Here is a 144,179-nt window from a genome sequence, read left to right as displayed (position 1 = left end):
CAAAAAAATTGTTCAAACTTCTAAAATCTCTCATAATTGTTCATAAACAAAGTTTATGAGATTTTAAAATATTTTTTCTTTTAAAATTTAAAAAACATAAAAAAAAACAATTTTTTAAGAAAAAAAAATAACAAATATTCAGAAAAAAGAAAAAAAAATATATCAAAAAAATATTGAAAATAATAAAATTATATTCTGAAAAAAAAAATTAAAAATCTATTTTTTTCAAAAAAACATTTTTTTATTGAAAAAAATACAAAATATTTTTGATAAAAAATATCTTTTTTATTTAGAAAAAAATAATATTTTTATTTGAAAAAAAATATTAAATATAATTTTTTCGAAAAAATAATCCAAATATAATATTTTTTGTGAAAAAAAAAACTGATTTTTATTTTTAAAATATTTTTTTTATAAAATTTTAAAAATTTTAAAATATAAAATAGATTTATAATGTGATAAAACATGAAAACATACAAATATAAATATTTAACGCATAATAAAATTTGGATACCCAATAACAAAAACAAATTTTTATAATGGGTAACGGTTTATATTTGGATAATAAAATGGATACCCAAATTTTTATTTTAGCATTTGGTTTGATTTTTTTAAAGTGGAACAATTTGGATATCAATTTAGTTATGGATAACCGATTTTTTTGCACGCCCCTATTTTTAACCCAGCGTAAGAAATTATTCCACGCTATCCCTCTACCCTCTCAGAAGTACCAAACCATAATTCCACACTATCCCTTTACCCTCTCAGAAGTACCAAACCATAATTCCACCTTCAGCCAAACAACTTTTGCTACTTTATTTAAAACAAAAATGTTCCAAACTTTCCTCTAACTGAAAGCAAAAGACACAAGCTAAGTCGTGAGGAGAAGAAATTACTCATCTCTTTCGCAATCGATCCTTACTTGGAAACCTATTGAGGAAATTTCTCCATCCAAAAACTTTGACACTTAACGAAATTTATTGGGTCAAATATTCACTTAAAGGTCAAAGACTCGCCCAAACAAGTGAGAGAGACACCATTTATTCACCAAAGACCTTAAGGTGATATGTGTATGGGTTCTCTCACTTATAAAGTGTTTAACCTTCATCTTTCTAACCAACGTGGGACTTAGAACTCACACTTGTTTCTCCATACAACTCAAACTTGTTTCTCAACAATCTCCCCCTTAAGTGTGAATTCATCCACTATACTCTCCCTCAAGCAGAAGCTCTTCCATCCACATGCTTGTACCGCCGTTGAGAGACACCCTTATCTTTTTATAGTCAGTTCAACGGAACACGACGTCTGACCACCATGGCAAGAAAACGTTCGACACAAGAGTCGGTCCCTTACTCGAACAATCGACTTTGATACCACTGTTGGATCATCATGACGGGTAAGCATATAAATTGGATCAAACACTCACCTAAAGGTCAAAGACTCATCCAAATAAGTGAGAGACACCGCATATTCACCCAAAATCTTAAGGTGATAGGTGTATGGGTTCTCTCACTTATAAAGTGCTCAACCTTCACTTTTCTAAGCAATGAGGGACTTAGAACTCACAATTGTTTCTCCATAAAATTCACACTTGTTTCTCAACATGTTTTCCTCTTTAGAAACTGACTCCATTGTGAGTATCTCATAACCAGATTTAACTGAGTAGCCGTCGACCGGGGTCGGGATTCCCACTATGTTGTCCGCCACACCATAGTTTGGAAGTTTGTTCGCCAAGAAAGCCAGTAGGTTCTGCAACATGATTTGAATGATGTTATCCAAATCACCTTCTATCCCAGCATCTCCCTAATGTCATTCATATTTAAGTCATCTTCTCATACAAGCCACCATTTCATTCTTCTTGATGTTCCTTTGATACATATCCAGGAATATGTGGCACACCCTAGAAGAACAACTCCAAGCCATAGTCCAAAAAATATTTGCATTTCTGTCTTGGATGTTGATTCTATAAGCCGCCTGTGATAAGGGTCCCCATCCCAGGGGAACGTCTCCCCTGATCATATAGATCGGGAGGAAGTTCCTACTGCTACACATGACGATGTTCCGCCACTTGCAGACCCTTTTCCAAGAGGGTCCTCTGACATCTCCTTACTGATATACTATAAAGATCATGTTGTTGGGCAGGGCTGGGCCAGAAAGGTGTTTTTGTTAACAATTGTTATTTATATGTTTTAAACACTTCTTCTGTGACTGATATTTTTTATTTTTTATTTATATTTTAATAAGAGAACGATAATTTGAAGTCTGTTAACCACAACAAAAAGATTCTGAAGCTTTATCAGCCTAAGGATTATTGGTTCCAGAGTGTCCTCTAATAATCTGGTCATGCAGGCCTGTGTTGCTCTGGGTATAAGACCATGCTCCAAATACAAGACCGTTAGCCATGACATATAAGGTTTTTGCTGAGAGATGACATAAGGAAATGTCATCTTTCCACTTCCCCATTGGCGAGATAAAGATCAACCTGAATGATGTTGCTTTCCTTCTACACCTTCATATCAAGGAGAGGTTACTTGATCATTCCAGGATCAAACGTGATGAAGCCTACGAGATGATGGTCATTTACTTGAGAGCTGGCCCAATGGATGCCATGATGCAGTGTGAGAGAACCAGAGGTGCACATGCACAATTTTCTTACTTGGAGAAGCTTTATGGAGAAAACTTGGAGCTTCCTGATAATGTCGACGGCGGAGAGCTCCAAGTTACCTGTAACGCCCTGAATTCAATTAATTGATTTAATTGAATTTTCATTTCTTTTTTTTAATTAATTGGGTGATTTAATATGCTTTTATTTATTTGGTGATAGCATGTGTTATGTGATTACCTGGCATTTGTTGGGGTTTATTGGAATTTAGTAAAGTTTTATTTCATTAAAATAACAGAATAATAATAAAATAAGAGAAACACTGAGACGAGGGTTAGAAATTTGAACTTTGGGAAAGTTTGAGTAATAAGGAGTTAGTGCACAAGAGTTGAGGGGTGAAAGTGAAATAATTAACTTAAATATAATTTTAGGTTAAAATAAATAGAATATGTGATGGGAGACAAACTTGCCAGGACGTAGAATTGGGAAAAATAGGAAAGTGTAAGAGAAGTAGAACTAAGGCTTAAGGGAGAACAAGAACACCATAACTAAACTTGTTTTGTTGCTTGAAATTCTGGTAAGGGACTAAGGGGGAAAACTACTTGAATATAGGTGTTATTTCATGAAGGATAGAGATGGATCATCACCCTCCTCTATGGATTTCTCCATTGTTGTTCTTTATGAGTTTTGATGATGATTATGTGGAATTCATGCTAATTGTCATGTTTAATGTGTAATTTCGTATTTTATATATTGCTGGAATTTGTAATGGATATGAACCTGAATATTATGAATGTCATTTTTTATATTTGAAGTTATGAATATAACATTGAATTTGTGATTAATTGATGAAATTGGATGATAATTGATGCATATGTGATTGTTTGATTGTTGTATAATATGTATTTATTGTTTTCTGTGTGAATTGGGGTATTAGGGGTCGCAATCGAAGATTTGAATGAGCTCCTATAGTAAAAACGTGGATGCTACCTTTTACAACAGCGTGATAGGCTACTTGTCATGTGTCTGAGACAGCTGACGGTCGTCAGTAAGGTGACAGGGAGACTATCATTGTCTGCAGGCAGGATTTTCCATGTTGGTCGTCACATATGTGACGGGTTTGTGTGGAAGAGGATGACGGGATATGGGACGATCGTCACCCAGGTGATGACCTGGTCGTCATGATCGTCAGCGGCCGCTTTTGACTGATCGATTTAGTTTTTGATGTTATTTTCATGTGCTGTAGATTTTTTGCTACTGTTTGAGGTGTTTTGTAAAGATTAAATTATTGTGATGGAATATTATGATGAGTTAAATAATATTCGAGTTATTTGTACAATTATGAGTAGCGAGTTATAATTATATGTATGAAATGTGATGTGTTGTATCAATATGATTATACATGTGAGTTGTGAATTTATGATTATAATTTTGTACTCTGAAGGTAATTATAATAGTTTGTGTTGAAGTTGGTAGTTCAAAAGTGGGGACTAATGTGAAATGATATATTGCATGTTGATTATGGTAGAAGTGGAGCCATAAGTGTTGTTGTTGTTGTTGCTGTTGTTGTTGCATTACTTTGTATGTCATGCATCATTTTGTTTCAGTGTATTGAAAGTGGTGAGTCACGGGTTCAGAAGTGGGTACCAGTGATCGTCCGGGGTTGATAAGTGGGGACCCGAGGTTCAAAAGTGGGAACCTGGTTCAAAGGACCAACCTCTGATGTAAAAATTGGTACCACATGCATAAAGTCAATTCATGAGTCACATTGCATACATAAAGCCTATGTGAATTAAATTGTTGTTTTGTTGTGTAAGTTGAATGTGTGTTTGTTGAACGTGTAATTTAAGCTACCCTTGCATTCTTTTACACCGTTAATATATTTGAGCGTATTCTCACCCCTTTGTTGTTTGTTTTTTGTTGTTTTGTACATTTGGTATAAATATCCATTAGGAGTAAGTGCTAGTATGAGTTGGAAGAGGACTATGATTCTCTCTTTGTTTTCTTTACTGCTTTATCTTCAATTAGTTAGAACTATTTCTCTAATATGTAACCTCGGGGTATAAGGCGTTTAATTTCCTTGAGTTAATATTTGAATTTGTCAATTTTGTTGAGTAGTTCTTTGGAAGAGATAATTGAAGTTTATGTTAATTATTTTAAATTCTGTTGCGAGTTTTAAAATTAATTGAAAAGTATGCATGTTATGTTTGAGTAGCATCTTAAAATGTTGATTTTATTATTTAATTATGAGTCAGTGTGTTTAGGGTGTTGCTTTACCTACCATATGGAGTTTGCTTTGAGGTGTTTCCTACTATTCTTGGTTGGCACGTCCATTTTTATGGACAAAAGTGCAACCAAGTCAATGTGGCATACCTTAAGTATTTTATGGACTTGTCATCCATTCACGAGTGGAACTCGGGGGGCTCCTATTTGGTATAGTTGTACTCCAAGCTAAACAAAGGTTCTCTTTGGACGACAAAGCAAATGACAGGTTCCTGCAATCTGCTGACAGTAATTTCTATAGCCATTAATAATATTAAAACCACATTTTTTACTCTTGTTACTAATATTTTTTTTCTAATTCATTTTTAGGGATGAATCTTATACCACTTTCACCGCATCCACGAGTTTGATCATATGCTAGAGTATACTGCGGATTGGCCACGTGCTTGCCTATATTGTCCGCACAAAGTGAATTATGTTACAATTGTTCTATGTGTATATTGATAGGACTCAACATGCTGACATCGACTGAACAACATACAACACTCACCAGGACACTGTTCCCTTCGATCCCATTTCATTTTACTCTAGATGGTTGGCACTTGGGAGAATTTGATGTGCAAGTAATTGCTGGAGCGAAGCATATGTGCAGATCACCCGAGACCCCCCATTTGTATCTGTTCCTAACAACATAGTCCACAAACATCTTGATGACATACTAGTGGACTACGAGAGTCATATGGTACCAGAAAACTATCGGAGTATGTCAGTCACAAGTTAGTGGTCTTATGTGGAAGGTTACATGATTTGGTTCTATAGTATCTCACACCTAGTCATGACACTGAACGCTCTTGGACGTCCACCTAGGTATGCTCATGAGAAGATCTTGGAGAATGAGCAAGCTAGGGATGACCGTGTCATTGACCTGTTGACGATCCGTCAGAATACTATGTGGATTACGTATGAGAGCACAATGGGCTATTTAAGAGAGGTGACGATGATGTTGCTTCTCTAGCACGTTCCATTCTTACCAGAGGTACAAAATGCCTTAGATTACCGGCGACAGAGAAGGAGCCAAGAGTTAGGATTATGCATACGCAATAGATTATGCTTTTATTTGTATTTTTGGATGTTTTTGTATTTTTTTACGATACTTTGAGAACAATGTTCCTAATATGAATGAATGTTTTTTAATTAACGCATTATTTTGTTCGACAATATTCGTGTTTATTAATATTTGAATCAAATAATGTCAATGTTAGTCTAATTAAAATGACTTTGGATTCATAAAAAATACAAACTTAGGACAATGTTTCTGCCAAAGAACATGCAGAGAAGATTTCGAAGATGCATCTGCGAATTCACCTCAAAAATCTTCACAGATGCATCTTCAGACAAAATTTTAGCAAAAATAAATTTTTCATGTGTTCGAAGATAAATCTCAGAAAAAACCTGAAGATTTTTTTTAGTTTTCGGAATTACGACCCACACCAACACCATTAAAATAAGAAAAGAAATTGCCTAATATTATCTATCTTATACGGGTATTGGCCTAGTTCTGAATTATAGTGGTTAGTAAACGTAGAAGAAATTAATCAATGTTGGAAAAGCAAACCTAGAAAACAAGGCAATAAACTATATAGATGGAAAAAATACAATGTAAATCTAAAAGCGTCATAGCAAAACCACAGCAGTCGACTAGTTAAAATTGTGTAACGACCATGGCATACGTTTGTAATGACGTATTCCTACCGCTAGCAATTCATGTGGAAGATCAAATATCACTACAACAATAACCACAAGAGGAAAAGCACATGTGCTACGTACTTAGATAATTTTAGATAAAACATTACTCATAAAGATATATATTTGTTTCCATAATAAGTGCGTGAGTTGTATTATGAGGACTTGTTAAACCCATACATAACGAGGAAGCACCCAAACTTTTGGAAACAATAGAAAAACAATAAAAGAGTCAAAGTCAAACTAGACGGCATGAGGCGAGTTTCTTTCCTTGTTCCCCAAGCCTATTCCTAGTCTATATATATATTCAAATTCTCCCTAACTTTCTTCTCACTTTCAAGACACTTTTCATCATCATTCATACTATTTTCTAACAAAGCATGGCATCAGTAGGATTTGGACTAGCGGAAACATATGTGATGAAGAAGATATACAAGGAAAAATTGATGAAAATAGCACAAGAAGAGAAAATACAAGAGGACAAGAAGATCGATACAATCAAAATAGGTTCTATGGATAAAACATCAACGGGTTGTTTCTCGTTGTTTCCCAAGAACCAGCAAAGGAAAATTACCCGCATATCAGATTCCAACTACTCATAATTTGAAACTGCCAATTTCTTATGGTGTTACCATGATTACTTCATTCTTTTAATCTTTCTTCTCCAATATATCAAACAAATATTACTTGCTACAACAAAAATAATATTTCCATTGTTCAAAAAGATGTTGACAGAGAATTTGAACATCAATATAATATAGTTATGAGAATATCATGTGTCTGATTGTATTATTTAAATTTGTTTATAATAATGTTTTGTACTGTTTATATTGATTAACAAAAAGTAATTAGAAAATTCTTAGATTCACACTGCATCATTGCATCCATCAACGAATATGAATGTGGGCACGGTCACTTTGCATTATTATTGATGATATTCTAGAGGCGGTAGGGACGGAGCTATTTAGAATAAAGTGTAGGCTTATGCCCCTACTAAGTTATAAATTATCATGTTCTCTCTCCTATAATGTTGTATTAAATTTAACCATTAAATTTATATTTTGTTTATCTCTCCTCTAATTAATTGTATTAATCAGCTTTTTTTTTCGAGCCATTTGATTTGAGGCAAATCTTTTATGTGACTTGGTTTGCTGCATTAAATATACAATTTTTTTAATTAATTATGATTTTTTAAATTAATTACTACACAATTATCTAATATTTTAAGATCGTACTCCATAACATATATAATCATTTATACCAAATTATCTAACACAATGTCATACTATACTATTACTATACTATTATAAAGTACCATATATTATATATTATCGGATACTATTATATAAATATTTAGTTTAAAAATTGTTTCATATATCTAATACTATTATATCTATTTTTAGTTTCTAAAATATTTTATAGTAGTTCTTTCAAACTAAGGCCGACTCTCTACAAGAGCACTACGGCCTAGATTTCAAATTTTAGGATTTAATTTTTTTTTATTAATATTAATTAACATTAGAAATGCTATAATAAAAACTTAATAAATAAATAAAAATACTATAATAAAAACTCAATAAATAATAAATATGAATTTGATCAAATATCAAAGTAATTATAATTAATATTTAATTATATGTTTGATGTGTCATTTTAAATTATTATAGTTATAATTAGTTTTTTTTTTAATTTAGGCCTGACTTTTAAATTAAAACAAGACCTCCAAATTAATTTATATATATATATATATATATATATATATATATATATATATATATATATATATATATATATATATATATATATATATATATATATATATATATATATATATATATATATATATATATATATATATATATATATATATATATATATATATATGGGTATATTTGGGTATATTTGCCCCCATTAATTAATAATTATGGCTCCGTCTCTGAGAGACGGTATATGATAAATTATCTTGTTGCTGAATTTAGAATAATTTTTTTTTGAATACTCTTATACTATTATTGAATCCACCACACATTCACTTTTATATAGGATTAAAGGAAATTGACATAGGAGACAATAAGTTGGTAATCAAGATGAGGACTCTTTGGTTCTCTCAACCTTAATGATACAACTCTACCATAAATCTAAATAAAGACAATTATTATAATGTGATGGTTACAATTCTCTCATAATACATACTAAACATAGGGATGGTTACAACACATTAATTTTAACACTCCACCTTAATGTGTTGCTCTTTAACTCGTATTGCTTCTCTAAGTTGCTGAAATTTTCCTCTAGGTAGTGCTTTAGTAAAAATGTCTGCAAGCTGCTCTTGTGAACTGCAGAAAGCTAATTGCACATCTCCTTCTTCAATCACACTTCGAATGAAGTGATGCTTTATGTTAATGTGTCTGGTCCGGCTATGAAAAACAGGATTCTTTGCCATGGCAATAGCTGATTTGTTGTCACAATGAAGTTGTAGACTTCCCTCTTGTTTCTCTCCAATATCTTCTAATATTCTTCTCAACCAAAGTGATTGTTGTGTAGCCAAACCAGCTGCTAAATACTCAACTTCAGTTGAAGATTGTGCCACAATATCTTGCTTCTTTGAGCACCAAGAGATCACACCTGAACCAAGGTTGAATACATAACCTGAAGTGCTCTTCATATCATCAACACTTTCGGCCCAATCACTATCACAATAGCCTTTAGCTTCAAGTTTAGAATTCTTCTCAAATTTGATTCCATGCTCCATGGTTCCCATGACATACCTTAGAACTTTTTTTGCTGCCCCGAGATGTAAATGACTTGGTTTACTCATGAATCTTGAGAGTAAACTAGCATCAAACATTAAATCGGGTCTTGAAGTTGTAAAATAAAACAAACTTCTAACCAAACTTCTATACATGCTTGCATCTACTAATCTTCCACCATCTTATGACATTTTGCATAACATTCTATATGGTATTCTCATAGCGGGTCAATCCAGTATAAATATTACTCCTAATATTCATACATATGTTGAAGACTTGATAACTCCTTATCCATGATCCATGAGATGTGATCATCAGTCTATATACATAATAGTCTTAATGCTTTAATGTTATCCCACTTCACAACAAAGCTCGACTACAGATACTTTAAGAATAGTGTCTTTATGTTTAATGGGATCTCATGATTAAGTCATACTTGATACATTAAACGGACTATCTATTCTAGGGACTTTATTAAACAAACATAATAAAGAAAAAGTCTTTTATTATTAATAAATAATTCGATACAAGTACCAAAAGTATTGTCCTCTAGGGCAAACAAAAATCATATAAAACATGCAATCAAACACTAATTACAACAGGTTACAATAAATCGATATCAAACAAAAGAGAGTTATGAAAAGCTTCTTTCATGTCCCCGTTTGAGAAATCTTGCAGCTAGTTGCCAAAATTGTCTCGCTCTTCTTGGAGAGCCCTCATCTCTTTGGATTGGCCCGTCTTCTTTTCCTCAAGCTCTGACCTGACGCCCTGAGCTAGAAAATATGAAGTCTCCAACTCAAGTTCCATTTGGGAAGCACCCTACTTCTTTCCTTCGAGCAATTTTTCAAGCTCAATTATGCGGCCGACAAAGGTTGCGGGATGTCCGTACTGTTTCACTTCCTCTAAAAGAGAAGAATCTTCATCCATATGATCACGCATCCTAGAGTAGTCCCTTTCAAAGTTAGCCATTTTTTCCTCAACCAATAGGTATCAAGCCTTTGAATCCTCAACCTATTAAGAAGAATCGTCGAAGACCAAAGTTACTCGCGGTCAGCAGCAAGCTAGTTCAGGAGTGAAGCCGCTTGGAACACCTGGTAAGCTGATTCTCCCAATAGGTTGGATTTGGTGACTGCCCAGAGTTAATGAACCTAGGTGTAGTCTTCGATAGACATGCATTCCTCTCTCTCTCTCTCTCTCTCTCTCTCTCTCTCTCTTTCTCCCTCTCTCTCTCACACACACATACACACGCCTAAAATATTTTGATGTACTAAAGCAACACACACACACTTTCTTTCTCTCTCTCTCTCTCTCTCTCTCTCTCTCTCTCTCACACACACACACACACACACACACACACACACACAACCTATCTCTCTCTCTCACACACACACCTAAAATATTTTATGTTGAAAATTATTTTCTAAGTCAACTCACACACACACACACATAGACACACACACACACACGCATAGACGCGCATGCGCTCACACTCACACGCACACGCACAAACGCCCACACATGCATACACACACACACACACGCGCACACACACACACACACACAAATGCACGCACATGCATACACACACACACACATACAACTTAAGATATATTTTAAAATATTATATCTTGAAAACTATTTTCTAAGTCATGCCAAGTGATTAAGAAGTTGTCTAATCTCCTTCCAAATAATTTTTGAACTGACTAATGGATTGGTAACTTGTGTCAATCGATTTGCAAAACTTTTTTGAGTCATCCAATTGATTGGAGTATTAAGTTAGTTGATTGGAGATTGGATAAAGGATTAACCAAATGAATAGGACAATACCTTAATGACTTGTAATGACCATATATCCAATATTTCCTTTTTGGACATAGTAATTGATTAAAAATGGCTTAGCTAATCGATTGGAGTATTATGTGAATCAATTGACTCTTCAATTATACCCATGTATTATTTCCTTTTATGATTTTTACAACATCCATATAAGTGAAGCTTACATCCTCTTCATTTCGTGCAACTTTCCAACAATTTTATATTTTTTTTTGGAATTTATCTCTCTTATTTCTCTCTCCCTCTCTATATATAAAATAATTATCTTACTTAAATCGCCTTAGTGCTTGTAAGTGAAACTTTACTTGTGATAAAAAGTTTTGTAAGTGGTCGTGATGTTTGTTTAATTATTAGGAGTGTGATACTCTTAAGAATATTGAGTTTGATTTGTGAGATAAACTAGTCACAAAATCTATGTCTTGATTAATTGAGCTTTTTCGGAAAAGTATTTTTTTTTTGTTATTGAGATCAACCTGAAGGTTCGTTAGCTTAGCCTGTGGTAAAAGCTATCTTTGGTTGGGGATAAACTTATAAAAATATCAAGATCAGTTTGTATAAAGGTTTTTGGGCATAACCTTCAAAAGTTCAAAGTTTATAGTCAAACTCTCAAGAAGACCTATTGGGGACAAGACCAGGATGACTTTCAGCGAAACCTATATAAACCTCTGGTGCAATTTCTCTATCCATATCCTTTTAATTTCTGCTATTTATCATTGTTAATATTTATATATATATAATTTTCATAGAATAAACCTTGTCATGTTTATAATAAAATAGAATATACAATAGCATATTCCTTATGTAGTTGTATCTTTCCCATACTTCAGAAACAATTTTGGTCGCGCCTTGGGAAAACACCGCGATTGTTGTCTTCACTTCCATGAATTTGTTGCAAGGAAATAATTTGTTCAATAAATTTTCCTCCAACAAGTTCCAATTTGTCATAGGCTATGTGGGTTAGTCCAAATACCACTCATTTACCTTGCCAATTAGAGAGCCTGGAAACAGTAATACAAATACCGCTTTCTCCTCATTTTCTAGAGCCCATGGTGTACGAGTCTTCATGATCTAAATATGCAAAAGGGTTAGCATACAAAATTGAAATAATTCCATCTTCATTTCATTTTGTTGGACATTCCTTTGCATTATATCTAGGTGAGATGGACATCTAAGAATATTGTGGCATGATGTGTCACAGTTGTTGTTTCCATTATTGTTGTTGTTATTATCGAATTCAACCATGGTCTTTGTTTTGAGACATGAGACTCTTCTATATCTATCCTCTTGGCTATATGTTTCTTTTTTATATTCTTACTAAGGTTGATATGCATGGTTCTTTTGATTTCGAGATCGAATATCATTTGTTATGCCGGAACCTTACGTCGCATAAACTAGTAACAATACAACTAATTCTATATGTTATAAGGTTAGTGACTATACACTAAATATACATATATTATCATATATACACATATATAAACAATAATTAAAATAATAAAAACCATCTGAAGTTTTTAAAAACAATCATCATTCTCTAACAACAACGCCATTTTGTTGTTGAGCACAAAAATAAATTTTATAATTATCATATCCGTAAAGACTAATAATTTCAAAGACAATTCAACAATTTTTAAGATTCTAAGTAGATAAGAATTTATGTTTGTTTTGATGCGTGAAAGTAAATGACGTAAAATAAATGACAGAAAGTAAAATGAAGATTTTAGTGTAAATAATAAGAAAGCTTGCTAGGGGTAGATTTTGTCATTACGTATTTATCATGCATAATCATAGGTCAGTAATATGTTAATCTACTCAGCTATTAATATTACTAACTGTTGTTCTCATTTTTATCTCTTTTTGGTCTCAACGCCGAGAGATCAGTGCATTACCTAATAATCAATATCTCAGTCTATTAACCAACATAAAGCATTACATTGCAATAATTCTAAATCACTAAGACTTCACACCGATCCCATGATAGTACGTACAAATATCAAACCTAACCTTATGTCTAGGCATTTGCATCCAATAAATGATTATCTTGGATTAGTAATGACAATTACTTTTCAAATTTCAAGTCATACCATGAAAACAAGTTTTAGGTAGAAAATATAAAATAAGCATTAAGATTAAAGAGTCATCAATATTATAGCTTGAGTAGAATTATATAAAACTCTGTGACATATTTTATACATTAATATAATGACTATATCTAACTCTCAACAAAGAGATTTTTAACCACACTTACTGATTATAATTGTATCAGTAATCTCGTGAAACTGATCTTTGAAGTTTCTCTTCCTTGTAAATTGAGCAACGCTTCCTCCTTCAACCTCTTTCTCTCTCTTACTCTCTTGTTGTACACCAAGGTGAACTTACTCTAATTTTGTACTACCTTACTCCACAAAAACTCGCTTTGAGCTGAACTGGAAGTCTCTATTTATAGTCTAGGATTTAGGGCCCTTGCTAGGCACACCTCCCCTACACCTAGTGAGCATGCTTTCTTCTTGATTAAGTAATGCTAGTTGTCTGACAGGTGGCCCTAGCCGCTTTTCCTCACTAAGCACACTGTCTTTGCGTTTAACGCACAAACCTTCTTTCACCATGAAGTACTTGAACCTAGAAGTTCCATTTGGCCTCTTGAGCTCGTCTAATGCACCTATCGTCTGGCCTCACGAGTCTTGATTTTTAGGTTTTTTCTTAGACTTGGTCTTTGCATGTTGAATTGTGGTTTTATAGTCCTTTTTACTTATTTTTAGTTAATACATACTAGGAAAGTCCAAACAAGTGTTCTTATCACTTAGCATAGATAATTTTGAGAGTTTTATATTGATTGCTTGTAAAATAAGTTAATAAACACCGAAATGTTTTACTTAAATTTGGAACTTATCATGGTGGTGTTAGGTTTCTGACATTTGCAAGCTTAAGAAGTTTGGGGGACTAGTTATTTGCAATATTTGATTGGTTACCCTATCCCTGCTGGAGACGTGAGGGTGGAGGCTAGTTTCGAAGGATTCGAGTATCGGATGGGATATTCTATTTGCTAGATACGAAGTTATTCTTACCTCTTATGTCTTCACTCTATGTCTCCTTAGTGGAGAGAGGTGTCTCTTCTAAGTGTTAAAGGGGAGGACCCCTTAAGAGCTATGTTCCCTCGAATTTTTTCTATAATTTTTTTTATGTGTGTATGAGGTGGGGGTGGGGGTGGGGGTTGGTTGGTAGATAAAAGGGTCAAGCTTGGGTTTGTTATTTTAAGTGGAAATAACTCATCTTTTTTACCATGAGCATGTGAGTCTCTGACTTGTCACCGCCTAATAATTGGTGGTGGCGTCACTCTAAACATGACTCTTACTGGGGAAGTCTTATGATTTGTCATGTTGTGTCTAATTGATCTGGAGTATTAAAATGATATAGTTTTTTCTCAGGTAAATTGGTGACATCCAACAACGTGGAAGATATGAATATCTTTTTGACTTAAAATGGGTATCTTTGAAGGATCGTGAGGAACCCCATGCTTTCTCAGTTTGGATTGAGAGTCCTATTATTTATCTAAGCCAATAACAACATGAGTATCTTCGGCCTCCTTTTTGAGTGTTCTTGTATCTTTGATGGAGACTGATGACGTTCTTTCTCTCGTCATTGAATGGGGAGCTCTAGCTTGTTTCCTTTTTCTGATGCCCTTGTTTTTTTTTTGCATACTAGGTTTTTTCCTCTTTATGTATCGGTGATTTCAGTTTTGTTTGTGTTATATTGGTGATTTCATTTATGTTTCTATTTTGCTGATTATTTGTTACATCTTGTGCTTTCTACTTGCCTCTTCTATTGTACTTTTGGTCTTCAATGCCTCTTTATATCTATATTCTATTTACTTTTAAAGAAAGTAAGTGTTCTAATAACACGTGTCGACAGACTATTCGGTGATGATGGTGCTTGATCAGGCTTCTCGTCATCGGTCCCAGTTGAAGAGACCCACAAAGTACATGTAAAAACTCTAGTTCTCAAACTAATGCTGGTTGTGAGATTTTTTAGAGTTAGAATAACACGTGTCTTAAGAGATGATGATATTAGGCTTATATGGCCTTGAAATGTGGTCTTGGGCTTGAATCAGTCAAAAGTCTAATCCAAAATACTAATTAGTATTATAACCGAACTTCATAATTATTCAAAACGGTATGTGTTATAAGGTCATAGTAAAGAAATATTTTTACGCAAAATATAGTATATATTATTCCAAAAACTTATATTGCATATAACAAAGATAAAAGTATACCAATAATTACCTTTTAAAGCCAACAAATAATATATTAATAGAATGTATATGATTTTATTCAGTTTGATTTAGTTTTGAAAATACAAGTAAAATCTAATTTGATCCAAATGATTTCACAAAAGGATATATTTAAACACATTAATTTTGTGCGACTAATAATTTTATATAACAATTTAAATTTATATGTGATGAGTCATGATGACACATGAAAGTGCAATTAATCGATTTATTGTTGTTAAATGTAATTAAGGTGTAATTTATATCTCATGAGTCATGACATATCCTCTCCTTAAAAATGGGCACTTTTTACGAGTAAGTTACATAATCTACGTGTACCGCTGTCTAACCCTAGAGATTGACTCAAATTGTGCCATTTTTAATGTTTGTATCTGTCATCTTAACCCTCAATATAAATCTCTCTCTCTAGAGTTGTCGTCTTCTAGATCGTCTTCTCTCCATGCTTATCATCTCAATTCAGTTCTTCATTCCAACCTAGGCACATGGTTCCGACCATTCAAACCATCCTTTTCTTCTTAGAGGTACACTTACTTAATTACCCTTTTATTTTTATTTCTAACCCTAGTTTCATTGTTCATCTTTTGTTCTTTTCTGTTCTGAATTGTTATAGTTTCAATGTCATGGAATAATAATTTCTCAGATCATATTGAGTTTCGGCTCTATCCTTTTCCTTTTGAACACTGTATTAGTAATTAATTATTGATCATGTTTCTCTCAATTATATTATGCCGATTATTATTATTGTTATTGTTATTAAAAATGCTTAGTTACAAAGAGATTGCATCGATTTGTGAATTCCAGTTCTATTTTCTTCGTTGGGAAGTGACTTATTAATTTTCCCTTTTTTAAGAAAATACAAAAGAAGAAGGAAGAATTAAAATGATTTTATTATTTTCCTTTTTTATTATAAGTTACCATTCAAATTAAATTTATTCTGATTCATTCATGTTTACATAAATTATGATTTGTATTAAAGTATTACTTCATGTAGCTAGAAATTACAAGAGTTAAATGTGCACATTGAAGTACATTTTAGGATGAAATCATTGCATGGAAACCAACTGGTATTAACCAATGCATGAAATAAGAATGAACACTTGGTTTAATCCCCCTGCCAACATGTGTGGTCAAACTGTTTATCATGATAACTCTAAAGTCTCCTGTTCATCTTAAATGATTTGATATATATATATATATATATATATATATATATATATATATATATATATATATATATATATATATATATATAAAAGTTCATTATGTTTTGTAGTTTAGATAGTTAAATAGTATTATTTTATGAATAAGTAATAGTAGCATGAATAGTATAATTTATTTTTTCAAACCTATAATTTGTGTATGCACTAGAATATATTTTCATGGTTAAAATGTTTAAGTTTTTAAAATCATAATGTGTCTTGAATTCTAAGGAGTACTGTTACCTATTTTATTCCCATCTTTTAAAATTTGAAAAATAGGGTTTGTTGTTATGTTTAATTAAGATTATAAGTTTTTTTTTTATTTGGTGATATAAATATATATTTGTGAAAAATGTAATGAATGTAGTTATTAAAATATATTGTCCGATATGAATTTTAGATGAATTTTTATGATTTTTTTTAAGGTTTTATTTTTCATATTATTTTTGCCCTTTTAAAAAAATTTCGTTTAAGTTGTCACTATTTTATAATCTTTTATTTCTAAAATCAGTTTTTGTTATTTCAATGTATATAATTATTTTAATTATTTTTTAACTTAATTAAAAAGAATGTTTAGAGAGTGCGGATTTAATTAGTATATACTATAGGATATTTTACTATATTTTATTTATGAATAATTTATATTTAACAAAGTAATAAAAATTGAAATAAGTTTTATGTCAATTCATAGGATTAGTAGAAAGAGAATCCATTGGAATTTTTAAGAATATCTATTTTTTTATACTAATTTTAGAAATGTGTATATTTGAAAAATGATTTAACACTCTAATTTCTTTTATTTTTCAGTGTTATAAAAGGTGTCATACTTAAATTAGACATTGTTTTACAAAAATTAATTTAATTAATTTTAAAATAAAATATGTTATGGATTCTTAAAAATGTACTTTATTAATTATGTAATTTATTTTTATTCTTGCCAATCTTTTTTATCTTCTTTTTGTTTTAATCTTTGCAAAAGTAATTTATAATTGAATTTTCCTTTTGATATGTGGATATTTGATTACTCTCACCTATATTTCTGTTATAAAAATCAAAATTGAATATTCTACCCTTTACATACATCAATTTCAATAAAAAATAATTTTGCGTTACTAAAATTAAATATTCTATATTTTAAATAGAAAACAAAATAAATTTAAAAAACTAAAACTAAAATAAATGTATATTTTCATGAATTAGTTATATATTTGAACTTTAATTTTAATTATTTTCATAAAATTAAGTTAATTATAGTTAACACCGGAAATGAGATTCATTTATTAAAAATTAATTAATAGTCTATTGATATTTTAAATGAAAAATAAAATACTCCTTCTGTCCTTAAATATTAGCCTCGTTGTAATGTACTATCTTTTAATAATAAATTATTAATTATTAGTATTATTTTTGTCCTTTAGGGGGAATCAAATTTATGATCTCTAACTCCTTTAATATTTTGCTCAACTAATTTAATTCAGCTATTCCTCCTGTCCAACTGCTAGTATGATTAAAATGTTTAATATAGTTAATCTTAACTTTTCTTATTTCAATATATATTTTAATATCAATTAAGAATTTATTTTAAATAATCATAATAAATATATTTTGTAATTTAAAAATGAGGGTAGAGAGATGGATTATTTTCCAATAGATAGATATTACTAATATATTATTTTTCAAAAACAATAATACATATACATTTGCTTACCCATTTATGTGTACAGTTAATTAGTCTAAAAAATATGGTTAAATTTAGTGTTAATTTAGTTCATAGATAAAGTTATTATTAATTAAATTACATAAAATTTACCACACCTTTATACACATAATTAACTATAGTATAATTATTCTTTGAATTATATCTTTAAATAAATATTTATTAAATTGATTCATTCTACCTCGTATATATGTCTATCATTTTTGTGATTTTGAAATATGATTTTTCTGATGTTGGAATTTGTAATGTGCACAGGAGCCTGAAGAAGCCTGAAGAAATGAATGAGATTCATATACACTCATAACTCATCTTAGCTGTCTCTGTATCATCTTTTCGATTCTCTCTTCATTGCCACACCTTCACGAAAACCTAGCCACTACTTCACTCTCTTTCTCTGCTATATCTTTAACCAAAACACAACTCTTTATTATTGCTTCATCTTCTCTCTTTATATATCATCCATTGATTACTTTTCATTACACTAACCAACCCATTTTTCATTCATTGATATTAACAATGACTTTTAGATCTTTCAGCTCTATATTATACCCTTACCCTTCTGATGACTATGACTACATTGGTAATGAAAGTTGCATTGACTTTCAAACTGATAACAATAAGTCTCTACCTTCTTCCAGTGAACAGAAAATGAAAAGCTGCATTAGAAATAGGGAAAAGAAAAGAGAGTTCCCTCCTCCTATACCTTGCCTTGCTCAAACTCAAAACCTGGCTTCTCACATGCCGTATGTGTTGAAAAGATACTACACTGATGAAGGAAGGTTGATTATCAAGGAAGAGAAAGTGAAACATCATGAGTATTTTCATGCACACAGAGAGAATGGTAGACTTACTTTGCAGCTTGTTCCACTTGGTTATGACGACGATGATGACGATTTCATGGAGGAAGAAGAGGAAGTAGAAGAAGTAAAAGAAGTTGAAGAAGAAGAGGAGGAGATTAACAACGCTATCATGGATCAAAGTGTTATTATAAATGATGATTTTGAAGCAGAAAATATGGATAACACTCAAAAGAATGTTGAAAATGAGAATGAGGTTGCTGTTGAAAATGAGAATGAGATAATAGGGGGTGCAAATACTAAACCAAATTATTTAAACTGTAACAACAGTGTCATATCATCTTCTTCTGGTATATTTGGGGTACTTCCTCTGCAACCTATAAGAACAGTACGTGGTTGATTAGTGAATTAAGTTCAGTTTGTTTTACTTGTTAGTTGCATGCAATTTGTTAAGCTTTGTAGACTCTTTAATGGCTAGGGATTGTAGTTGTTCTTGTTCTTTGCAATATTGTCGGTGTTTCTCTTTTGCAGTTTTGTTGTTATCTTCGTAACAGTGAGTTTGAATGTTTTGAATATTAATATATCATCATCTTATTTTAAGCTAGCAACAAGGGTTCATATTTTTACGGTAGATCTTATATCCAATTTTTAAAGTCCAAATTTATGTTTTTATTAAGCTGGAACTTTTACTTTGTGGCAAAATACAAGAGAATAATGTTGAACTTTGCAAACATCTTAGTTTTGTAAGTGTAGTGTGGAAGGTCTTGTCGTGATTGCCGTCATTATTATTATTGTGTTGCTACAAGATTTACACTCTCGGCATAATCTTCATTTTTTTAATGTATAAATGACTATTTTCTCACATTTAAATTTGAGATTTTTCATTAAATTTATACTAATATATAAAATTTTAGTTTCTCTATATATATTAGATTCACGCCCGATTACCTCCGATTACCTTTAAGCCAAAATCCTGCATTATAAATTTTAGAGTTCGGAACAGATACGTACCCAAAAAGAGTAGGAAATCGAATGCACAAAGGGGTAGGAATTCCAAAAATTAATAATTTTTTCATTGTCAAGCTTACGAAAAATTGAATTCGAAAATCAATGGTCTTATTAGCTTTCAAGGGATCTCCCATCGAATAGATATTCTTCCACCAAAGGGAAGTTTTGGATATGATTGAAGCTAATGAGGAATCGAGCTTAAAATTTTTTGGATCATTTTACCTATAATAGAGTAAATAATACCACACAACATTACTATCATTCAAAATTCTCCATTTCCATTTGCTTTAAGAGAGCTAAGTTTAATTTTCCGCAATGCTTGACTCTGAGACCGCCTTCTCCTATCTTCTTCTTATCTTCACTGTCACCCCAAAGAAATAAATGGTGAAGCTTCAAAGTCTTCTTGATAATGGTCTTGGGAGCCTTGTAGAAAGAGAAAAAACAAATTGGAAGGTTAGACAAAACATCATTAAGCAAAACAGCCATTCCTCCAATAGACAAGAATCTATTCTGCCAAGCTACAAGCCTTCACATCCTAAAAGACTTCCAACAACAAAGCTAAGTTAGACTCATCATCTTCCGAAGTGATAAAATACTCCATTCCAAAGTTACACGCCCAATTACCTTGAAGTCAAAATCTTGCATTATAAACTTTAAAGTTCGGAACAGATACTCACACAAAGAGGATAGGAAATCGTATGCATAAAGGGATAGTAATCCCAAAAATTAATACTTTTTTCCATTGTCAAGCTTACAAGAAATTGTATTTGAAAACCAATGGTCTTATGATCTTCCAAGGGATCTCCCACCGAATAGACGTCCTTCCAACAAAGACAAGCTTTGGATATGATTGAAGCTAATGAGGAATCGAGCTTTAAAATTTTTGGATCATTATACCTGCAATAGAGTAAATAATACCACACAACATTACTATCATTCAAAATTCTCCATTTCCATTTGCTTTAAGAGAGCTAAGTTTAATTTTTCGCAATGCTTGACTCTAAGGCCGCCCTCTCCCTTAGGCAAATAGATCTTGAACCAACTTATCCAATTTGTCTTATTCTTACCTTTATTGACACCCCTAAAGAAATACATGTTGAAGTTTCAAAGTCTTCTTGATAATTTCCTTGGGAGCTTTGTAGAAAGAGAAAAAATAAATGGGAAGGTTAGACAAAACACCATTAAGCAAAACAACCCTTCCTCCAATAGACAAGAATTTATTCTGTCAAGCTGCAAGCCTTCACATCCTAAAAGACTTCCAAAAAAAAAGCTAAGTTAGACTCATCATCTTCCGAAGTGAGGAAATACTCCATTCCAAAGTTCCATGCCCAATTACCTTCAAGCCAAAATCCCTCCCTATAAACTTTAGAGTTCGGAACAGATACACACCCAAAGAGAGTAGGAAACCGAATTTGCAAAGGGCTAGTAATCCCAAAAATTAATACTTTTTTCCATTTCCAAGCTTACAAGAAATTGAATTCGAAAACCAATGGTCTTATCAGCTTCCAAGGGGTCTCCCACCGAATAGATGTCCTTCCCCCAAAGAGAAGCTTTGGAAATGATTGAAGCTAATGAGGAATCGAGCTTTAAAATTTTTGAATCATTATACCTGCAATAGAGTAAATAATACCACACAACATTATTATCATTCAAAATTCTCCATTTCCATTTTCTTTAAGAGATCTAAGTTTAATTTTCCGCAATGCTTGACTTTGAGGCTGCCTTTTCCCTTAGGAAAATAGATCTTGGACCAACTTATCAAATTTATCTTCTTATTATCTTCATTGCCACCCCAAAGGAATATATATTGAAGCTTCAAAATCTTCTTGATAATGGCCTTGGAAGCCTTGTAAAAAGAGAAAAAATAAATGGGAAGGTTAGACAAGACATCATTAAGTAAAACAACCCCTCCTCAAATAGACAAGAATCTATTCTGCCAAGTTGCAAGCCTTCTTCCAATTTTGGAAATAATAGGATTCCAACCTCCCTTCTTCTAGAATTAATCCCAACCAGAATACCAAGGAACACAAAAGACGAGGATCCCACACCACAAGCTAAAAAAGAGGAGGTCGCTTGTAAGAATTCATTCTTTAAGTTGTAACCATAAAATTTGATTTTAGACAAGTTCACCTGTAACCCTGACACCAACTCAAAAATTTTAAGAAAAGCTTTTATACTCCACAAGAATCTATTCTGCCAAGTTGCAAGCCTTCTTCCAATTTTGGAAATAATAGGATTCCAACCTCCCTTCTTCTAGAATTAATCCCAACCAGAATACCAGGGAACACAAAAGACGAGGATCCCACACCACAAGCTAAAAAAGAGGAGGTCGCTTGTAAGAAGCTCAAAATGGATTTCCTCATTGAGATGGAAACCTTGAAATTCACCTAAAGCCACGACGTTGTGCATCAAGCAAGCTAGCCCTTCTGCCACCATTAAAAATAGAAAAAGAGATAATTGACCACCTTTCCCTAAACCTCTAGAAATTGTAAAATCCTTAGTTAGGCTACCATTCACAAGAATAGACATCGAACTGTTAAAAATTAGAGCTTTCATCCAGGCTAACCACTTTGAACCAAACCTCATTCTCCTCATCAAATACGTGAGATGCTCCCAAGAGACACAGTGATATGCCTTCTCAAAGTAGACATTCACTATCAATAATGAATTGTTGAATCTCTTGGCTAAATCCACTAACACATTAATGACCAAAACGCCATCAATCATTTATCTTTTTGAGAGAAAAGATAATTGGAGATTTGAAATCAAATTCTCCATCACCGTCTTCAATCTAGAAGATAAAAGCTTAGCTAGAATTTTATAGAGACTCCCAACCAAACAAATAGGCCTATACTCCTCCAGAAATTAAGGGTTATCGATCTTGAGAATTAGAGCAAGAAAAGAGGTTATCATGACTTTGGGTAAATAAGGCCTTGCGATAAACTCATTAACAAATCTAAGCATATCTCCCTTCATAATATCTCAACACGCTTTGAAGAAGGCAATGTTGAAACCATCAAGATCAGGACTTTTCTCACCATCGCTCGACCACACCACCTCCTTAACCTCCTCAAATGAAAAGGAAACTTATAAAACCTTAATCTCCTTAGTGGATAATTGATTAAATCTCACTCCATCCAAGATAAGTCTACTAAAATTAGATTCTTGAAATCTCTTCTCAAAATAATTCTTAACCTCAGTCGTGACCTCGTCCACCTAATCAACCCAACCAATAACATAATTAAACCCCGACAAACTATTCCTTATGAACTTTTGTTTCATAGCTTTATGAAAGAATACGAAATTGAGATCCTCTTCATTATCCATGTGTGTTTGGCCTTTTGACTTAGGATGCTCTCTTTAACCTGTAAATATTTCTACACTCTATTAGAAGCTAATCACCCTCTTATAACCATCATATCTAAGACCTACACCCATCACCATCACTCGATCACACTACCTCCTTAATTTCCTCAAATGAAAGGGAACTTATAAAACCTTAATCTCTTCACTAGATAACTGATTAAATCTCACTCCATCCAAGATAAGTCTACTAAATTTAGATTCTTTAAATCTCTTCTCAAAATAACTCTTAACCTCAGTCGTGACCTCGTCCACCTAATCAACCCAACCAGTAACAAAATTAAACCCCAGAAAATTATTCCTTATGAACTTTTGATTCATAACTTTGTGAAAGAATACAAAATTGAAATCCTCTTCAACTACCTATGCGTGTTTGACCTTTTGACTCTGGATAATCTTTCTTAACATGTAAATATTTCTACACTCTATTAGAATCTAATGACCCTCTTATAACCATCACGTCTAAGAAATACACCCATCAACCACAGCCAAAACATCCAACTCATTTAGCTCTTTGACCGCATAATCAACCTCCAAATCAAGGATACCTAACACAACTTTATTCTAACTCCTAATATTACCCTTGAGAATCTTAGGATTTTCTTTGATGACAAAAGCATCTGAACCTGATAAAGAAATAGAGTTCCAAGTTTTCTCCATAAAAGGCAAGAAATCCTTGTGATGCAACAAATAATTAATTTTTTTAAAGGTTTTGGCCTCCAATTCTCCTCCCTCCCTCTAATCCAAATAGATTAGTGATCATATATATCCCGAGATCCAACCCCTATTCAACAATAGGAATGTCAACCTAACTCATAACCTTCCATCCAATCTAAACCAAGTAAGCTTACTTCCCATGGTAGGGACATCTACAACCTCGAAGGTTTCAATGAACTCATTAAACTAAAAAATCTCTCATAAATTTCAATTTCTACAAAAAACCTTTCCTCTCCCCTCCTTCTTAATTGCGTTAAAATCTTCGACTATACCCCACTGTCCAAGAGGAAATCTACTTTTGAAATGACACAGATCCTTCCAAAACTTCCTCTTGTTTTGAATAAGACAAGAATAATACACATTTACTAAGAAAATATTTAGCCCCTTCCACCTAACATTAACACCAACTAAGGTAAAATTTAAACCCAAGAAACCTTTTCTCCACTTGATAAAAAAACCACATAATCTTCCTTAAGCTCCTTTGAAAGACCATTCCATAACTTTGTATTGTCACAGAGAAGCCATAAATATTACATCCAAATCCCGAACCTTTGTCTCTTGAAAGAAACAAACATCAAAAGCATATTTCCTAATAATCTGACATTGTTAGTTCCTTCTAGCATCACTGGCACACCCACAAATATATCGGAGGAAAGGATATTAATAATAAAATTAATATACCAACTTCCTTCAATCTTCTTATCCCACAAACACTTGATAGCGTCCACATGCAAGCCTACATCATCCCCTCCCTCAAATCCAAACGCAGTATCCTTATCCTAAATCTTAGAAGCAACTTCCTCATTCTCCTTTTATATAAAACTCTTGTTGCCCTAATAACATCCTTATCAGATGTGGATTCACAAAAGAGAGCAAAACCTAGAGAGAGAAAATCTCCAGAGGAAGTAGATTGATATTAAGACAGGATTTTTGGTGGTCTTAGCACTGAGAAAAAAGATGGAACAAAAAAGGCATAAATGGGGCCTTTGGTTGGGAAACTTTATTAGGATAGATACTAGTATGAACCTCCAAATTGGAATTTAAGTGGCTTCTGGAAGGCCCATATGGATAAAGTCTCGGGTTAACAATTTGGACTTTAGCAAGATTTGGCCCACCTTGGAAGCCAGGAAATAGTCTAGAATTTTCCACACTAGCATTAACCTTTGACACATGCTTAGGAGTGATAATGTTATAAGTCCCAAATGTTGGGAATTCCGCACATGTATCAAGATTACAAGTTCCCTCCTCTAACAAGAAAATAGGCGCTAACTCTAATTCTGAAGCCTTTTTTTACCCTAACCTTAGCCTTTTTCAGAATAACATCTAAATCCCCATTCTTTGACTTTGGTGAAAAGACAACATATGTTCCTTTTTTACTTTTCAATGAAATCCATCACAGTTTTTTCCTTTTCCACTTTCTCTTTGTCTGAACAAGCTTTCTTGCATTGCAGTACATCAATATCTTGAACCTCGAGATCTCAACCTTGACCACCACCACCTGGCCATCCCTCCAACTCTGAATCTGATTATGATGAATCATCGTCAAATTCATACCTTGTCGAAATATTGATTCTCAGCGGGCCATGCGCGTCTTCTACGACCTTAAGTCTAAATAAAACACCATTGATTTTAACATTTAGATTCTCATTAAAAACCATGGAACACTTGGTTCTAACAAGAACCCAAGCCACATCCATATTAATCTACTTTCTAGTTATATCATCTGGGAACTTAGACGTACCCACCAGTTTGGGAATACTTATGATCCGAGCTCGAATATGACTTGAAAATACTAGCCTTATGAGGCCCAAAGTGATTTCTCATAACATAAGCATACAATATGACATCTCTAAAACCTCTAGTTGTCAAAAACTCAAAGAAGAGGGAAGAGTTCCCCTTATGTCTGGAAGAACCCATCCGAGATGAATGCATAATATTCTCATTCCCTTGAATGTCGAATCCATGGTTGGCTCCAAACTGACCTCTCTGGAAACTAGGAATATTGACAAAGATCTTCTGATCACCCAAGCACTTGTACGTTCCTTCTAAATGTTGATCAATTTGAATCCCCGGAAAGAACCTAAGTTCTCCCATCAGACTCATTTCAAATTCAGCCTGCATTAACTCAGCAAAATCCTTGCACAATGAAGCATTCGCAGAACCAAATATAATATCATCAACATAAATTTGCACAACCAGAATATCATTCTTAAAGGTTTGGCAAAAGAGCGTTGTGTCCACTTTCCCTTTGGTAAAATCATTTTCCAAAAGGAAGTTACTTAGTCTTTCATACCAAGCTCTGGGAGCTTGTCTCGGACCATATAATGATTTTTTAAGTTTAAAAACAAAAATTGGGTTTTGAGAACTTTCAAAACCAGGGGGTTGGTGCACATACACATCTTCAGAAATGTATCCATTTAAGAATGCACTTTTAACATCCATATGATACAGAATGATGTTACGGTTTACTGCAAACGAAAATAAAAGATGAATAAACTCTAACTTGTCAAATGGCGCAAAGGTTTCTGTATAGTTTATACCTTCTTGATAACTATAACCTTGTGCTACCAATCAAGTCTTGTTTCTGACGACTTCACCTTTCTCATTGAACTTGTTTCTGAACACCCATCTGGTTTCAATGACATGGACACCCTTTGGTTTCTGAACAAGATCCTAAAAGTCATTTTTGGTGAATTGATTCAGTTCCTCTTGCATAGCCATAATCCATTCGTTATTTAGAAGAGCTTCATCAATAAATGTAGGTTATATCAAAGATATCAAACCCATAAAAGTTTCTTCAGAAGGTTTGAATGAAGATCGAGTTTTGACTGGTGCATCTTTATCTCCCAGAATCTATTCTTCAGAATGAGAAGTTCTTGGTCTACTCTTCTTCTGATGAGTTGGACCAACGACAACTTCTGGTTGAGTCGCTTCTGAGTCTTTTACTTCAACTGTAGGAGAATTGTCATCCAAGGCGCAGCGGAATTTAAAAATTTCTCCATTTAGTGATCCTTACGAATGGGCATGATCAGTGATAGAATCGTTACCTCTTGTGGCGATTCAAACCTTTGGTGCAGATCTCTGATAATGATCAAAACCTTTGATACAGATCCACGGGGCGATCACGAACGTTGAACGATGACAACGTCTCTACTCAGTCCACACGAACGGATTCCTTCAATCGCAGTGCTAGCTGTTATGAATGAAGGCTTTGAGTGAGAGAGAGATACGAAATTCCAACTCTTCAGTTGTGTTTTCTGTCTCAGTGAGAGTTATAATGCTTCTACCCAAGGGGTTCTATTTATAGAACCACTTGTGTGGGCTTCAAGCCAAAAAGCCCACTTAAGTGCATTTTGGCTCATATCTCATAATATGCCAAAATCACTTAAGTATTTGGTACCTTACCATATTTCGTATTCTGCTTAAGTACATCGTACCTTATGATGTTCCTTAATTATTCTATCTCTCATCAATCCGTCCTTTGTGTGTGACCCTATAGGTTTTCGCGACGTTGGCAATTATATTAAATCACGCATTTAACATAATAAACAGTGAGCGGTATCTAGCAACACATCACTGCTACCCAAGTCACGAAAATGTCATGTGATCTGATAAAACCTCCTATGATAATAATTATGTGTATAATTACCCCTTTGCCCATATGTCTATATTGAACACAAGGTATAGACCGTGTCACCCTTGTCCAGTTCAATATTGGGCCCATAGACATTTATCCTGTTACGCAGGATTGGCAAATTCCATCTAGGACACTCATGTCCCTCAACATGCTTTGTGGAGTACCCATCAACTGTCTTTATGGTTATCCAGTTACGGATAATGTTGGATCAGCAATAAAGCACTCGACTCTATATCTAGGATCCATAGTGGTTTCAGGTCGTAGAGTGGTATACACTATTATCACCATGAGAATAACTTATGACACTTTGCATAACTTTCTATATAGTATTCTCATAGCGGGTCAATCCGGTATAAATATTACTCCTAATATTCATACCTATGTTTAAGACTTGATAACTCTTTATCCATGATCCATGAGATGTGATCATCAGTCTACAAACATAATAGTCTTAATGCTTTAATGTTATCCCACTTCACACTAAAGCTCGACTACGGATACTTTAAGAATAGTGTCCTTATGTTCAATGTGTTCTCATGATTAAGTCACACTTAATACATTAAACGGACTATCTATTCCAGGGACTTTATTAATCAACCATAATAAAGAAAATGCCTTTTTATTATTAATAAATAATTCGATACAAGTACCAAAAGTATTGGCCTCTAGGGCTTACACCAACATCAACATCCTTAGCTTTTCCTTCTGAGTATTTATCTTTAGAATCTTTATCCTTGGATTCTAAAAAAATGATCTTCATATCTGCAAATTTCTCAACTACTCTGACATTCCAGGGTCAAGCTTATCATTGAATCTAACATGAGTTGATTCCACGAAAATGTGTGTCTCGGTGTTAAAGACTCTATGGCCTTTTGAGCATTTAGAATATCTTAACAATAAGCACTTTTGTGCCTTAGGATCAAACTTGCCAAGATTCTCTTTAGTGTTCAACATAAAGAAGTCACAACCAAAAGGATGGAAATAAGAAATGTTGGGCTTTCTGTTCTTCCATAATTCATAAGGAGTCTTACCCAAAGTAGGTCTAATAGAAATCATGTTCTGAATATAACCTGTTGTGTTAACTGCCTCTGCCCATAAATGTTTAGCCATATCAGTTTCTTGGATCATGGTGCAAACCATTTCTTGCAAAGTCTTTCTACAACCCCGTTTTGATATGGAGTTCTAGGATAGGAGAAATCATGGGAAATTCCATTTGTATCAAAAATATATTCAAATTTATTATTTTCAAATTCGACACCCTGATCACTTCTGACTATTTTGCAATCCATCTCTGTTTGCACTTGCGAGCAGAAGGTAGATAATACAGAATGTGACTCATCCTTGTGTTTCAAGAACTTTACCCATGTTCAATGATTATAGTCATCCATGATGACCAATCCATATTACTTACCACTGATAGAGGCAGTTTTCATTGACCCAGACAAATCATTGTGCATAAGCTCTAACGATCTAGAGGTAGAAATAATAGTTTTTGCTTTGAAAGAAGTTTTAGAAAACTTTCCTTTTTGACATGCTTCACAAAGAGCATCTGAAGAAAACTTTAAGTTGGGTAAGCCTGTGACAAATCCAAGCGTACTTAGATGAGAAATCATTCACATGTATACATGGCCCAAACTTCTATGACATACCCATTGCTTCTCATTAACAGACATTAAGTATTTTAATTTTTGATCCTTAAGATCATAACGTATGATTTTACAAATATTGTTCTTCCTCTTTCTATTAAAAAGAACTATGCCATCTTTCTGATTGACAACCTTACAAGATTTTTTATTAAAAGTGATATCATAACAATTGTTGCTAAGCTGACTAATAAACAATAAGTTATGCATCAAACCATCAACCAAAAGAACGTTAGTAATATAAGAGAGATTACCATTACCAATAGTTCCAGATCCAATGATCTTCCCTTTTTGATTTTCTCCAAAACCAACGAAAACCCCAGGCTTAAGTTCCAAATCTTGGAACATATGCCTTTTGCCCGTCATGTGTCGTGAGCATCCATTGTCCAGATACCATGATTGGTGTCTCTACTGAGTTGCTAAGGATGTCTACAACATAAATGATCTTATCCTTAGCTACCCACTTTTTGGATCTTCTTTTGTTAGTTCTCCTAGAGTTTTTTACAATCTTGGATTTTTATGCAATAGGATAATCAAGGGGAATTTGTGCATGATACTTGGGTTTTAGAATTGAGTTCTTCTTCTGTGTATGTGCAGGTTTTTGTGTATGTGCAGAACAGTTAAGCTCAGTGCCAGAAGGCACGAAATGCTCATAAAGAGGTTTCGGTTTTACCTTCTGACTTTCATCAGACTTTCCAAATTCTATACAACCTAGACCTTTCTTACCACTTATGCTAACTCCATCGATCATGGAAGTCATTTTGCTTCTATCTATGCTTTTAGTCATAAAGTACTCGAATGATCTGTCATATATGATGACACAATTAGTACCAGAAGCTTCTGAGATTGTATCTTCCTCTAGTTTTGAAATTTTTCTTTTCAAAGTAGAGTTGCTACTTTCTAAAGAAAATATTTTTTCATTTAGGGAAGAAATATCATTCTCAAGCTCACCATAAGTTTCAGAAGCAACTACTTGGACTTGTTTATGGTCCTTATACCCACTCTAAAGACTTTGGTATTTTTCCAGCATTTCAGAAAGACATGACTTTAAATCAGAACGAGATAGTTTAGAAAACACCTCTTCAGAGTCAGATCTGATTCTGACTCTAACAACACTTTGTCTTTTGGTTCTTCAGAACCTTCAGGATCAGTTGTAGTTGACATTAATGCAACATTGGCATGTTCCTCATCAGAATCTTCTTCTTCTGATTCTAAGTCGTCCCACATAGTCATAAGCCCTTTCTTTCCTTTAGAAAAAAAATTCTTTGGTCTTTTGTCCTTCTTTAGCTTAGGACACTCATTCTTGTAGTGGTATGGCTCCTTACACTCATAGCAGACAACTTCTTTACCAGAACTTTGCTTCTTTGGTCCAGAAGAAGAATCAAAATGAACAACAGTCCTTCTAGCTCCTTTAAACTTTCCTTGTCCATTCTGCATGTTCCTCCAGAGTTTGTTGACCCTTTTGGAAATCAAAGACAACTCATCATCAAATTTTGAGTCTTAATCAGTATCTTCTATTCTTCCTCAACTTGATAAGACCTTGTCTTCTCAAGCTTGGACTTCAAGGAAACAGATTTACCTTGCTTCTGAGGTTCATCTTCCTCGAATTCTATCTCATGGCTTCTCAAAGAACTAACAAGTTCTTCAAGACTAATAATGTTCAAGTCCTCTGCCAACTTCAAGGCAATTGCCATGGGTCTCCATTTTTTTGGAAGACTTTTGATGATTTTCTTGACATGGTCAGTCGTAGAATACCCTTTGTCCATAACCTTGAGTCCTGCGACAAGCATCTGAAATCTTGAGAACATAGTCTCAACAGTTTCATCTTCTTCCATTCTAAATGCCTCATATTTCTGGATTAAGGCCAACACCTTAGTCTCCTTAACTTGAGAATTCCTTTCATGAGTGATCCTTATTACCACCACCAAAACTCTCGTTGCCAATGCTAACAGAAGACTAGAGGAAGGCGATGAACCCAATTCTAAAAAATTATGGGGACAAGAATGATGATCGATTTTACTCTGAATTTTGTTAATAGGTTTTGTTCCAATTTTTATGGATGATAGTAAATTATGAAGACAAGAATTGATTATTAACAATAATTGATATTTTCTTGATTTTGAAAAGGGCAGAGTTAAAAATAGAAAAATGAAGGTACTCTTTTAAAAGAGTTTTTCTGGGTCTTTTCAAAGCAATTTAATTGAATCTTATAAAAAAACAAAATAAGAAGAGAGGAGATTTAATTTTTTTTCATTTATTATCCATCAGGTTTTATCAGTGTTGTTAGGTTTTTCATTCCTTTCATCATCATCCTAATGTAATTGGAGTTTGAAAGAAGAAAAAAATTATTCATAAATTTATTGTTCTTGATTTTGAGAAAGAGATGAAGAAAATTTCAAAAAAATCCAAAAAAACTCTATTAGAGACATATTTTTTGGTCGCTAAATTAGTCAAATAAATAAATGTTACATGTCATTTGCCACATCTGCAAAAATTTACGTCGTTACTGATATCTATATGGAAAGGACTAATGTGGTCCAATTTACACAGTTAAGGGACCAAACTGGACCCCGAGTGAAAGATAAGGGACAAAGAAAGGGTATTTTTCCTATTTTAAATAAAGGTTATTTGTCCAAAGATTTTGTAAAAATGTTCGCCATGAGTATCAACAAATGTAATTTCAACATCTCCTTTGAGAACATGATCTCTTAATTAAAATAGTTTATCTTTGACAATTTTTATTTTAGGTAAACCAATAACAATATCATGCTTTCCTAATTTATTTTAAATGGTCCATATGAATATGAGGAGTTCTTTTATGCCAAACTCATGAATCATTATTATTGTTAACAATAAGATATTTAAGTTTCAGTGATAAATCATCTAAAGATATCATGAAAATATTATTGGTCCATTTTCAAACAATCTTGATTTCATTAGATATTTCATCTTCTATGATGCATACATCTTTATTAAAGTTGATTTTATGGTCTTTATCACATAATTGACTTATATTTAAAATATTATGCTTCAAACCATCAATATACAGAAAATAATCAATAATGGTAAAGGGTGGCATACCTACTTTTCCAATTTCAAGAATCTCCTCTATGTTGTTGTCCTCATAAATGACAAATCCTTTAGATTTTAGGGTCAAAGATGAAAATTTTGATTTGTCTCCCGGTGTTTGGAGAAGCCACTATCTAGACACTAGATGTTGGTTGCAGCTTTTAAGCTTTCCTATAAACAAAAAACTAAAATTTGTAAGGTACTCAATGTGATTTAGATCCTTATGGATTAGTTCCTATCTTTATCCAAAAATATTTCCTATTTGAAACACCAATGTTTCTCATATAGAAAGCATTTGGTGATATGGTCTTCATAATTGCATAAAAGCATGAATGTTAATTGAATGGTTTATTTCTTTTAGAATTATAAAAATTATTTCTCACATAAGTCAATTTTGGTTGAAAGTTATCGTGCACCTTCTTGGATTGAACGTTGTTGTAAGCATTGTGAGACTTTACAAAGATAGTCTTGCTTGAACTAAGTTTATCAAATTTAGAATATCAAATACCACTTCTAAAATTTGCATATCTTTGCTTTCTTAGAACACTTTCTAAATCAAGTTGGCATTTTTCATATTTACATATTGCTTGATTTAATTCAACAATCTTTAATTCTAGATAATTATATTTTTTACATGTTGAACTTGTTTTAACCTTTTTCTAATTCCACTTAAATGGTATTCATTTTATTTTCTATAGATGAAATTATTTTCTTTTGCTTTGAGCATATTCTAGAAAGGTTTAAGCATTCAGCATGTAACTAACGAAAAGTATTTTGTAATTCATCATAGGAAGAATTATTACTTGAATCAAAGTCACTAACCTTTTTATCTTTGTTATCAAAATGATGCGAGGCCATCAAGGAGAAAGTGCATGTTCTTCATTATCTGAATATGAGAATGAACTTATTTCATTATCTTTCCATGCAATATAGGTTTTATTTGGGCTCATGTCCTTCTTTACTTTGAATCCATTATTCTTTCGGGGATATGGACAACTGACCTTTATATGTACTTATTTCCCACATTCAAAGCTAATAAATTTATGATTTGAAGTATAGATGTTTCCTTCCTCTTTGACAATTTTATTCCTTGACAAAATTTCATAATTTTGTCTCTTTTCAAGATTTGCCGAACTTCGTGACAAGTAAATTTATGTTTTTATCTTCATCTGAATTATCATCTTGTATAATTACTTTTTATTACGCTTTCAAAGAGATACTTTTAGGCTTTTTTTCATGTTTTTCATGTTGTTCAAATCTACCAAGTTCCATGTTCTTGTAATTTTCCAAAGAATGTCACCAATGTCATCTTGGATATACTCTTATGAAATAGTTTTTAATTTTGGTTGTCATGTCGTTGTTAAGGATCTAAGGACCTTTAAATCTAATTCATTGTTGGTGAAGATTTTTCCAAGATTGGTTAAAAGGCATGTCAAATAAGTGAACCTCTTTTGCAAATATAGAATCTTTACTTTTGGTGGCATTCTAAACACCTCATATTCTTGAAAGGATGTGTTTAGTCTATATCATTTTACTTCTTATGTTCCTTCGTGTGTGATCTCCAAGGTTTGCCATATTTCTTTAGTGGTTTGACAATTTGACACCCTAAAGAATTCACCCACCCCTAAGGAAGATGCTATAATGTTTTTAGCCTTTTATCATATAGAAGTTGCTTGTTATCATCTTCATCCCATTAATCTTCGAGGATTGGTTGATTTACACCCAAAAAAAATGTACTAGGAATGAAAGGACTATTTTTGTCAGCTTTCCGAAAAATTGTGAATTAGGATTGCTGAATTTTTATCTTTTTTGCGCCAAGTTTCTTAATTTGTTAAATCATCAGTTGCAATAATTTGATAGTTATTTACGAAGAAGGTTAAATGCATAATTTTAAAGTGCACAAAGTTAAGAAGACATGATTATAATAGTTTCTCTTATCAACTTAAAGGTACGTCTAATCCGTCTATGCTCTTAGTGGATTTCCACTATGCTTAGATTATTATACAAGTCTTCACAAGGACCATTTTACAACATTCTAACACACACTTGAAGAAAGAGCATTACTTTCTCTTTTACAATCACTTATGACCACAACTTTAATGACTAAGTTACATACACAATTTTGTAAATGAATTTGAAGAAGTTTGATTCTATTTTAAAAAAATACTAAAAATCAAACCAAACCTAATCAAAGGAGATATCATTTGTTCGAATAATGTTTTGATGGAAAAAGATATTTATTTAGATAAAATAATTAAATCAATAAAAATTGATTTTATTTATTTATAATTTATAAAAGGAAAACTTTTATTCTTATAAATCGTTAAGGAGAGAAGAGATTGCTCATAATAAAACACAAAATTATTCAAAGTAATATCGTTGGAAATATTTCCATGACCTATGAACACGTGAACATCATTGTCATGGGATAATTAGAGTGCATATATATTAATGAAAGTAGAAGCAAGAACAAAATTCTAAGCAAGAACAAAATCTGTTTAATACCGTCTAGTTTGACTTGGACCCATTTATGGTTTTTCTCTTGTTTCAAAATGATAGGGTGCTTCCTCGTTATGTATTGGCTTAACAAGTCCACATAACACAATTTAGACATTTACCTATTTTTAATGTTTTTATATTACTTTTAGTGCTTTTTCTGTTGTCGCTGTAGTGATATTTGATCTTCCACATGAATTGCTAGCGGTAGGAATATGTCATTGTAAACGTATGCCGTTGTGGTTACACAATTTCAACTAGTAGACTGCCGTAGGAATATGTCATTGTAAACGTATGCCGTTGTGGTTACATAATTTCTACTAGTAGACTGCCCCCTGATGTTTTAATATTGACTAAGATTTAAGATCATTTTTCTTATAATAATGATTAACATTTAAGGTTTTTTTTTTAAATTTATAAAATGATTTGGGGGTATTAGATTTGATGTATAGGAAAAAAAAGTTAAATTTGAATTTTATCTATTATTTGTTATGATATTATTTGTATTTATTTTTATCAAACAATTACGAGTTTGAAAGTCTGTGAGATTAATTTGAAAATTTTCAATAGTAATTTTGTGCAAACACGTTTACAATAAAATATGTATATGAAGTGATTATGAATGTTTGTGCACAAAAAGGATATAGACAAGCTTTAAAGACAATAAAATTTGAATTAAAGTAAAAGAATTTTGCAATAATCAACATTAAATGAATGTTGTAAATGACAAAAGAAAAAGATGTTTCAATTATGGAAACATAAAGAAAATACAATGTAAGGGATGCCGACTCACATATCATTCACAAATTGTTTCACTCTTTAGCTTGGGTACTCTAATTCTATAGAGAAAGTATATGAAATTTGCGATCTTGATTACAACATATGAGACTGCTATATATACTAAACTAAAAATATATGTTTTTGACAATTTCCTCCTAAAGAATTGACACGTCTTCAAAGACATGCAACTTATTCCTCTGATGCATTACCACGTCACCAGTACTAAAAATAATCGTTTTTGACAGTTTCCCAATGCAACATTCAATTGACTTTTTTCTTAAATGGAAATTCCAAGCTAATATATGCCTCCCAAAAACGTCACTTTCGATCATATGGTCAGATGAAAGAAAGGTGTTTTTTTGGTAACCCATCGACACAGTTTACTTAGTCTGCACACGTCATCTCAACGAAACATCTCATTATTTGATTATTATTATTTGTTCATTATGACCACTTTACACCAAAACGTCACGTCACAGACGTGCGTGCAATTGATCATGATCACTCTCTATTTCCTAGAAGATTAATTAAAAATGAAATCAAGACAAACTCTTTTAATTCAATTTTTCATCTTTCCCGATTCCCTCTCAGTGACATCTGCCGATTGAACCATTTTCATCCTCTAGGTATTTAAGACGTTCCCCCTCAGCATTCTCTTCTCTCTCACCATTTCCATTTTCTGAAACGCAATTAAAAAAGAAACCTTGAGAGTTTTTTTTGCAGTTCTTTCTTCTTCTCCACTACGCTTCTCTTCAAGAAACTGTTGGAATCAACAATGGCATCCAAAGTTCAGTCACATCCTCATTTTGTTGTTGTCATTGATGCGCCAATCTACTTAAATGACCGTACCTACATTCCTGAATCTCCCGTGGATGATAGAAGAAGAAACCTCTAGTATCGTGCTTCTTTAATCCCCTACTCCATTGGTGGTACCGTTCATGCGTTTATGTGTCCTCTCCCCAGGCACATCAAGAAACCCCACATGTTGAAATATTTCTTCCCTATTTTCCTTGGTTACGAACCCTTGGTGTTCGTGGATGCACCTTTTGATTTAAACTTCTTTAAGAATAAGGTTTTCCATTCTTCTCCTCTGATTGAGGATACTGATTACATCAAATGGTTGGACATGGTCCACGACAAGAAGATGCACTTTTTGAGGGATTTGGGAATTTTTGACCTAATTCAACTATCACGAGTTGCTCCTAAATACAACTCTCACATGCTCATTGCATTTATGTGCTTATAGGATACATCAACCAACATGTTTCACCTTCCTTGTGGGATGATAACTGTCACACTCTTCTTAGACATTGTTGCTTTCGTCAGTCTTCAACCAACTGGAGAGGCCTTTGTTCCTTCAACCAAGACAAAAATGAAACTTGGTTTTACCTTCCATAGAAATGCTTACAGCTCCTTTATCAAGGATAACCAGGGTTCGACAGATCAAGCATATGATCTGAAACATATTGCTTTCCTGACTTACTGGCTTTCCAGGAATGCCTTTTGCGCTCTATTTATTCAAGTGGCAAAGAAGTATGTCCATTTAGCCACCTAACTTCATGAAGGGAGAAAGATCTTCCTTAGTAGGTTAATTTTGTGTGGCATGTACGGATCTATAGGGTTGGCCTCCGAAGACTTGAAGAACAAGACGAATTATGTTAGCCTTTAGATAGGTAGCCATATATGGCTTCTTTAATTATTGCTCAATGCCACTTTCTAACCTTCCTTCAAGACTAGAGTGCATCCTAGCTCAAAGGTGGGATTCAACGGTCCAAGGCTTGTAAAACTTACTCCCGGTGATGGCAAGGTTGCATCTTTGGAGGTTTTCGAGAGTTACTTCCAAATGTTTCATAGGTGCAAGACGTTCACTTCGATTATGGCATCATTTTCCAGTTGACAATGTGGTGCCAAATGGTTCAGGAAACCAAGATATATGTGTTATCTTTGTTGATTAATTGTGAGGCTCACCGTGAAGCTTTGCAGAAAGTCTTAGAACAATGTTGTACCCCAAAATTTACCCTCTTCTTTTTTGACCTTATTGGCTTATGTTTCATCATCATATACATTAATGCATATCATTAGTTCTATGTTTTTGAGACCAAGACATCTCTCTTGTGACTTTCTTCAAGCTTTAGAAGGAAGAGTTGTGACAATCAATGAAAAGGAGGTTGAGCCATTTTCAAATTCATGATAACTCAAGCTACAAGGGTTTTATTATACCATAAGACGTCTCAAATGGTCCATTACTTCATCAATTGATTGAGAATTGCAAGAGAATGGAAGTTAATCACACTCTCCTATCTTTTGGTCCTTGAGCTAGGAATGTTGATTATCATAGTATGTGGCATACCCATGGACCACTTTTGAATCATCTTCATCATATTATCATACAAGACACCATTGTTCCAAAGTTTTTCCACTTTCCCTAGAAGAATCAAAGTTTTGAAGATGTGCACTCATATCTTATCACTTTTGACTGAAATTAGGGTTTGTGATAAAATCAATTTATTTCTGACTTTTCGAGCAAGACTTGATTTCATGATATTCTATGTGTCCCTAAGCGTATGTGTGTAGAATATTGGCCATCAATTCTATTCATAAGAGGTTCAATTGCTCAGTTGATTATTGGTTTGATTAAATTAGGGAAAAGTCAATTAGGCAGACAAAAAAGTCAACTTTTGACTTTTTTTGGTCAACTTTGTGTTCCACAAGTAAAATATGGTCTATGGTTGGAAAGTTGCTTAAACTGGAAATTAGGGTCTTGAAACTTACTATTTTTAGCAAGTTTGGTGTTAATAAGCAGCTACTTTCATCGCCACTTTTCTCCTTGATCAAGACTCCAAATCAAGTTGACCTTAACATGAATTTTGTTCTCCTTTCTCCAAGATTTAAGTAGGTATCACGATTGAAGTATTTGTATCATCATAACTCAAGATATGGTCTTTGAAAGTGGAGTGTTTCAAATTCATTCATTTGTCCAAAGACTTAAAAAAATTCTAAGTATCCCAAGTATGTTCATGGAAGTTTCTCAGGACCTTAGAGGCTCCATCTCAAATTGTTACCAACATGTAAGATTTAGTATTAAGTCTCCTCTTTCCATTTAGTCCAAGATTAAGTCATTTGGATAGTCACAACTCAAGATATGACTCTCACAAGTCATGACCTTAGATTGGTTGATTGGCCCCTACACTTACTGAAATTTTTCTAAGTATTTGGTCGTTCCCAACCACCTACTTCATGTCCCATTTTCACAAGGTTACAAGTTTCATTTGGATTCGACCTCAACATGAAATTTGTAGGGCATTATCTCCTCTCCACTTTCGCTTCAAACATTTTCTTATTTTGTAGCTTGAGGAGCAAGTTATGGACATGGCAAGATAGGTCCTCAGATTGACCTATAATTAGCACTTTGGCATGCAGTTTCAAGCAGCCGTCTTCGCACCCATTTTTAATGGACTTCAAGGCTTTGTTTCAATTCTCCTCTAACATGAAATTTGTTCTTCTCATTGCCCTCTTTCCAAAAAGATTTAGTCCATTCCATTTGGCCAAAGAACCATGGATTTATGATGGCTTGAACACATCTGGCCCTTAATTTCATTTAACATGTTTGTCTTTGGTTTTGCGCATGTTACCATCATTTGCTCACAACATATCCATTTCACACATTAATTACACGTCATTCCTTGCTTCTTTTGGCCAAGCACCATGCCTTTCCATGCATGCGTACCATGCATCAAAGTTATCAAATAGGGAAAATGTTCCCTTTGTCCAAACTTTCTCCATCCACTCTCTCTCCCAAGCCACGAGTTCTGCCTCTTTCCCACTCCATTTTAACTCCTTAAAACGACAAAAAACTCACCTCATTGCCATAAAAATGCAGGATGTACACCTCACTCTCTCTCATTCTGATTTTATCCAAACTTGGAATAACAACTTTGCCCAAGTATGATGACCCTTCTACCCTCACTTAGGGATCACATATAAGGTTCATTCCTTCTCTAAACCTAAAGAGGACGTTGGTTGGAGGCTAAACAGAAAGAGAACAAATCTAAACTCTCTCCATTTTCTCTACCTTTCTTCCATTGTTGAAGTTGCTTGAGGGTTTTATCTAGCTCATCACTGCTCCTAATCTCCCTACTGATCTTGTCATCTTCTTTCTCCAAGAGTCCAAGGTGCAGTGGACACCCTCCACTAGGAAAGTTTCCCTATTTTATTCTTCTTCATGCTTAGTCATTCACCATGTTTAGGAGCATGCATATGCATTTGGAAGATATACTTTTGAGTAAATCATGGAGCTAGGCTCACATTTTTACTTATAGATTTGAATGATTTTGCTTAAACATGCTTGGACCCGTGTGTTCTTGCCCATATTTCTCCATGTTCCTTTGTTCTTTTTTAAAATCTAAAGATGTCATGTTGTTCTACTAATTGTGTACTTTAATTTTGATTAAAATTTCATTCAATTTGGTGGAGAGGTGAGAAAGTTATTTGAGGTAGAAATGAGCTTATTGGAGTCGGGTTTAGGGCTCGTGGTCTCATTTCCGTGCATGCCTGAGGTTGAAGACGGAGATGTGGCAGGATTTGGTTGGCTATTGTGGTGTTTTGTCCGTTTGTGTTTTAATGAAATATGATAGGTTGATGAATGTTACACATGATAAAACGTAACAACACATTTTATTTCACTTTTATTTTTCTGATTTACTTTGTGGACTGGGCCGTGTGCAACTTGTTTTCCCCACCCCCCTTTATTTTGGCCCATTTCCATTACAACTGGTTGCTTCTTCTTAAATTTGCTAGCATGCACCCCCTGTTTCTTTTTATTTATAATTGTTTCTCTTCTTTTTTAACTTATATTTAAATACTTCCTTTTATCCAAAAAAATCCTTTAAAAAATTCATGAATGATATTTTGCATATTTTTTAATTTTCCATATTTTTTAATTTCATTTTTGATTTAGTTTAATATCTATTTTGATTTTTTTAATTAAATGTGTTTAATTGACCTAGTTTTAAATGTTAGGGTTTAATTCTTGATCTTTCCTTTTTGATTTTGTTCCAAATTTTTGTACACATATAGACACATGTATATAGGTCCTTTGAGAACTCATTTTATGTTTTGGTTATCAATTTTGCATCATATTTGAACCTATTTTTGAAGATTGCTTGGTATGATCAAGTATTTGTGCATTACTTAAACGATTGAATTGTTTGAACATCTTTTGCACTTTTTCTTAAGCACATTTTTAGTATCCTTTGAGATTTTGACTTCATATATCTATATTCAATTTTTCATATTTTTTCCATGCTTCTAAATATTTTTCTTGTATTATTCAAAGTATGCTTATTCCTTGTGCCACATTTGCACCTAGTTATTTATCTTGGTGTGCACTTGTGCAACCATTTGAGATCCCTTTACCATTCTTTCTTGAACTCCTCCTCATCATTTCAGAGTCCTAAATTCACTCATGTGGACCATTTTAGTTATCTCCAATTGATGCTTCTTTGCTGGTTTGTCTAGTGTGCAATTTGCTTGCTTGTGAGACCATATTTTGGATTTAATCTTGTGCATTCCAACTTGGGTACTATGGGTCCAAATGAATTTGATTCCTATTTTTTATGTTTTTTATTTCCTTGGTCTTGATATCCTTATACCTTGATCTTATGATTCTTTGAATGGTATTCCATTGTCATTTTATCATGATGACACATTAAGAGTTACATTCTTCTCTTTCTTGACCTAGTTTTGAGTTTGATGGATGGTGAAGCTCTTAGGATTTTGGGATACATCCTTGTATTTTAATATTATTCTTATTTTATTTCTTTATGTTTCCAGTATATTTTACCTTGCTTTTTACTTTGGTTGGGAAAAGGACTTCATGCTTGGATGATGTCCATCTTTTGACTTGTTAATTATGCTTGAACTTTGAGTTTGTGATTTTGTTGATACCTCTTGAAGTTTAGAAGTTATATTTGATGCTTGGAAGAGGCTTTTTTTATTATCTCATGACCCATAATAATCCCTTTCTTTAATCTTTTTCATCCTATGGATTTTTGATAAAGGATTCCTTATCTAGGATGATATCTTCTTTTGTTTATCAAAATATTTAGCTTTGATGTGTGTATGATTTGGTGACTTACTTTGTTACTCTTGAACCTCATCTTGAGTTAACTTATTGTACAAGTCATAACACTCCTTTATGTTATGTGTATACCTTAATTGCTTGATTAGTTGTTGCTTAGGCTTCTTTGAGTTTATGTGATTGGTTACCTATCTTTTCGCCTATCTTGAAGCATAACTTATGTGATTCATTCATGATGCTTGAATTGACTTGTATGTGAAGTTCAATTTTCCATGTACTTCTGATTTGTTTGGTTTGATACCATTTTTCCTGGATTTTATTGCATCTCTACTTGATAAGAGTCCATTAGCCTTAGAAGCATGACTAGGGTTTGAGTTTGATTATTACCTGTCTCAACCCTTGAGAATGCTTTGATATGATTCCTTTGTGATATTTTGGTTTTCCTTATTAATTCCATGTTTTTGATCTCATTCATCTACCATATTATTGGATATGTCTAAACTGTCCACACTTGTGTTCATTTCACTTTACAAATTTACATGTTGATCATATGCCTTGATGCTTAATTTGGGTGTGATGTTGTTGCTCATTTTGATTTGATAACTTGTTATTTGCTTGCATTCTTCTTCCATGACTTGCTATGGATCACTTTATTTATATTTCATCTATCCTGTCATGACTTGATATGTTTTGTTTAGTTTCCATCTTTTTTCCATGACATGATATGGATTATTCTGTCCACCTTCTATATGTTCTTCCATGACTTAATATGGATTACTTTGTTATCTCTTATCTATTCTTCCATGAATTGATATGAACTGCTTTGCCTTTATATTATCATTTCTTTCCATATGACATTATACGGATAGCTAATTACTTTTCTCTTACCATGACCTGATATGTCTTACTTTGTGAACTTGTTCCTACTTTCACCATGACTTAATATGGATTTGTCTTCTTCTTTAGCTCTTTTACTTGTGTGGATAACATGTTCCCCATAGAATTTCTTTGGTTCATTATTGGTTAATATTGGACTAAAGTAGACCTTAGGTTTGTTAACCAAGCATGACAACATTAGGTATACCCCTTTATCCTTAACCCTGGGTCAATCTTTGCATGATAACCCAGACAGATGTTTCCCTCTTATCCTAACTTTAAGACCACTATTGCATGCCAACATTAGGGTTTATCTTGAGAATTCCATTAGATTTTCCATTTCTCTTTTGCATTAATTCTAAGACAAAAACCTTTCTTAATCAAAATCCAAAAACATGCTGATGCTATTTGAATCCTTTCAACAATAAGAGAGAAGTACTCAGATACCACCTGCCTTGGGGGGATCATTTGATGTATTCTTTCAACAAAAATACTAAACCAATCAAACTTCTTTTGCCGCTTGACTTTTCTTATGAAAATTTTCAATAAGGGTGGTTACCCATAAAAAGCACCAACAAATCAAAAAATTTAAGAAGAACTACAATGCTCTAATTCTTTATTGATACGTAGACATTGGGTTGCAAAACCTAAGCGAGTGCAATAATAAAACCTTTCTTTTTTTTGTAAGTAACTCATCCATTAGCATGCATTTCCTTTAGTCAGTAAGTTTTAAAATAAACACACCCTTTTGATTAGAATAACAAGAGTGAATCCTGTACAGTACTACAGACGTGATGGGTGTTAATACATTCCCCTTACGTATTCGACTCCCTTACCCATTGTTTGGTTGCGATATCATTAGATTCATCATTTTGTAGGTTTACTCAATGTTTCCCTTCCCTCTCTTGGGATAAATAACATTGGTGGTGACTCCATTTTGTGTGCGCATTTCTTCGAGATGCAACAAACAAGCCTATGTAGACCACTATGTGACAGTCAGAAAATTTGATGGTATCGTCGCTAACATCACGACATACAACAAATTGACTTTCAATAATGAAGAGCTCCCCGAAGAAGGAAAAAAATCATAACATGACACTAAATATCTCAATCAACTGTGTGAATGACTCCTTGTCAAGTGTGTTAGTGGATACATGCTCGTCTCTCAATGTCATGCCAAAGTTGACATTTTCCAAACTTTCTTTTCAAGGTGCTCCTATGAAGAGTATCAGGATTATTGTCAAAGCTTTTGATGGTTCCAGAAAAACATCCATTGGAGAAGTCGACCTTCCTATGAACATAGGACCTCATACTTTCCAGATAAAATTCCAGGTGATGGACATAGAAGTTGTGCATAGTTTTTTATTGGGTCATCCTTGGATCCATGAAGTTGGGGTAGTCACTTTCACTCTACATCAAAAGCTTAAATTTGTAAAGAACGAGAAGCTAGTGACAATCTGTGGGGAGCAAGCACTGGTTGTGAGGCACTTATCATCTTTCTCTTATCTTGAACCTGAAGAAGTTGTTGGAACTCAATTCCAAGCCCTTTATTTAATTGTCAAAGATGTCAAGAGAGGAGTATTCATGTCTTCATCCAAGGATGCACAACGGTTAGTAAATGATGGTATAATCGATGGTTGGGGAACAATTTTGGATCTCTCAGAAAACAAACACCGAGAGGGTTTAGGCTTTTCTCCTACTTCCAAGAAGATTGCAGAAGGAAGTAAATTTGTCTGTTCAATTAAAGAAACTTTCCATAGTGGAGGGTTTATCAATCCCATTTTTCCAGAAGTTAGTGTCATCACTGAAGATGATGATTCAACATGGGAAACCTACTGCGACGATCCTGAATACAATCTTGAGGGAGAAGATGCATATGTGCCTTTATACTTTCCTTATCATAGAGAACTTAAATATATCCCTGGGTCAGAAGACGTAGCAGCTGAAGCCAATGCCATTGTGGAAGACAATCCTAAAGATGTTACAGCCAATTTAATAGCCCGCTGAGTAATTCACCAAAACTGGATCTCTGTTGATGTTCCTATTGTTGTTCACATTTCAAAGTAATATTTTGTTGTTTGTTTTCTTTTCAAAAAAATCCTTTCGTTATGCCTAAGGCAAACGTGACAATGTTTGGGCTTGTGTTTCAAGAATTAAATCAATGAAAATGTTATTTTGTTTTCATATTGTTGTTTTTATTGTTTTGCTATTTTTTTTGTTGGAAAATGGTAATCTAAAATAAACAATGATTGATGGATGAAGTGGGAGACGAGGGGTTTATTCAATAAAGTATAGGGATGTAATGAAATATGGAGAACTAATCTAAATTATGATTAGAGGAGAAAATTATATTTGAATGGAAATGAAAGATATAAAGACTACCTCAACTTATGATTTAGAGAGAAAACCGAACTTGAGTGAAATATGAGTGATTCACCCTAGTTTATGATTTGGAGGGACAAACAATGATTGGATAAAAGTGAATGATAGAAGAGTTTACAGTTTGTGATTACATACAGTGTGTTTCTATGATGAAGGATGCAAGAATTTCCCTAGGTCAAGATTTAGGGATACGCAATATGTGAATTGACAAATGTAGGCATTTCCTTAATTTCAATATATCATTTGAAAGATTCCATAACTTTATTGACAATATAAATACCAAATATGAAGTTTAAATTTGATGATCATGATAGCTTTGTCTTAGTATTTTATTTTAAAAGGTCTCGGTGTGCAAGATTTAAGATTTTTTTTTCTTTTTTTCTCTTTTCTCTAAAGGGACTTGCACATATATTTTTCAAACTTTGGTGATCATACAAAGTTAATAGGGATACTCTAGTTTCGAACTTCAAGAGATAGTCTTGTGAAATATTACCACAAATAATGAATAAATGGATCTTTTAAGTTCAATTCAGAAGATCAAACATCTTAATGTAGTTGAGGCAAGATGCATGAGGATGAAAACAAATTAACGAATGAAGATGTTGACTCATGTAAAGGTACAAATACATGTCATGCAAGTTTATCAAATGAATGCTTCAAAAAGAGTTAACATTGAGATTTTCAACTTGACTAAACATTTTTATCATTCTAATCACATAGTTAACAAATTATACCATTTGAGTTATCATTCTTTATGGATAGACTAAGAGGTGATTCTTCAATCTCAAACTCGAAAATAGTTGAAAGTGTAAGAACAATATTTGGTTTTACATCTAGCCTTATATTTTGATGATAAAAATACATTGAATCTTACAGAACAATTTTGTATCCTAATGATTTTTTTAGTGTGCATATCCTAGATACAAGTTCTGACTCTGATAGAATGACATGTCACATCATTAGATTCTAAACCTAGTGCACTCTGATTCTGAGATGTGAATTTTACAAGATAATCAAGCTCTAGATTCTGCACTCAACGCTTATGAAATCTACTCATCCAAAGCTTTATGAATCTAAAGCTTCTGATGCTGATAAACTTTGAAGCTCTGCGCTCAAACATTTATGAATTGTGTCATCAGACCCTGAAGATTAGGTTCTGATGAACTGGATCAAGACTTTAAAGACCAAGTTTCTGATGATTCTCTCAACCAGACTCTTATTCTTCCTCTTTTGTATGCTTCATCACCTCTCTGTCAGAAACCCATGAATATTGAAGATAAGATCAAAAAGATTTTACGTGAGAAAATAGTACACAATACAAGATCAAATATTTCTTTCACTACAATGACTAAGTGGACTAAGGACTGTACTATTGTACCATTTTGTATCCCATTATCCAAGGATACAACTGCATTTAATTATTCCAATTCTACCCTCCAATAGATCTCTGTATTGCCTATATAAAGAAGACTTGGAAGAATGGAATATTGTTACACTCTAAGAGATTATCATATATGTGAACAATGAATTTTGTGAAATATTTTAATAGAAAATAAACATACACACAAAGAACTTTTGTTCATACACTTTATAGAAAATATTTAGTGTGATATCCTTGTAATTTATTTGTGTATTCTTCTTTCTAAGAAGCATTTTGTAAACACACTTTGTTAGTCAATCTTTACGATTGAATTTCCTTGAGTGGCTAGGGTTTAGTCATAATTACTCAAGAATACATTTACAGTTGGTCTTTGTGTTGTAATCAAGTTTGATTATAGTGGATAAAATCCTTGTGATAAGGCAAAATCACCTTGGCGGGTGGACTGGCGGTAACTTTGTTAACAACGAACCAATATAAAAATAATTATGTTAATTATTTTTGTTCTTAGTTTTTTGTTTATCTTCTTGGGTTTCAAAAGTTTTATTTCTTGAACACCCCCCCCCCCCCCCCCCCCCCAATCATCTTGTGTTTCCATTAAATTCAAAAAGCATGTTCATATTTGTGAACTTAGATTGTGGAAAGTTGGAAAATTTTATTATTTTATGGAGGAGTGATCAATTCAAAAATGCACAGAAAGTTCTGAAGAAATCATTTATGCAAGATAAAATGATTTTTTCTTAGATGAAACGAGTTTGTAAAAATATATGGATGCATGAGTTTTTTTTTCATTTAGGGAATCATAATACTTGTTATTTATTATAGGTATTTCAAAAACGTGTAAGAGTACTTAAGAGTAAAAGACACGATCTTTCCGTATAGTCCTACAATTACATGAAAATAAATGCAATATGCTAAGTTTATTCATGCATATGGATGCCATGCAATATCATGTATATGTTATGAAGACATGGATGATGAAGTCTTAAACGGCCTACATGGGTTTCTTATGATGGAAGAGTTATAATTACTTTCTAATTAGTGAAAGTCACACATGATGTCTCTAGAGTTTAAACAAGGCTCCTACAACCACATATCCTATTTAGGAATATTGTCACCAATAACGGTCTAGCCATTATATGATAATACTTACAAAAAATATACTCTAGGTGAGATCTTCGTGCTAACCAAGAGAGATGTATGTCTCGAAGGTCAATATTACGCAACCTTTAAACTTAATAACAAATATACAATTCTAAACAAGGTTCTCATACTCACTGACCCTATTGGGAATATTTCCATAATAACGGGATAACCATTAAACGACAATACCCTCAAGAGGATTTACTCCATGTCAGGTTTTCATGCCGACCAAGCGAGATGTGCATCCCAAAGGCCAACACTACACAACCTCGATCTAAATCTTAATTTATTTAGACTCAGGTATAAAGTCACACTCCAAAGCATGTGTAACGTGAAGACAAATAAAAACCCCAAAATTAATACATTCAAATCATATAATAAATAAATAAAAATATAAATAACTGGTGAGTTAAAGAAACCAAACAACAATAAAATACAAAAGCAAACATAAGAACATAAATATAGGAGGAGAAGTAAGGATAAATGAGGATCATACTTTTGCAAAATTAATTATGCTAGGTTTGACTCTCTAAAGGTCTCAAGTGAAATCGTCAGTTGTTGCGGCCTAAAATATTCGAGACGTGCTCGAAAAAAAATGAAGTCACCATCAAAGTTTATTTGAAAAGGAAAAACACTGATAAAACCCTTAAAGAACAAAAAGATAGTCGTCACAATCAAATTTAGGTTCGGGAATCAATTATGCGTAGATAATGTATTAACACCCTATGACATTTGTTTAATAAAACAGTTACCTTTAGTTAATTTTACGAAAAAAATATTAACATTATTAAATCTATTTTCTCCTAATCGTTTAACATAAAAGAAATCATATTTACAAATAAAGGGGAAACTGTTTTTTTATTTATTAATGTGTTTAACAAGATTTGATTCTTGCTCCTACGTATCTCCCGATACGATGGAGAATTCCAAACTATTTAGTTCTTGTGTAGAAAAGTATTGTGTGTTGGTTGATTGTAAAGAAAAAATGTTTGATCGCACTAAGGTGGAAAGAAAGTCATTTGATCGATAGTTATTGATTTTTTTAGGAAGAAGACAAGTGTTACAATGGACAAGGAGTACGACTTGTGTTGGAACACTTAGAAAAAACGAATGTACGTCCCTGATTAATATTTTTTAATCCAATTTTTATTTATAAAAAGAAAGTTTTAAATCAATTGAGTTACATTCTTAAAGGAGGACACACATTTGAATAACATGTTGTACAATAAGCACTCCAAAGTTCAAAAGGATGTATATCTAATTAACCCCTTTTAATCATGTAAAATAATGGACTTGAAAATAAAGTTATTAAAAAAAATTTGACACAAAGAAGAACCTTGAACAAGCAAATTAAACACCTTGTATATGAACATCCGAGAATAAAAAGGATGTATACTCCAATACTCCAATTTTAATTTATAAAAAAGATAATTAAAAATTATGAAGTTTAGTTATTATAATAGCTATTTAATACTATAATTTAATAACTAGCGAGTGTTTGTTTTTAGCACCGCCTTAAATGAACTGATCCGCGTGAATGACTGAGTAGCCGTTGCGCCCTAATCCACCGAACATTACCAATACAACAAACAATCAAGCTTGTTTCTCAATCTTTCTAATAAGCTTGTTTCTCAATCTTTCCGTCTTCTCAATCTTTCTTCTCAATCTTTCCGTCTTCTCAATTTTTCTGTGTTCTCTTCTGAACAAACGACAATAACGACAACTTTGTTTCGACCTCTCATTTCACTCTAATAATCTTTTTCTCAATCTTTGATGTGTTCTGTTCTGATGGACTCACCACATTCATCACCATGATCATGCTCAACAAGCTGCTAGAGTGTTCAAGAACTGGTTCCTGGGTCAGGCGGAGTTTGAAGTGTGGAGAGTGATTCGGTTGATCGAAGATGACGCAAACAATGGAAATTGTGAGTTATTCTTCATCTATTTAAATGCTGATTAAGAAACAAACGATACAGTTTTTAGATGATGATATTCCTCACATGATCACACTATCGTCACCTCATCATACTCTCTCACCACTGCAGAAAACATTAATGGATGAAATTATTGAGCTTGGTGAGATGCGATTAGAACTGTTTCGTCTCACCAAAAACACTCAAGAAGCCATGCATGCTGAAAGAAAGAGGAAAATCGCAATCTTGATGTCAATTAGATGATAACTAACAACTTTTTATTCATTTCAATTGATTCTGTTAGGTATGTTGTTTTATTTCCCCAATGTTATTTTGAATCCATCCATCTGTTACTATGCTTGTGTCATGATGAGTAGGATCAAACTCCTTCTTTAGGTAAAGTAACTAGAAATAGAATGACATTTAGTATGTATGGTTGAGTATGAATTCCTAACTGTATCTTGTTCTTTTTCCTTTTTCACAGACTTGTTGGTCAATGTCAGTTTTACTTGATTGTCAGAGTCTTTGCAGGCAGTTACCACAACCTTGGTATGCTCACATCATGAATATATCAAAATCAGTCTTAAAGTCATTACAGGTAATAATCTTCTTGTGTTTTCTCTTTTCATTTGGTTTATGCAGTGGTGAGGGATTTTTTCTTCTATAAATTGTGTTAATTACACTGTCCCTTTCTTACATTCAAGATGAGAAACTTTTACTTGATCTTGCTTCATATTTTCCTAACATTTGTGTTGACACATTCAGCGCCTAAAGGATCTCTTATAACCAATGTTCCAGGCTTCAATGGATCTCTACCTTCAAAGCACTATGGAGGGTATGTAACAATAGATGAAAGTCATGGTAAGAACTTGTATTACTATTTTGTTCAATCAGAAGGCGATTCATCAAAGGACCCTATTGTTCTATGGCTGAATGGTGGACCAGGATGTTCTAGTTTTGATGGTTTTGTATATGAACATGGTAATAACTATTTTTCACTATCATTTTCATTTTGTAATTGTTTCTCAAATCAAATAAATGTAGAGTGAAAATTCATTTTAATATCCAAAACAATTTTTTTGTAATATCTAATCTAATATATTATATAAACAATGTGTTCCATTGGTGATGTGTTTCAGGTCCTTTTAATTTTGACAAACCTGTCAATGGATCCTTGCCTAAGTTGCATCTCAATCCATACAGTTGGTCCAAGTTTGGTCATTTTTAATAATAATAATCAGAAATTCAATCTATTAAATTAGTATTTGTAGTATTTAAAATATATGATTTTAGTCTAAATATTAGACAACATTTTGAATCATTTTTAATGTGTTTTCTTGCAGGTTTCCAACATTATATATTTGGACTCACCCGTTGGAGTAGGATTTTCGTATTCGAAAAATACATCTCAGTACGAAACTGGAGATGAAAAGACTGCGACTGATTCACATACTTTTCTCCTCAAAGTAAGAAAAAAAATTCTAAAAGATTTGCATCAACAATTCCTTAATTCCTTAATCATTGCTCTTGCCATATTGTTAACATATCTACTTTATTTTTGAACAAACAAGTGGTTTGAATTATATCCTGAGTTTCTTGCAAACCCCTTATACCTTGCTGGAGAATCTTATGCTGGAGTTTATGTGCCTACTCTTGCTCATAAAGTAGTACAAGGTATTAATAAATGTGGTTATGTCATGAAAATGTTGAATTAAATTAATGTACTAGAAAAATAATAACTAATATGCATTATTATTTGTTTGATGTTGTTTAGGAATTGAAGTTGGTATCAAACCTAAACGGAATTTCAAGGTATATATTTTGCCATTCAGTGATTATACATTATTATTTTTTTTTTTACTTTTGTTGCTTAAATATAAACGGATTTGAATTTGTAGGGTTATTTGATTGTAAATCCTGTTGCTGATGAACAATTTGATGGCAATGCTCTTGTTCCTTTTGCACACGGAATGGGTCTGATCTCTGATCAAATACTCGAGGTATAAATAAAATATTTAAGAGTCTCATGATTTTTGAACTGTACTGAATCAAACAACATTCGTATGATTGATGTTATGTTATGTGTTACAGAACATAACAAAAGCATGCAACGGGACTTTCTATGCAACAAACTCTAGTGACTGTAACCATTGGTTGTCGAACCTTAATGATGTATGTAAATCGATTACATTATCATTATTACTGTCAATTCATATTTTCTGATTTGTATGACTTCCAAATCATATTTTCTGATTTGTACAAATTTGCTTTAGTGGTTTTTCTTCAATGAAGTTACAGCATGGCTACAGTTCATTTAAAATTAGCCATCTTCTTCTTGTGTCGTCTATAAGAAAAATTGCACGGTTGACTTAATATATCCTTGTTATGGTTTTATGTACAATCTTTCTCAATTATTATTATTTGATTGTGCAATTGTGAAGTTGTTATGATCTGCTTGTGATTAGTATGTTCTTTTATTTACCAAAATTATTTTGAATTCATAACTAACTTGATCGTCGGAGTTTTTGCAGGTACTACACCTTTGGTGTGTCATGCTATGCTCATGAGTATGATGAAACAGAAAGGAAATGCAACATCTTAAAAGCATGGTAGGAAGTTTACCTTTGATTTGAGCTGCTGGCCATGCTTAACAGTCCGGTCTTCAACCGAGCTGAGTGAATGAGATTCATTTTGGTGGTTGGAGATGTTGGGTTCAGGGACAAATTTAGTGACAACTGTTATTGGATTTGGCATGAGTGCCGCTTTCATTGTTTTTGTTTGTACAAGAATCATTTGTGGAAGACTTAGAGGTGGTGTTGAATCTAGGATGATGTATCAGATTGAATCAAGATATGATATAGAACAGGTAATTCCACTTTCCATCTCCTTTATTTTGTTGTTTTTGGACTCTTTGTTCTGTTTTTTTTAATTAATCTTTTTTCAATACTATAATCTCAGTTTTATTTGGTTATGAGGACTTCTAGATTATGAATCTGATCCAATACTTGAAGTGTATGTTGAATAAGGAAATCTGCAATTGTTTGTTGTTTTTTAATTTCCGAGTCTGATGCAAATGCTGCATTCTATTTACATAGAATATTAAGAGATTGTGGTTTTAAGCTGCAAATAAGCTGTTTTCTGGTTTATGTAATTTTGTAACTTAGCAGGTTTTGGTGATTTAGTTTTTGATTTTTCATTGTTTTCTGATAGCCATAACATCATGTTAATGACCCTGATCCTGAACCAGTTCTGCTTGAAGCAATCCCCACTTTGAAGTTCAATCAAGAGGCTTTCAGTTCCATTGAAGATACACAGTTAAGTCCTTTTTATTAATTCTAACTCATACAGAACAAGTTCCTCATATTTTCGTTAACATCAGATACGGGGTAAGACTTGGTTGTTGTTGTATCAGATACATGATAGATTAAGGGCCTAGTTGAATCGATTTATAGGAGCTTATCTATTGATATAAACACTCTTCAAAATTATTTTATATGATAAGCGACGATGTTATAAGTGCTTAAATAAGTTGTTTATCTAGACAGGTCTGTGATAGATTAATAAGTTAATGAAAAAAGGAACCAGTGAATAGATAAATAACCGAGTTTGCTTCTACAGGTGTGTAATATGTTTAGCGGACTACAAAGAAAGAGAAATATTGCGAATCATGCCGAAATGCGGCCACACTTTTCATCTTTGTTGAGATGCGGTTAGAACTGTTTCGTCTCATTAACAACACCCAAGAAGCCATCGATGCTAAAAGAACGAGGAAAATCGCAATCTTGATGTCATTTAGATAGTAACTAACAACTTTTTATTCATTTCAAGTTGATTCTGTTAGGTACGTTGTTTTATTTACCCAATGTTATTTTGAATCTATGCTTGTGTCATGATGAGTAGGATGAAACTCCTTCTTCAGGTAATGTATCTGTGTTTTTGCCCTTACTGTGTGATCTAACAATCAAATTATTTGTCCCACTCATTTCTTACATACGATAATCAGGTTGCAGTTTAGGTCCTATACAATGCATTCATACAAAGTAACTTGAAATAGAAAGATATTTAGTATGTTGTTCTTTTTCCTTTTTCACAGACTTCCCATAAAGGTTAGTGTCACTCTTTTATGCTTATAATTCCATCATGTCTTGCTAATTTCTTTACTCTAAAATGTTACTCTTAGTGTCTGTTCATGTCACAAGTCTTACTATATTGTCAGAGTCTTTGCAGGCAGGTACCACAACCTTGCTATGCACGTGTCATGAATAGATTAGAATCAGTCTTGAGGTCCTTATGAGGTAATGTTCTTCTGTTTGCCTCTTTTCATTTTGTTTTTACTATATATATACACAAGGTGATTGTTTTGTTATAAATACTGCACAAATATTGTGGCGAAATGCTACTTTCCGAATACAGTGAGTGGTTAAGTTCTGCAGTTTATTTTGAGCTATTTCTAACACTTTCTTTTATTATACATACTGGTGTCAGTGGTATTGTTTTCATTTTGAAATGTAATTCTGGAGTCCCAACACCAAACCGTATTATATTTTTCTTGACAGAGAGTGGTTAGTCCTACCAAGGTTTCATGATTTGCTCACTTTACTGTGACATGTCATCACTGTACTAAAGCTGCTTTGGGGATAAGGATGCTTGACCAAGTGCGTGTTAACTCATTGCTATCTTTATTTGTTATAGATTGATGAACTATTTGATGGTTTTGTTTTATTTCCCAACATTATTTTGAATCCATTATTAACATGATCGTCGGAGACATTGTAGGTACCACACCCTTGCTATGAATATTTCATAAATAGATCAAAAACAATCTTGAGGTCATCAGAGATGATGTTCTTCTGTTTGCCTCTTTTGATTTGGTTTGATTTGTTTGTGCTCAACATATTATTCAGGTTCATTCGTTTATTTCATTTTTTGAATTAATATGTACAATTTTTCTAAAAATGTGAAGCCTTTTTTTGATTTGAACATTTTTTCACTTGTCTTAAGGACTTTTTGTTGGCTTTCTTGTAGTGAGCTATTTACTTTTCAATGCTTACATTGATAATGTTTTGTTGATTTTATAGGAGGATAACTTGGAAGAGTTTGGTGAATATTAAAATAATAGAGTTAATCCCTATTATGTCGTTGCACTTACTGTTAGATTGTTTGTTCCGCATGTATCTTTCATGTGTCTGTTTATGTTCTATAGAATGCATACATGTTAATGTTGATGTTTTGATATTGTTTCTATTTCAATTATTCCTTCATGAATGATCGTTTGATTATTTATGAGTTTGGCTTTAGATTATTTCTTCCATTGTTTGATTTTGAATAGGGTTTGTATTTTAATTGTTGGAAGCTGTTGTATTAATCAATGAATGATGTGAATCTAAATTCTAATATAACAATCTGATTTAGTTCAATCTCCTAAGCTTTGTTTATTTTATTAACAGAAAACAATTAACTACACTTGTTTGCATTTTCCAGGAGTAGCTAGAAATAGAATGCAAATATCTAATGGTGTCCGACACCGACCCATATCTACACCTCTTATCATCGAGTTTTGAATTTGGATTTTGAAATTCAGTTTTGTGAAGCTGGAATCGGATACGGAGACTCTTCTTGTGGAGCTTCAATTCCATCATCATCCAAGTTGTTGATCAAAGGTGGTACTGTGGTTAATGCTCACCATCAACAAATCGCCGATGTTTATATTGAAGACGGTGTCATCGTTGCTGTTAATCCAACTATCACTGTATTATTTCTCAAATGAATCATTCTTAACTTGCAATTATTTACTCCAAGACACTTATCATGTTAAAATGAACACAATTCTTAAGAAATGAAAATAGAAAGTGTTTTCACAGGTTTTGTATTCAACTTTATGCTTTCTGTCCTAGGATTTTTTACTTTTGTAATTTCGGTATTGCCAGGTTGGAGATGAGGTGCGTGTCATAGATGCTACTGGCAAGTTTGTTATGCCAGGTTAGACCTTTGATTTTTAATCTTACAACACTTCCAATGATGATTCTTTCTGGGTTTATAACTATGTAGTACTTACACCTATGCGGTTGCGACAATTTTTTAAAACCTGGCTTATATTTGACACTTTAGGTTGAAGGTGTGTCTCGGTGACTAACATTTATATGACACTGACACTGACACGTGTGGATACATACGATCAATGATCACTTCCATTTCAACGTATTATTGTTGATGCCTACGTGTCAGGGTTGATATCATGTTTGGTGTTTGTGTTTGAATTGGTATTTCATAGGCTCTTATTAGTTCTTTGAGGTTTTACCATCGGAGTGCTCCACTTCATATCTAGGGTGAAAATGTATTCTTATAAAAGCAATCCATTCTTAGCAATAATTAAGAATAGTGAAGAGTGTGTGTGAAATTCAAAGGAGCGCTATGTCCCTCTTATGCAGACCAATGTGGGACCAATTGAAGTTCTTTAAGAACTACATCATTGGTGTGAAAAGTGAGTGATTTACTTAATTAAAAGTGTTGTGGCATAGTTGAGTCCACTTAGTCAACCTAAGATGGGTTCTATTGTTGTTGATACTCTAACACCTATGCAATAGTTAAATGCTTCTTAAACGAATCACCGTAGCGATGTCACTTGTATGCATGAATTTAGTTTCTTACATTCCATCTTGATGTCAATTTGACATCATCATCATCAGATTTTGACATACCATATGATTGCATCTTTTTGTTTACTAACAGGAGGCATTGATCCTCATACTCATCTAGAGTTTGAGTTTATGAACACTGTAACGAAGGATGACTTCTTCAGTGGCCAGGCCGCGCAGTATTGGCTGGTGGGACGACAATGCACATTGACTTTGCCATACCAATTGATGGGAGTTTAATGGCCGGTTTCAAAGCCTATGAAAAGAAGGCGAAGAAGTCTTGCATGGATTATGGTTTCCATATGGCTATTACCAAATGGGATGAAACAGTTGCAAGAGAAATGGAGCTCATGGTGGCAGCGGGGAGTCTTACAAGGAAGTCGAGGAGAGCGTCGCCGGGAGGAAGAAACACACACATAAGGAAGGCGAGGAGCGCTCAAACGTCTTTGAAAGTTGAGTTGGATGAGGTTAATAGTGGTGCCGCTCTTAGTAGGGCTTCGAGTTTGGGACTCTCGTTCTCTTTTACTGGTTTTTCTGTTCCTCTTGATGAAATCAGTAGCTCCAAACCATTCAGTGATGACGAAGATATACGTAAGTAAATTTTATGTGTGTAGTTTTTGTGCTATTTTATTTTATTTAGTAGTGTTTATGATGGTTGATATAGTAAAGAGTTTAATTAAGAGGTGATTTAATGGCAAGTGAGTGTAAAATTTTTGAGACCAAGTTAGATATGAAAGGCTTTTCAAGATGTTCACGAGTTTGATAGATTCCAATCACTTTCAAGAACAAAAGGTTATAAATAATATTGCTCAATAAATATCTTTTCTTGTATGTGCTAACCACAAAATATACCTTCATAGGTGGATTAAAGTTAACTACTATATTGGTATTGATTATGAGAAAGCAAAAGAAGACAAGTAAAACCTTTTGTTTTTATGAGAAAGCAATTGATAGTAGTATGTTAGTAGCATACATATATTATGTTGTGAACTTGTGATACATTTTGAGGTCTTCTTGCTGTCAAAATAAAATAAAATTGAAGTTTTCTTAATATAAATATGTTTAAATATATTTTAAAAAATATAAAATAAAGATTATTATTTTTTTTTTTCAAAATATATTAACAGTAATAATCACAATAAATTTTATTACAATCTGGAAGTTTTAGAGGGAAGGGAGTTGAATAATTTTATATAAGATTAATTTTATCCTAGTTGGTGATGTCTTGTCAATTGCAGAGTTACGTGGAGAAAGGTTATAATTTTACTTCCGTTTTGCATTTTAGATAATTTGGTTTATTATGAGGCAATAACCCTGTGGAAGGGCTCTGAGGAATTTATTTCACGTAGTAAGTACATCTTTGTTTTCTGATTGTAGGTATCAATTCTTTTAAGTTTTTCATGGCTTACAAAGGAGCTCTTATGATCGGTGATGAGCTTCTTCTACAAGGACTTAAAAAGTGCAAGTCTCTCGGTGCCTTAGCCATGGTCCATGCAGAAAACGGAGATGCTGTGGATGAAGGGCAAAAGAAGATGATAGAGCTTGGAATAACTGGACCCAAGGGACATGCTCTTTCAAGGCCTCCAGTGGTTAGTCTCATTTTTGCTCTTTTTAATAAATAGTTTACTGAATAATAGAATTGAAGAGAATAATGGAATACAGATACTGATCATGTCTGGTTTCATTTCATCGTCTAGTACTCTAGACTATTTTATTACGTCATAATGATATTTTCTCCTCATTTTTCAGCCACCCCTTTACATCTCTGACAATCACACTTAGTCGACTTACTTCACAGTGCACTGGATTTAGGTGCTTATGCTTGAGCCAAATTATCTGCTTTTAGCTACCCTTGTCAAAATTTGCATGCTGCTAAGTTGTAATCACTCTAGTTCTACATTCATTCTGATCAATTTTTTTTATCTCTGTTGATGAATCTCATTTAGCTGGTACATGATCAGAATCATTAGATTGATTACTTGTTTTGTTTTGTTGTATTCTGTGATTACTGTGAAGTTTAAAATCTAAATACCTGTTAGTATGGCTCATAATACATTTCTTTATTTGACTTGGAACCTTAACATGTGTAGTTAGAAGGAGAGGCAACTGCTCCTGCTATTCGCTTAGCAGATTTTGTAAACACTCCTTTGTATGTGGTTCATGTCATGAGCATTGATGCAATGGAAGAAATTGCGAAAGCCAGGACATCAGGTTCTTAACTTCAATCCTTGTAATGTATTCCAGATTATGTAGAGAAAGCATGCAATTACAACATATAGAGATACCATTAAGAGTCTATTTGTAGAAAAGCTATTACAGATACCATTAAGAGTCTATTTGTAGAAAAACTATTACGTTTGCACAACAATATTCTCGTTTTTTTTATAGAGAAAAATGTATAAACAAGACTTGTTGTACTTGAATTATAGCAGCCATAATTAGATTAACTTGACAACACTTTACAATCCACTCTTTTGCTATGCAATTATATCGAATCTACTTTGCCATACAGAAAATTGGGGCCACTCATATAGTCAATCACTTCCACTTAATTGAGAGTGAGCTCATTTGCTTAAACTTGTAAAAAAAAGTGATTCTATAATGCCGAGTTTATAATCTTTTGTCTGCTTTATTACAGAATCTAAGATAGATGTTGAACATTTACTATGCACATGCTATTGACTTGTTACATTGTGTTTGCATATTATGGCAGATGTTTTAAACATTTTTTACTTTTGTATTAGTCTATGGAGAAATATCTCGTATACTGAGATCTGAGTTTGACAGCCTTGGATTGATGTGTTTCAAGTGTGACGTTTTAAGTTTTACTGAACTTAATTTTAGTAATCTTCCCTACTTGTTTACTGTTTCCATTTTGACCTTAAGTGCTTTTGTTCCCAAATGACTTAGGGTCTGTTTGGATAAAAAGCTTATTTGCAGCTTATAGCACAAGTGCTTATCAAAATAAGCGCTTATGAATAAGCTCGCATAAGCTATTTTTATAACAGAAGATGAAATAAATTTAAATTGTTTTTATATATGTTATAAGTTGTTTTCGTTAGCTATCTTGAAGAACTCTGTTAAAATTAGTTCAAAAAAATTTATGAAAAATGTCAAAAGTTATTTTGATTAAGTCTCTCAAACGATAACAGAAAACAATGAAGGATAATACTAACATTATGAATTTTGTTAATTGCTCTGAAGCATCCACACCTCTTATCAACGGCATGTCTGGTGTCCGACACCGACCCATATCTACATTCAATTTATTCATTTTTTTCAAATTATTACTGGTGTCAACGTGTCAGTGTCGTGTCCTGCGTCCGTATTCTATATGTTAATTGTATTATATAGAGATTTTAAGTGTCTTGTCCGGGTTATTATTATCCATATGTAGTAACCGTGTCTTTAATAGATATTGATGCGCATCAACTTGAAAAGTTGCAAATTGTTTTTAACTCATTTCAGATCCAGTAATCTCCGATGCCCTTGGTGGAATTCTTGTTGGTTTAGTTACTAGCCATGATGGCGGTGTTGAAAACGTAACGTTTATAGAGGAAGTGAACGGTTGGCTCGAAGAGGGAAGAGATGCGCGGGGTCTTTCTCTATTGTAGGAAACAGATTTTTTACAGTTACTGAAATATGATTCCGTTTTGTATGACTTCCAAAATCATATTTTGTAATATACATAATTTATGGAGATATATTATTATATTTCTATATTGGCGGAGCTGTAGAGGTAGTAGCTGCACAAACTCTCGATACTTAAATGAGTTATTGATAATTTCATACTGGACCATATGAATTTGTTGAGGAACTTCACAGTTACTGAATATGATTCCATTCTGTATGACTTCCAAAATCATATTTTCTGATTTGTACAAATTTGCTTTAGTGGTTTTTCTTCGATGAAGTTACAGCATGGCTACAGTTCATTTAAAATTAGCCATCTTCTTGTGTCGTCTATAAGAAAAATTGCACGGTTGACTTAATATATCCTTGTTATGGTTTTATGGACATTCTTTCTCAATTATTATTATTTGATTGTGCAATTGTGAAGTTGTTATGATCTGCTTGTGATTAATATGTTCTTTTATTTATCAAAATTATTTTGAATTCATAACTAACTTGATCGTCGTAGTTTTTGCAGGTACCACACCTTTGGTGTGTCATGCTATGCTCATGAGTATGATGAAACAGAATGGAAACGCAACATCTTAAAAGCATCGTAGGAAGTTTACCTTTGATTTGAGCTGCTGGCCATGCTTAACAGTCCGGTCTTCAACCGAGCTGAGTGAATGAGATTCATTGACATGGGGTGGGGGCCTTCTGAAACATTGGAAATGGGCAGAGGCTGAAAACTTTGGGTGTCAGGCTGTGTTTGAAGTGGGGAGTCATGCCTCAAATATAAATTCTGGTGTCCCTAGTGAAAGTTGAAGCAAAACATTGAAAATTTGAGTTGTTCTTCATAATGCCTATTAAGCTCACGAGATCTTGCGAAAGAAATGGGAGAAGGTGTGTAGAGAAAATAAAAGGCGGGGAGGGGATTGGGTATATAAAATTTGAGAGCTTTCAACTTAGCTTTGGTTTGGTACTGGATCTTGAGGTTGCATGTAGAAAAACCAACTCAGTTTTTGAAAACCAGAATTTCATGCATATGGACCCAACATATTATTCAAACAAGTTTATTTGACAGTAATATATAAGACAATTATTGCCCTTTTGTAATTTGTACAAGTAAAGTGTAAACTTTGAATTTTGTTTGAAATCGTGATTTCCGTTTTTGATTTGGTTCTCACAATATAGGAAAGTTACTTTAACTTGTTTGTATTTTCTAAAGGTAACTAGAAATAGGATTTTGGTTTAGTAGGACTTTTTAATTGTATCTTGTTCTTTTTCCTCTTTTAAAAGACTTCCCATAAAGGTCAACATCATGCGTTTTTATAACTCCGTCTTTTTGTTTACTCTAAAATGTTACTCTTTTTATTTTTCAAAATTATTTTAAAGTGATAACTAACTTGTTCGTCCGAGTCTTTGTAGGAAGGTATGTACGCTCTTGTCATGAATAGATCAAAATGAGTCTTGTGGTCATTTAAGGTAATGTTCTTCTATGGCCTCTTTTCATTTGGGTTTTAGAATGTATGCTAAGTGATTGTTTTGTTACAAATAGTAAATACTGCACAAATCTATAATAAATATTGGACTGTTTCTGACACTTTTTTTTTTATATTATTCGGGCAAGGGTTGTATTGTGTTTTGATTTCACTGTTTTTCTTGTCATATTTGATAGGGAGAGCCAGCAGTTGAGGTTACAAATGAAGGTGTTGATGCTGCAGGGCATACAATTGGTACAACTTTGGAGGTCATTTCCAACTTAGGAAGGTTCTCAACCCCAAGAGTGTGATCAAACCAACATCACTAACTAAAGATTATTTTGAATCCATAACTAACTTGATCGTCCGATACTTTGTAGGTACCACACCTTTGCTATGATCATGTCAGTCTTGAGGCCCTTAGAGGTAATATTCTTATGTTTGCCTCTTTTAATTTGGTTTGATTTGTTTGTGCTCAACAAGTTATTCAGGTTCATTCGTTGATTTCGTTTATTAATATGTACAAGTTTTATAAAAACGTGAAGCCTTTTCTTGACTTGAACATTTTTTCAGATATTATTCAGGTTTTTTTTAACTATGCAATGATTAAATGAACTTGTTCTTTGTCTAAATTCAATATTTCTTCCATATTAAATCTGGCTGCCTTACTTCACTTGTTCAGTTTATTTTTTCTAAATTTATAGTAATTTGTGACCTTTTCCATGAGATATAGAAAGTGATGCAGGGAACCTTTGATTTGGAAGCATAATTCGGTTTGCACCCCAGCTATTTTTCATATAGAGTTTCATGCATTACATTAGATTAAATCACATGAATTTGTTAATTAATCTGTAGAACCTACACCTCCTATCAAAGGTGTGTCCAATGTCAGACACGTGTTGGTTTTTGTTTCTGACACTGACTTACCACATTCAAATTATTTTTTTTTTTAAATTAATACTGGTGTTGACGTGTCATTCTCGTGTCCCATGCTCGTATTGTATAAAAAAGTTTGAAATCCATAATATGAAACTTCCAGTGCCTTGTTCTGGTCATTGTTATCCATATGTGGTAAACGTGTCTTTAATAGATATTGATGTACATCAACTTAAAAATTTGCATATTGTTTATAATTCATTTCAGATCCTAGTAATTTTCAACTATGACAACCAAAATCTTTTTATTGGGACTTTAGGTGAAAAGTCATTCTGCATATTATTGTTGTTAATTTATTGTTTATAATATGTTCTGATTTGTACAAATTTGCTGAAGTGGTTTTCCTTTAAATGTGGTTGCAGGGATTTGTCATCGTCTCAGTTTTATTCGATACAACATCTTGCTCTCATACACCTTAACAAAATGGGGTAGCCGGACGTAAAAATATGCATCTTGTAGAAACCGCTTGGACCCTACTTCTCTATGGTAATGTTCCATTCTGGTTCTGGGGGATATTATGCTAATATATTACCTTATAAACCTCATGCCCTCGCCTGTCCTTAACAACAATATCCCTCACTTAATTTTGTTGTTTTCTTATTCCCCCATCACCCAATTCCTCCAGGTATCTTCGAGTCTACAATATTTGTTAAAGTAAATGCCGTGACGATGACGGTACCAGTGATCACCCATGGTTCTCTTTCTCTCTCTTCCAGGTTACTCCTACCCTATCTCATATCGAAACATTGGGGACAATGTTCAGTTTAAGTGTGGGAGGAGATTTTTATCGTTTTTTATTGCTTTTCTTTATTTTTAGTATGTTTTGTGCGTTTTTAGTTGTTTGCTTTTCCTTTTAATAAAATAACATGTGTTTGACGAGTCATCTGTGTAGTGTATCCATATTTCTTCCATTTCTTTAACCTTACCAAAAAAAATTTGTGAGCAAAGAAAACAGTGCATTTTGAATATTCAGGCTATAAGACAGGTTTATGACGGGATGTAAAAGACTTGGGAAAAGTTTTTCTAAAAATCGGTATTGTCTTAACACCGCAGGCTTCATGATTATAAGAGTCGATCCCGATATCCCATATGTTGTGGTCCCAATTTTTGTTCCAAATAAGTCCTTAAGTAGTTTATCCTTGCAGTCAGCTCCGGCTTAAGCATGCTCTACGTAGGGGACCGATGAAAATAAGTGAATGATCACAAAAAAAATTCCTGCTTTGTTCTCAAATCATATGAAAAATCGGGTTAGGTGACTCTCACACGGTCATTTAACCCAGTAAACTAAAGACATATGTGAAACATGCAGAAGAAAATATATATATATATATATATATATATATATATATATATATATATATATATATATATATATATATATATATATATATATATATATATATATATATATATATATATATATATATATATATATAAGAATATGCCTATTGTTAGTTGGTTCAGAGGTATCTGGTGCTGAACTTGGTAGGGTGGATTACGATCCAATCCCCCACAACTGCAAATTGGGTTAAATAAAGGGGTTACACCAACTTATGTACCAGAGCCCCATGCTTAAGATCATAGTCACTAAACCGGTCACTTTACTATGAGTATGTACGGATAACGGGCTTAATGTGATTGCACCTGAATGAAAAGGACTTGAAGAAAACGAAAAGAAGGCCTAAGTATGGTGGGGTAATGTGGATTGATTTGTAGGAACCGCTTGGACCCTACTTCTCTATGGTAATGTTCCATTCTGGTTCTGGGGGATATTATGCTAATATGGCATGTTACCTTATAAACCTCATGCCCTCGTTTATCCTTAACAACAATATCCCTCACTTAATTTTGTTGTTTCCTTATTCCCCCTTCACCCAATTCCTCCTCGTGTCTTCAAGTCTACAATATTTGTTAAAGTAAATGCTCGTGACGGTGACGGTACCGGTGATCACCCATGGTTCTCTTTCTCTCTCTCTTTCAGGTTATTCCTACCCTATCTCATATCGAAACAATGGGAACAATGTTCGATTTAAGTGTGGGAGGAGATTTTTATCGTTTTTTATTGCTCTTCTTTATTTTTAGTATGTTTTGTGCATTTTTAGTTGTTTGCTTTTTATTTCAATAAAATAACATGTGTTTGACGAGTCATCTGTGTAGTGTATCCGTATTCAGGCCATAAGACAGGTTTATGACAGGATGTAAAAGATTTGGAATTTTTTTTTCTAAAAATCGGTATTGTCTTAACACCGTAGGCTTCATGATTATAAGAGTCGATCCCGATATCCCATATGTTGTGATCCCAATTTTTGTTCCAAATAAGTCCTTAAGTAGTTTATCCTTGCAGTCAGCTCCGGCTTAAGCATGCTCTACGTAGGGGACCGATGAAAATAAGTGAATGATTACAAAAAAAATTCCTGCTTTGTTCTCAAGTCATATGAAAATTCAGGCTAGGTGACTCTCACACGGTAATTTAACCCAGTAAAATAAAGACATATGCGAAACATGCAGAAGAAAAATAAAAAATATATATATATATATATATATATATATATATATATAAGAATATGCCTATTGTTGGTTGGTTCAGAGGTATCTGGTGCTGAACTTGGTAGGGTGGATTACGATCCAATCCCCCACAACTGCAAATTGGGTTAAATAAAGGGGTTACACCAACTTATGTACCAGAGCCCCATGCTTAAAATCATAATCACTAACCGGTCACTTTACTATGAGTATGTACGGATAACGGGCTTAATGTGATTGCACCTGAATGAAAAGGACTTGAAGAAAACGAAAAGAAGCCTACGATCGCATTACCCCACCATAAGTCTTTTTGCCTTGAATTAACTCTAGTTGATACTGTTTTTCTTGCATAAACTATAAAGAATTTTGCTTGAGGATAAACAAAGATTTAAGTGTGGGAGAATTTGATCACACTGAATCACACCGTATTTTTGACTCGGATTTCACATGTTTATTAGGACTTTATTATCATTTTGTTTGTATTATGCTCTCTTTTATTTTGTTTTCAGATATTTAGCTCTTTCGGGACCCTTTTAATAGAAACGAAGCAAAAAAACCAAAAATGAGGTTTTTTCGGCAAATATTATACACATGGCGTTGCACATGGCGGGCGCTATAGGAGAAGTTATGACTCATCAGCCCTCAACCAGGGGGTAATCCGTCACATCGGGGGGTTATCTCACTTTAGTGAGATTGAGTTGAGTCACTTTTTATTTTATCGCTTTTATTTATTTTACTTGTCTTGCTTTATTTTATTTAATTTCTGTCTCGCTTTACTTTATTTAATTTCTGTCCACGCTTTACTTTATTTAATTTCTGTCTACGCTTTACTTTATTTAATTTCTATCCACGCTTTACTCATTCTTTACGCCTTACATTCTAAAACAACTTTTCATCATGATCAATATTGTTGTGTTTGTTGGTATTACCATGTCTGACTAAATCTTTTAAAGGTTAGAATGTAAGGATCCCGGTTAAAGAGATGTTTCACATATTGAATCTGTAGAAATACTTTAAAGGTTGTTTTGATTTTTAACTTGAGTTTTCTGAAACAAACTTGGTTAGTTTTAACTATTCAAGGAGTGCGAAAGCACCCTGACTTAGTTAACTAGCAATATTTATCACTTTAAGAAAAAACGATTTTTGAAATTGTTTTCGGACACGTTGATAGCTTTAAAATCAGGAAACTCCTTCGGTAAAACTTTCCAAATCAAAATCACTTTTCAATAAGTTTACGAGTCTTATTTCTTAAAAATAAGTTTACTATTTTAGCGTTCTGCACACCTTTTATAAGTGACAATAAACGACCTTAATTTAAGGGTAAACTCGAATCTGAATACGCGAAAGCCACAATAGAAAGTATTGTCTCATAAGTAGTCCTATTTAGACAATCGAAACATCGTTTATCCGACGTGATATACATTCAAACCTATCTTTATCTGCATGCATTTATTATTTACCGTTATTTTCCAACATCAAGATCTTTTTTGTACCGCCTTAGATAAACATCGTAACAATAGTAATCGATAGATTGACGATTTGGTCTCTGTGGGATCGATATTCTTTTATATTACTTTGACGCGATTCGTGCACTTGCGAATATAGCGCTCTTTCCTGGGTTTGATGATTTATCAACTCGATTACTTAAGTGTGTCTTTCTTGGTTATCATCAATCACAAAAAGGTTATCGTTTATATTCTCCTACTCTACAATCATAACTTATATCAGCCGTTGTTACCTTGTTCGAGTTTGTTTCATATTTCGAGTCCAATCACGTAACTACGGAACCCCTTCAAGAAGTTACTCCCACACCTCTTCTGAATGTTATTAATGTCTAGTCTATCATTATTCTCAATCAGTCCAAAGAGCCTGATCCACTAAATATCACTTCGGTTGACCCTCCTACTTCTCGACCACTACAAACATATCACCATCATCACTCAAAATCTCTCATACCTGTACCCAAGGTCATTGCAGACTCTCCTTTAAGGTTGTCCAATCAACGGATCTGATCCTGCAACCTGAGCTAGATTTTCCGATTGCCTTGTGAAAAGGTATACATCAAACACGAAATCCCTCTCCACATTATACTAATGTATGTTAGCATCATTTTCCCCTTTACGTTATACTTATGTCTTCTTTGTCTTCTATTTTTATTCTTAACACTCCAAGTGAAGCATTATCTCACCCTTGAGTGGAGGCAATCAATGATTGACGAGATGTGTTCTCTCCAAACAATGGTACCTGGGAGTCATCGACTATGGTTTGTAGGTTATATGCACCAACCACATGGGTTTGTTGCTCAAAGGGAGTCATCGACTATGGTTTGTAGGCTGCACATGTGTCTTTATGGTGTTAAGCAATCTCCAAGAGTTTGGTTTGATAGATTCAGTACTTTAATATAACAGTTTGGTATAGTCCGTAGTGAAGCCGACCATTCTAGTTTTTTTTTATCATCACTCATCCCAATAGTGAATTACTCTTGCTGTGTATGTAGATGACATTTTCATAATTTTAGTCATCAATAGGGAATATTCCAATTGAAATAACATCTATCGAATAAATTTCAGACGAAAGACCTTGGTAAACTCCTATATTTTTTGGGTATTGAGGTAGTCCAATCTAAAGATGATATGGTAATTTCTCCGGAGAAATATGCTATGGATACTTTTGAAGAAACAAGTTTGTAGAATGCTAAACCAGTTAATACTCTTATGGATCCAAGTGTTAAAATTCTACCAAATTAGGGGGAGCTTCTATATGACTTAAAGATGTATAAGATATTAGTCGGAAAGTTAAATTATCTCACAGTGACTGTCCCAACATTTCTTTTCTAGTTAGTGTGGTAAACTAGTTCTTAAATTCTCCTTTCTAAGAACACATGAACGCTATTTTTTGGATTCTGAGATACATCAAAGGGAATATTCCAGTTGAAATAACATCTATCGAATAAATTTCAGACGAAAGATCTTGGTAAACTCCTATATTTTTTGGGTATTGAGGTAGTCAAATCTAAAGATGATATGGTAATTTCTCCGGGGAAATATGCCATGGATACTTTTGAAGAAACAAGTTTGTAGAATGCTAAACCAGTTAATACTCTTATGGATCCAAGTGTTAAAATTCTACCTAATCAGGGGGAGCTTCTATATGAATTAAGGATGTATAGGATATTAGTTGAAAAGTTAAATTATCTCACAGTCACACATCCCAACATTTCTTTTTCAATTAGTATGGTGAAGTAGTTCTTAAATTCTCCTTTCTAAGAACACATGAGCGCTATTTTTTGGATTCTGAGATACATTAAAGGTTCTCTAGGAAAATGTGTCATTTATGAAAATAAAGGACATACTCAGATAGTTGGATATCCTAACGCTGATTGAAAAAACTCACCCATTGTTAGACGATTTATCTCTGAGTATTGTTTATTTGTTGAAGGAAACCTAATATCCTATAAAAGTAAGAAACAGAATGTAGTTGCAAGATCAAGTGTTGAGGTAGAATATAAGGTTATGACACTAGTAACATGTGAGGTCGTTTGGTTGAATCAACTGCTCAAAGAACTTCAATTTGAAAAAATAAGACCATGACACTTATTTGTGATAATCAAATTCCATTACGTATTGTTTCGAATCCAGGTTTCATGAGAGGACCAAACATTGTCAGAGAGAAGATAGAATCAAACGACATTGTCACAAGTTTTGTCAACTCTAATGATCAATTGGCATGTGTTTACAAAATCCCTACGAGATCCTAAAACTAATTATATATGTGGTAAGCTTAGTGCATTTAACTCATATGTTTAAATTTGAGGGGGAGTGTTAATATTTGTATAGAAAATATTCCATTGAATATTTTTTAACCTATCTAGAATATAATAGAATATACCATTGCATATTCCTTATGTAATTAATATAATATACCGTATAATACAATCTTCGTAATCTTATTCAGACATACTGTATATTCAAATGTCCCTCAATCTCATATTTCAACAATTTGACTATGAAATTGTGAAGTTGTCATGATTTGTTGGAGGATATCTAAGGTAATATGTTCTTTTTTTTTTACTAATATTATTTTGAATTTACAATTAATATTTTTTTTCTTCCTTTGCATGATTTAAAACAATGCATGTGTGTAGTTTTTTCTTAAAATATGATGAGGCTCATCATATGAATTTTTATTGCTTTTAACTACTTCTCTTTTGTAATTTGTATTAGTATAATACTACAAATATTTGTTCACAAAATCAGTGAATTTGTTTTCGTCTACGTGATTTCTTTGTGCTATCTACCTATGTCCACTAAATTATGGATTTTGAATCATGTTGTCTCTATTTGTTATGATAAAAAGTGCATGTATAATAAAGCTTTTCACTAAGAGATTGCACAACAATGTTTATAACATAATAATTATTTTTTATGAATTCTACTTTGCAAGTTGTCTCGTAAACTAAATTTGTAAAAAAAAAAAAACTATAATTTATATAGATAATGCATTCATAAAAAGTAAATTTGTTGGTATCATCCAAAGGTATCTAAAAATACTATGTTTGGTTCGGTAGGACTTTCTATCTGTATGTTGTTCTTTTTCCTTCTTCAAAGACTTCCCATAAAGGTCAATGTCACTCTTTTATGCTTATAACGTCATGTGTTGTTATAATTTCGTCTTTTTGTTTACTCTAAAATGTTACTTTTTTTATTTCCCAAAATTATTTTGAAGTGATAACTAACTTGTTCGTCCGAATCTTTGTAGGACGGTATGTACGCTCTTGTCATGAATAGATCAAAATGAGTGTTGAGGTCATCACAGGTAATGTTCTTCTATTGCTTCTTTTCATTTGGTTTTTACAATAAATGCAAAGTGATTGTTTTGTTACAAGTAGTAAATAATGCACAAATCCATAACAAATATTGAGCAGTTTCTCGCACTTTCTTTTTTATATTATACTGATAAGGGTTGTGTTTTGATTTCACTGTTTCTTTTGGTCATATTTGATAGGGAGAGCCAGCCGTTGAGGTTACAAATGAAGGAGTTGATGCTGCAGGGCATACAATTGGTACATCTTTGGAGGTCGTGTTCAAACTTAGGAAGGTTCTCAACCCCAAGAGTGTGATCAAACCAACATCACTAGCTAAAGATTATTTTGAATCCATAACTAACTTGATCGTCCGATACTTTGTAGGTACCACACCTTTGCTATGACCATGTCAGTCTTGAGGTCTTTAGAGGTAATGTTCTTCTGTTTGCCTCTTTTAATTTGGTTTGATTTGTTTGTGCTCAACAAATTATTCAGGTTCATTCGTTGATTTCATTTATTAATGTACAAGTTCTATAAAATCGTGAAGCCTTTTCTTGACTTGAACATTTTCTCAGATATTATTCAGGTCTTTTTTGAACTATGCAATGATTAAATGAACTTATTCTTTGTCTAAATTCAATATTTCTTCCATATTAAATTTGGCTGCCTTAGTTCACTTGTTCAGTTTATTTTTCCTGAATTTATAGTAATTGGTGACCGGTTCCATGAGAATTGAAAGTGATGCAGGGAGCCTTTGATTTGGAAGTATAATTCGGTCTGCATCCCAGCTATTTTTCATATAGAGTTTCATGCATTTCTTTAAATTATATCACATAAATTTGTTAATTGATTTGTAGTACCTACACCTCCGATCAAAGGTGTGTCCAATGTCAGGCATGTGTTGGTTCCTGACACTGACACATCCACATTCAATTGATTAATTTTTTCAAATTATTATTGGTGTTGACGTGTCACTGTCGTGTCCCATGTCCGTATTGTATAGGTTAATTTATTAATTAGTGCGTAAAGAAAAGTTTGAAATCTATAATATGAAATTTCCAGTGCCGTGTTCTGGTCATTGTTATCCATATGTGGTAACTGTGTCTTTAATATATATTGATGTACATCAACTTGAAAAATTGCATATTGTTTATAATTCATTTCAGATCCCAGTAATTTGCAACTATGACTACCAAAATCTTTTTATTATTACTTCAATGTGGTTACAATATGTAGGTAGAAAGTTATCCTGCATATTTTCTGATTTGTACTAATTTGGTGAAGTGGTCTTCCTTCAAATGTGGTTGCAGGGATTTGTCATTGTCTCAGCTTTACTCGATACAACATTGCTACGGTTCATTTAAAATTATCCATCTCCTTCTGCAATCTATAAGAAAAATTGCACCGGTTGACTTAATATACCCTTGTTATGGTTTTATGGATAATCTTTCTCAATATTTGAATATGCAATTGTAAACTTGTCATGATCTGCGGGAGAATATCTAAGATACTATGTTCTTTTATTTACAATATTATTTTGAATTCATAACTTGACCGTCGGAGTTTTTGTAGGTACCACACCTTTGCCGTGTCATGCTATGTTCATGAGTATGATTAAACAGAAAGGAAATGGTAGGAAGTTTGGTTTGCTGTGATCGGTTCCATGAGATTTAGAAAGTGATGCAGGGACGCCTTGGATCATGCTCAACAAGCTGCTAGAGTGTTCAAGAACAGAAGCAGCCTGCGGTCTACCCTATTGGAAGCACCATCCGTTCTTGAACCCAACTACGAGTGGATGAGTGTCATTGGCTCGAGGGCCTGCTGGAACAATGGAAATGGGCAAAGGGTGAAAATGTTGGGTGACAACTGGTTCCTGGGTCAGGCTGAGTTTGAAGTGTGGAGTCCTGCCTCTACCCTAGTGATTCGGTTGATCGAAGATGACGCAAACAATGGAAATTGTGAGTTATTCTTCATCTATTTTAATGCTGATTAAGAAACAAAAGATAGAGTTCTTAGATGATGAGATTCCTCACATGATCACACTATCGTCACCCCATCATACTCCCTCACCACTGCAGAAAACACGCTTACCATTAAAGAATGAAATTATTGAGCTTGGTGAGATGCGGTTAGAACTATTTCGTCTCATTAACAACACCCAAGAAGCCATCGATGCTGAACGAACGAGGAAAATCGCAATCTTGATGTCATTTAGATAGTAACTAACAACTTTTTATTCATTTCAAATTGATTTTGTTAGGTATTTTGTTTTGTTTACCCAATGTTATTTTGAATCTATGTTTGTGTCATGATGAGTAGGATGAAATTCCTTCTTCAGGTTTGCCTCTTTTGATTTGGTTTGATTTGTTTGTGCTCGTTTATAGAAAACTATAGAAAACTACTCTTCATCTAACGATCTAGTGTCGCATTACGCGAAAAACCGACGGGAAAACAAGAACAACAGAGCCGCCACCGTGCGTTATTTATCCCAAAAGAGGGAAAGGAAACGCTCGAAGTAAACCTGGAAAAGACATGGTCTCGCGACCAAAGAGAATGGGATTGGGAGTCGGTTATGCGAAGGGAAGGTATTAGCACCCCTACGCATCCGTCGTACTCGACGGGATCCACGCACAATAGGAAGGGAAATGGTTGCTAAAACACTGCTCACACACACACACACACTGGCTGAAAGAGACACAAGAAACAGACAAGACGGACTCGGCAGGATGTCGTATCCTGGGCCTACTTAGTCTATCAAGCATAGACATCAGAGTCGAAGTAGTTCGGACCGGGGAAACAACACATGCTCGCTAGGACGTCGCATCCTATGCATACGTATCTTCTTGGACGAAGAAGAATCAGAGCATTCGTAGCTCGGCTAACACGCACACAAACAAACACAGGCAACGGCAAACGTGGAGCCTGAATGCCAATCACTGGACTTACATCAGCATCTGAACCGAAACACACACAAGAGGGCAAACATGGAGCCCGACTGCCAATCACTGGACTTACGTCGGCATCCGAACCAAACACACGCACACTGTAACCCGAATGCCACTCGATGGACTTACCTCAGCTTCCAAGCACACAACAAGAGGATGTGGAATGCCAATCGCTGGGCTTACATCCATCTCCTGACACACACAAGGAGAAGAAGGGTCTCGATTGCAACTAGGGCAAGAGAAAGGGAAGGTCTCAATCGCAACGAGGGCGAGAGAAAAAAATTAGTGTTAGTTGTTAGTCAAACTCGACAAGACATCGCATCTCGTGCCTACGTATCTCATCTGGACATGAGAATCAGAGTTGCCGTAGTTCGGCTAAACTATTCTTGTTGGTTTGTGTTTTTTAAGTGGACAACGTCACTACGCAATCTACCGGATGCTCGACCTTTGGAGACTTACTCACCTGTGGTAGAAGGAGGTGACGTATCCTTAAGAGGGGATAATGTTTGTTTGTGTTTTAGGAAAGCTCAAGCAAGAAAGGAAGTCCTATACGAAGGAACCGTGCTACCTTAATTGACATGCAAACGAGACTACGCGGAGTCTAGCAAACCTAGGGGATACAATCACACCACACAAACACATACAGCATGAAGTAAACACACCAACAAGGGGCTCAAACATCAAGGCTAGGCTTTAGTCGAGGGGTCATATCAACCTCGACAAACAAGCCTCTGTATCGGGGTCAGGTTAGCTCTTAACCTTGCCATTGAGGGGCTAAGGTGAAGCTGATGAAAGGAGAGTGAAGATAAGACTTCACAGCTCTTATCCCTGGTCAGGGAGAGCTTCAGACAAAGGAGCGTGGGTTCAGAATGTGGGAACCCTTCTACGCTCAAGACACTGACACAATTGTACATTGTACAAGATCTTGGGTTTGTGTCCCAATGCATCAACACAGTGGTGTGAGCAGAGGGACGACTCAACAGAATAGCGGGGGATAGATCGCATATCCCTATGATCCGCCAATTGCCTCATAGAGGTCTTTACCTGCTTGGGACAAATGTAAACAAGCACAAACATCGCCTCTTAAGGAGGACTTCAGACAGGTGCCTGGCCAAGTAACAGGCCAGGTCTTCCAGACTACATGGAGTAAGAATGTCATACCTCAGTGCAAATTGCTTAGCAAGCAAAGCAAAGCAATATTAGCAACTAACGTACCTGAAATCAATCAAATATCATCAGTATACTAATCACACAACTAAACAGCAAATGGTTTACAATTAACTATAAACAGACAACACAATCCAATGCACCAAAGTGCAAGCAACTCAAGGCTCAAGCTCAGATATCAAACCCTGCAAAACAAAGTCAAAATTAGCTATATACAAGTCACAAGTCAACTCTAATGGAGGCACATCATCAAGCATAGGCCATTTGTGCTATTAACCTGAAACACAACTCAAAAGTGAGATCACAAACCACTAGTCCAAGACTAGGGTCAAAATGAGATAAAAAATCCAAAACTGAACATGAAACTTCACATGAAATTCATTTACTCAAGTGATGATATGTCCTAAAATTAAGGGAGCATGCAAGATTGAATTATTTCTAAGCCTAGGGGTAGAATAGTCATTTCACAATTAGGGAGTAATATCTATACATGAAAATTCTAATTATATCTAAACTAGATTTAATATTTCTAAAATTATTTCTAACATATTCTAATCCTAAAATTATTTCTAATTATTTTCTAATTAAATTCTAACCAAATTTTAATGCCTAATTAAAATTCTAAAAAAATCAATTTCCTAAAATCCTATTAGACTAATCTAATCCATATTCTAAAATCCTAAAAGTTTAATCTAGGTTTAATATTCCTAAAACTATTTAATTCTAATGACTAATTAACTCTAAAATTCCAAACTAAACTAATTAACCTAAATTAACCCTAACAAATACAAGTTAATCCTAATCTGTCCTAATCATTAACAGTAACTAACAATTATCCTCCTAATCACATCTAATTATCTCTAATATTTTTAGTTTTCTAAATCATTATCTAATTTTAATTCTAAAATTAACTTCCAATAACACTAACACTCTAATCACATCCTAACTATCCAATTAAACTAATCAACCTAAATTCCTAACTATTCTAATTGTTCTATGCATATTCTAAATTGAATTCTATAGTTAAAATCTAAGATTAACTGCTAAAAACTAATTAACACATCATTAAAAGAGAAATGGGCCTGATATACTCATAAGTCCAACAGCAAGGGCGGTGTATCAGAATCATGGGAGTGTATTTCTCAAGAATTCGTTTGGGCTCAAGGAGGAGGGAACACGGCCCATTCACCACACACTGAACCTAGAGTGCACTAATGGGATCTAACGGAGAAGACGTTTCTCAACAACAATGGCGAATCACAGCGGCACAGTGGAGATTCCACGCGAACACGACCGCATCTCAACGGCGGCTTGGCGTTCGCATCCATCAACGTCGCCGTCCCTCGGTGGCTTCATCTTCTTCAACGATCCAATGGAGACGCGATCGGAGCGCAATCCGGAGAGCGAATCTTGATCGTCGCCATCGAATCTCCTTCACTTTGATTTCAGTCATCATTCTCCGCGAATTGGAACCGCAAGATCCTGCTATGAACCGTGGCTATTGCATTTCCCAGTGTACCGAGAAGAAGACGCTAATCTCGCACTCGAGAGATACGAAAACAATCGAAGGAGATGATGGAAGAATGACTTACGGACAGTGTGGCTTTCCGACGATAACAGGTATGAAACTCTTTCTTCTTTCCTCCTGCTTTCCGTTATCTCTTTCTCCTTTTCCGTTATCCTTCTGTTGAGGAACGAATTGAATTTTCTTATGGTGGTTCGGCGATGGCAGATTGGAAGCGGTTGAAGGTTTGATGAAGGTGGAGCTCACGGTTTGTTGTGATTTCACGTGGTGAAGGTTGAAGTCGAAGAACAAAGAAAATAGAGGATGATTGATTCCGAAAGGTGCGATCCGATTTCTATCCTCTACCTCTGCTATCTGTTTTCTGTTTGAGATGAGAATGCGGTTGAGAGTTAGGTGAATAATCAAGTGAAGGCGTGAGGCTTTGGCAGGTTCAGTAGGAATTGCAGGGCGATGGTTTTTGAATGTGTATTGGGGATTGAAGGTGGTTCTTGATGCTGAAGATTGGATTGTGGTGAAGGTTTGATGAAGGTGGAGATCACCGTTACGGTTACGGATTCGTAGTGGTTCAAGGCTTGGCTATGGAGTTTTGGAGTTTTTGATGAAGGTGATTGGGAATTGAAAAAAAACGGTTACGGTTACGGTGGTTGAAGGTTTTGGTTGAAGGATTGGAAGAGTTTGTGATGAAGTTTTGAAGAAGAAGATTGGGAGAGAGGAAGAAATGAGATTGAGTCTGTTATGTGGAAAAATCTGGAAGTGTAGTGAGGTGAAGGTTTTGATTTTTTTTTTAGAGTTATGAGATTAAGATTAGAAGAAAATTCTGTTATTTTTGTGAGTTTATGCAGGTTGTTATTCTGTTATTTGATGCTTGGATTTTGCGTTTTGCTTTGCGGTTTACCGGCTTGGAATTGTGGCTATAGTTTGGCTCGGCTGTTTGGCGTTTTGGATTCACTTTTATGCAGGTTTTGGTGGTATTTAAATGCAGAATTTTGGTTTTGGAATGCAGAATTTTTGCTGTATTTTATGCAGAATTTTGTTAAATGCAATGCAGAATTTTTAATGCAGAATTTTGGTTTTGTACAAATGGATATGGGTATGATTGGATAATGGCAATTGGTTTTAAACGGATAAACTAAATTGGATATGGATAATGGATTATTGTAAAAATGGACTGTGTTAAAATCAAACTAAATGGATTATGGATTATGATTTGGATAATGAAATGGAATTATTTGGAAAATGGTTAATGGGCTAAAATTATGGGCTTAACAAAAAGAAATGAATGGGTTCAATGCAACCACGATTAAATTTCCACAACCAAATCAACTTTTCAGTAATCAACTAGGATCATCCAACTCAACTTGAATTTCCAAGATTAATTCGAGAAAAGAACGAAATGATTTCTAACCTCAAATTCTTCAAGATAAGTATTTGTAATGACAAATGAACTTCTTTGGGACATGAAGGAAGCGTCTCAACCCATCTCTCCACCACAAGTCATGCACTGTGGACTTTGAGCCTCCAACACTTGGTCAAATTGCATCAAAAAAGCTCTCTAGAACACCCCCAGAGCTTTTATCTCATGGAAAAAACCCTTGCTCTCTTGCACAGACGGATTCTCCTGATTAGTTTTGGCTGATGACATACAATGCACTATGCAATGTGAATGCAATGTTTATGCAATGTACTATGTGATGTTAATGACCTAATATGAAATGAATGTAAAAAAGGTAGGGTGCAAATTTGAGGTGCTACATCTAGATCAGCTACAGCAGGATCTATATCTACAACATGATGATGGTTGTGCATGGATAAAAAAGAAGGGTCATGAAATGGTTAATTCCAGGAAGATCTAGGGTTCTGGTAATTTCTTTTGTTCTTCTTCTTTCAGCTTATGTTACTTCTTCTCAGCAACACACCGACCAAAAAACAACACCAGCTTCAACTTCAAGTAATGAAACCAAAGGAGTTGATGCTAATCACCATGCTAAAGTATTTTATAAACACACTTGGCCGGTAAGAGTGTTCAATATTCACAAATACTTCATAAAAATTTCACATGTGTATGAGATTATTTTTTAGGGTTATATATATATATATATATATATATATATATATATATATATATATATATATATATATAAGCATGTGGATATATACTAAATTGATAATATTTGTGGTGCATGCAGGTGATGAAATTTGGGTAGAGAATAATAGTTGGTACCATAATTGGATTTCTAGGATCATCATTTGGAACTGTGGGAGGTGTTGGTGGAGGTGGCATATTTGTTCCCATGCTTACTCTTATTATTGGATTCGATGCAAAATCAGCAACAACAATATCAAAATGTAAGTATAGGTTGCTTCTTTTGCCTCATGATGAATGCTTATATTTTTATATATTATAAAATAAATAAAAAGTTGTGAAAAAAAAAGTAAAGAATTGGCAATAAAAGATAATTTTATCTAATGATCTTTTTCTAATGATCTTTTTCTCAATCTTTGATGTGTTCAGTTCTGATGGACTCACCACATTCATCACCATGTTCTCGGATTTCATTTACGTCAACCCGACCGGCACCAAAACCTAATAAGAAACGAAAGATACAGTTTTTAGATGATGAGATTCCTCACATGATCACACTATCGTCCCCTCATCATACTTCCTCACCACTGCAGAAAACACGCTTACGGTTAATGGATGAAATTATTTAGGTTGGTGAGATGCGATTAGAACTAAAGAAAGAGGAAAATCGCAATCTTGATGTCATTTAGATAGTAACTAACAATTTTTTATTCATTTCAATTGATTCTGTTAGGTATGTTGTTTTATTTCCCCAATGTTATTTTGAATCCATCCATCTGTTACTATGCTTGTGTCATGATGAGTAGGATCAAACTCCTTCTTTAGGTAAAGTAACTAGAAATAGAATGACATTTAGTATGTATGGTTGAGTATGAATTCCTAACTGTATCTTGTTCTTTTTCCTTTTTCACAGACTTGTTGGTCAATGTCAGTTTTACTTGATTGTCAGAGTCTTTGCAGGCAGTTACCACAACCTTGGTATGCTCACATCATGAATATATCAAAATCAGTCTTAAAGTCATTACAGGTAATAATCTTCTTGTGTTTTCTCTTTTCATTTGGTTTATGCAGTGGTGAGGGATTTTTTCTTCTATAAATTGTGTTAATTACACTGTCCCTTTCTTACATTCAAGATGAGAAACTTTTACTTGATCTTGCTTCATATTTTCCTAACATTTGTGTTGACACATTCAGCGCCTAAAGGATCTCTTATAACCAATGTTCCAGGCTTCAATGGATCTCTACCTTCAAAGCACTATGGAGGGTATGTAACAATAGATGAAAGTCATGGTAAGAACTTGTATTACTATTTTGTTCAATCAGAAGGCGATTCATCAAAGGACCCTATTGTTCTATGGCTGAATGGTGGACCAGGATGTTCTAGTTTTGATGGTTTTGTATATGAACATGGTAATAACTATTTTTCACTATCATTTTCATTTTGTAATTGTTTCTCAAATCAAATAAATGTAGAGTGAAAATTCATTTTAATATCCAAAACAATTTTTTTGTAATATCTAATCTAATATATTATATAAACAATGTGTTCCATTGGTGATGTGTTTCAGGTCCTTTTAATTTTGACAAACCTGTCAATGGATCCTTGCCTAAGTTGCATCTCAATCCATACAGTTGGTCCAAGTTTGGTCATTTTTAATAATAATAATCAGAAATTCAATCTATTAAATTAGTATTTGTAGTATTTAAAATATATGATTTTAGTCTAAATATTAGACAAAACATTTTGAATCATTTTTAATGTGTTTTCTTGCAGGTTTCCAACATTATATATTTGGACTCACCCGTTGGAGTAGGATTTTCGTATTCGAAAAATACATCTCAGTACGAAACTGGAGATGAAAAGACTGCGACTGATTCACATACTTTTCTCCTCAAAGTAAGAAAAAAATTTCTAAAAGATTTGCATCAACAATTCCTTAATTCCTTAATCATTGCTCTTGCCATATTGTTAACATATCTACTTTATTTTTGAACAAACAAGTGGTTTGAATTATATCCTGAGTTTCTTGCAAACCCCTTATACCTTGCTGGAGAATCTTATGCTGGAGTTTATGTGCCTACTCTTGCTCATAAAGTAGTACAAGGTATTAATAAATGTGGTTATGTCATGAAAATGTTTAATTAAATTAATGTACTAGAAAAATAATAACTAATATGCATTATTATTTGTTTGATGTTGTTTAGGAATTGAAGCTGGTATCAAACCTAAACGGAATTTCAAGGTATATATTTTGCCATTCAGTGATTATACATTATTATTTTTTTTTTACTTTTGTTGCTTAATATAAACGGATTTGAATTTGTAGAGTTATTTGATTGTAAATCCTGTTGCTGATGAACAATTTGATGGCAATGCTCTTGTTCCTTTTGCACACGGAATGGGTCTGATCTCTGATCAAATACTCGAGGTATAAATAAAATATTTAAGAGTCTCATGATTTTGAACTGTACTGAATCAAACAACATTCGTATGATTGATGTTATGTTATGTGTTACAGAACATAACAAAAGCATGCAACGGGACTTTCTATGCAACAAACTCTAGTGACTGTAACCATTGGTTGTCGAACCTTAATGAAGTATGTAAATCGATTACATTATCATTATTACTGTCAATTCATATTTTCTGATTTGTACAAATTTGCTTTAGTGGTTTTTCTTCAATGAAGTTACAGCATGGCTACAGTTCATTTAAAATTAGCCATCTTCTTCTTGTGTCGTCTATAAGAAAAATTGCACGGTTGACTTAATATATCCTTGTTATGGTTTTATGTACAATCTTTCTCAATTATTATTATTTGATTGTGCAATTGTGAAGTTGTTATGATCTGCTTGTGATTAGTATGTTCTTTTATTTACCAAAATTATTTTGAATTCATAACTAACTTGATCGTCGGAGTTTTTGCAGGTACTACACCTTTGGTGTGTCATGCTATGCTCATGAGTATGATGAAACAGAAAGGAAATGCAACATCTTAAAAGCATGGTAGGAAGTTTACCTTTGATTTGAGCTGCTGGCCATGCTTAACAGTCCGGTCTTCAACCGAGCTGAGTGAATGAGATTCATTTTGGTGGTTGGAGATGTTGGGTTCAGGGACAAATTTAGTGACAACTGTTATTGGATTTGGCATGAGTGCCACTTTCATTGTTTTTGTTTGTACAAGAATCATTTGTGGAAGACTTAGAGGTGGTGTTGAATCTAGGATGATGTATCAGATTGAATCAAGATATGATATAGAACAGGTAATTCCACTTTCCATCTCCTTTATTTTGTTGTTTTTGGACTCTTTGTTCTGTTTTTTTTAATTAATCTTTTTTCAATACTATAATCTCAGTTTTATTTGGTTATGAGGACTTCTAGATTATGAATCTGATCCAATACTTGAAGTGTATGTTGAATAAGGAAATCTGCAATTGTTTGTTGTTTTTTAATTTCCGAGTCTGATGCAAATGCTGCATTCTATTTACATAGAATATTAAGAGATTGTGGTTTTAAGCTGCAAATAAGCTGTTTTCTGGTTTATGTAATTTTGTAACTTAGCAGGTTTTGGTGATTTAGTTTTTGATTTTTCATTGTTTTCTGATAGCCATAACATCATGTTAATGACCCTGATCCTGAACCAGTTCTGCTTGAAGCAATCCCCACTTTGAAGTTCAATCAAGAGGCTTTCAGTTCCATTGAAGATACACAGTTAAGTCCTTTTTATTAATTCTAACTCATACAGAACAAGTTCCTCATATTTTCGTTAACATCAGATACGGGGTAAGACTTGGTTGTTGTTGTATCAGATACATGATAGATTAAGGGCCTAGTTGAATCGATTTATAGGAGCTTATCTATTGATATAAACACTCTTCAAAATTATTTTATATGATAAGCGACGATGTTATAAGTGCTTAAATAAGTTGTTTATCTAGACAGGTCTGTGATAGATTAATAAGTTAATGAAAAAAGGAACCAGTGAATAGATAAATAACCGAGTTTGCTTCTACAGGTGTGTAATATGTTTAGCGGACTACAAAGAAAGAGAAATATTGCGAATCATGCCGAAATGCGGCCACACTTTTCATCTTTGTTGAGATGCGGTTAGAACTGTTTCGTCTCATTAACAACACCCAAGAAGCCATCGATGCTAAAAGAACGAGGAAAATCGCAATCTTGATGTCATTTAGATAGTAACTAACAACTTTTTATTCATTTCAAGTTGATTCTGTTAGGTACGTTGTTTTATTTACCCAATGTTATTTTGAATCTATGCTTGTGTCATGATGAGTAGGATGAAACTCCTTCTTCAGGTAATGTATCTGTGTTTTTGCCCTTACTGTGTGATCTAACAATCAAATTATTTGTCCCCCTCATTTCTTACATACGATAATCAGGTTGCAGTTTAGGTCCTATACAATGCATTCATACAAAGTAACTTGAAATAGAAAGATATTTAGTATGTTGTTCTTTTTCCTTTTTCACAGACTTCCCATAAAGGTTAGTGTCACTCTTTTATGCTTATAATTCCATCATGTCTTGCTAATTTCTTTACTCTAAAATGTTACTCTTAGTGTCTGTTCATGTCACAAGTCTTACTATATTGTCAGAGTCTTTGCAGGCAGGTACCACAACCTTGCTATGCACGTGTCATGAATAGATTAGAATCAGTCTTGAGGTCCTTATGAGGTAATGTTCTTCTGTTTGCCTCTTTTCATTTTGTTTTTACTATATATATACACAAGGTGATTGTTTTGTTTATAATACTGCACAAATATTGTGGCGAAATGCTACTTTCCGAATACAGTGAGTGGTTAAGTTCTGCAGTTTATTTTGAGCTATTTCTAACACTTTCTTTTATTATACATACTGGTGTCAGTGGTATTGTTTTCATTTTGAAATGTAATTCTGGAGTCCCAACACCAAACCGTATTATATTTTTCTTGACAGAGAGTGGTTAGTCCTACCAAGGTTTCATGATTTGCTCACTTTACTGTGACATGTCATCACTGTACTAAAGCTGCTTTGGGGATAAGGATGCTTGACCAAGTGCGTGTTAACTCATTGCTATCTTTATTTGTTATAGATTGATGAACTATTTGATGGTTTTGTTTTATTTCCCAACATTATTTTGAATCCATTATTAACATGATCGTCGGAGACATTGTAGGTACCACACCCTTGCTATGAATATTTCATAAATAGATCAAAAACAATCTTGAGGTCATCAGAGATGATGTTCTTCTGTTTGCCTCTTTTGATTTGGTTTGATTTGTTTGTGCTCAACATATTATTCAGGTTCATTCGTTTATTTCATTTTTTGAATTAATATGTACAATTTTTCTAAAAATGTGAAGCCTTTTTTTGATTTGAACATTTTTTCACTTGTCTTAAGGACTTTTTGTTGGCTTTCTTGTAGTGAGCTATTTACTTTTCAATGCTTACATTGATAATGTTTTGTTGATTTTATAGGAGGATAACTTGGAAGAGTTTGGTGAATATTAAAATAATAGAGTTAATCCCTATTATGTCGTTGCACTTACTGTTAGATTGTTTGTTCCGCATGTATCTTTCATGTGTCTGTTTATGTTCTATAGAATGCATACATGCTAATGTTGATGTTTTGATATTGTTTCTATTTCAATTATTCCTTCATGAATGATCGTTTGATTATTTATGAGTTTGGCTTTAGATTATTTCTTCCATTGTTTGATTTTGAATAGGGTTTGTATTTTAATTGTTGGAAGCTGTTGTATTAATCAATGAATGATGTGAATCTAAATTCTAATATAACAATCTGATTTAGTTCAATCTCCTAAGCTTTGTTTATTTTATTAACAGAAAACAATTAACTACACTTGTTTGCATTTTCCAGGAGTAGCTAGAAATAGAATGCAAATATCTAATGGTGTCCGACACCGACCCATATCTACACCTCTTATCATCGAGTTTTGAATTTGGATTTTGAAATTCAGTTTTGTGAAGCTGGAATCGGATACGGAGACTCTTCTTGTGGAGCTTCAATTCCATCATCATCCAAGTTGTTGATCAAAGGTGGTACTGTGGTTAATGCTCACCATCAACAAATCGCCGATGTTTATATTGAAGACGGTGTCATCGTTGCTGTTAATCCAACTATCACTGTATTATTTCTCAAATGAATCATTCTTAACTTGCAATTATTTACTCCAAGACACTTATCATGTTAAAATGAACACAATTCTTAAGAAATGAAAATAGAAAGTGTTTTCACAGGTTTTGTATTCAACTTTATGCTTTCTGTCCTAGGATTTTTTACTTTTGTAATTTCGGTATTGCCAGGTTGGAGATGAGGTGCGTGTCATAGATGCTAATGGCAAGTTTGTTATGCCAGGTTAGACCTTTGATTTTTAATCTTACAACACTTCCAATGATGATTCTTTCTGGGTTTATAACTATGTAGTACTTACACCTATGCGGTTGCGACAATTTTTTAAAACCTGGCTTATATTTGACACTTTAGGTTGAAGGTGTGTCTCGGTGACTAACATTTATATGACACTGACACTGACACGTGTGGATACATACGATCAATGATCACTTCCATTTCAACGTATTATTGTTGATGCCTACGTGTCAGGGTTGATATCATGTTTGGTGTTGTGTTTTGAATTGGTATTTCATAGGCTCTTATTAGTTCTTTGAGGTTTTACCATCGGAGTGCTCCACTTCATATCTAGGGTGAAAATGTATTCTTATAAAAGCAATCCATTCTTAGCAATAATTAAGAATAGTGAAGAGTGTGTGTGAAATTCAAAGGAGCGCTATGTCCCTCTTATGCAGACCAATGTGGGACCAATTGAAGTTCTTTAAGAACTACATCATTGGTGTGAAAAGTGAGTGATTTACTTAATTAAAAGTGTTGTGGCATAGTTGAGTCCACTTAGTCAACCTAAGATGGGTTCTATTGTTGTTGATACTCTAACACCTATGCAATAGTTAAATGCTTCTTAAACGAATCACCGTAGCGATGTTACTTGTATGCATGAATTTAGTTTCTTACATTCCATCTTGATGTCAATTTGACATCATCATCATCATCAGATTTTGACATACCATATGATTGCATCTTTTTGTTTACTAACAGGAGGCATTGATCCTCATACTCATCTAGAGTTTGAGTTTATGAACACTGTAACGAAGGATGACTTCTTCAGTGGCCAGGCCGCGCAGTATTGGCTGGTGGGACGACAATGCACATTGACTTTGCCATACCATTGATGGGAGTTTAATGGCCGGTTTCAAAGCCTATGAAAAGAAGGCGAAGAAGTCTTGCATAGGTACCACACCTTTGCCGTGTCATGCTATGTTCATGAGTATGATTAAACAGAAGGAAATGGTAGGAAGTTTGGTTTGCTGTGATCGGTTCCATGAGATTTAGAAAGTGATGCAGGGACGCCTTGGATCATGCTCAACAAGCTGCTAGAGTGTTCAAGAACAGAAGCAGCCTGCGGTCTACCCTATTGGAAGCACCATCCGTTCTTGAACCCAACTACGAGTGGATGAGTGTCATTGGCTCGAGGGCCTGCTGGAACAATGGAAATGGGCAAAGGGTGAAAATGTTGGGTGACAACTGGTTCCTGGGTCAGGCTGAGTTTGAAGTGTGGAGTCCTGCCTCAACCCTAGTGATTCGGTTGATCGAAGATGACGCAAACAATGGAAATTGTGAGTTATTCTTCATCTATTTTAATGTTGATTAAGAAACAAAAGATAGAGTTCTTAGATGATGAGATTCCTCACATGATCACACTATCGTCACCCCATCATACTCCCTCACCACTGCAGAAAACACGCTTACCATTAAAGAATGAAATTATTGAGCTTGGTGAGATGCGGTTAGAACTATTTCGTCTCATTAACAACACCCAAGAAGCCATCGATGCTGAACGAACGAGGAAAATCGCAATCTTGATGTCATTTAGATAGTAACTAACAACTTTTTATTCATTTCAAATTGATTTTGTTAGGTATTTGTTTTGTTTACCCAATGTTATTTTGAATCTATGTTTGTGTCATGATGAGTAGGATGAAATTCCTTCTTCAGGTTTGCCTCTTTTGATTTGGTTTGATTTGTTTGTGCTCGTTTATAGAAAACTATAGAAAACTACTCTTCATCTAACGATCTAGATCAGCTACAGCAGGATCTATATCTACAACATGATGATGGTTGTGCATGGATAAAAAAGAAGGGTCATGAAATGGTTAATTCCAGGAAGATCTAGGGTTCTGGTAATTTCTTTTGTTCTTCTTCTTTCAGCTTATGTTACTTCTTCTCAGCAACACACCGACCAAAAAACAACACCAGCTTCAACTTCAAGTAATGAAACCAAAGGAGTTGATGCTAATCACCATGCTAAAGTATTTTATAAACACACTTGGCCGGTAAGAGTGTTCAATATTCACAAATACTTCATAAAAATTTCACATGTGTATGAGATTATTTTTAGGGTTATATATATATATATATATATATATATATATATATATATATATATATAATATATATATATATATATATAGCATGTGGATATATACTAAATTGATAATATTTGTGGTGCATGCAGGTGATGAAATTTGGGTAGAGAATAATAGTTGGTACCATAATTGGATTTCTAGGATCATCATTTGGAACTGTGGGAGGTGTTGGTGGAGGTGGCATATTTGTTCCCATGCTTACTCTTATTATTGGATTCGATGCAAAATCAGCAACAACAATATCAAAATGTAAGTATAGGTTGCTTCTTTTGCCTCATGATGAATGCTTATATTTTTATATATTATAAAATAAATAAAAAGTTGTGAAAAAAAAAGTAAAGAATTGGCAATAAAAGATAATTTTATCTAATGATCTTTTTCTAATGATCTTTTTCTCAATCTTTGATGTGTTCTGTTCTGATGGACTCACCACATTCATCACCATGTTCTCGGATTTCATTTACGTCAACCCGACCGGCACCAAAACCTAATAAGAAACGAAAGATACAGTTTTTAGATGATGAGATTCCTCACATGATCACACTATCGTCCCCTCATCATACTTCCTCACCACTGCAGAAAACACGCTTACGGTTAATGGATGAAATTATTTAGGTTGGTGAGATGCGATTAGAACTAAAGAAAGAGGAAAATCGCAATCTTGATGTCATTTAGATAGTAACTAACAATTTTTTTTCATTTCAATTGATTCTGTTAGGTATGTTGTTTTATTTCCCCAATGTTATTTTGAATCCATCCATCTGTTACTATGCTTGTGTCATGATGAGTAGGATCAAACTCCTTCTTTAGGTAAAGTAACTAGAAATAGAATGACATTTAGTATGTATGGTTGAGTATGAATTCCTAACTGTATCTTGTTCTTTTTCCTTTTTCACAGACTTGTTGGTCAATGTCAGTTTTACTTGATTGTCAGAGTCTTTGCAGGCAGTTACCACAACCTTGGTATGCTCACATCATGAATATATCAAAATCAGTCTTAAAGTCATTACAGGTAATAATCTTCTTGTGTTTTCTCTTTTCATTTGGTTTATGCAGTGGTGAGGGATTTTTTCTTCTATAAATTGTGTTAATTACACTGTCCCTTTCTTACATTCAAGATGAGAAACTTTTACTTGATCTTGCTTCATATTTTCCTAACATTTGTGTTGACACATTCAGCGCCTAAAGGATCTCTTATAACCAATGTTCCAGGCTTCAATGGATCTCTACCTTCAAAGCACTATGGAGGGTATGTAACAATAGATGAAAGTCATGGTAAGAACTTGTATTACTATTTTGTTCAATCAGAAGGCGATTCATCAAAGGACCCTATTGTTCTATGGCTGAATGGTGGACCAGGATGTTCTAGTTTTGATGGTTTTGTATATGAACATGGTAATAACTATTTTTCACTATCATTTTCATTTTGTAATTGTTTCTCAAATCAAATAAATGTAGAGTGAAAATTCATTTTAATATCCAAAACAATTTTTTTGTAATATCTAATCTAATATATTATATAAACAATGTGTTCCATTGGTGATGTGTTTCAGGTCCTTTTAATTTTGACAAACCTGTCAATGGATCCTTGCCTAAGTTGCATCTCAATCCATACAGTTGGTCCAAGTTTGGTCATTTTTAATAATAATAATCAGAAATTCAATCTATTAAATTAGTATTTGTAGTATTTAAAATATATGATTTTAGTCTAAATATTAGACAAAACATTTTGAATCATTTTTAATGTGTTTTCTTGCAGGTTTCCAACATTATATATTTGGACTCACCCGTTGGAGTAGGATTTTCGTATTCGAAAAATACATCTCAGTACGAAACTGGAGATGAAAAGACTGCGACTGATTCACATACTTTTCTCCTCAAAGTAAGAAAAAAATTTCTAAAAGATTTGCATCAACAATTCCTTAATTCCTTAATCATTGCTCTTGCCATATTGTTAACATATCTACTTTATTTTTGAACAAACAAGTGGTTTGAATTATATCCTGAGTTTCTTGCAAACCCCTTATACCTTGCTGGAGAATCTTATGCTGGAGTTTATGTGCCTACTCTTGCTCATAAAGTAGTACAAGGTATTAATAAATGTGGTTATGTCATGAAAATGTTTAATTAAATTAATGTACTAGAAAAATAATAACTAATATGCATTATTATTTGTTTGATGTTGTTTAGGAATTGAAGCTGGTATCAAACCTAAACGGAATTTCAAGGTATATATTTTGCCATTCAGTGATTATACATTATTATTTTTTTTTTTACTTTTGTTGCTTAAATATAAACGGATTTGAATTTGTAGAGTTATTTGATTGTAAATCCTGTTGCTGATGAACAATTTGATGGCAATGCTCTTGTTCCTTTTGCACACGGAATGGGTCTGATCTCTGATCAAATACTCGAGGTATAAATAAAATATTTAAGAGTCTCATGATTTTTGAACTGTACTGAATCAAACAACATTCGTATGATTGATGTTATGTTATGTGTTACAGAACATAACAAAAGCATGCAACGGGACTTTCTATGCAACAAACTCTAGTGACTGTAACCATTGGTTGTCGAACCTTAATGAAGTATGTAAATCGATTACATTATCATTATTACTGTCAATTCATATTTTCTGATTTGTACAAATTTGCTTTAGTGGTTTTTCTTCAATGAAGTTACAGCATGGCTACAGTTCATTTAAAATTAGCCATCTTCTTCTTGTGTCGTCTATAAGAAAAATTGCACGGTTGACTTAATATATCCTTGTTATGGTTTTATGTACAATCTTTCTCAATTATTATTATTTGATTGTGCAATTGTGAAGTTGTTATGATCTGCTTGTGATTAGTATGTTCTTTTATTTACCAAAATTATTTTGAATTCATAACTAACTTGATCGTCGGAGTTTTTGCAGGTACTACACCTTTGGTGTGTCATGCTATGCTCATGAGTATGATGAAACAGAAAGGAAATGCAACATCTTAAAAGCATGGTAGGAAGTTTACCTTTGATTTGAGCTGCTGGCCATGCTTAACAGTCCGGTCTTCAACCGAGCTGAGTGAATGAGATTCATTTTGGTGGTTGGAGATGTTGGGTTCAGGGACAAATTTAGTGACAACTGTTATTGGATTTGGCATGAGTGCCACTTTCATTGTTTTTGTTTGTACAAGAATCATTTGTGGAAGACTTAGAGGTGGTGTTGAATCTAGGATGATGTATCAGATTGAATCAAGATATGATATAGAACAGGTAATTCCACTTTCCATCTCCTTTATTTTGTTGTTTTTGGACTCTTTGTTCTGTTTTTTTTAATTAATCTTTTTCAATACTATAATCTCAGTTTTATTTGGTTATGAGGACTTCTAGATTATGAATCTGATCCAATACTTGAAGTGTATGTTGAATAAGGAAATCTGCAATTGTTTGTTGTTTTTTTAATTTCCGAGTCTGATGCAAATGCTGCATTCTATTTACATAGAATATTAAGAGATTGTGGTTTTAAGCTGCAAATAAGCTGTTTTCTGGTTTATGTAATTTTGTAACTTAGCAGGTTTTGGTGATTTAGTTTTTGATTTTTCATTGTTTTCTGATAGCCATAACATCATGTTAATGACCCTGATCCTGAACCAGTTCTGCTTGAAGCAATCCCCACTTTGAAGTTCAATCAAGAGGCTTTCAGTTCCATTGAAGATACACAGTTAAGTCCTTTTTATTAATTCTAACTCATACAGAACAAGTTCCTCATATTTTCGTTAACATCAGATACGGGGTAAGACTTGGTTGTTGTTGTATCAGATACATGATAGATTAAGGGCCTAGTTGAATCGATTTATAGGAGCTTATCTATTGATATAAACACTCTTCAAAATTATTTTATATGATAAGCGACGATGTTATAAGTGCTTAAATAAGTTGTTTATCTAGACAGGTCTGTGATAGATTAATAAGTTAATGAAAAAAGGAACCAGTGAATAGATAAATAACCGAGTTTGCTTCTACAGGTGTGTAATATGTTTAGCGGACTACAAAGAAAGAGAAATATTGCGAATCATGCCGAAATGCGGCCACACTTTTCATCTTTGTTGAGATGCGGTTAGAACTGTTTCGTCTCATTAACAACACCCAAGAAGCCATCGATGCTAAAAGAACGAGGAAAATCGCAATCTTGATGTCATTTAGATAGTAACTAACAACTTTTTATTCATTTCAAGTTGATTCTGTTAGGTACGTTGTTTTATTTACCCAATGTTATTTTGAATCTATGCTTGTGTCATGATGAGTAGGATGAAACTCCTTCTTCAGGTAATGTATCTGTGTTTTTGCCCTTACTGTGTGATCTAACAATCAAATTATTTGTCCCCCTCATTTCTTACATACGATAATCAGGTTGCAGTTTAGGTCCTATACAATGCATTCATACAAAGTAACTTGAAATAGAAAGATATTTAGTATGTTGTTCTTTTTCCTTTTTCACAGACTTCCCATAAAGGTTAGTGTCACTCTTTTATGCTTATAATTCCATCATGTCTTGCTAATTTCTTTACTCTAAAATGTTACTCTTAGTGTCTGTTCATGTCACAAGTCTTACTATATTGTCAGAGTCTTTGCAGGCAGGTACCACAACCTTGCTATGCACGTGTCATGAATAGATTAGAATCAGTCTTGAGGTCCTTATGAGGTAATGTTCTTCTGTTTGCCTCTTTTCATTTTGTTTTTACTATATATATACACAAGGTGATTGTTTTGTTATAAATACTGCACAAATATTGTGGCGAAATGCTACTTTCCGAATACAGTGAGTGGTTAAGTTCTGCAGTTTATTTTGAGCTATTTCTAACACTTTCTTTTATTATACATACTGGTGTCAGTGGTATTGTTTTCATTTTGAAATGTAATTCTGGAGTCCCAACACCAAACCGTATTATATTTTTCTTGACAGAGAGTGGTTAGTCCTACCAAGGTTTCATGATTTGCTCACTTTACTGTGACATGTCATCACTGTACTAAAGCTGCTTTGGGGATAAGGATGCTTGACCAAGTGCGTGTTAACTCATTGCTATCTTTATTTGTTATAGATTGATGAACTATTTGATGGTTTTGTTTTATTTCCCAACATTATTTTGAATCCATTATTAACATGATCGTCGGAGACATTGTAGGTACCACACCCTTGCTATGAATATTTCATAAATAGATCAAAAACAATCTTGAGGTCATCAGAGATGATGTTCTTCTGTTTGCCTCTTTTGATTTGGTTTGATTTGTTTGTGCTCAACATATTATTCAGGTTCATTCGTTTATTTCATTTTTTGAATTAATATGTACAATTTTTCTAAAAATGTGAAGCCTTTTTTTGATTTGAACATTTTTTCACTTGTCTTAAGGACTTTTTGTTGGCTTTCTTGTAGTGAGCTATTTACTTTTCAATGCTTACATTGATAATGTTTTGTTGATTTTATAGGAGGATAACTTGGAAGAGTTTGGTGAATATTAAAATAATAGAGTTAATCCCTATTATGTCGTTGCACTTACTGTTAGATTGTTTGTTCCGCATGTATCTTTCATGTGTCTGTTTATGTTCTATAGAATGCATACATGCTAATGTTGATGTTTTGATATTGTTTCTATTTCAATTATTCCTTCATGAATGATCGTTTGATTATTTATGAGTTTGGCTTTAGATTATTTCTTCCATTGTTTGATTTTGAATAGGGTTTGTATTTTAATTGTTGGAAGCTGTTGTATTAATCAATGAATGATGTGAATCTAAATTCTAATATAACAATCTGATTTAGTTCAATCTCCTAAGCTTTGTTTATTTTATTAACAGAAAACAATTAACTACACTTGTTTGCATTTTCCAGGAGTAGCTAGAAATAGAATGCAAATATCTAATGGTGTCCGACACCGACCCATATCTACACCTCTTATCATCGAGTTTTGAATTTGGATTTTGAAATTCAGTTTTGTGAAGCTGGAATCGGATACGGAGACTCTTCTTGTGGAGCTTCAATTCCATCATCATCCAAGTTGTTGATCAAAGGTGGTACTGTGGTTAATGCTCACCATCAACAAATCGCCGATGTTTATATTGAAGACGGTGTCATCGTTGCTGTTAATCCAACTATCACTGTATTATTTCTCAAATGAATCATTCTTAACTTGCAATTATTTACTCCAAGACACTTATCATGTTAAAATGAACACAATTCTTAAGAAATGAAAATAGAAAGTGTTTTCACAGGTTTTGTATTCAACTTTATGCTTTCTGTCCTAGGATTTTTTACTTTTGTAATTTCGGTATTGCCAGGTTGGAGATGAGGTGCGTGTCATAGATGCTACTGGCAAGTTTGTTATGCCAGGTTAGACCTTTGATTTTTAATCTTACAACACTTCCAATGATGATTCTTTCTGGGTTTATAACTATGTAGTACTTACACCTATGCGGTTGCGACAATTTTTTAAAACCTGGCTTATATTTGACACTTTAGGTTGAAGGTGTGTCTCGGTGACTAACATTTATATGACACTGACACTGACACGTGTGGATACATACGATCAATGATCACTTCCATTTCAACGTATTATTGTTGATGCCTACGTGTCAGGGTTGATATCATGTTTGGTGTTTGTGTTTGAATTGGTATTTCATAGGCTCTTATTAGTTCTTTGAGGTTTTACCATCGGAGTGCTCCACTTCATATCTAGGGTGAAAATGTATTCTTATAAAAGCAATCCATTCTTAGCAATAATTAAGAATAGTGAAGAGTGTGTGTGAAATTCAAAGGAGCGCTATGTCCCTCTTATGCAGACCAATGTGGGACCAATTGAAGTTCTTTAAGAACTACATCATTGGTGTGAAAAGTGAGTGATTTACTTAATTAAAAGTGTTGTGGCATAGTTGAGTCCACTTAGTCAACCTAAGATGGGTTCTATTGTTGTTGATACTCTAACACCTATGCAATAGTTAAATGCTTCTTAAACGAATCACCGTAGCGATGTCACTTGTATGCATGAATTTAGTTTCTTACATTCCATCTTGATGTCAATTTGACATCATCATCATCATCAGATTTTGACATACCATATGATTGCATCTTTTTGTTTACTAACAGGAGGCATTGATCCTCATACTCATCTAGAGTTTGAGTTTATGAACACTGTAACGAAGGATGACTTCTTCAGTGGCCAGGCCGCGCAGTATTGGCTGGTGGGACGACAATGCACATTGACTTTGCCATACCAATTGATGGGAGTTTAATGGCCGGTTTCAAAGCCTATGAAAAGAAGGCGAAGAAGTCTTGCATGGATTATGGTTTCCATATGGCTATTACCAAATGGGATGAAACAGTTGCAAGAGAAATGGAGCTCATGGTGGCAGCGGGGAGTCTTACAAGGAAGTCGAGGAGAGCGTCGCCGGGAGGAAGAAACACACACATAAGGAAGGCGAGGAGCGCTCAAACGTCTTTGAAAGTTGAGTTGGATGAGGTTAATAGTGGTGCCGCTCTTAGTAGGGCTTCGAGTTTGGGACTCTCGTTCTCTTTTACTGGTTTTTCTGTTCCTCTTGATGAAATCAGTAGCTCCAAACCATTCAGTGATGACGAAGATATACGTAAGTAAATTTTATGTGTGTAGTTTTTGTGCTATTTTATTTTATTTAGTAGTGTTTATGATGGTTGATATAGTAAAGAGTTTAATTAAGAGGTGATTTAATGGCAAGTGAGTGTAAAATTTCTGAGACCAAGTTAGATATGAAAGGCTTTTCAAGATGTTCACGAGTTTGATAGATTCCAATCACTTTCAAGAACAAAAGGTTATAAATAATATTGCTCAATAAATATCTTTTCTTGTATGTGCTAACCACAAAATATACCTTCATAGGTGGATTAAAGTTAACTACTATATTGGTATTGATTATGAGAAAGCAAAAGAAGACAAGTAAAACCTTTTGTTTTTATGAGAAAGCAATTGATAGTAGTATGTTAGTAGCATACATATATTATGTTGTGAACTTGTGATACATTTTGAGGTCTTCTTGCTGTCAAAATAAAATAAAATTGAAGTTTTCTTAATATAAATATGTTTAAATATATTTTAAAAAATATAAAATAAAGATTATTATTTTTTTTTTTCAAAATATATTAACAGTAATAATCACAATAAATTTTATTACAATCTGGAAGTTTTAGAGGGAAGGGAGTTGAATAATTTTATATAAGATTAATTTTATCCTAGTTGGTGATGTCTTGTCAATTGCAGAGTTACGTGGAGAAAGGTTATAATTTTACTTCCGTTTTGCATTTTAGATAATTTGGTTTATTATGAGGCAATAACCCTGTGGAAGGGCTCTGAGGAATTTATTTCACGTAGTAAGTACATCTTTGTTTTCTGATTGTAGGTATCAATTCTTTTAAGTTTTTCATGGCTTACAAAGGAGCTCTTATGATCGGTGATGAGCTTCTTCTACAAGGACTTAAAAAGTGCAAGTCTCTCGGTGCCTTAGCCATGGTCCATGCAGAAAACGGAGATGCTGTGGATGAAGGGCAAAAGAAGATGATAGAGCTTGGAATAACTGGACCCAAGGGACATGCTCTTTCAAGGCCTCCAGTGGTTAGTCTCATTTTTGCTCTTTTTAATAAATAGTTTACTGAATAATAGAATTGAAGAGAATAATGGAATACAGATACTGATCATGTCTGGTTTCATTTCATCGTCTAGTACTCTAGACTATTTTATTACGTCATAATGATATTTTCTCCTCATTTTTCAGCCACCCCTTTACATCTCTGACAATCACACTTAGTCGACTTACTTCACAGTGCACTGGATTTAGGTGCTTATGCTTGAGCCAAATTATCTGCTTTTAGCTACCCTTGTCAAAATTTGCATGCTGCTAAGTTGTAATCACTCTAGTTCTACATTCATTCTGATCAATTTTTTTTATCTCTGTTGATGAATCTCATTTAGCTGGTACATGATCAGAATCATTAGATTGATTACTTGTTTTGTTTTGTTGTATTCTGTGATTACTGTGAAGTTTAAAATCTAAATACCTGTTAGTATGGCTCATAATACATTTCTTTATTTGACTTGGAACCTTAACATGTGTAGTTAGAAGGAGAGGCAACTGCTCCTGCTATTCGCTTAGCAGATTTTGTAAACACTCCTTTGTATGTGGTTCATGTCATGAGCATTGATGCAATGGAAGAAATTGCGAAAGCCAGGACATCAGGTTCTTAACTTCAATCCTTGTAATGTATTCCAGATTATGTAGAGAAAGCATGCAATTACAACATATAGAGATACCATTAAGAGTCTATTTGTAGAAAAGCTATTACAGATACCATTAAGAGTCTATTTGTAGAAAAACTATTACGTTTGCACAACAATATTCTCGTTTTTTTTATAGAGAAAAATGTATAAACAAGACTTGTTGTACTTGAATTATAGCAGCCATAATTAGATTAACTTGACAACACTTTACAATCCACTCTTTTGCTATGCAATTATATCGAATCTACTTTGCCATACAGAAAATTGGGGCCACTCATATAGTCAATCACTTCCACTTAATTGAGAGTGAGCTCATTTGCTTAAACTTGTAAAAAAAAGTGATTCTATAATGCCGAGTTTATAATCTTTTGTCTGCTTTATTACAGAATCTAAGATAGATGTTGACCATTTACTGTGCACATGCTATTGACTTGTTACATTGTGTTTGCATATTATGGCAGATGTTTTAAACATTTTTTACTTTTGTATTAGTCTACGGAGAAATATCTCGTATACCGAGATCTGAGTTTGACAGCCTTGGATTGATGTGTTTCAAGTGTGACGTTTTAAGTTTTACTGAACTTAATTTTAGTAATCTTCCCTACTTGTTTACTGTTTCCATTTTGACCTTAAGTGCTTTTGTTCCCAAATGACTTAGGGTCTGTTTGGATAAAAAGCTTATTTGCAGCTTATAGCACAAGTGCTTATCAAAATAAGCGCTTATGAATAAGCTCGCATAAGCTATTTTTATAACAAAAGATGAAATAAATTTAAATTGTTTTTATATATGTTATAAGTTGTTTTCGTTAGCTATCTTGAAGAACTCTGTAAAAATTAGTTCAAAAAAATTTATGAAAAATGTCAAAAGTTGTTTTGATTAAGTCTCTCAAACGATAACAGAAAACAATGAAGGATAATACTAACATTATGAATTTTGTTAATTGCTCTGAAGCATCCACACCTCTTATCAACGGCATGTCTGGTGTCCGACACCGACCCATATCTACATTCAATTTATTCATTTTTTTCAAATTATTACTGGTGTCAACATGTCAGTGTCGTGTCCTGCGTCCGTATTCTATATGTTAATTGTATTATATAGAGATTTTAAGTGCCTTGTCCGGGTTATTATTATCCATATGTAGTAACCGTGTCTTTAATAGATATTGATGCGCATCAACTTGAAAAGTTGCAAATTGTTTTTAACTCATTTCAGATCCAGTAATCTCCGATGCCCTTGGTGGAATTCTTGTTGGTTTAGTTACTAGCCATGATGGCGGTGTTGAAAACGTAACGTTTATAGAGGAAGTGAACGGTTGGCTCGAAGAGGGAAGAGATGCGCGGGGTCTTTCTCTATTGTAGGAAACAGATTTTTTGCAGTTACTGAAATATGATGTTTTGTATGACTTCCAAAATCATATTTTCTAATATACATAATTTATGGAGATATATTATTATATTTCTATATTGGCGGAGCTGTAGAGGTAGTAACTGCACAAACTCTCGATACTTAAATGAGTTATTGATAATTTCATACTGGACCATATGAATTTGTTGAGGAACTTCACAGTTACTGAATATGATTCCATTCTGTATGACTTCCAAAATCATATTTTCTGATTTGTACAAATTTGCTTAGTGGTTTTTCTTCGATGAAGTTACAGCATGGCTACAGTTCATTTAAAATTAGCCATCTTCTTGTGTCGTCTATAAGAAAAATTGCACGGTTGACTTAATATATCCTTGTTATGGTTTTATGGACATTCTTTCTCAATTATTATTATTTGATTGTGCAATTGTGAAGTTGTTATGATCTGCTTGTGATTAATATGTTCTTTTATTTATCAAAATTATTTTGAATTCATAACTAACTTGATCGTCGTAGTTTTTGCAGGTACCACACCTTTGGTGTGTCATGCTATGCTCATGAGTATGATGAAACAGAATGGAAACGCAACATCTTAAAAGCATGGTAGGAAGTTTACCTTTGATTTGAGCTGCTGGCCATGCTTAACAGTCCGGTCTTCAACCGAGCTGAGTGAATGAGATTCATTGACATGGGGTGGGGGGCCTTCTGAAACATTGGAAATGGGCAGAGGCTGAAAACTTTGGGTGTCAGGCTGTGTTTGAAGTGGGGAGTCATGCCTCAAATATAAATTCTGGTGTCCCTAGTGAAAGTTGAAGCAAAACATTGAAAATTTGAGTTGTTCTTCATAATGCCTATTAAGCTCACGAGATCTTGCGAAAGAAATGGGAGAAGGTGTGTAGAGAAAATAAAAGGCGGGGAGGGGACTGGGTATATAAAATTTGAGAGCTTTCAACTTAGCTTTGGTTTGGTACTGGCTCTTGAGGTTGCATGTAGAAAAACAAACTCAGTTTTTGAAAACCAGAATTTCATGCATATGGACCCAACATATTATTCAAACAAGTTTATTTGACAGTAATATATAAGACAATTATTGCCCTTTTGTAATTTGTACAAGTAAAGTGTAAACTTTGAATTTTGTTTGAAATCGTGATTTCCGTTTTTGATTTGGTTCTCACAATATAGGAAAGTTACTTTAACTTGTTTGTATTTTCTAAAGGTAACTAGAAATAGGATTTTGGTTTAGTAGGACTTTTTAATTGTATCTTGTTCTTTTTCCTCTTTTAAAAGACTTCCCATAAAGGTCAATGCCACTCTTTTATGCTTAACATCATGCGTTTTTATAACTCCGTCTTTTTGTTTACTCTAAAATGTTACTCTTTTTATTTTTCAAAATTATTTTAAAGTGATAACTAACTTGTTCGTCCGAGTCTTTGTAGGAAGGTATGTACGCTCTTGTCATGAATAGATCAAAATGAGTCTTGTGGTCATTTAAGGTAATGTTCTTCTATGGCCTCTTTTCATTTGGTTTTTAGAATGTATGCTAAGTGATTGTTTTGTTACAAATAGTAAATACTGCACAAATCTATAATAAATATTGGACTGTTTCTGACACTTTTTTTTTTATATTATTCGGGCAAGGGTTGTATTGTGTTTTGATTTCACTGTTTTTCTTGTCATATTTGATAGGGAGAGCCAGCAGTTGAGGTTACAAATGAAGGTGTTGATGCTGCAGGGCATACAATTGGTACAACTTTGGAGGTCATTTCCAACTTAGGAAGGTTCTCAACCCCAAGAGTGTGATCAAACCAACATCACTAACTAAAGATTATTTTGAATCCATAACTAACTTGATCGTCCGATACTTTGTAGGTACCACACCTTTGCTATGATCATGTCAGTCTTGAGGCCCTTAGAGGTAATATTCTTATGTTTGCCTCTTTTAATTTGGTTTGATTTGTTTGTGCTCAACAAATTATTCAGGTTCATTCGTTGATTTCGTTTATTAATATGTACAAGTTTTATAAAAACGTGAAGCCTTTTCTTGACTTGAACATTTTTTCAGATATTATTCAGGTTTTTTTTAACTATGCAATGATTAAATGAACTTGTTCTTTGTCTAAATTCAATATTTCTTCCATATTAAATCTGGCTGCCTTACTTCACTTGTTCAGTTTATTTTTTCTAAATTTATAGTAATTTGTGACCTTTTCCATGAGATATAGAAAGTGATGCAGGGAACCTTTGATTTGGAAGCATAATTCGGTTTGCACCCCAGCTATTTTTCATATAGAGTTTCATGCATTACATTAGATTAAATCACATGAATTTGTTAATTAATCTGTAGAACCTACACCTCCTATCAAAGGTGTGTCCAATGTCAGACACGTGGTTTTTGTTTCTGACACTGACTTACCACATTCAAATTATTTTTTTTTTTTAATTAATACTGGTGTTGACGTGTCATTCTCGTGTCCCATGCTCGTATTGTATAAAAAAGTTTGAAATCCATAATATGAAACTTCCAGTGCCTTGTTCTGGTCATTGTTATCCATATGTGGTAAACGTGTCTTTAATAGATATTGATGTACATCAACTTAAAAATTTGCATATTGTTTATAATTCATTTCAGATCCTAGTAATTTTCAACTATGACAACCAAAATCTTTTTATTGGGACTTTAGGTGAAAAGTCATTCTGCATATTATTGTTGTTAATTTATTGTTTATAATATGTTCTGATTTGTACAAATTTGCTGAAGTGGTTTTCCTTTAAATGTGGTTGCAGGGATTTGTCATCGTCTCAGTTTTATTCGATACAACATCTTGCTCTCATACACCTTAACAAAATGGGGTAGCCGGACGTAAAAATATGCATCTTGTAGAAACCGCTTGGACCCTACTTCTCTATGGTAATGTTCCATTCTGGTTCTGGGGGATATTATGCTAATATATTACCTTATAAACCTCATGCCCTCGCCTGTCCTTAACAACAATATCCCTCACTTAATTTTGTTGTTTTCTTATTCCCCCATCACCCAATTCCTCCAGGTATCTTCGAGTCTACAATATTTGTTAAAGTAAATGCCGTGACGATGACGGTACCAGTGATCACCCATGGTTCTCTTTCTCTCTCTTCCAGGTTACTCCTACCCTATCTCATATCGAAACATTGGGGACAATGTTCAGTTTAAGTGTGGGAGGAGATTTTTATCGTTTTTTATTGCTTTTCTTTATTTTTAGTATGTTTTGTGCGTTTTTAGTTGTTTGCTTTTCCTTTTAATAAAATAACATGTGTTTGACGAGTCATCTGTGTAGTGTATCCATATTTCTTCCATTTCTTTAACCTTACCAAAAAAAATTTGTGAGCAAAGAAAACAGTGCATTTTGAATATTCAGGCTATAAGACAGGTTTATGACGGGATGTAAAAGACTTGGGAAAAGTTTTTCTAAAAATCGGTATTGTCTTAACACCGCAGGCTTCATGATTATAAGAGTCGATCCCGATATCCCATATGTTGTGGTCCCAATTTTTGTTCCAAATAAGTCCTTAAGTAGTTTATCCTTGCAGTCAGCTCCGGCTTAAGCATGCTCTACGTAGGGGACCGATGAAAATAAGTGAATGATCACAAAAAAAATTCCTGCTTTGTTCTCAAATCATATGAAAAATCGGGTTAGGTGACTCTCACACGGTCATTTAACCCAGTAAACTAAAGACATATGTGAAACATGCAGAAGAAAATATATATATATATATATATATATATATATATATATATATATATATATATATATATATATATATATATATATATATATATATATATATATATATATATATAAGAATATGCCTATTGTTAGTTGGTTCAGAGGTATCTGGTGCTGAACTTGGTAGGGTGGATTACGATCCAATCCCCCACAACTGCAAATTGGGTTAAATAAAGGGGTTACACCAACTTATGTACCAGAGCCCCATGCTTAAGATCATAGTCACTAAACCGGTCACTTTACTATGAGTATGTACGGATAACGGGCTTAATGTGATTGCACCTGAATGAAAAGGACTTGAAGAAAACGAAAAGAAGGCCTAAGTATGGTGGGGTAATGTGGATTGATTTGTAGGAACCGCTTGGACCCTACTTCTCTATGGTAATGTTCCATTCTGGTTCTGGGGGATATTATGCTAATATGGCATGTTACCTTATAAACCTCATGCCCTCGTTTATCCTTAACAACAATATCCCTCACTTAATTTTGTTGTTTCCTTATTCCCCCTTCACCCAATTCCTCCTCGTGTCTTCAAGTCTACAATATTTGTTAAAGTAAATGCTCGTGACGGTGACGGTACCGGTGATCACCCATGGTTCTCTTTCTCTCTTTCTTTCAGGTTATTCCTACCCTATCTCATATCGAAACAATGGGAACAATGTTCGATTTAAGTGTGGGAGGAGATTTTTATCGTTTTTTATTGCTCTTCTTTATTTTTAGTATGTTTTGTGCATTTTTAGTTGTTTGCTTTTTATTTCAATAAAATAACATGTGTTTGACGAGTCATCTGTGTAGTGTATCCGTATTCAGGCCATAAGACAGGTTTATGACAGGATGTAAAAGATTTGGAAAAACTTTTTCTAAAAATCGGTATTGTCTTAACACCGTAGGCTTCATGATTATAAGAGTCGATCCCGATATCCCATATGTTGTGATCCCAATTTTTGTTCCAAATAAGTCCTTAAGTAGTTTATCCTTGCAGTCAGCTCCGGCTTAAGCATGCTCTACGTAGGGGACCGATGAAAATAAGTGAATGATTACAAAAAAAATTCCTGCTTTGTTCTCAAGTCATATGAAAATTCAGGCTAGGTGACTCTCACACGGTCATTTAACCCAGTAAAATAAAGACATATGCGAAACATGCAGAAGAAAAATAAAAAAAAATATATATATAAGAATATGCCTATTGTTGGTTGGTTCAGAGGTATCTGGTGCTGAACTTGGTAGGGTGGATTACGATCCAATCCCCCACAACTGCAAATTGGGTTAAATAAAGGGGTTACACCAACTTATGTACCAGAGCCCCATGCTTAAAATCATAATCACTAACCGGTCACTTTACTATGAGTATGTACGGATAACGGGCTTAATGTGATTGCACCTGAATGAAAAGGACTTGAAGAAAACGAAAAGAAGCCTACGATCGCATTACCCCACCATAAGTCTTTTTGCCTTGAATTAACTCTAGTTGATACTGTTTTTCTTGCATAAACTATAAAGAATTTTGCTTGAGGACAAACAAAGATTTAAGTGTGGGAGAATTTGATCACACTGAATCACACCGTATTTTTGACTCGGATTTCACATGTTTATTAGGACTTTATTATCATTTTGTTTGTATTATGCTCTCTTTTATTTTGTTTTCAGATATTTAGCTCTTTCGGGACCCTTTTAGAAGAAACGAAGCAAAAAAACCAAAAATGAGGTTTTTTCGGCAAATATTATACACATGGCGTTGCACATGGCGGGCGCTATAGGAGAAGTTATGACTCATCAGCCCTCAACCAGGGGGTAATCCGTCACATCGGGGGGTTATCTCACTTTAGTGAGATTGAGTTGAGTCACTTTTTATTTTATCGCTTTTATTTATTTTACTTGTCTTGCTTTATTTTATTTAATTTCTGTCTCGCTTTACTTTATTTAATTTCTGTCCACGCTTTACTTTATTTAATTTCTGTCTACGCTTTACTTTATTTAATTTCTGTCCACGCTTTACTTTATTAATGTACAAGTTTTATAAAATCGTGAAGCCTTTTCTTGACTTGAACATTTTCTCAGATATTATTCAGGTCTTTTTTGAACTATGCAATGATTAAATGAACTTATTCTTTGTCTAAATTCAATATTTCTTCCATATTAAATTTGGCTGCCTTAGTTCACTTGTTCAGTTTATTTTTCCTGAATTTATAGTAATTGGTGACCGGTTCCATGAGAATTGAAAGTGATGCAGGGAGCCTTTGATTTGGAAGTATAATTCGGTCTGCATCCCAGCTATTTTTCATATAGAGTTTCATGCATTTCTTTAAATTATATCACATAAATTTGTTAATTGATTTGTAGTACCTACACCTCCGATCAAAGGTGTGTCCAATGTCAGGCATGTGTTGGTTCCTGACACTGACACATCCACATTCAATTGATTAATTTTTTCAAATTATTATTGGTGTTGACGTGTCACCGTCGTGTCCCATGTCCGTATTGTATAGGTTAATTTATTAATTAGTGCGTAAAGAAAAGTTTGAAATCTATAATATGAAATTTCCAGTGCCGTGTTCTGGTCATTGTTACCCATATGTGGTAACTGTGTCTTTAATATATATTGATGTACATCAACTTGAAAAATTGCATATTGTTTATAATTCATTTCAGATCCCAGTAATTTGCAACTATGACTACCAAAATCTTTTTATTATTACTTCAATGTGGTTACAATATGTAGGTAGAAAGTTATCCTGCATATTTTCTGATTTGTACTAATTTGGTGAAGTGGTCTTCCTTCAAATGTGGTTGCAGGGATTTGTCATTGTCTCAGCTTTACTCGATACAACATTGCTACAGTTCATTTAAAATTATCCATCTCCTTCTGCAATCTATAAGAAAAATTGCACCGATTGACTTAATATACCCTTGTTATGGTTTTATGGATAATCTTTCTCAATATTTGAATATGCAATTGTAAACTTGTCATGATCTGCGGGAGAATATCTAAGATACTATGTTCTTTTATTTACAATATTATTTTGAATTCATAACTTGACCGTCAGAGTTTTTGTAGGTACCACACCTTTGCCGTGTCATGCTATGTTCATGAGTATGATTAAACAGAAAGGAAATGGTAGGAAGTTTGGTTTGCTGTGATCGGTTCCATGAGATTTAGAAAGTGATGCAGGGACGCCTTGGATCATGCTCAACAAGCTGCTAGAGTGTTCAAGAACAGAAGCAGCCTGCGGTCTACCCTATTGGAAGCACCATCCGTTCTTGAACCCAACTACGAGTGGATGAGTGTCATTGGCTCGAGGGCCTGCTGGAACAATGGAAATGGGCAAAGGGTGAAAATGTTGGGTGACAACTGGTTCCTGGGTCAGGCTGAGTTTGAAGTGTGGAGTCCTGCCTCAACCCTAGTGATTCGGTTGATCGAAGATGACGCAAACAATGGAAATTGTGAGTTATTCTTCATCTATTTTAATGCTGATTAAGAAACAAAAGATAGAGTTCTTAGATGATGAGATTCCTCACATGATCACACTATCGTCACCCCATCATACTCCCTCACCACTGCAGAAAACACGCTTACCATTAAAGAATGAAATTATTGAGCTTGGTGAGATGCGGTTAGAACTATTTCGTCTCATTAACAACACCCAAGAAGCCATCGATGCTGAACGAACGAGGAAAATCGCAATCTTGATGTCATTTAGATAGTAACTAACAACTTTTTATTCATTTCAAATTGATTTTGTTAGGTATTTTGTTTTGTTTACCCAATGTTATTTTGAATCTATGTTTGTGTCATGATGAGTAGGATGAAATTCCTTCTTCAGGTTTGCCTCTTTTGATTTGGTTTGATTTGTTTGTGCTCGTTTATAGAAAACTATAGAAAACTACTCTTCATCTAACGATCTAGATCAGCTACAGCAGGATCTATATCTACAACATGATGATGGTTGTGCATGGATAAAAAAGAAGGGTCATGAAATGGTTAATTCCAGGAAGATCTAGGGTTCTGGTAATTTCTTTTGTTCTTCTTCTTTCAGCTTATGTTACTTCTTCTCAGCAACACACCGACCAAAAAACAACACCAGCTTCAACTTCAAGTAATGAAACCAAAGGAGTTGATGCTAATCACCATGCTAAAGTATTTTATAAACACACTTGGCCGGTAAGAGTGTTCAATATTCACAAATACTTCATAAAAATTTCACATGTGTATGAGATTATTTTTTAGGGTTATATATATATATATATATATATATATATATATATATATATATATATATATATATATATATATATAAGCATGTGGATATATACTAAATTGATAATATTTGTGGTGCATGCAGGTGATGAAATTTGGGTAGAGAATAATAGTTGGTACCATAATTGGATTTCTAGGATCATCATTTGGAACTGTGGGAGGTGTTGGTGGAGGTGGCATATTTGTTCCCATGCTTACTCTTATTATTGGATTCGATGCAAAATCAGCAACAACAATATCAAAATGTAAGTATAGGTTGCTTCTTTTGCCTCATGATGAATGCTTATATTTTTATATATTATAAAATAAATAAAAAGTTGTGAAAAAAAAAGTAAAGAATTGGCAATAAAAGATAATTTTATCTAATGATCTTTTTCTAATGATCTTTTTCTCAATCTTTGATGTGTTCTGTTCTGATGGACTCACCACATTCATCACCATGTTCTCGGATTTCATTTACGTCAACCCGACCGGCACCAAAACCTAATAAGAAACGAAAGATACAGTTTTTAGATGATGAGATTCCTCACATGATCACACTATCGTCCCCTCATCATACTTCCTCACCACTGCAGAAAACACGCTTACGGTTAATGGATGAAATTATTTAGGTTGGTGAGATGCGATTAGAACTAAAGAAAGAGGAAAATCGCAATCTTGATGTCATTTAGATAGTAACTAACAATTTTTTATTCATTTCAATTGATTCTGTTAGGTATGTTGTTTTATTTCCCCAATGTTATTTTGAATCCATCCATCTGTTACTATGCTTGTGTCATGATGAGTAGGATCAAACTCCTTCTTTAGGTAAAGTAACTAGAAATAGAATGACATTTAGTATGTATGGTTGAGTATGAATTCCTAACTGTATCTTGTTCTTTTTCCTTTTTCACAGACTTGTTGGTCAATGTCAGTTTTACTTGATTGTCAGAGTCTTTGCAGGCAGTTACCACAACCTTGGTATGCTCACATCATGAATATATCAAAATCAGTCTTAAAGTCATTACAGGTAATAATCTTCTTGTGTTTTCTCTTTTCATTTGGTTTATGCAGTGGTGAGGGATTTTTTCTTCTATAAATTGTGTTAATTACACTGTCCCTTTCTTACATTCAAGATGAGAAACTTTTACTTGATCTTGCTTCATATTTTCCTAACATTTGTGTTGACACATTCAGCGCCTAAAGGATCTCTTATAACCAATGTTCCAGGCTTCAATGGATCTCTACCTTCAAAGCACTATGGAGGGTATGTAACAATAGATGAAAGTCATGGTAAGAACTTGTATTACTATTTTGTTCAATCAGAAGGCGATTCATCAAAGGACCCTATTGTTCTATGGCTGAATGGTGGACCAGGATGTTCTAGTTTTGATGGTTTTGTATATGAACATGGTAATAACTATTTTTCACTATCATTTTCATTTTGTAATTGTTTCTCAAATCAAATAAATGTAGAGTGAAAATTCATTTTAATATCCAAAACAATTTTTTTGTAATATCTAATCTAATATATTATATAAACAATGTGTTCCATTGGTGATGTGTTTCAGGTCCTTTTAATTTTGACAAACCTGTCAATGGATCCTTGCCTAAGTTGCATCTCAATCCATACAGTTGGTCCAAGTTTGGTCATTTTTAATAATAATAATCAGAAATTCAATCTATTAAATTAGTATTTGTAGTATTTAAAATATATGATTTTAGTCTAAATATTAGACAAAACATTTTGAATCATTTTTAATGTGTTTTCTTGCAGGTTTCCAACATTATATATTTGGACTCACCCGTTGGAGTAGGATTTTCGTATTCGAAAAATACATCTCAGTACGAAACTGGAGATGAAAAGACTGCGACTGATTCACATACTTTTCTCCTCAAAGTAAGAAAAAAATTTCTAAAAGATTTGCATCAACAATTCCTTAATTCCTTAATCATTGCTCTTGCCATATTGTTAACATATCTACTTTATTTTTGAACAAACAAGTGGTTTGAATTATATCCTGAGTTTCTTGCAAACCCCTTATACCTTGCTGGAGAATCTTATGCTGGAGTTTATGTGCCTACTCTTGCTCATAAAGTAGTACAAGGTATTAATAAATGTGGTTATGTCATGAAAATGTTTAATTAAATTAATGTACTAGAAAAATAATAACTAATATGCATTATTATTTGTTTGATGTTGTTTAGGAATTGAAGCTGGTATCAAACCTAAACGGAATTTCAAGGTATATATTTTGCCATTCAGTGATTATACATTATTATTTTTTTTTTTACTTTTGTTGCTTAAATATAAACGGATTTGAATTTGTAGAGTTATTTGATTGTAAATCCTGTTGCTGATGAACAATTTGATGGCAATGCTCTTGTTCCTTTTGCACACGGAATGGGTCTGATCTCTGATCAAATACTCGAGGTATAAATAAAATATTTAAGAGTCTCATGATTTTTGAACTGTACTGAATCAAACAACATTCGTATGATTGATGTTATGTTATGTGTTACAGAACATAACAAAAGCATGCAACGGGACTTTCTATGCAACAAACTCTAGTGACTGTAACCATTGGTTGTCGAACCTTAATGAAGTATGTAAATCGATTACATTATCATTATTACTGTCAATTCATATTTTCTGATTTGTACAAATTTGCTTTAGTGGTTTTTCTTCAATGAAGTTACAGCATGGCTACAGTTCATTTAAAATTAGCCATCTTCTTCTTGTGTCGTCTATAAGAAAAATTGCACGGTTGACTTAATATATCCTTGTTATGGTTTTATGTACAATCTTTCTCAATTATTATTATTTGATTGTGCAATTGTGAAGTTGTTATGATCTGCTTGTGATTAGTATGTTCTTTTATTTACCAAAATTATTTTGAATTCATAACTAACTTGATCGTCGGAGTTTTTGCAGGTACTACACCTTTGGTGTGTCATGCTATGCTCATGAGTATGATGAAACAGAAAGGAAATGCAACATCTTAAAAGCATGGTAGGAAGTTTACCTTTGATTTGAGCTGCTGGCCATGCTTAACAGTCCGGTCTTCAACCGAGCTGAGTGAATGAGATTCATTTTGGTGGTTGGAGATGTTGGGTTCAGGGACAAATTTAGTGACAACTGTTATTGGATTTGGCATGAGTGCCACTTTCATTGTTTTTGTTTGTACAAGAATCATTTGTGGAAGACTTAGAGGTGGTGTTGAATCTAGGATGATGTATCAGATTGAATCAAGATATGATATAGAACAGGTAATTCCACTTTCCATCTCCTTTATTTTGTTGTTTTTGGACTCTTTGTTCTGTTTTTTTTAATTAATCTTTTTTCAATACTATAATCTCAGTTTTATTTGGTTATGAGGACTTCTAGATTATGAATCTGATCCAATACTTGAAGTGTATGTTGAATAAGGAAATCTGCAATTGTTTGTTGTTTTTTAATTTCCGAGTCTGATGCAAATGCTGCATTCTATTTACATAGAATATTAAGAGATTGTGGTTTTAAGCTGCAAATAAGCTGTTTTCTGGTTTATGTAATTTTGTAACTTAGCAGGTTTTGGTGATTTAGTTTTTGATTTTTCATTGTTTTCTGATAGCCATAACATCATGTTAATGACCCTGATCCTGAACCAGTTCTGCTTGAAGCAATCCCCACTTTGAAGTTCAATCAAGAGGCTTTCAGTTCCATTGAAGATACACAGTTAAGTCCTTTTTATTAATTCTAACTCATACAGAACAAGTTCCTCATATTTTCGTTAACATCAGATACGGGGTAAGACTTGGTTGTTGTTGTATCAGATACATGATAGATTAAGGGCCTAGTTGAATCGATTTATAGGAGCTTATCTATTGATATAAACACTCTTCAAAATTATTTTATATGATAAGCGACGATGTTATAAGTGCTTAAATAAGTTGTTTATCTAGACAGGTCTGTGATAGATTAATAAGTTAATGAAAAAAGGAACCAGTGAATAGATAAATAACCGAGTTTGCTTCTACAGGTGTGTAATATGTTTAGCGGACTACAAAGAAAGAGAAATATTGCGAATCATGCCGAAATGCGGCCACACTTTTCATCTTTGTTGAGATGCGGTTAGAACTGTTTCGTCTCATTAACAACACCCAAGAAGCCATCGATGCTAAAAGAACGAGGAAAATCGCAATCTTGATGTCATTTAGATAGTAACTAACAACTTTTTATTCATTTCAAGTTGATTCTGTTAGGTACGTTGTTTTATTTACCCAATGTTATTTTGAATCTATGCTTGTGTCATGATGAGTAGGATGAAACTCCTTCTTCAGGTAATGTATCTGTGTTTTTGCCCTTACTGTGTGATCTAACAATCAAATTATTTGTCCCCCTCATTTCTTACATACGATAATCAGGTTGCAGTTTAGGTCCTATACAATGCATTCATACAAAGTAACTTGAAATAGAAAGATATTTAGTATGTTGTTCTTTTTCCTTTTTCACAGACTTCCCATAAAGGTTAGTGTCACTCTTTTATGCTTATAATTCCATCATGTCTTGCTAATTTCTTTACTCTAAAATGTTACTCTTAGTGTCTGTTCATGTCACAAGTCTTACTATATTGTCAGAGTCTTTGCAGGCAGGTACCACAACCTTGCTATGCACGTGTCATGAATAGATTAGAATCAGTCTTGAGGTCCTTATGAGGTAATGTTCTTCTGTTTGCCTCTTTTCATTTGTTTTTACTATATATATACACAAGGTGATTGTTTTGTTATAAATACTGCACAAATATTGTGGCGAAATGCTACTTTCCGAATACAGTGAGTGGTTAAGTTCTGCAGTTTATTTTGAGCTATTTCTAACACTTTCTTTTATTATACATACTGGTGTCAGTGGTATTGTTTTCATTTTGAAATGTAATTCTGGAGTCCCAACACCAAACCGTATTATATTTTTCTTGACAGAGAGTGGTTAGTCCTACCAAGGTTTCATGATTTGCTCACTTTACTGTGACATGTCATCACTGTACTAAAGCTGCTTTGGGGATAAGGATGCTTGACCAAGTGCGTGTTAACTCATTGCTATCTTTATTTGTTATAGATTGATGAACTATTTGATGGTTTTGTTTTATTTCCCAACATTATTTTGAATCCATTATTAACATGATCGTCGGAGACATTGTAGGTACCACACCCTTGCTATGAATATTTCATAAATAGATCAAAAACAATCTTGAGGTCATCAGAGATGATGTTCTTCTGTTTGCCTCTTTTGATTTGGTTTGATTTGTTTGTGCTCAACATATTATTCAGGTTCATTCGTTTATTTCATTTTTTGAATTAATATGTACAATTTTTCTAAAAATGTGAAGCCTTTTTTTGATTTGAACATTTTTTCACTTGTCTTAAGGACTTTTTGTTGGCTTTCTTGTAGTGAGCTATTTACTTTTCAATGCTTACATTGATAATGTTTTGTTGATTTTATAGGAGGATAACTTGGAAGAGTTTGGTGAATATTAAAATAATAGAGTTAATCCCTATTATGTCGTTGCACTTACTGTTAGATTGTTTGTTCCGCATGTATCTTTCATGTGTCTGTTTATGTTCTATAGAATGCATACATGCTAATGTTGATGTTTTGATATTGTTTCTATTTCAATTATTCCTTCATGAATGATCGTTTGATTATTTATGAGTTTGGCTTTAGATTATTTCTTCCATTGTTTGATTTTGAATAGGGTTTGTATTTTAATTGTTGGAAGCTGTTGTATTAATCAATGAATGATGTGAATCTAAATTCTAATATAACAATCTGATTTAGTTCAATCTCCTAAGCTTTGTTTATTTTATTAACAGAAAACAATTAACTACACTTGTTTGCATTTTCCAGGAGTAGCTAGAAATAGAATGCAAATATCTAATGGTGTCCGACACCGACCCATATCTACACCTCTTATCATCGAGTTTTGAATTTGGATTTTGAAATTCAGTTTTGTGAAGCTGGAATCGGATACGGAGACTCTTCTTGTGGAGCTTCAATTCCATCATCATCCAAGTTGTTGATCAAAGGTGGTACTGTGGTTAATGCTCACCATCAACAAATCGCCGATGTTTATATTGAAGACGGTGTCATCGTTGCTGTTAATCCAACTATCACTGTATTATTTCTCAAATGAATCATTCTTAACTTGCAATTATTTACTCCAAGACACTTATCATGTTAAAATGAACACAATTCTTAAGAAATGAAAATAGAAAGTGTTTTCACAGGTTTTGTATTCAACTTTATGCTTTCTGTCCTAGGATTTTTTACTTTTGTAATTTCGGTATTGCCAGGTTGGAGATGAGGTGCGTGTCATAGATGCTACTGGCAAGTTTGTTATGCCAGGTTAGACCTTTGATTTTTAATCTTACAACACTTCCAATGATGATTCTTTCTGGGTTTATAACTATGTAGTACTTACACCTATGCGGTTGCGACAATTTTTTAAAACCTGGCTTATATTTGACACTTTAGGTTGAAGGTGTGTCTCGGTGACTAACATTTATATGACACTGACACTGACACGTGTGGATACATACGATCAATGATCACTTCCATTTCAACGTATTATTGTTGATGCCTACGTGTCAGGGTTGATATCATGTTTGGTGTTTGTGTTTGAATTGGTATTTCATAGGCTCTTATTAGTTCTTTGAGGTTTTACCATCGGAGTGCTCCACTTCATATCTAGGGTGAAAATGTATTCTTATAAAAGCAATCCATTCTTAGCAATAATTAAGAATAGTGAAGAGTGTGTGTGAAATTCAAAGGAGCGCTATGTCCCTCTTATGCAGACCAATGTGGGACCAATTGAAGTTCTTTAAGAACTACATCATTGGTGTGAAAAGTGAGTGATTTACTTAATTAAAAGTGTTGTGGCATAGTTGAGTCCACTTAGTCAACCTAAGATGGGTTCTATTGTTGTTGATACTCTAACACCTATGCAATAGTTAAATGCTTCTTAAACGAATCACCGTAGCGATGTCACTTGTATGCATGAATTTAGTTTCTTACATTCCATCTTGATGTCAATTTGACATCATCATCATCAGATTTTGACATACCATATGATTGCATCTTTTTGTTTACTAACAGGAGGCATTGATCCTCATACTCATCTAGAGTTTGAGTTTATGAACACTGTAACGAAGGATGACTTCTTCAGTGGCCAGGCCGCGCAGTATTGGCTGGTGGGACGACAATGCACATTGACTTTGCCATACCAATTGATGGGAGTTTAATGGCCGGTTTCAAAGCCTATGAAAAGAAGGCGAAGAAGTCTTGCATGGATTATGGTTTCCATATGGCTATTACCAAATGGGATGAAACAGTTGCAAGAGAAATGGAGCTCATGGTGGCAGCGGGGAGTCTTACAAGGAAGTCGAGGAGAGCGTCGCCGGGAGGAAGAAACACACACATAAGGAAGGCGAGGAGCGCTCAAACGTCTTTGAAAGTTGAGTTGGATGAGGTTAATAGTGGTGCCGCTCTTAGTAGGGCTTCGAGTTTGGGACTCTCGTTCTCTTTTACTGGTTTTTCTGTTCCTCTTGATGAAATCAGTAGCTCCAAACCATTCAGTGATGACGAAGATATACGTAAGTAAATTTTATGTGTGTAGTTTTTGTGCTATTTTATTTTATTTAGTAGTGTTTATGATGGTTGATATAGTAAAGAGTTTAATTAAGAGGTGATTTAATGGCAAGTGAGTGTAAAATTTTTGAGACCAAGTTAGATATGAAAGGCTTTTCAAGATGTTCACGAGTTTGATAGATTCCAATCACTTTCAAGAACAAAAGGTTATAAATAATATTGCTCAATAAATATCTTTTCTTGTATGTGCTAACCACAAAATATACCTTCATAGGTGGATTAAAGTTAACTACTATATTGGTATTGATTATGAGAAAGCAAAAGAAGACAAGTAAAACCTTTTGTTTTTATGAGAAAGCAATTGATAGTAGTATGTTAGTAGCATACATATATTATGTTGTGAACTTGTGATACATTTTGAGGTCTTCTTGCTGTCAAAATAAAATAAAATTGAAGTTTTCTTAATATAAATATGTTTAAATATATTTTAAAAAATATAAAATAAAGATTATTATTTTTTTTTTTCAAAATATATTAACAGTAATAATCACAATAAATTTTATTACAATCTGGAAGTTTTAGAGGGAAGGGAGTTGAATAATTTTATATAAGATTAATTTTATCCTAGTTGGTGATGTCTTGTCAATTGCAGAGTTACGTGGAGAAAGGTTATAATTTTACTTCCGTTTTGCATTTTAGATAATTTGGTTTATTATGAGGCAATAACCCTGTGGAAGGGCTCTGAGGAATTTATTTCACGTAGTAAGTACATCTTTGTTTTCTGATTGTAGGTATCAATTCTTTTAAGTTTTTCATGGCTTACAAAGGAGCTCTTATGATCGGTGATGAGCTTCTTCTACAAGGACTTAAAAAGTGCAAGTCTCTCGGTGCCTTAGCCATGGTCCATGCAGAAAACGGAGATGCTGTGGATGAAGGGCAAAAGAAGATGATAGAGCTTGGAATAACTGGACCCAAGGGACATGCTCTTTCAAGGCCTCCAGTGGTTAGTCTCATTTTTGCTCTTTTTAATAAATAGTTTACTGAATAATAGAATTGAAGAGAATAATGGAATACAGATACTGATCATGTCTGGTTTCATTTCATCGTCTAGTACTCTAGACTATTTTATTACGTCATAATGATATTTTCTCCTCATTTTTCAGCCACCCCTTTACATCTCTGACAATCACACTTAGTCGACTTACTTCACAGTGCACTGGATTTAGGTGCTTATGCTTGAGCCAAATTATCTGCTTTTAGCTACCCTTGTCAAAATTTGCATGCTGCTAAGTTGTAATCACTCTAGTTCTACATTCATTCTGATCAATTTTTTTTATCTCTGTTGATGAATCTCATTTAGCTGGTACATGATCAGAATCATTAGATTGATTACTTGTTTTGTTTTGTTGTATTCTGTGATTACTGTGAAGTTTAAAATCTAAATACCTGTTAGTATGGCTCATAATACATTTCTTTATTTGACTTGGAACCTTAACATGTGTAGTTAGAAGGAGAGGCAACTGCTCCTGCTATTCGCTTAGCAGATTTTGTAAACACTCCTTTGTATGTGGTTCATGTCATGAGCATTGATGCAATGGAAGAAATTGCGAAAGCCAGGACATCAGGTTCTTAACTTCAATCCTTGTAATGTATTCCAGATTATGTAGAGAAAGCATGCAATTACAACATATAGAGATACCATTAAGAGTCTATTTGTAGAAAAGCTATTACAGATACCATTAAGAGTCTATTTGTAGAAAAACTATTACGTTTGCACAACAATATTCTCGTTTTTTTTATAGAGAAAAATGTATAAACAAGACTTGTTGTACTTGAATTATAGCAGCCATAATTAGATTAACTTGACAACACTTTACAATCCACTCTTTTGCTATGCAATTATATCGAATCTACTTTGCCATACAGAAAATTGGGGCCACTCATATAGTCAATCACTTCCACTTAATTGAGAGTGAGCTCATTTGCTTAAACTTGTAAAAAAAGTGATTCTATAATGCCGAGTTTATAATCTTTTGTCTGCTTTATTACAGAATCTAAGATAGATGTTGAACATTTACTATGCACATGCTATTGACTTGTTACATTGTGTTTGCATATTATGGCAGATGTTTTAAACATTTTTTACTTTTGTATTAGTCTACGGAGAAATATCTCGTATACCGAGATCTGAGTTTGACAGCCTTGGATTGATGTGTTTCAAGTGTGACGTTTTAAGTTTTACTGAACTTAATTTTAGTAATCTTCCCTACTTGTTTACTGTTTCCATTTTGACCTTAAGTGCTTTTGTTCCCAAATGACTTAGGGTCTGTTTGGATAAAAAGCTTATTTGCAGCTTATAGCACAAGTGCTTATCAAAATAAGCGCTTATGAATAAGCTCGCATAAGCTATTTTTATAACAAAAGATGAAATAAATTTAAATTGTTTTTATATGTTATAAGTTGTTTTCGTTAGCTATCTTGAAGAACTCTGTAAAAATTAGTTCAAAAAAATTTATGAAAAATGTCAAAAGTTGTTTTGATTAAGTCTCTCAAACGATAACAGAAAACAATGAAGGATAATACTAACATTATGAATTTTGTTAATTGCTCTGAAGCATCCACACCTCTTATCAACGGCATGTCTGGTGTCCGACACCGACCCATATCTACATTCAATTTATTCATTTTTTTCAAATTATTACTGGTGTCAACGTGTCAGTGTCGTGTCCTGCGTCCGTATTCTATATGTTAATTGTATTATATAGAGATTTTAAGTGCCTTGTCTGGGTTATTATTATCCATATGTAGTAACCGTGTCTTTAATAGATATTGATGCGCATCAACTTGAAAAGTTGCAAATTGTTTTTAACTCATTTCAGATCCAGTAATCTCCGATGCCCTTGGTGGAATTCTTGTTGGTTTAGTTACTAGCCATGATGGCGGTGTTGAAAACGTAACGTTTATAGAGGAAGTGAACGGTTGGCTCGAAGAGGGAAGAGATGCGCGGGGTCTTTCTCTATTGTAGGAAACAGATTTTTTGCAGTTACTGAAATATGATGTTTTGTATGACTTCCAAAATCATATTTTCTAATATACATAATTTATGGAGATATATTATTATATTTCTATATTGGCGGAGCTGTAGAGGTAGTAACTGCACAAACTCTCGATACTTAAATGAGTTATTGATAATTTCATACTGGACCATATGAATTTGTTGAGGAACTTCACAGTTACTGAATATGATTCCATTCTGTATGACTTCCAAAATCATATTTTCTGATTTGTACAAATTTGCTTAGTGGTTTTTCTTCGATGAAGTTACAGCATGGCTACAGTTCATTTAAAATTAGCCATCTTCTTGTGTCGTCTATAAGAAAAATTGCACGGTTGACTTAATATATCCTTGTTATGGTTTTATGGACATTCTTTCTCAATTATTATTATTTGATTGTGCAATTGTGAAGTTGTTATGATCTGCTTGTGATTAATATGTTCTTTTATTTATCAAAATATTTTGAATTCATAACTAACTTGATCGTCGTAGTTTTTGCAGGTACCACACCTTTGGTGTGTCATGCTATGCTCATGAGTATGATGAAACAGAATGGAAACGCAACATCTTAAAAGCATGGTAGGAAGTTTACCTTTGATTTGAGCTGCTGGCCATGCTTAACAGTCCGGTCTTCAACCGAGCTGAGTGAATGAGATTCATTGACATGGGGTGGGGGGCCTTCTGAAACATTGGAAATGGGCAGAGGCTGAAAACTTTGGGTGTCAGGCTGTGTTTGAAGTGGGGAGTCATGCCTCAAATATAAATTCTGGTGTCCCTAGTGAAAGTTGAAGCAAAACATTGAAAATTTGAGTTGTTCTTCATAATGCCTATTAAGCTCACGAGATCTTGCGAAAGAAATGGGAGAAGGTGTGTAGAGAAAATAAAAGGCGGGGAGGGGACTGGGTATATAAAATTTGAGAGCTTTCAACTTAGCTTTGGTTTGGTACTGGCTCTTGAGGTTGCATGTAGAAAAACAAACTCAGTTTTTGAAAACCAGAATTTCATGCATATGGACCCAACATATTATTCAAACAAGTTTATTTGACAGTAATATATAAGACAATTATTGCCCTTTTGTAATTTGTACAAGTAAAGTGTAAACTTTGAATTTTGTTTGAAATCGTGATTTCCGTTTTTGATTTGGTTCTCACAATATAGGAAAGTTACTTTAACTTGTTTGTATTTTCTAAAGGTAACTAGAAATAGGATTTTGGTTTAGTGGGACTTTTTAATTGTATCTTGTTCTTTTTCCTCTTTTAAAAGACTTCCCATAAAGGTCAATGCCACTCTTTTATGCTTAACATCATGCGTTTTTATAACTCCGTCTTTTTGTTTACTCTAAAATGTTACTCTTTTTATTTTTCAAAATTATTTAAAGTGATAACTAACTTGTTCGTCCGAGTCTTTGTAGGAAGGTATGTACGCTCTTGTCATGAATAGATCAAAATGAGTCTTGTGGTCATTTAAGGTAATGTTCTTCTATGGCCTCTTTTCATTTGGTTTTTAGAATGTATGCTAAGTGATTGTTTTGTTACAAATAGTAAATACTGCACAAATCTATAATAAATATTGGACTGTTTCTGACACTTTTTTTTTTATATTATTCGGGTAAGGGTTGTATTGTGTTTTGATTTCACTGTTTTTCTTGTCATATTTGATAGGGAGAGCCAGCAGTTGAGGTTACAAATGAAGGTGTTGATGCTGCAGGGCATACAATTGGTACAACTTTGGAGGTCATTCCAACTTAGGAAGGTTCTCAACCCCAAGAGTGTGATCAAACCAACATCACTAACTAAAGATTATTTTGAATCCATAACTAACTTGATCGTCCGATACTTTGTAGGTACCACACCTTTGCTATGATCATGTCAGTCTTGAGGCCCTTAGAGGTAATATTCTTATGTTTGCCTCTTTTAATTTGGTTTGATTTGTTTGTGCTCAACAAATTATTCAGGTTCATTCGTTGATTTCGTTTATTAATATGTACAAGTTTTATAAAAACGTGAAGCCTTTCTTGACTTGAACATTTTTTCAGATATTATTCAGGTTTTTTTTAACTATGCAATGATTAATGAACTTGTTCTTTGTCTAAATTCAATATTTCTTCCATATTAAATCTGGCTGCCTTACTTCTTGCTGTGTATGTAGATGACATTTTCAAATTTTTAGTCATCAATAGGGAATATTCCAATTGAAATAACATCTATCGAATAAATTTCAGACGAAAGACCTTGGTAAACTCCTATATTTTTTGGGTATTGAGGTAGTCCAATCTAAAGATGATATGGTAATTTCTCCGGAGAAATATGCTATGGATACTTTTGAAGAAACAAGTTTGTAGAATGCTAAACCAGTTAATACTCTTATGGATCCAAGTGTTAAAATTCTACCAAATTAGGGGGAGCTTCTATATGACTTAAAGATGTATAAGATATTAGTCGGAAAGTTAAATTATCTCACAGTGACTGTCCCAACATTTCTTTTCTAGTAAGTGTGGTAAACTAGTTCTTAAATTCTCCTTTCTAAGAACACATGAACGCTATTTTTTGGATTCTGAGATACATCAAAGGGAATATTCCAGTTGAAATAACATCTATCGAATAAATTTCAGACGAAAGATCTTGGTAAACTCCTATATTTTTTGGGTATTGAGGTAGTCAAATCTAAAGATGATATGGTAATTTCTTCGGGGAAATATGCCATGGATACTTTTGAAGAAACAAGTTTGTAGAATGCTAAACCAGTTAATACTCTTATGGATCCAAGTGTTAAAATTCTACCTAATCAGGGGGAGCTTCTATATGAATTAAGGATGTATAGGATATTAGTTGAAAAGTTAAATTATCTCACAGTCACACATCCCAACATTTCTTTTTCAATTAGTATGGTGAAGTAGTTCTTAAATTCTCCTTTCTAAGAACACATGAGCGCTATTTTTTGGATTCTGAGATACATTAAAGGTTCTCTAGGAAAATGTCATTTATGAAAATAAAGGACATACTCAGATAGTTGGATATCCTAACGCTGATTGAAAAAACTCACCCATTGTTAGACGATTTATCTCTGAGTATTGTTTATTTGTTGAAGGAAACCTAATATCCTATAAAAGTAAGAAACAAAATGTAGTTGCAAGATCAAGTGCTGAGGTAGAATATAAGGTTATGACACTAGTAACATGTGAGGCCGTTTGGTTGAATCAACTGCTCAAAGAACTTCAATTTGAAAAAATAAGACCATGACACTTATTTGTGATAATCAAATTCCATTATGTATTGTTTCGAATCCAGGTTTCATGAGAGGACCAAACATTGTCAGAGAGAAGATAGAATCAAACGACATTGTCACAAGTTTTGTCAACTCTAATGATCAATTGGCATGTGTTTACAAAATCCCTACGAGATCCTAAAACTAATTATATATGTGGTAAGCTTAGTGCATTTAACTCATATGTTTAAATTTGAGGGGGAGTGTTAATATTTGTATAGAAAATATTCCATTGATTATTTTTTAACCTATCTAGAATATAATAGAATATACCATTGCATATTCCTTATGTAATTAATATAATATACCGTATAATACAATCTTCGTAATCTTATTCAGACATACTGTATATTCAAATGTCCCTCAATCTCATATTTCAACAATTTGACTATGAAATTGTGAAGTTGTCATGATTTGTTGGAGGATATCTAAGGTAATATGTTCTTTTTTTTTTACTAATATTATTTTGAATTTACAATTAATATATTTTTTTCTTCCTTTGCATGATTTAAAACAATGCATGTGTGTAGTTTTTTCTTAAAATATGATGAGGCTCATCATATGAATTTTTGTTGCTTTTAACTACTTCTCTTTTGTAATTTGTATTAGTATAATACTACAAATATTTGTTCACAAAATCAGTGAATTTGTTTTCGTCTCATGATTTCTTTGTGCTATCTACCTATGTCCACTAAATTATGGATTTTGAATCCTGTTGTCTCTATTTGTTATGATAAAAAGTGCATGTATAATAAAGCTTTTCACTAAGAGATTGCACAACAATGTTTATAACATAATAATTATTTTTTATGAATTCTACTTTGCAAGTTGTCTCGTAAACTAAATTTGTAAAAAAAAAAAAACTATAATTTATATAGATAATGCATTCATAAAAAGTAAATTTGTTGGTATCATCCAAAGGTATCTAAAAATACTATGTTTGGTTCGGTAGGACTTTCTATCTGTATGTTGTTCTTTTTCCTTCTTCAAAGACTTCCCATAAAGGTCAATGTCACTCTTTTATGCTTATAACGTCATGTGTTGTTATAATTTCGTCTTTTTGTTTACTCTAAAATGTTACTTTTTTTATTTCCCAAAATTATTTTGAAGTGATAACTAACTTGTTCGTCCGAATCTTTGTAGGACGGTATGTACGCTCTTGTCATGAATAGATCAAAATGAGTGTTGAGGTCATCACAGGTAATGTTCTTCTATTGCTTCTTTTCATTTGGTTTTTACAATAAATGCAAAGTGATTGTTTTGTTACAAGTAGTAAATAATGCACAAATCCATAACAAATATTGAGCAGTTTCTCGCACTTTCTTTTTTATATTATACTGATAAGGGTTGTGTTTTGATTTCACTGTTTCTTTTGGTCATATTTGATAGGGAGAGCCAGCCGTTGAGGTTACAAATGAAGGAGTTGATGCTGCAGGGCATACAATTGGAACATCTTTGGAGGTCGTGTTCAAACTTAGGAAGGTTCTCAACCCCAAGAGTGTGATCAAACCAACATCACTAGCTAAAGATTATTTTGAATCCATAACTAACTTGATCGTCCGATACTTTGTAGGTACCACACCTTTGCTATGACCATGTCAGTCTTGAGGTCTTTAGAGGTAATGTTCTTCTGTTTGCCTCTTTTAATTTGGTTTGATTTGTTTGTGCTCAACAAATTATTCAGGTTCATTCGTTGATTTCATTTATTAATGTACAAGTTTTATAAAATCGTGAAGCCTTTTCTTGACTTGAACATTTTCTCAGATATTATTCAGGTCTTTTTTGAACTATGCAATGATTAAATGAACTTATTCTTTGTCTAAATTCAATATTTCTTCCATATTAAATTTGGCTGCCTTAGTTCACTTGTTCAGTTTATTTTTCCTGAATTTATAGTAATTGGTGACCGGTTCCATGAGAATTGAAAGTGATGCAGGGAGCCTTTGATTTGGAAGTATAATTCGGTCTGCATCCCAGCTATTTTTCATATAGAGTTTCATGCATTTCTTTAAATTATATCACATAAATTTGTTAATTGATTTGTAGTACCTACACCTCCGATCAAAGGTGTGTCCAATGTCAGGCATGTGTTGGTTCCTGACACTGACACATCCACATTCAATTGATTAATTTTTTCAAATTATTATTGGTGTTGACGTGTCACCGTCGTGTCCCATGTCCGTATTGTATAGGTTAATTTATTAATTAGTGCGTAAAGAAAAGTTTGAAATCTATAATATGAAATTTCCAGTGCCGTGTTCTGGTCATTGTTACCCATATGTGGTAACTGTGTCTTTAATATATATTGATGTACATCAACTTGAAAAATTGCATATTGTTTATAATTCATTTCAGATCCCAGTAATTTGCAACTATGACTACCAAAATCTTTTTATTATTACTTCAATGTGGTTACAATATGTAGGTAGAAAGTTATCCTGCATATTTTCTGATTTGTACTAATTTGGTGAAGTGGTCTTCCTTCAAATGTGGTTGCAGGGATTTGTCATTGTCTCAGCTTTACTCGATACAACATTGCTACAGTTCATTTAAAATTATCCATCTCCTTCTGCAATCTATAAGAAAAATTGCACCGGTTGACTTAATATACCCTTGTTATGGTTTTATGGATAATCTTTCTCAATATTTGAATATGCAATTGTAAACTTGTCATGATCTGCGGGAGAATATCTAAGATACTATGTTCTTTTATTTACAATATTATTTTGAATTCATAACTTGACCGTCGGAGTTTTTGTAGGTACCACACCTTTGCCGTGTCATGCTATGTTCATGAGTATGATTAAACAGAAAGGAAATGGTAGGAAGTTTGGTTTGCTGTGATCGGTTCCATGAGATTTAGAAAGTGATGCAGGGACGCCTTGGATCATGCTCAACAAGCTGCTAGAGTGTTCAAGAACAGAAGCAGCCTGCGGTCTACCCTATTGGAAGCACCATCCGTTCTTGAACCCAACTACGAGTGGATGAGTGTCATTGGCTCGAGGGCCTGCTGGAACAATGGAAATGGGCAAAGGGTGAAAATGTTGGGTGACAACTGGTTCCTGGGTCAGGCTGAGTTTGAAGTGTGGAGTCCTGCCTCAACCCTAGTGATTCGGTTGATCGAAGATGACGCAAACAATGGAAATTGTGAGTTATTCTTCATCTATTTTAATGCTGATTAAGAAACAAAAGATAGAGTTCTTAGATGATGAGATTCCTCACATGATCACACTATCGTCACCCCATCATACTCCCTCACCACTGCAGAAAACACGCTTACCATTAAAGAATGAAATTATTGAGCTTGGTGAGATGCGGTTAGAACTATTTCGTCTCATTAACAACACCCAAGAAGCCATCGATGCTGAACGAACGAGGAAAATCGCAATCTTGATGTCATTTAGATAGTAACTAACAACTTTTATTCATTTCAAATTGATTTTGTTAGGTATTTTGTTTTGTTTACCCAATGTTATTTTGAATCTATGTTTGTGTCATGATGAGTAGGATGAAATTCCTTCTTCAGGTTTGCCTCTTTTGATTTGGTTTGATTTGTTTGTGCTCGTTTATAGAAAACTAAAGAAAACTACTCTTCATCTAACGATCTAGATCAGCTACAGCAGGATCTATATCTACAACATGATGATGGTTGTGCATGGATAAAAAAGAAGGGTCATGAAATGGTTAATTCCAGGAAGATCTAGGGTTCTGGTAATTTCTTTTGTTCTTCTTCTTTCAGCTTATGTTACTTCTTCTCAGCAACACACCGACCAAAAAACAACACCAGCTTCAACTTCAAGTAATGAAACCAAAGGAGTTGATGCTAATCACCATGCTAAAGTATTTTATAAACACACTTGGCCGGTAAGAGTGTTCAATATTCACAAATACTTCATAAAAATTTCACATGTGTATGAGATTATTTTTTAGGGTTATATATATATATATATATATATATATATATTATATATATATATATATATATATATATATATATATATATATATATATATATATATATATATATATATATATATATATATATATATATATATATATATATATATATATATATATATATATATATATATATATATATATATATATATAAGCATGTGGATATATACTAAATTGATAATATTTGTGGTGCATGCAGGTGATGAAATTTGGGTAGAGAATAATAGTTGGTACCATAATTGGATTTCTAGGATCATCATTTGGAACTGTGGGAGGTGTTGGTGGAGGTGGCATATTTGTTCCCATGCTTACTCTTATTATTGGATTCGATGCAAAATCAGCAACAACAATATCAAAATGTAAGTATAGGTTGCTTCTTTTGCCTCATGATGAATGCTTATATTTTTATATATTATAAAATAAATAAAAAGTTGTGAAAAAAAAAGTAAAGAATTGGCAATAAAAGATAATTTTATCTAATGATCTTTTTCTAATGATCTTTTTCTCAATCTTTGATGTGTTCTGTTCTGATGGACTCACCACATTCATCACCATGTTCTCGGATTTCATTTACGTCAACCCGACCGGCACCAAAACCTAATAAGAAACGAAAGATACAGTTTTTAGATGATGAGATTCCTCACATGATCACACTATCGTCCCCTCATCATACTTCCTCACCACTGCAGAAAACACGCTTACGGTTAATGGATGAAATTATTTAGGTTGGTGAGATGCGATTAGAACTAAAGAAAGAGGAAAATCGCAATCTTGATGTCATTTAGATAGTAACTAACAATTTTTTATTCATTTCAATTGATTCTGTTAGGTATGTTGTTTTATTTCCCCAATGTTATTTTGAATCCATCCATCTGTTACTATGCTTGTGTCATGATGAATAGGATCAAACTCCTTCTTTAGGTAAAGTAACTAGAAATAGAATGACATTTAGTATGTATGGTTGAGTATGAATTCCTAACTGTATCTTGTTCTTTTTCCTTTTTCACAGACTTGTTGGTCAATGTCAGTTTTACTTGATTGTCAGAGTCTTTGCAGGCAGTTACCACAACCTTGGTATGCTCACATCATGAATATATCAAAATCAGTCTTAAAGTCATTACAGGTAATAATCTTCTTGTGTTTTCTCTTTTCATTTGGTTTATGCAGTGGTGAGGGATTTTTTCTTCTATAAATTGTGTTAATTACACTGTCCCTTTCTTACATTCAAGATGAGAAACTTTTACTTGATCTTGCTTCATATTTTCCTAACATTTGTGTTGACACATTCAGCGCCTAAAGGATCTCTTATAACCAATGTTCCAGGCTTCAATGGATCTCTACCTTCAAAGCACTATGGAGGGTATGTAACAATAGATGAAAGTCATGGTAAGAACTTGTATTACTATTTTGTTCAATCAGAAGGCGATTCATCAAAGGACCCTATTGTTCTATGGCTGAATGGTGGACCAGGATGTTCTAGTTTTGATGGTTTTGTATATGAACATGGTAATAACTATTTTTCACTATCATTTTCATTTTGTAATTGTTTCTCAAATCAAATAAATGTAGAGTGAAAATTCATTTTAATATCCAAAACAATTTTTTTGTAATATCTAATCTAATATATTATATAAACAATGTGTTCCATTGGTGATGTGTTTCAGGTCCTTTTAATTTTGACAAACCTGTCAATGGATCCTTGCCTAAGTTGCATCTCAATCCATACAGTTGGTCCAAGTTTGGTCATTTTTAATAATAATAATCAGAAATTCAATCTATTAAATTAGTATTTGTAGTATTTAAAATATATGATTTTAGTCTAAATATTAGACAAAACATTTTGAATCATTTTTAATGTGTTTTCTTGCAGGTTTCCAACATTATATATTTGGACTCACCCGTTGGAGTAGGATTTTCGTATTCGAAAAATACATCTCAGTACGAAACTGGAGATGAAAAGACTGCGACTGATTCACATACTTTTCTCCTCAAAGTAAGAAAAAAATTTCTAAAAGATTTGCATCAACAATTCCTTAATTCCTTAATCATTGCTCTTGCCATATTGTTAACATATCTACTTTATTTTTGAACAAACAAGTGGTTTGAATTATATCCTGAGTTTCTTGCAAACCCCTTATACCTTGTTGGAGAATCTTATGCTGGAGTTTATGTGCCTACTCTTGCTCATAAAGTAGTACAAGGTATTACTAAATGTGGTTATGTCATGAAAATGTTGAATTAAATTAATGTACTAGAAAAATAATAACTAATATGCATTATTATTTGTTTGATGTTGTTTAGGAATTGAAGCTGGTATCAAACCTAAACGGAATTTCAAGGTATATATTTTGCCATTCAGTGATTATACATTATTATTTTTTTTTTTACTTTTGTTGCTTAAATATAAACGGATTTGAATTTGTAGGGTTATTTGATTGTAAATCCTGTTGCTGATGAACAATTTGATGGCAATGCTCTTGTTCCTTTTGCACACGGAATGGGTCTGATCTCTGATCAAATACTCGAGGTATAAATAAAATATTTAAGAGTCTCATGATTTTTGAACTGTACTGAATCAAACAACATTCGTATGATTGATGTTATGTTATGTGTTACAGAACATAACAAAAGCATGCAACGGGACTTTCTATGCAACAAACTCTAGTGACTGTAACCATTGGTTGTCGAACCTTAATGAAGTATGTAAATCGATTACATTATCATTATTACTGTCAATTCATATTTTCTGATTTGTATGACTTCCAAATCATATTTTCTGATTTGTACAAATTTGCTTTAGTGGTTTTTCTTCAATGAAGTTACAGCATGGCTACAGTTCATTTAAAATTAGCCATCTTCTTCTTGTGTCGTCTATAAGAAAAATTGCACGGTTGACTTAATATATCCTTGTTATGGTTTTATGTACAATCTTTCTCAATTATTATTATTTGATTGTGCAATTGTGAAGTTGTTATGATCTGCTTGTGATTAGTATGTTCTTTTATTTACCAAAATTATTTTGAATTCATAACTAACTTGATCGTCGGAGTTTTTGCAGGTACTACACCTTTGGTGTGTCATGCTATGCTCATGAGTATGATGAAACAGATGTTAGAAAATTCGGTAAAATTAAATGGATCCAGGACTGAATCGTGATTGAGAATCACTTTCCTTAAAAGTATTTCAAGCACTCTTTTATTATGTCTTAGAGTTGGAAAATGCAAGAACACTCAGGATAATGTCAGCCTTATTTCGAGTCTGCACAAGACAAGTGAAGAACCCGAAATGCAAGGAAGGTTTTCTGGAATTTGGAAGAGAAATTCGTTTTTAGTTCTTGTATTATTTTTCTGAATAGAATCATATATTTATAGGAGATATGGATGTTGTTTCAAAAGTTTGCAACCTTTGATGAAACAACACCATTTCACCATAAAACACAATGTTTCATATATGACACTATTTCATGAAAAGATATGAAAATTGAATTCAAAATTCAAACAAAACAATAACTAAAAATTGAATTCAAATCATTAAATGCTATTTAACTCTTTTGTCATTTTGGAACTAATATTGCAAAACAATTTCCAACAATCCCCTACTAGTTCTAATAATGACAAAAATCATTCCAGATAGTGAAATATAAAAAGTGTTAATACAGTTAGGTATCTTTCGATTTTAAACTTAACCTTAGTGAGGATAACGCAGAGTTTAATCGGAATGTTTGGTAGCAAAGCTTTTAAACCATTAATCCATGGGATCAGACCGGCGTTACCTTACACACACTCTTTAAAGGTTCTTCCTTTACATATCTCGCTTAGCACTTATTTATGGCCATATGCTATCCTTTTCATGAATTTTTCATGAGAGAAACTCCAACTCTCACTTTGAGACGGCACCATCTCAAAATTCACATAGGTGAGGTTCATATAGCATCCTTTCCAATAGATACTCTTCTTCGTTAATGAACTTCATTAAGAGGTTTTGGAAACCTCAACCCTCAATTCAACACAGTCAACCTTATTTCCCAAATTCTTGACTTACATCCAATTCAACGACTTGTTGTTACCCATTGAATCTTGAAGTTAATGTTTTGTTAACATAAGATTGGGTTGCTGCCGCTGTCGGAACCTTTATTTAAGGAGTTTCAACCCCATTCCTCTCGAGGTTGTTCGTACTAAGTCTCTGGCCAGTGGCTTAGTAAACGGATCTGCTAAGTTATAGCATGTTCGTATGTAGGTGAGTGAAATGATTCCATCCTTAATCAATTTTCTTACGAACGAATGTCTAAGTCCTATATGTCTAGACTTTCCATTATACACTTCGCTGAATGCTCTTGCTAATGTGGCTTGGCTATCGCAATGTATCATCACTTTTGAGACATTGTCTTTAGCCAATGGAACTTCCAACAGAAGATCCCTCAACCATTCCGCTTCTTGACCGGCGGAAGCGAGAGCCACAAACTCTGATTCCATGGTCGAAAGTGTAATGCATGTTTGTTTCTTGCTCTTCCAAGAAATTGCTCCACCAGCAAGTGTAAATATCCATCCAGTTGTAGATTTATGGTCTCCAATATTAGATATCCAACTCGCATCAGTGTATCCTTCTAATATGGCAGGGAACCTTCCATAGTGAAGACCAAGGTCCTTGGTTTTCAGTAGATAGCCAAAAATCCTTGTAATTGCCTTCCAATGTTCATTACTTGGATTACTAGTAAATCGACTCATTTTACTGACTGCAAATGATATGTCGGGTCTGGTACATTGCATTAGGTACATTAGACACCCTATTGCACTTGCATATTCCAATTGAGCCACTGATCTTCCATTATTCTTTTGAAGTTTGTTGGCATGATCAAATGGAGTGGTTACTTCCTTAAAGTTTAGATGTTTAAACTTATCAAGCATTTTCTCAATATAGTGGGTTTGACTAAGTTCATAACCCCCACTATTTCGCTTAACCTTAATTCCTAAAATTGTGTCAACAAGTCCAAGATCTTTCATCTTGAAAGTGGATGTTAGAAACTTCTTTGTTTCTAAGATTCCTTTTAAATCATTACTAATGATCAACATATCGTCGACATAGAGACAAAGGAATATTACAGTGGTTTTGCACGTCTTTGTGTATAAACACTTGTCACAAAAATTAGGAATAAATCCATTTGAGAGTATTACAGAGTCAAATTTTTGATGCCACTGTTTTGGTGCTTGTTTTAGTCCGTATAAGGATTTGACAAGTTTACACACCTTTTGTTCATTTCCAGGAAGCAGGTAGCCTTCCGGTTGTTCCATGTAGATTTCCTCATCGAGATCTCCATTTAGGAACGCTGTTTTAACATCCATCTGATGGATTATAAGATCATTCAAAGATGCTAAGGCAAACAACAATCTAATAGTAGTTGTTCTTGCTACTGGTGCATATGTGTCGAAGTAATCTATGCCTTCTTTCTGTCTAAATCCTTTTGCCACTAATCTGGCTTTATAAGTGTTTAGAGTACCATCGCTATGGTATTTCTTCTTAAACACCCACTTGCATCCAATGGGCCTTGATCCCTTAGGTAAGTCAACAAGTTCCCAAGTGTGGTTTGATACAATTGAATCCATTTCATCTTGGATAGCATCTTTCCAAAAAGTGGAGTCCCTTGAAGTTATTGCTTCCTTATAAGTTTTTGGATCATCTTCCACTTGAAGAATAATCGGAATGCGTTGAACAAAGTTCTTACAATTTCCCTCAACAAGATAAAAGGAAATAGATTGAGAATCAATCTCATCTGGTCCTAGATTCTTTGTTTTCCGAATTCTCTTGCTTATCCTAGGCTCGGGTTGTGGTTCAATGATTATAGGAGTGCCTTCAGTTTGTATTTCTACAGTCCGAGAAGAGTTATCTTCATGAGATTCTTTATTAGTGGCCGACTCCGATCCTTTATCCTTTGTGATAAGGTTTTCAAAGAATTCTACATCCCGGGATTCAACAATTACATTAGATTCTAGATTTAAGAGTCTATATGCTTTACTGTGTTGTGCATATCCTACAAAAGCACATCTTATTCCTCGAGGACCCAACTTGGTTCTTTTAGGGTCCATGTTTTTGTAGTATGCCACACACCCCCACACTTTAAAGTAACCGATATTTGGCGCTCTGCCTTTCCATGACTCATATGGAGATATACCAGTTTTCTTTAACGGAATTCTATTGATTATATGACAGGCGGACAATAATGCCTCACCCCACAAGTTAAGGGGTAATTTAGAATGCATCAACATGGCATTCATCATCTCTTGATATGTTCGATTCTTTCTTTCTGCCATGCCATTTTGTTGTGGTGTTCGTGGTGCCGAACATTCATGTATTATACCGTGCTCTTCACAGAATGCATCAAATTCAATTGAAAAGTATTCGCCGCCCCTATCACTTCTAAGGACCTTTATACTTTTATTTAATTGATTTTCGACTTCTGCTTTATAAGTCTTAAAGGCATTAAATGCATCATCTTTATGCTTTAAGAGATATACATGAGTGTATCTAGAGGAATCGTCTATGAATGTAATAAAGTATCTATTCCCTCCACGTGTCAACATGCCATTAAATTCGCACAAATCTGAGTGCACAAGATCAAGTAATTTCGTTTTCCTTTCAACACTTTTGAAAGGCTTCTTAATCATTTTTGATTCAACACATAATTCACATTTTTTGAAATCCTTTATATTACATGAAATTAGTCCAGATTTAATTAGTCTCTTCATAGAACTAATACCACAATGTGCTAATCTATTATGCCATAAAGAAACGGAATCAAGCATGTAAACGGAATTAGAAATTTCATTAATAATATTATCATTAGTACATAGTTTGATCATTCCCTCTGCGGAATATCCTTTTCCAATGAATACACCATTACGGGTCAAAATAAGTTTGCCCGATTCATATACAGATTTAATACCCGGTTTTCCCAATAAATCCCCACTAACAAGATTCCTATTCATGTCTGGAACATGAAGCACATTTACAAGTGTAACTTTCTTTCCAGAAGTGAAGTTAAGTTCGACCGAACCGGTTCCAACAACTTTAGAGCGGACTTCATTTCCCATTTGTACCTCTTGTCCATCAATTGCTTCAGAATAGGTTTTGAATGCAGCCTTGTCATAAGTAACATGCACTGTAGCACAAGTGTCATACCACCAACCTTGAACTTTTCCTTTGATTGCCATAATTTCGCTCACTGTAGCAATTATGTCATCATCTGATCGAATTGCATTGATCTCATTTTTTGCTTTATTTTGTCTGCAATCTCGAGCATAGTGTCCAGGTTTACCGCATACGAAACATCCGTTCTTTGGACCTTTATGACCGCCAGAGTTCTTGAACTTGTTATGTTCTTTCTTTGGTCCAAGATGACTCTTTATGCCATCATGTCTCTTCTTTCCCTTGTTGGTCACAGCGTTTGTTTTGAAATGAGTAGGGGGTTCAGATTTCTCCCTCTCCTTCGATTCCTCCTCGATTCGAAGATGTTTCTGAATTTTCTCCAAGGAGAAGTCCTCGGAACTGTGCAACAATTTCTTTCGGTAGCCTTTCCATGAAGGTGGTAATTTTGCAATAATTGCACCGACTTGGAAGGTCTCAGGGATGTCTATTTTTACTGCCTTTATTTTATTGACCAGAACTTGCAATTCATGCACTTGTGGAAGAATGGGCTTAGAATCTAAGAATTTAAAATCGAAATATTTAGATATTAAGAACTTCTTCGTACCTTCCTCTTCAGCCTTGAACTTGAATTCTAGTGCCTTCCATATTTCTGTTGCCGATGGATTGTCTGTGTAGAGGTCGTAGAGACGATCAGATAAAGTATTCAGAATGTGTCCACGGCAAAGCAGTTCGTCCTCCTTGCGTTTCTTGCGCTCCTTCTTGAGTTCTTCCGAATCATTTTCTGTTGGTTCAGGTATTGGTTGTAGGTCGGGATCAAGAACATAGTGAACCTTCAGGGCAGTCAATAGGAATGTCATCTTGTCTTGCCATCTTGTGTAATTTGTTCCATCAAATCGATCTAACTTGACAAGATCCTGGTTCATCACTTTGATGCTTGAAACAACAGCGTCTGAAGCCATTATGTTACTAATACTTTTAAGATTGTTAGAAAATTCGGTAAAATTAAATGGATCCAGGACTGAATCGTGATTGAGAATCACTTTCCTTAAAAGTATTTCAAGCACTCTTTTATTATGTCTTAGAGTTGGAAAATGCAAGAACACTCAGGATAATGTCAGCCTTATTTCGAGTCTGCACAAGACAAGTGAAGAACCCGAAATGCAAGGAAGGTTTTCTGGAATTTGGAAGAGAAATTCGTTTTTAGTTCTTGTATTATTTTTCTGAATAGAATCATATATTTATAGGAGATATGGATGTTGTTTCAAAAGTTTGCAACCTTTGATGAAACAACACCATTTCACCATAAAACACAATGTTTCATATATGACACTATTTCATGAAAAGATATGAAAATTGAATTCAAAATTCAAACAAAACAATAACTAAAAAATTGAATTCAAATCATTAAATGCTATTTAACTCTTTTGTCATTTTGGAACTAATATTGCAAAACAATTTCCAACAACAGAAAGGAAATGCAACATCTTAAAAGCATGGTAGGAAGTTTACCTTTGATTTGAGCTGCTGGCCATGCTTAACAGTCCGGTATTCAACCGAGCTGAGTGAATGAGATTCATTTTGGTGGTTGGAGATGTTGGGTTCAGGGACAAATTTAGTGACAACTGTTATTGGATTTGGCATGAGTGCCACTTTCATTGTTTTTGTTTGTACAAGAATCATTTGTGGAAGACTTAGAGGTGGTGTTGAATCTAGGATGATGTATCAGATTGAATCAAGATATGATATAGAACAGGTAATTCCACTTTCCATCTCCTTTATTTTGTTGTTTTTGGACTCTTTGTTCTGTTTTTTTTTAATTAATCTTTTTTCAATACTATAATCTCAGTTTTATTTGGTTATGAGGACTTCTAGATTATGAATCTGATCCAATACTTGAAGTGTATGTTGAATAAGGAAATCTGCAATTGTTTGTTGTTTTTTAATTTCCGAGTCTGATGCAAATGCTGCATTCTATTTACATAGAATATTAAGAGATTGTGGTTTTAAGCTGCAAATAAGCTGTGTTCTGGTTTATGTAATTTTGTAACTTAGCAGGTTTTGGTGATTTAGTTTTTGATTTTTCATTGTTTTCTGATAGCCATAACATCATGTTAATGACCCTGATCCTGAACCAGTTCTGCTTGAAGCAATCCCCACTTTGAAGTTCAATCAAGAGGCTTTCAGTTCCATTGAAGATACACAGTTAAGTCCTTTTTATTAATTCTAACTCATACAGAACAAGTTCCTCATATTTTCGTTAACATCAGATACGGGGTAAGACTTGGTTGTTGTTGTATCAGATACATGATAGATTAAGGGCCTAGTTGAATCGATTTATAGGAGCTTATCTATTGATATAAACACTCTTCAAAATTATTTTATATGATAAGCGACGATGTTATAAGTGCTTAAATAAGTTGTTTATCTAGACAGGTCTGTGATAGATTAATAAGTTAATGAAAAAAGGAACCAGTGAATAGATAAATAACCGAGTTTGCTTCTACAGGTGTGTAATATGTTTAGCGGACTACAAAGAAAGAGAAATATTGCGAATCATGCCGAAATGCGGCCACACTTTTCATCTTTGTTGAGATGCGGTTAGAACTGTTTCGTCTCATTAACAACACCCAAGAAGCCATCGATGCTAAAAGAACGAGGAAAATCGCAATCTTGATGTCATTTAGATAGTAACTAACAACTTTTTATTCATTTCAAGTTGATTCTGTTAGGTACGATGTTTTATTTACCCAATGTTATTTTGAATCTATGCTTGTGTCATGATGAGTAGGATGAAACTCCTTCTTCAGGTAATGTATCTGTGTTTTTGCCCTTACTGTGTGATCTAACAATCAAATTATTTGTCCCCCTCATTTCTTACATACGATAATCAGGTTGCAGTTTAGGTCCTATACAATGCATTCATACAAAGTAACTTGAAATAGAAAGATATTTAGTATGTTGTTCTTTTTCCTTTTTCACAGACTTCCCATAAAGGTTAGTGTCACTCTTTTATGCTTATAATTCCATCATGTCTTGCTAATTTCTTTACTCTAAAATGTTACTCTTAGTGTCTGTTCATGTCACAAGTCTTACTATATTGTCAGAGTCTTTGCAGGCAGGTACCACAACCTTGCTATGCACGTGTCATGAATAGATTAGAATCAGTCTTGAGGTCCTTATGAGGTAATGTTCTTCTGTTTGCCTCTTTTCATTTTGTTTTTACTATATATATACACAAGGTGATTGTTTTGTTATAAATACTGCACAAATATTGTGGCGAAATGCTACTTTCCGAATACAGTGAGTGGTTAAGTTCTGCAGTTTATTTTGAGCTATTTCTAACACTTTCTTTTATTATACATACTGGTGTCAGTGGTATTGTTTTCATTTTGAAATGTAATTCTGGAGTCCCAACACCAAACCGTATTATATTTTTCTTGACAGAGAGTGGTTAGTCCTACCAAGGTTTCATGATTTGCTCACTTTACTGTGACATGTCATCACTGTACTAAAGCTGCTTTGGGGATAAGGATGCTTGACCAAGTGCGTGTTAACTCATTGCTATCTTTATTTGTTATAGATTGATGAACTATTTGATGGTTTTGTTTTATTTCCCAACATTATTTTGAATCCATTATTAACATGATCGTCAGAGACATTGTAGGTACCACACCCTTGCTATGAATATTTCATAAATAGATCAAAAACAATCTTGAGGTCATCAGAGATGATGTTCTTCTGTTTGCCTCTTTTGATTTGGTTTGATTTGTTTGTGCTCAACATATTATTCAGGTTCATTCGTTTATTTCATTTTTTGAATTAATATGTACAATTTTTCTAAAAATGTGAAGCCTTTTTTTGATTTGAACATTTTTTCACTTGTCTTAAGGACTTTTTGTTGGCTTTCTTGTAGTGAGCTATTTACTTTTCAATGCTTACATTGATAATGTTTTGTTGATTTTATAGGAGGATAACTTGGAAGAGTTTGGTGAATATTAAAATAATAGAGTTAATCCCTATTATGTCGTTGCACTTACTGTTAGATTGTTTGTTCCGCATGTATCTTTCATGTGTCTGTTTATGTTCTATAGAATGCATACATGCTAATGTTGATGTTTTGATATTGTTTCTATTTCAATTATTCCTTCATGAATGATCGTTTGATTATTTATGAGTTTGGCTTTAGATTATTTCTTCCATTGTTTGATTTTGAATAGGGTTTGTATTTTAATTGTTGGAAGCTGTTGTATTAATCAATGAATGATGTGAATCTAAATTCTAATATAACAATCTGATTTAGTTCAATCTCCTAAGCTTTGTTTATTTTATTAACAGAAAACAATTAACTACACTTGTTTGCATTTTCCAGGAGTAGCTAGAAATAGAATGCAAATATCTAATGGTGTCCGACACCGACCCATATCTACACCTCTTATCATCGAGTTTTGAATTTGGATTTTGAAATTCAGTTTTGTGAAGCTGGAATCGGATACGGAGACTCTTCTTGTGGAGCTTCAATTCCATCATCATCCAAGTTGTTGATCAAAGGTGGTACTGTGGTTAATGCTCACCATCAACAAATCGCCGATGTTTATATTGAAGACGGTGTCATCGTTGCTGTTAATCCAACTATCACTGTATTATTTCTCAAATGAATCATTCTTAACTTGCAATTATTTACTCCAAGACACTTATCATGTTAAAATGAACACAATTCTTAAGAAATGAAAATAGAAAGTGTTTTCACAGGTTTTGTATTCAACTTTATGCTTTCTGTCCTAGGATTTTTTACTTTTGTAATTTCGGTATTGCCAGGTTGGAGATGAGGTGCGTGTCATAGATGCTACTGGCAAGTTTGTTATGCCAGGTTAGACCTTTGATTTTTAATCTTACAACACTTCCAATGATGATTCTTTCTGGGTTTATAACTATGTAGTACTTACACCTATGCGGTTGCGACAATTTTTTAAAACCTGGCTTATATTTGACACTTTAGGTTGAAGGTGTGTCTCGGTGACTAACATTTATATGACACTGACACTGACACGTGTGGATACATACGATCAATGATCACTTCCATTTCAACGTATTATTGTTGATGCCTACGTGTCAGGGTTGATATCATGTTTGGTGTTTGTGTTTGAATTGGTATTTCATAGGCTCTTATTAGTTCTTTGAGGTTTTACCATCGGAGTGCTCCACTTCATATCTAGGGTGAAAATGTATTCTTATAAAAGCAATCCATTCTTAGCAATAATTAAGAATAGTGAAGAGTGTGTGTGAAATTCAAAGGAGCGCTATGTCCCTCTTATGCAGACCAATGTGGGACCAATTGAAGTTCTTTAAGAACTACATCATTGGTGTGAAAAGTGAGTGATTTACTTAATTAAAAGTGTTGTGGCATAGTTGAGTCCACTTAGTCAACCTAAGATGGGTTCTATTGTTGTTGATACTCTAACACCTATGCAATAGTTAAATGCTTCTTAAACGAATCACCGTAGCGATGTCACTTGTATGCATGAATTTAGTTTCTTACATTCCATCTTGATGTCAATTTGACATCATCATCATCAGATTTTGACATACCATATGATTGCATCTTTTTGTTTACTAACAGGAGGCATTGATCCTCATACTCATCTAGAGTTTGAGTTTATGAACACTGTAACGAAGGATGACTTCTTCAGTGGCCAGGCCGCGCAGTATTGGCTGGTGGGACGACAATGCACATTGACTTTGCCATACCAATTGATGGGAGTTTAATGGCCGGTTTCAAAGCCTATGAAAAGAAGGCGAAGAAGTCTTGCATGGATTATGGTTTCCATATGGCTATTACCAAATGGGATGAAACAGTTGCAAGAGAAATGGAGCTCATGGTGGCAGCGGGGAGTCTTACAAGGAAGTCGAGGAGAGCGTCGCCGGGAGGAAGAAACACACACATAAGGAAGGCGAGGAGCGCTCAAACGTCTTTGAAAGTTGAGTTGGATGAGGTTAATAGTGGTGCCGCTCTTAGTAGGGCTTCGAGTTTGGGACTCTCGTTCTCTTTTACTGGTTTTTCTGTTCCTCTTGATGAAATCAGTAGCTCCAAACCATTCAGTGATGACGAAGATATACGTAAGTAAATTTTATGTGTGTAGTTTTTGTGCTATTTTATTTTATTTAGTAGTGTTTATGATGGTTGATATAGTAAAGAGTTTAATTAAGAGGTGATTTAATGGCAAGTGAGTGTAAAATTTTTGAGACCAAGTTAGATATGAAAGGCTTTTCAAGATGTTCACGAGTTTGATAGATTCCAATCACTTTCAAGAACAAAAGGTTATAAATAATATTGCTCAATAAATATCTTTTCTTGTATGTGCTAACCACAAAATATACCTTCATAGGTGGATTAAAGTTAACTACTATATTGGTATTGATTATGAGAAAGCAAAAGAAGACAAGTAAAACCTTTTGTTTTTATGAGAAAGCAATTGATAGTAGTATGTTAGTAGCATACATATATTATGTTGTGAACTTGTGATACATTTTGAGGTCTTCTTGCTGTCAAAATAAAATAAAATTGAAGTTTTCTTAATATAAATATGTTTAAATATATTTTAAAAAATATAAAATAAAGATTATTATTTTTTTTTTCAAAATATATTAACAGTAATAATCACAATAAATTTTATTACAATCTGGAAGTTTTAGAGGGAAGGGAGTTAAATAATTTTATATAAGATTAATTTTATCCTAGTTGGTGATGTCTTGTCAATTGCAGAGTTACGTGGAGAAAGGTTATAATTTTACTTCCGTTTTGCATTTTAGATAATTTGGTTTATTATGAGGCAATAACCCTGTGGAAGGGCTCTGAGGAATTTATTTCACGTAGTAAGTACATCTTTGTTTTCTGATTGTAGGTATCAATTCTTTTAAGTTTTTCATGGCTTACAAAGGAGCTCTTATGATCGGTGATGAGCTTCTTCTACAAGGACTTAAAAAGTGCAAGTCTCTCGGTGCCTTAGCCATGGTCCATGCAGAAAACGGAGATGCTGTGGATGAAGGGCAAAAGAAGATGATAGAGCTTGGAATAACTGGACCCAAGGGACATGCTCTTTCAAGGCCTCCAGTGGTTAGTCTCATTTTTGCTCTTTTTAATAAATAGTTTACTGAATAATAGAATTGAAGAGAATAATGGAATACAGATACTGATCATGTCTGGTTTCATTTCATCGTCTAGTACTCTAGACTATTTTATTACGTCATAATGATATTTTCTCCTCATTTTTCAGCCACCCCTTTACATCTCTGACAATCACACTTAGTCGACTTACTTCACAGTGCACTGGATTTAGGTGCTTATGCTTGAGCCAAATTATCTGCTTTTAGCTACCCTTGTCAAAATTTGCATGCTGCTAAGTTGTAATCACTCTAGTTCTACATTCATTCTGATCAATTTTTTTTATCTCTGTTGATGAATCTCATTTAGCTGGTACATGATCAGAATCATTAGATTGATTACTTGTTTTATTTTGTTGTATTCTGTGATTACTGTGAAGTTTAAAATCTAAATACCTGTTAGTATGACTCATAATACATTTCTTTATTTGACTTGGAACCTTAACATGTGTAGTTAGAAGGAGAGGCAACTGCTCCTGCTATTCGCTTAGCAGATTTTGTAAACACTCCTTTGTATGTGGTTCATGTCATGAGCATTGATGCAATGGAAGAAATTGCGAAAGCCAGGACATCAGGTTCTTAACTTCAATCCTTGTAATGTATTCCAGATTATGTAGAGAAAGCATGCAATTACAACATATAAAGATACCATTAAGAGTCTATTTGTAGAAAAGCTATTACAGATACCATTAAGAGTCTATTTGTAGAAAAACTATTACGTTTGCACAACAATATTCTCGTTTTTTTTTATAGAGAAAAATGTATAAACAAGACTTGTTGTACTTGAATTATAGCAGCCATAATTAGATTAACTTGACAACACTTTACAATCCACTCTTTTGCTATGCAATTATATCGAATCTACTTTGCCATACAGAAAATTGGGGCCACTCATATAGTCAATCACTTCCACTTAATTGAGAGTGAGCTCATTTGCTTAAACTTGTAAAAAAAAGTGATTCTATAATGCCGAGTTTATAATCTTTTGTCTGCTTTATTACAGAATCTAAGATAGATGTTGAACATTTACTATGCACATGCTATTGACTTGTTACATTGTGTTTGCATATTATGGCAGATGTTTTAAACATTTTTTACTTTTGTATAAGTCTACGGAGAAATATCTCGTATACCGAGATCTGAGTTTGACAGCCTTGGATTGATGTGTTTCAAGTGTGACGTTTTAAGTTTTACTGAACTTAATTTTAGTAATCTTCCCTACTTGTTTACTGTTTCCATTTTGACCTTAAGTGCTTTTGTTCCCAAATGACTTAGGGTCTGTTTGGATAAAAAGCTTATTTGCAGCTTATAGCACAAGTGCTTATCAAAATAAGCGCTTATGAATAAGCTCGCATAAGCTATTTTTATAACAAAAGATGAAATAAATTTAAATTGTTTTTATATATGTTATAAGTTGTTTTCGTTAGCTATCTTGAAGAACTCTGTAAAAATTAGTTCAAAAAAATTTATGAAAAATGTCAAAAGTTGTTTTGATTAAGTCTCTCAAACGATAACAGAAAACAATGAAGGATAATACTAACATTATGAATTTTGTTAATTGCTCTGAAGCATCCACACCTCTTATCAACGGCATGTCTGGTGTCCGACACCGACCCATATCTACATTCAATTTATTCATTTTTTTCAAATTATTACTGGTGTCAACGTGTCAGTGTCGTGTCCTGCGTCCGTATTCTATATGTTAATTGTATTATATAGAGATTTTAAGTGCCTTGTCTGGGTTATTATTATCCATATGTAGTAACCGTGTCTTTAATAGATATTGATGCGCATCAACTTGAAAAGTTGCAAATTGTTTTTAACTCATTTCAGATCCAGTAATCTCCGATGCCCTTGGTGGAATTCTTGTTGGTTTAGTTACTAGCCATGATGGCGGTGTTGAAAACGTAACGTTTATAGAGGAAGTGAACGGTTGGCTCGAAGAGGGAAGAGATGCGCGGGGTCTTTCTCTATTGTAGGAAACAGATTTTTTGCAGTTACTGAAATATGATGTTTTGTATGACTTCCAAAATCATATTTTCTAATATACATAATTTATGGAGATATATTATTATATTTCTATATTGGCGGAGCTGTAGAGGTAGTAACTGCACAAACTCTCGATACTTAAATGAGTTATTGATAATTTCATACTGGACCATATGAATTTGTTGAGGAACTTCACAGTTACTGAATATGATTCCATTCTGTATGACTTCCAAAATCATATTTTCTGATTTGTACAAATTTGCTTAGTGGTTTTTCTTCGATGAAGTTACAGCATGGCTACTGACAGAGATAATTTTTCTTATTATTGATTAGAGCAGCCTGTGCTCTTAAATAGAATACAATATATTTAGGAAAGGAAATTCCTAATAAATACTTATCATTTCCCTCAATCAATTCTATAAGTAAGGACCAATAATTTCTATAAATACATACACAGCTAATCAAATCCTATTTATGGGATTTTAATCCTATTTAACTATAAAATATACCACTAATTAACACATGTACAGCTCGTTCTGACACTCCCCGTCAAGTTGGAGAGTGGATGTTACTCATTCCCAACTTGCCGATAATAGATTGCAATGTAGAACCACTTAATCCTTTTGTAAGAACATCTGCCAGCTGATTTCCAGTTGATACAAATGGTATACATATTGTCCCACTATCCAATTTTTCCTTGATGAAATGTCTGTCTACTTCGACATGCTTCGTTCTATCATGTTGCACTGGATTATGTGCAATGTTTATTGCTGACTTGTTGTCACAATATAGTTTCATGGGTCCATTCCATTCAATCTTTAGGTCTTGTAGAATTATTTTCAGCCATAGGAGTTCACAAATACCTAAAGCCATAGCCCGAAATTCTGCTTCTGCACTTGACCTCGCAACAACGTTTTGTTTTTTGCTCCTCCAAGTCACCAAGTTTCCTCCAAGAAAAGTACAATATCCGGATGTGGATCTTCTGTCATCTACTGATCCAGCATAATCAGCATCTGTATAGGCTTCCAAAGTAATTCCTTGACCCTTTGTAAATAGAATTCCTTTTCCAGGAGTGCCCTTCAAGTATTGCAAAATTCGGTAAACAGCTCTAAGATGATTTTCTTTGGGATTATGCATGAATTGACTCACCACTCCCACTGCATAAGCTATGTCTGGCCTAGTGTGAGATAAATAGATTAACTTTCCAACCAACTTTTGATAGGATTCTCTGTCCACAGTTGCATCTTCAACAAATTCACTAAGTCTGTGATTTTGTTCAATTGGAGTTTCTACTGGTTTGCATCCCAATTTACCAGTTTCAGATAATAAATCCAGCACATACTTCTGTTGAGAGATGAAAATACCGTGACGAGAGTGTGCCACTTCAAGGCCCAAAAAATATTTTAATCTGCCCAACTCTTTTACTTCAAACTCTTTTAGCAAACACACTTTTAGGCTATCCATTTCTGCTTGATGATTTCCTGTTACAATTATATCATCCACATAAACAATTAGTGCAGTAACTCCCCCTAAGGCTGAATGCTTAGTAAACAAAGTGTGATCTCCCTGACTTTGTTTATATCCCATATCTTTCATCACAGTGGTAAACCTTCCAAACCAGGCCCTAGGGGACTGTTTCAGTCCATAAAGGGCCTTCCTTAGCTTACAAACTTTGTCTTTCTCAAAGTTAAACCCAGGTGGGACCTCCATGTAAATTTCCTCTTCAAGGTTGCCATGTAGGAAAGCATTCTTGACATCGAATTGCTGCAAATTCCATCCATAGTTAGCTGCTAGAGATAACAAAATTCTGACAGTGCTCATTTTTGCGACAGGAGAGAAAGTCTCATGATAGTCAATCCCATATGTTTGTATGTACCCCTTAGCTACTAGTCTTGCTTTATACCTTTCTAGTGTTCCATCGGACTTGTATTTAAGGGTGAATACCCATTTACAGCCAACAAGTTTTTTGTCATTAGGAAGCTCTACTAACTTCCAAGTTCCATTTTTCTCAAGTGCATCCATTTCAACTTTCATAGCTTCTCTCCACTCTTTGCTATCTAGTGCTTCGGTAACATTTTTTGGGATAGCGGTAGTGTTTAAATGAGCAAGAAAACTTCTATGATTGTTGGACAAATTATCATAGGATATAAAGTGAGACATTGGATACCTTGGCCTTTTTGTACATGCTCTAACATCCTTCCTTATTGCAATTGGAAGATCTCTAGCATCCATGGATATATTCTGCTCCTCTAAATCAGTCCCAACAACTTCAGTTTCAGGGGGCACAATTTGCTCCTCTAAAACAGTCTCATTGATTACAGTTTCAAGAATTGGGTCAGATTCTGGGACTTGCACAGGTTGGATAATAGGTGCTGCCCTTCTTGTGTAAACTTGTAGTGGACGAGTAGCATTAGAAGTCTGTAATGAAGTGGTTATAGGACTTGACTCGGGAGTCTTGGGCATAAAAGAAAGGTCTTTGAACAAATCATCCTTATCTTCGATGCATTCCTTCTCCCCCTGAAGATAAGGTTTGGAAAAAAAGGATTCGGTTTCGACAAAAGTGACATCAATAGACACAAAATTCTTTTTTGTTGTAGGTTGATAACACTTGTAACCTTTTTGGGTAGGCGAGTAACCAAGAAATATGCATTTAATAGCTCGGGGATCAAGTTTTCCTCGATGTGGAGAATGAACATGGACAAATGACACACACCCAAAGATCCTAGGAACTAGGTGGTTTGAAGTTTTGAAATTTGGGTAGAATTTGGAGAGGAGCTGAATGGGGCTGTTATTCTGAAGAATTTGAGAGGGTAAGCGATTAATCAAGTAGGCTGCAGTAAGAGCAGCCTCCCCCCAATATTGTTTTGGAACATTTGTGTGGAATAAAGATGCTCGGGTAACATTGAGAATATGCCCAATTTTTCTTTCAGCCATCCCATTTTGTTGTGGGGTGTGGACACATGATGATTCATGAATAATACCATGTTCAGTGAAAAAGGAAGACAATGTTTGATTAAAATAATCTTTGGCATTGTCAGAACGAAACCGTTTGATGGTAGTCTCAAATTGGGTTTTTATCATTTGGAAAAACAATTTAAATATTTGAGTGACTTCACTTTTTTGTTTTAAGAGATACATCCATGACACTCTAGTACAATCATCAATAAAAATGACAAACCAACGGGCCCCCGATATATTTGGGATATTGGATGGCCCCCAAACATCACTATGGATTAAGGAAAAAGGAGTAGACATTCTTTTATTATTATTAGGAAAGCTGACACGTTTGTGTTTAGCAAGTTCACAATCATCACAGTGAAAATTTTCTAAGTTTATACCTTGAAACAAGGTGGGAAACATATTTTTGAGAGTGCTAAATGAAGGATGACCCAACCGGAAGTGACGCAACCAGATTTCTTTATTGAGGGAAGGAATAGATTCTGACAACAAAGACAGTGGAAGTTGACTCTTAATGCTACTTGTCTCACGCGCTTCCATAAGAAGGTAGAGCCCATTGTCCTCTCTAGCAAGTCCAATCATCTTCCCCGTTTCCTGATCCTGAAATTTGCAAAGTGTAGGAGTGAATGTTACCAAGCATTGTAAATCTGTTGTAAGTTTGTGAATAGATAACAGTTTGGCAGATAATTTGGGCACATGCAAGACATCTCTCAACATTAAATTTTGACTTAGTGGAATATCTCCCTTTCCTGCAACAGTAATAAAAGTGCCATCTGCAGTGACAATCTTTTTATTACTTGGACACGGTGTGTAAGAGATAAACTCTGTAGAGGAATGGGTCATGTGATTCGTAGCCCCAGAATCAACAATCCATGTCCCTTTTCCTGTAGATTGTAAAACACTAAGAGCATAGGGATGAGAACTACCTGATAATGCCATGGAAGAACTACCTGTGTTTGTGGGTTTGACTAAAGAGTCTAGTAGTTCCCTTAGTCTTGTAATTTCTTCTGAATTGAAATCAGCAGTAGGTTTGGAATGACTTTCCTTGACAACACTTGATTGGACCAAGTGGACATGTGCTGGTCCTCCTCGTTGAATGCCTTTGGTGTTCCAATTTCGGTTCTGATTTGGCGGTTTTCCATGAAGTTTCCAGCATCTGTCTTCGGTGTGCCTTGGCTTCTTGCAGAAGGTACACCATAGAGAATCCTTGTTATCCCCTCTTTCAATCTCCATTTTGGGAGCTCCTCCGGTTTGCCCGTTCTTCCATTGGTCAATGTTCTTCTCTCTACTTTGTGCTACTAAGGCTGAACTTTCAGTTGATTGAGGCTTCATCATCACTCCTCTTCGTGATTCTTCTGTTCGAAAGGCAGCCATGGTTTCATTTAGTGAGGGTAACTTTTTTCCGAGTACTTGAATCCTTATTGGATCAAACTCATTGTTCAGACCGGTTAAGAACTTATAGATTCTATCCTTCTCCTTATAATTTTTTAGTAAAGTAGCATCTGCAGTGCATTTTGCTTCAAAATGTTCATAGTGATCCAACTCCAACCATAGATTTTGTAGAGTTTGGGCATACTCACTAATGGACTGATCTCCTTGCTTGGTAGTTGCAATCTTCATCTTAATTTCGTAAATTTGTGCAGCATCACCAACCTTGGAATAGTTTTCTTTACAGCTGTCCCACACCTCTTTGGCAGTCTTCATGAATATGCATGCATCACTAATCTCAGGCACCATGGAATTCCATAGCCATGATATTACAACAGCATCTTCTTCATCCCATGCAGCAAATTTCCCGTCTGTAGCTTCTGGAGTATCCTTTCCAGTAAGATGATTCAATTTGCCCTTCCCCTTTAAAAAGGTTTGGACAAAATGAGACCATTTGAGGTAGTTTTTACCATTGAGACGAAGGCTAGGTTGAACATTTTTCAGCTCAACAGAGCCGGTGTTTGGGGCAGGGGTATTAACTGGTTCAGACATTCTGAATTTTGTTGGGAAAAACGGCAAGATAGACCGTAAAATAAAATCGGCAATGCAGGCCGCACAGCGGAAACAATGGCAATGCAGGCCACAATTTTTAACAGGCTCCTATGGATTTTGGAGCTCTGATGCCATGACAGAGATAATTTTTCTTATTATTGATTAGAGCAGCCTGTGCTCTTAAATAGAATACAATATATTTAGGAAAGGAAATTCCTAATAAATACTTATCATTTCCCTCAATCAATTCTATAAGTAAGGACCAATAATTTCTATAAATACATACACAGCTAATCAAATCCTATTTATGGGATTTTAATCCTATTTAACTATAAAATATACCACTAATTAACACATGTACAGCTCGTTCTGACAGCTACAGTTCATTTAAAATTAGCCATCTTCTTGTGTCGTCTATAAGAAAAATTGCACGGTTGACTTAATATATCCTTGTTATGGTTTTATGGACATTCTTTCTCAATTATTATTATTTGATTGTGCAATTGTGAAGTTGTTATGATCTGCTTGTGATTAATATGTTCTTTT

The 144,179-nt window shown here is 33.8% G+C and overlaps 3 protein-coding genes, 3 long non-coding RNA genes and 5 pseudogenes across 22 annotated transcripts; all 11 read left to right on the top strand.

Moving 5' to 3' along the window:
• Window positions 1-15,824: 15,824 nt before the first annotated feature.
• Window positions 15,825-19,682, top strand: LOC127121293 (protein FANTASTIC FOUR 1). The gene is made up of 2 exons (XM_051051834.1): window positions 15,825-15,960; window positions 18,611-19,682. Exon 2 carries the CDS (start codon window positions 18,872-18,874, stop codon window positions 19,550-19,552), a length of 681 nt encoding a protein of 226 aa, XP_050907791.1. The 5' UTR covers window positions 15,825-15,960; window positions 18,611-18,871; the 3' UTR covers window positions 19,553-19,682.
• Window positions 19,683-49,212: 29,530 nt separating this feature from the next.
• Window positions 49,213-51,234, top strand: LOC127118827 (uncharacterized). 3 transcript variants are annotated; one of them, XR_007802373.1, is made up of 6 exons: window positions 49,213-49,648; window positions 49,769-49,940; window positions 50,121-50,234; window positions 50,402-50,617; window positions 50,776-51,102; window positions 51,208-51,234. It is a non-coding gene; the product is annotated as an uncharacterized LOC127118827 (long non-coding RNA). The 3 variants fall into 3 exon arrangements; XR_007802374.1 differs by having other exon boundaries at window positions 50,402-50,848; window positions 50,980-51,102; window positions 51,208-51,228; XR_007802372.1 differs by having other exon boundaries at window positions 50,402-51,102.
• A 1,106-nt stretch (window positions 51,235-52,340) lies between these two features.
• Window positions 52,341-63,462, top strand: LOC127122552 (dihydropyrimidinase-like; annotated as a pseudogene).
• Window positions 63,463-65,370: 1,908 nt separating this feature from the next.
• LOC127118830 (uncharacterized) lies at window positions 65,371-71,925 on the top strand. The gene is made up of 4 exons (XR_007802380.1): window positions 65,371-65,520; window positions 69,582-69,638; window positions 69,828-70,057; window positions 71,200-71,925. It is a non-coding gene; the product is annotated as an uncharacterized LOC127118830 (long non-coding RNA).
• A 2,959-nt stretch (window positions 71,926-74,884) lies between these two features.
• Window positions 74,885-79,376, top strand: LOC127118826 (serine carboxypeptidase-like 20). 7 transcript variants are annotated; one of them, XM_051049079.1, is made up of 9 exons: window positions 74,885-75,359; window positions 75,472-75,584; window positions 77,153-77,277; window positions 77,451-77,610; window positions 78,308-78,374; window positions 78,542-78,757; window positions 78,916-78,988; window positions 79,122-79,244; window positions 79,350-79,370. In XM_051049079.1, exons 4-8 carry the CDS (start codon window positions 77,581-77,583, stop codon window positions 79,159-79,161), a joined length of 426 nt encoding a protein of 141 aa, XP_050905036.1. In that variant the 5' UTR covers window positions 74,885-75,359; window positions 75,472-75,584; window positions 77,153-77,277; window positions 77,451-77,580; the 3' UTR covers window positions 79,162-79,244; window positions 79,350-79,370. The 7 variants fall into 7 exon arrangements, 2 of the variants coding, with proteins under 2 accessions (XP_050905036.1, XP_050905035.1); XR_007802367.1 differs by lacking the exons at window positions 77,153-77,277; window positions 77,451-77,610 and adding an exon at window positions 75,693-76,223 and having other exon boundaries at window positions 74,887-75,359; window positions 78,261-78,374; window positions 78,575-79,244; window positions 79,350-79,376; XR_007802368.1 differs by lacking the exons at window positions 77,153-77,277; window positions 77,451-77,610 and adding an exon at window positions 76,107-76,223 and having other exon boundaries at window positions 74,888-75,359; window positions 75,472-76,027; window positions 78,261-78,374; window positions 78,575-79,244; window positions 79,350-79,376.
• A 1,073-nt stretch (window positions 79,377-80,449) lies between these two features.
• LOC127120966 (dihydropyrimidinase-like) lies at window positions 80,450-84,712 on the top strand (annotated as a pseudogene).
• Window positions 84,713-88,844: 4,132 nt separating this feature from the next.
• Window positions 88,845-104,055, top strand: LOC127118819 (dihydropyrimidinase-like; annotated as a pseudogene).
• Window positions 104,056-104,790: 735 nt separating this feature from the next.
• LOC127118828 (uncharacterized) lies at window positions 104,791-106,540 on the top strand. 5 transcript variants are annotated; one of them, XR_007802375.1, is made up of 5 exons: window positions 104,791-105,140; window positions 105,245-105,336; window positions 105,425-105,538; window positions 105,739-106,408; window positions 106,514-106,540. It is a non-coding gene; the product is annotated as an uncharacterized LOC127118828 (long non-coding RNA). The 5 variants fall into 5 exon arrangements; XR_007802376.1 differs by having other exon boundaries at window positions 105,706-106,408; XR_007802379.1 differs by lacking the exon at window positions 105,245-105,336 and having other exon boundaries at window positions 104,792-105,140; window positions 105,472-105,538; window positions 105,706-106,408.
• Window positions 106,541-107,537: 997 nt separating this feature from the next.
• On the top strand, window positions 107,538-116,054 carry LOC127118820 (dihydropyrimidinase-like; annotated as a pseudogene).
• A 1,343-nt stretch (window positions 116,055-117,397) lies between these two features.
• On the top strand, window positions 117,398-125,876 carry LOC127118823 (serine carboxypeptidase-like 20). 5 transcript variants are annotated; one of them, XR_007802365.1, is made up of 10 exons: window positions 117,398-118,884; window positions 119,595-119,651; window positions 119,841-119,933; window positions 120,025-120,070; window positions 121,213-121,598; window positions 122,191-122,315; window positions 122,608-122,767; window positions 123,418-123,531; window positions 123,732-124,401; window positions 124,507-124,533. XR_007802365.1 is itself a non-coding variant. In XM_051049075.1 (10 exons), the coding sequence occupies exons 3-10, from the start codon at window positions 123,867-123,869 to the stop codon at window positions 125,500-125,502; spliced, it is 594 nt and encodes a 197-aa protein (XP_050905032.1). In that variant the 5' UTR covers window positions 122,779-123,133; window positions 123,465-123,531; window positions 123,699-123,866; the 3' UTR covers window positions 125,503-125,876. The 5 variants fall into 5 exon arrangements, 3 of the variants coding, with proteins under 3 accessions (XP_050905032.1, XP_050905030.1, XP_050905031.1); XM_051049075.1 differs by lacking the exons at window positions 117,398-118,884; window positions 119,595-119,651; window positions 119,841-119,933; ... (2 more) ...; window positions 122,191-122,315; window positions 122,608-122,767 and adding exons at window positions 122,779-123,133; window positions 124,710-124,747; window positions 124,834-124,935; window positions 125,027-125,107; window positions 125,467-125,876 and having other exon boundaries at window positions 123,465-123,531; window positions 123,699-123,914; window positions 124,073-124,135; window positions 124,279-124,401; window positions 124,507-124,609; XM_051049073.1 differs by lacking the exons at window positions 117,398-118,884; window positions 119,595-119,651; window positions 119,841-119,933; ... (2 more) ...; window positions 122,191-122,315; window positions 122,608-122,767 and adding exons at window positions 123,209-123,237; window positions 124,710-124,747; window positions 124,834-124,935; window positions 125,027-125,107; window positions 125,467-125,876 and having other exon boundaries at window positions 123,732-123,914; window positions 124,073-124,135; window positions 124,279-124,401; window positions 124,507-124,609.
• Window positions 125,877-132,275: 6,399 nt separating this feature from the next.
• LOC127118821 (dihydropyrimidinase-like) lies at window positions 132,276-138,770 on the top strand (annotated as a pseudogene).
• The last annotated feature ends 5,409 nt before the right edge of the window (window positions 138,771-144,179 follow it).

The sequence above is a fragment of the Lathyrus oleraceus genome, chromosome 2, assembly GCF_024323335.1.
Source record: "Lathyrus oleraceus cultivar Zhongwan6 chromosome 2, CAAS_Psat_ZW6_1.0, whole genome shotgun sequence".
Taxonomy (NCBI): Eukaryota; Viridiplantae; Streptophyta; class Magnoliopsida; order Fabales; family Fabaceae; genus Lathyrus; species Lathyrus oleraceus.
Note: the sequence above shows the minus strand (reverse complement) of the source record. Positions and strands in the feature narration are given on the sequence as shown.

Excerpts from the sequence above, each read along its gene's own strand:
- LOC127121293 (XM_051051834.1), top strand. The coding sequence starts at position 18,872 with ATGACTTTTAGATCTTTCAGCTCTATATTATACCCTTACCCTTCTGAT.
- LOC127118826 (XM_051049078.1), top strand. The coding sequence starts at position 74,954 with ATGGGATCTAACGGAGAAGACGTTTCTCAACAACAATGGCGAATCACA. Across the intron at positions 75,360-75,471 it reads TGGCTTTCCGACGATAACAG|ATTGGAAGCGGTTGAAGGTT; the intron begins GTATGAAACTCT and ends CGGCGATGGCAG.
- LOC127118823 (XM_051049075.1), top strand. The coding sequence starts at position 123,867 with ATGGTGGACCAGGATGTTCTAGTTTTGATGGTTTTGTATATGAACATG. Across the intron at positions 124,748-124,833 it reads AACCTAAACGGAATTTCAAG|GGTTATTTGATTGTAAATCC; the intron begins GTATATATTTTG and ends TTGAATTTGTAG. Across the intron at positions 124,936-125,026 it reads TCTCTGATCAAATACTCGAG|AACATAACAAAAGCATGCAA; the intron begins GTATAAATAAAA and ends TATGTGTTACAG.